Raw genomic sequence first — 131,491 nt, forward strand, 5'->3', positions numbered from 1 at the left:
CATATTCTAATATTTTTTATACAAATATTGAGTACCTTTGTAGATGAAGCAACTACTTGATCTATCTCATTCCCTTGTATTTCAGGGGACTGAAGACATTGAAGGCATATTTCTGGACATATCAAACTTGATATTTGATGTGAAGCCTGGTGCTTTTGAAAATATGCTAAGCCTTAGATACCTGAAGATTTTCTGTTCCAGTTATGAAACCTATTTTGGACTCCGCCTTCCAAAAGGACTTGAGTCTCTGCCTTATGAGCTAAGACTCCTCCACTGGGTGAACTATCCTTTACAATCCTTGCCACAAGAATTTGACCCATGTCACCTTGTTGAACTCAATCTGTCTTATAGTCAGCTTCATAAACTTTGGGGAGGAACTAAGGTAGGCAAACTCATATCCACTGTCTTTATACCTTTCTCCAAATATATGTTATTCCTTTTCCAATATAATTTTCTGTTCAGAACCTCGAGATGCTGAAGATGGTCAGGCTTTGTCATTCCCAGCAGCTAAATGAGATTAATGATATTGGTAAAGCTCAAAATATCGAGCTAATAGATCTCCAGGGGTGTTCAAAACTGCAGAGTTTTCCAGCCATGGGTCAATTACAGCATCTACGAGTTGTAAACCTTTCAGGTTGCACTGAGATTAGAAGCTTTCCAGAGGTTTCACCAAATATTGAGGAACTACATCTCCAGGGAACTGGCATCAGAGAACTACCAATATCCACTGTGAACCTCTCCCCGCATGTTAAGCTGAACCGAGAGCTTTCGAATTTTCTAACAGAATTCCCAGGGGTTTCAGATGCTTTGAACCATGAGCGATTACCAAGCGTGGTTGAAGCAGTCTTATCTTATCACCATCTTGGTAAACTTGTTTGCCTGAATATGAAAGATTGTGTCCATTTGAGAAGTCTTCCTCAAATGGCTGACTTAGAATCTCTGAAAGTTCTTAATCTGTCTGGATGCTCAGAGCTCGACGATATTCAGGGTTTCCCACGAAACCTGAAAGAGTTATATATTGGTGGCACCGCTGTAAAAAAACTTCCACAGCTTCCCCAAAGTCTAGAAGTCTTGAATGCACATGGCTGTGTGTCACTCAAAGCAATTCCTTTTGGTTTCAATCACCTTCCTAGGTATTACACATTCAGTGGTTGTTCTGCTCTTTCACCACAAGTGATCACAAAATTTTTAGCAAAAGCTCTGGCTGATGTAGAAGGCATAGCAAGAGAGTTTAAGCAGGTAACTCTCTTTTTCTCCCCCTCTCTGTTTGTGGCACGGCTTGTCATATCTGATTTATTCTGGCTTGCATGAACAGGAACTCAACGAATCTCTGGCTTTCAGCTTCAGTGTGCCTTCACCTGCAACTAAAAAACCCACACTTAATCTGCCAGCAGGATCTTCTGCAACGATGCGACTGGATCCTTCTTCTATAAGCACGCTCCTGGGCTTTGTTATATTTATTGAAGTTGCAATTTCGGATGATTACGATGAGGCTATTGGTTTTGGTGTTAGGTGTGTTCGGAGATGGAAAGACAAGGAAGGCGTCTCTAGAAGTCTAGAAAAAACTTTTCATTGTTGGACTCCAGGGGAAGGTTTTCACAAGTTTCAAAAGGATCATTTGTTTGTCTTCTGTGATCTCAATTTGCATGCGTTTTCTGGTAAAGGAGAGGACCCAGATATATTCGCTGGGCTGGTTGTATTTGATTTCTTTCCCGTCAACAATCAGGAGAAGCTTCTAGATGGGAGCTGTACGGTGAAGAGTTGTGGAGTCTATTTAACTAGGCGTCGCCCGGCTTTGAAATCGATCGACTGAAAGTCATTTTTAAAAAATGTACAATATTATAACGTTTTTAGTTTATTATGGAAAATCAGGATATACAGAGAGGAATGACCATAAATAATGTTTTATTTGATTTCGTTGGTTTTGATCCACGAATCAACGAATCTTTTGAATTTGCTACTTAGTTTGGTTTTGGACCGAGTTTATTTAACTATATAGTCTAATCACGATGGTCTTGACGCATGAATCCTATAGTAAACGAAATCCAACCTAAGTTAAATGAAACAAAAATCTTAACAGATAACAAAAAAATAAGTTGCATAATAATTTTAAGGTTCAACCCTGTAGACATGGATTCTACTTGACAGAGAAAGGTATCAAAGAACATGATAGTAAAAACAAGGTCTCAACAAAAATCCCAAAAAAGTGAAAAGTTTCATCTTGAATCCTTCTCTCCTTAGTCTGCCTTGGAAGCAAGAGCAGCAGCTTGACCTCTGAGACGACCAGTCCTCCTTGCAGCAATAAGACCAACCTTTTGTCCAGGTGGTGCATCACGACGAACAGTACTTGCATGACCAATATGTTGATGGTTACCTCCTCCGTGAGGATGCTCAACTGGATTCATAGCCACACCACGAACCTTAGGCCAGCAATTTCTCTTCACACGGTACTTGTGGTATGCGTTACCAGCCTTAAGCATTGGCTTCTCTGTTCTTCCACCACCTGCAACTTGACCAATCATAGCCCTGCATCCACTTGGTACAATCTTCTTCGAACCCGATGGCAACTTAATCCTATCAAAATCATGTGTAAATTCATAAATGTGAGAACAATGTCGTCATCAAAAGAGAGAACTGTAGACAAAAACTGTTGTTCACTACAATCTAATCCAATCCTACGCAATCACAATTCAGTAGAGCTAGGGTTTGAATCTGATTCAAAGCCAAATGGTCCACGAGATAAATCAAATTCATTCACACAAAACAATTCAGCAGAACAAAACATTACATTATACATCACTAATCAATCCAATCACCAGAAAAAAAGTATTGAATACAAACCTGCTGGTGTCGTTATCAGGATTGTGAGCAATAACAATGGCGTAATCACCAGAAGCTCTAGCGAAAACACCACGATCACCAACATGATGCTCAACGTTACAAACAACAGCTCCTTCAGGGATAGATCTGAGAGGAAGAACATTTCCGACGACGAGAGTAGCTTTCTTCCCACAGTAAAGAAACTGACCGGTGTACATACCTTCAGCAGCAACGAAAAGCTCCTTCTGCTTCTTGAATCGGAAAGGATGACGGAAAGCTACACGAGCTAATGGAGCACCACGTCCTGGATCGTGAATGATCTCCGTCACGACACCTTTGAGATAACCATTTCTCTCGCCGAAATCGAGGCTTCTGAATTTGGCCGGACCTTTACGGTGGTGAGTGTGGGATTTGAAGACGGAACCAGCTCCCTTACGTTGAGCTCTGATAACACGACCCATGGATAATTACGGAGATTTGCTTCGTCTTCGTCTTCTCCAGATTACGGCGAATAACAGCAATGAACAAAATCAGGTTTATATCCAGAGTCTCTCAAAAACCCTAGTGGACCACTAATTGGGCTTTAAGAAAGGCCCAAACTAAAAAACCGGGAAGATTTTGAATCTTTGGTGGATATAAGTCAAATCCATCAGATGTCAGGAGGTTTTACATGCACCTGCCCGTACAAGATAGCTGTCTCCTCGTATTCCGTTTTGAAAAAGAACCAACAAATGGCGATTTATTTAGCTTTATTTAAAATGGATTTTAATTGAATAAAATAACCTCTTTTGAAATATAGAGATGTTGTTGTCTCATTGTGGAGCGTCAAAGTTGAAAAAAAGCGCATAAAAATCCATTCAGCGTTCCTTCTTCTCTGGCACCAACACGCTCCTCCCACTTTCTTCTTCTTCTTCTTCTTTCTCTCGACGATCTTCGTGGGCTCTCAAACCTGTGGAATCATTCCTATCGGTATGATGCCTCTTTCCGACTTTTAGCTAAGCTTTAAGCATGAATAGATTGAAATTCTTCAACTTGTTTTGTTTTCTAAGTAAGAAGATAGTGTAGCTGATGATGATGATAGATGATCGGGTTTAATGTGAAGAACTCGCGCCCATTGGAATGTGATTTGAATTTTTTTGTATTTAACTTTCCAATTTTTGTTATTTGAATAAAAATAATAAATTGGAATTTGGTTACATAATTTTGGGAAGAAATCATTAAATGTGATTCACTGCAGAAAAAAAAGAAAGAAACAACAAAACGGTCATTGTTGAGCTTATACAGTATAATAAATATATAGAGGGATTTTGTCGGATGAAATTGAAAGTAACATTTACGGAAGATTTTGTTTCCTTTTTTTGTATGTTAGTTCAAATTTCAAAACTTTTTTCAGTTTTTTGTTTTTGTTATTTATTAAAGCTTAATTTCTTCCTTTTTCTACGGATTCTGCAGAGTACTATTATTTTGGAGCAAAAGAAATGGACGGTAGAGGTTGGCCATGGAAGAGAAAGTCTTCAGACAAAGCCACGACTGAGAAAACAGTTGTTGGAAACGAGTCAACTCCTGTTTGTTCTTTGTCCTACTTAGCTTCTCTGGAGAATCAGGTTCTTTAATTGAAAACCAAACCTCTGTTTTTATTATATGGTTTTGTGATAATGTGTCAGTTTTGGTGAGGTTTGTATTCCAAGCTGAAGTCTTTTTTTCGTATTTGATTTGTGTGTCAGGAGAAGTGTAAAAACACAAACTATGTTCAGATTACTATGGATTCATACACACATATGAGTAGAATGGAGGATCAGGTCAAATTGTTTGAAAGTGAAGTTAAAGATCTTAAAGAAAAACTCACTCTTGCTTACTCTCAGATCAAGACTAAAGAATCTTTGATTCTTCAACATGCCAAAGTTGCTGAAGAAGCTGTTTCAGGTCAGAGCAACAAAACCTTTATAGTTCTTGAAATGTTATTTGATCATTCTTGTGTGTTTGTTTTTGAGATGTTTTTTTGTTGATGATTTGTCTTTTGCTCTTTTAGGATGGGAAAAGGCTGATGCAGAAACTTTGGTTCTAAAACGTCAACTTGAATCTGTTACACTCTTAAAGCTCACTGCAGAGGATCGAGCATCGCATTTGGATGATGCGTTGAAAGAGTGCACAAGGCAGATTAGGATTGTGAAAGATGAAAGTGACCAGAAGCTGCAAGATGTGATTCTTGCCAAAACCACTCATTGGGACAAGATCAAAGCCGAGCTTGAAGGTAAGATCGATGAGTTGAGCCAGGGACTTCACCGGGCAGCTTCTGACAATGCAGCACTCACTAGATCGTTACAAGAACGATCGGAGATGATTATAAGGATTAGTGAGGAAAGGTCTAAAGCTGAAGCTGATGTGGAAAAGCTGAAGACTAATCTTCAGTTGGCTGAGAAGGAGATTAGTACGCTGAAGTATGATGTTCATGTTGCTTCAAAAGAAGTTGAGATCCGCAACGAAGAGAAAAACATGAGTTTGAAGTCAGCGGAAATCGCAAACAAACAGCATCTAGAAGGTGTGAAAAAGATTGCAAAACTTGAAGCAGAGTGTCAAAGGTTAAGAGGGCTTCTACGGAAGAAGCTTCCTGGTCCTGCTGCTATGGCTCAAATGAAAATAGAAGTTGAAAGCTTAGGGCATGAATTCACAGACCCTCGAGCACAGAGAAACATGTCTCAAAATCACAATGCACACATTGCAAAGGCAGAGATTTCTGCTGATCATAAGTTGGAAGAGTGCGAAAGAGAGAATGTATATCTCACAAGACGTACATTGGAAATGGAGGAGGAGATTCAGACACTTAAAGAACATCTCGCTGCCCGTAACAATGAACTGCAGGTTTCGAGAAATGTATGCGCAAAAACTCTTGGGAAGCTTAAGATTCTTGAAGGGCAGATGCATACGTTTAACAATGACAAGAGTGCTCCAAAATCAAATAGCAGAAATCTTTCTGAAAGTCCATCCAGTGGTCATGATCATAACTATCCGCCTAGTGTCATCTCGGTATCCGAAGATGGATTTGATGAAGAAGGAAGTTCTTCTGAGTGTGGCCCAGCAATCTCAGCAGATTCTCATAAAGTGAGAAAAGTAAGTGTTGATGGTTCCTCAAAGCCTAAGATTTCTAGTAGACTGGAGTTAATGGATGACTTCCTGGAGATTGAAAAGTTAGCAGCTAATGATCCAGATGGAGCTAACTCAGCTTCAAAATCTTCCAACAGTGTCTGCAGTAGTAAATCTGTGGAAAAACAATCCACTAGTAAGTCCAGTGAGCAAGATGAGGATACAACAACACTTGATCAGCTGTTAACAGTTCTCCGCTCAAGAATCAACAGGATATTTGAATCTCAAGAGGGCATTAGCGTTGAGAAAATCGTTGAAGCCACAAGATTTTCGATCCAAGAGATGCAAGGATCATCACCCACACAAAAGTCAAGTCATCTGTTTGAAGTTACTGATGAAACTCTAGAGAAACATGTTTTGTCATCTCAGGATACCCAAAACAGCGAAAAGGAGCAGAAGAACACCAAGCAACAAGATTTGGAAGCAGCTGTTACCAATATTCACCACTTCATAAAATCAACTACAAAGGAAGCAACACAACTTCAGGACATGAATGGGAATGGACCACTGAGGGATAGCTTGGAGGATTTCTCTTTATCGGTAGGTAAATATCCAACCGGTGAATCAAGCCTTTCTGACCTTGTTCTAGAACTCTCCCGCATTTCAGTTCTAGCTAGTAAAGAGACATCTGTTGCAGAGAGCAACGATAAAGTTACATTGCTACAAAAAGAGATTGGAGAGTCAGATTGTGATCCACTGAGAGACACATTTGCTAAGACAGAAGATCACTGTGTAGATAACTTGATCAATGGTCATGCGGTGAATGATTCATCATGCAAGAGCTTGTTGAAAGAGGTGGAACAGCTAAAATTGGAGAAAGAGAACATTGCAGTAGAATTATCAAGATGTTTGCAGAATCTTGAAAGTACAAAGGCAGGGTTGGAAGAAAAAGAGCAGCTCATATCGAAGCTGAAATCGCAGCTCACTTCTTCAGAAGATCTCCAAAGCTTGGCAGAAACTCAGCTTAAATGCGTTACTGAGTCATACAAAACGCTTGAACTTCATGCCAAAGATCTTAAAGCTAAAGTGAAAAGCTTAGGAGAAGAGACAGAGAGACTAGAAATGGCTTTCGCATCAGAAAAGCATGGCCATGAGGAGACTTTAGCTAAATGCAGAGACCTTCAAGAAAAAATGCAAAGGTATAACAAGTAAAACTTAGTTAAATCTTCCACTATGCATAGTTTGTTTTCTAATTTGGACTTATACTATAGGTATGAGACTTGCAAAAACTGTTCATCATCCAAACTCCAACCTAATCAGGTACACACTTCTTACTGATATCTTCTTGATAAGATTAGCTTTTGCATCCGTTTTGTTACATCTACTATATAATCTACAACTTTCTTGTTTCCAGGAGAAAGACATAGCATCCGCAACAAAGAAACTTGCAGCTTGTCAAGAAACAATTCACTTACTCAGCCAACAGTTACAATCCTTACAACCTCAGAGCAACCACAATCTCAAATCTCAATCCCCTGAGAAGAAGCTTCAAAAGCACAAAACCTCAGAACTAACACCAAACTCTGGACTAGATGATCTTCCTCATACTAATATCATTCAACCATCTCGTTCTGTTAGACACACGGTGAATCCAACGGTCCATGCTATCATCAAGTCTAGCTCTGTTTCTTCATCCTCTAAAGAAGATAATGAGAAGCATACACGAGGATTAGGCCGTTTCTTCTCATCTAAACCGAAGAACAGTGGACGTTAAAACGCTAGGAGATAACACAATCATTATCTTCTGGATTGTTTGATTTTCCTCTTCCTTCATGATATGTGTATATGTTTACATGCGTTTTGAGTATGTGAGAAGAGAACAGTTCTGGCGAAGATCAACCTTTGTCTTATTACTTACTCTACACAACAACAAAACCTCACCTTAAAACTACATAAGGCCCTAAATGTCTGAATTGACTTAAAATTGAAGTAAACCGGACTATAACCGAGACCGAATCAACGCTTTGCTACAAAACCGAGCACACCAAAAAAAATACTATAGTATATATTATCTTCGACTTACTTCTAAGAACCCAAAACCTATAGCCGTTTTTGTCCTTTCTACATAAAACTCTCAATGTATAAAATTCAAGAGACCTTCATGGAGAAAAGAAAAACAATCTCTGATAAAGATGTAAAATTGATATTCATTATGTCAAAAATGATAAATGTATGTAGGTGGAAAAATCATTAAATGGCAATTCTATTTGGTCAATGTCAGTGATACTCCCTCTATTTCATAATAAGTGTCGTTTAAGGTTTTTGCACACATATTAAAAAAACAATTAAATTTTTTGTTTTACCCATTATCTATATACTCCCTCCGTTTCATATTACTTGTCGTTCTAGGTTATTTCACACAAATTAAGAAAACAATTAAAGTTATTGTTTTACCCCTAATTAATACATTATTTTGTTTGATATAAGTAATTAATAAGCTTAAAAAGTAAGGTTAAAACTGGAAAATCTGACATAAATTTGCATTGTAAATAAAAAACGACAAGTAATATGAAACGAAATTTTAACTCTAAAACGACAAGTAAAATGAAACGGAGGGAGTATTTTATTATTTTTTCATTGGTCAATACATTAAATTAGTAGGGACAAAACTGAAAATTTTACCAATGAAAACACAAAACGATACTTATTTTAAAACAAAATTCAAAGGCTAAAACGACACTTAATATGAAACGGAGAGAGTAATATATATTGAAATAATGATCATGTTCCCGTTAAGACTTTGAAATTTTTGATATATAGTACTTGAGAGTTGAGATGATAACGAATAACTAAGATATTTTAGTATAATTTGAGACATTCTACCATGAAAAAGGCTCTACCACAAATATAAATCCAGTTCTTTTTAAAGAAGCATTGGAGTTTATTACGGCATATGGACTTTTTGCGATGGCCTTTGGGCCGGGCGCCATTTTGTGGATTTTTTTTCGGATTTGCCATTTCTTCCGACTGCGAATTTACAATTTCGCCCTTTCCACAGAAGCAGACAAAATTTTTTGGTCTGCCGTTTTGCTTTACTTCTCTTCCCCAGCTTTTGCGTTTCCACGAGACGACAAGATATCATTGATTGCGTTTCGGTTTACACGCAATCAATTTCATCCCAGCTCCACGCTTCTCTCTCTCCTTCTCTACTGTCTTTCTCTTAAAAACCATTGATAACAGTTCTTACTGCATGCAAGCTACTCTGTTCTCTATTTGTCATTTCTTAATCCATACATCTTTGCGTTTCTCGATTCTCCATCATCATTTACAACCGCAAGTTTCAGGTTTGCCATTGCTTTTTCTCGGCTCTGTCACTCATCCTTAATACTTTAAAACCCGATTTGTTTCCGCCTTGCACTCTGGAATTTTCTCTGTTATCCGTCATGCCAATCTTCTGATATAATGGGTTGAGCTTTTATTCCAATTTTATTTTCTTACAGGTCAATGAAATCGCCAAATTCTGCTCCGTCTGGTTCGGCAGAAGAAGGTAAGCTTCCCTGTTTTGTCTGAATTTGCAATTTTCCATTGCAAATTTGCCATGTCCTTAGACGAAATTTTATTTAATTTTTTGCTGCTGTTCTATGTGTTTGCATACCTTGTGCTTCCTGCTTGGGTTTAGTAGTCTGCTGGGTCTAGGGTTTAGTTTTATGTGCTTCCTGCTTGGGTTTAGTAGTCTGCTGGGTCTAGGGTTTAGTTTTATGTGCTTTAAGTGGTTTTCATGTGCCCTTACAAGTTATTTGAAATTGTAAATTTATTAGCTTCTCCATTGCCTGCGCTCCATCTACTTGCTGTCATTGCTGTCGTTCTGCTTACTTCTGTCCTTACTATCTACTTTTACAGGTTCCCTTCCTCCTAGAATTTTTGCCACTGACCGTTATCCTAGCCATTCTGTGCGAATCAATGGTTACTCGAAACCAAAGTATATGATAGATATTTTAGATATTTTGGAAGGGATGCCTGAGTTGGACAAATTATTAGGTTCCCCCCTTGGAGTATTGTTCTCTCTTCGTGTGAGACAGTGTTCTCTCTCTGGTCAGTTGGTTCACCAGCTCTTATGTAGGCAGCTTGATACTGAAAATTCATCTGAGCTTTGGTTTGTTTATGGAGGGCATCCCTTGCGTTTCTCACTTATGGAATTTCAGCAAGCTACGGGACTGCCTTGCGGTCCGTTTCCCCCAGCAGCTGCCTTGGAGGCGGCTGCTAACCATGCAGAGGACGAATCCCCGTATTGGTATAAGTTAATAGGAGGGAAGCTTGGTTGTATTACTGTTAAACAAATTGTGGAACGTTTGAAGCGTGAACCAAACATGCCAGCTTGGCGGAAATTTAGACTTGCTCTTATTGTCCTTGTAGAAGGCGTTCTTCTTTGTCGCAATCAGCCTGTGAGGCCAGCTGTTGAAGTTGTTGAAATGGTTAAAGATATAGTCTTCTTTCTCAGCTACCCTTGGGGACGTCATTCTTTTCAACGCATTGTGCGTTCAGTCAGGGTTGGTAGCTACATAAATGACAGCTCAGCACTTGTATCAAAACTGAGACAGTCATCGCTTGCAGTTCATGGTTTCCCGCTGGCCATTCAGCTTTTTGCTTTTAGGTTTATCCCGTTGTTAACAAAATTCCTTCGTCATGGTGATCAACAGTATACTTTCCTTGACAAATTCCTTCAGCGGCTGCCTAAGTGCAAGACCTACCACACTTCAAACATTTTAGCTACAGAACGTGATCCTGAAGTAAGTTCTTACTCTCTCTCTTTTATTGCCCGATTTTTTTAAATTTACAGTGTTTAATTCTTTGGTTTACCTGTACCAGCTTCTTGTCACGTATCCTCGCCCACGGCAGCCAGAGTTTGAATTGGGTGGTCCTGTTGACATACATGTTTGCCATATGGAGAGGCTTCTTGTATCTGGCTTTGCTTTCACTAAATCTGTCTGGCATGGTGGGTATGCTTCCCTACCTCTCATGTCTGCTCCCCGTAAGCGAAAAACAGCCCCCTCTGACTCTGAAACATGTAGCACCGACTCTGATGATGGAGGTCCTCATACCACCCATTGTAGATCAAAGAAGACGTCAACCAGCCACCAAGCGGTTGAAAAAATTGTTGAAAAACAATTGCGGCAGTTTAAAGAGTCTCTACTTGTAGAAATGCAGCAGATGCTTCACCCTAAACCCTGTAAAGGTGACGTTCAGTCAGAAAAGGCTAGTTCCTCAACTGTCTGTGGACGCATTTCTCCCATACCTGCACGTGTTACCCGCTCTGCTGGTGATGCTAACTCGGATAACTCATCGTCTGAACGTTCTACGATCCATCCAAAGCCTCAGTCGGAGAAGTCAGAGGAAGATGGTGATCTGTTTTCGCCTTCTACCAAGATGGATAGTCCAAAAGCTGGAGATACCCCTGCTAATCCTTCATGTCCCCTCCTGCGTTCTGAGGTTATTTTGCAATTACCGTCCCTTACTGGTACCGTTTACTGTTATCTTTTTCTCTCTGACTTATTACCCATTAGGAACAGCAAAGCTCCCGTCCCGTACTGCAAGCACACTGCAACCCTGTTGGTACCTTTGTCCCACCATCAAGTCCTGCCAAACCAGTAGCTGCTTCTGGTACCACTAAAATGGTATTTCCGATTTTCACTGTTGCTTCTGATTCAGGCTTGTAGTACAACATTCACTCAGTGTACAACCAAGTTCCTTATCTAATTACATATTTTTATCAGAACTCGAGTCGGCGTATTTCTTTTATTTGGGAAACAAAATCATACACCTCAAACGGTGCACAGGTGGATCCTTCTGTGCAGCAAACAAGTGCCTTTGAGTTCCCTAAACATTCATTGACTCAACTCCCTTCTATGACTGCTGCCGTAATTAGCGTACCCTCTAAAGTCACCATTTCCATTCTTTGTCCTTATCTGATTGTCCTTGCCATTTCTCTTCACTGATATTTGTTTTCTTCGCAGGTTCACTCACCAAAAGGGACTACTAAACATACATCTATACTCACTTCTCCGTCTCCTACTCCAACTATATCTCCAACTCCGCCATCAAACGGTACAGATACATTGGACACTGACTGTGGCTCCTTCCCTAAAACATCTGACATGGGACCTCAGTCTGCACCATCTCTACAGACCTCCACCTCTCCCAGGCGTCCTGTTGGCCCCTATTTGGCTTTTAAGGCACGTGGCTCGAAGTTTGCCAGTAGTATTTCCGCTATGAAATCAGATACGACCCCGGTAATAATTACTGGCCCTGCCATGAACCTTCGCTCCAGACATCTTGCCAGTGACCATGTTGTTAAAGATTGCTCTGCCTCCATTCTGTCAACACTTGGGAAAAATAACAAAGCGCTCATTGCAAAGTTAATGACCAAACTTCGCTCCTTTTCTGGCAGGTTTGCTCTAAGCCCTTCTTTAGCCTACTAAAATGTTTTCTCTGCTCATGTATCAGAAACTTTAAGTTCTGCATTTTTCATCGCAGTCAGTACACACTTGCTGGTCACACATACCCATCCTCCTTCTTCTTTGACCTTTCCAAACCTCAGCATTGGGTCTCTAACTTGGTTAGTTTCTACCCTTCCTATTCAATCCAGAAACCTTTATGCTGACTTCTCTTTTATCAGCACCCAAATAATAATAAAGTACCCCTTTGTTTTGACATCCAGCACATTGATTTGTTGGTTGACTTTGCTTGGAAACAACATGGTGCCTACCTTGCAAAACGCAGAATCACTATCCTTGACTCTATGTTTACTACAATCATAACAAACAAGTTTATGAGTTTTAGTCAGCACTCCCCTTCATCCTCGTTTGTATGGAACCCGTTGCTTAAATCCTATGTTGAAGGTCGTGTTGCGGGTCGTTCAGAGAAACTGAAATTGGTAACTGACATTGATACTCTCTACATTCCAATGAATTGGGGTAAGAAACATTGGGTTGCCTTAGCAGTTGATCTCATAAAAGGTCATATCACCATCCTTGACCCATTTGAAGACTGCACTCCTGCAAGAAAAGTCCCTGGATACATGAATGGCCTTTGTCAGATGCTTCCGTCGCTACTGTCCTCAGTCATTGGTGAGCTGCCAACCACTTAGCCGTCCGCTTCCTTCACATACATGCGCCTGCCTGGTCTGCCACAGAATTCTCGTGGTGGTGACTGTGGCCCAATTTCTGTTAAGCTGATGGAGCTTCACTCTCATGGTCTTACTAACGCATTTACGAAACTTACCCCTGATGCAGTTGATAACATCCGGATGCGCTATGCGCTAGACATGTATGGAGAGTATGTCTCTCCACTTTAAACTCCTGCCTGTATTGCCAAAATGATCCTCCTACTGTCATTTCCTCCGTTTTATTTGCATTCACTTACCTTTCTGTGTATTTATACTTCACATTGGTTAATGTTTGAGTTTTCTCAGTTTTAAAGACCCATTGTAATCACTTACCGTCCAAATATATCAGTTCTGATATTTGTGTTAATGCTTATTTATACCTGTTACTTGTTTTATTAACCAAACCTCTTCCCAACTGTACTACCATATCTATTAAACTGCCTTTACTCACCCCCACCTGATTTCGCCATTCCTATTTAACTCCATTTTTCAAGGTAATAGGAACTTATGTCTATTCATCAATGGAAACTTTAGATTTTCATGTTGCTCTTGAAATTGCTTCAAGGGTTGGTGCATCTTCATTTATAGATCTAGGAGGTATGATTTTTACTTCCAAATACTACCACAGCTTAGCCTACAACTCAGAGGTCCTTTCCTCAGTTACCCTCCAACCTTTGCTTTCAGATGCTTCTCTTATTAATCTTGAATCTCCATACCGCCACTTCTTTCGTCATTGCCTAGCAGCTAACAATCCTACTGCAGTTTATCTTGAGAGCCTCCGATTAGCTGCCAAAGAAGGTCGCGCCGAAGATGGTCTCCGCTTGTTAAGCGCTGATACAACGCCTCTGCCTCATTCAGTATTCACTAAAGCGTTGCTTCTGCTTTGTCTAGGTTTTTACCGACAAGCTATTGAAACAAATTGGACTTTTGTTTCTCTTGTTGGTTCATTTCAAGCAGCAGATCAGGTGGCCAGTGAGGTTTTCCACCACATAATGCAGCTTCGTCCTGTTAAGAAGCGGTCTCATGCCAACACCTGGAAATATCCTGACATCCCAGCCTGTCTCCGGAGTGGATGCAGAATAGATAACCGTTGTTCTTTGTGTTTTTTCTACTGGTTTGGTGTTATGTATCTACTTCTCTGTTAAGCCAAAACTGTTCAATTGGTACGCAGAAATAGCCAACATGTATGTCTCTTTATTTTAAGTCTATTCATACCTAACAAGTGTATCCATATAGCTATTATGTATCTTCTCTGTATTAAGTATAGCACTGTTCTCGTTTTAACTCACAAGTGGCTCAATTTATATCTCTGACTTACCTTTATTACACTGCTTCCTCATTTACTGTCTATCATCTGGCCACTCTTCATTTGCTTAGCTTTATATAGTCACCACCCCTACAACCCCTACTCAATCTTCTTCCACACGCTTTGTCCCTGTTACAGCTGAACCAATAAATGTAGCACCCACAACACGCTTTTTCTCTCCATGATATATACCACCAACGACCAGGCCATTTACGTCTTACCTATCACCTTCAAATCTACGCAAACCAGACATGGATACCATTCCACACCCTCTACTTATCGACATTGTGAGGCGTCTGGGACACCATGGTTTTCGAGAACTAGGCTCTTTGATTGCTGCTGGTCATTACTGCAACTCCCTAGCCTTGGACGAGGTTGTGCTGAATGAGGTGGACATAGACGAGTTGTTATTTGTCAGCAGCCACGCAAATGAAGGTTCGGTCTACCGGCCTTTTCTGCTTAGATGTTTGGAGGCTGGTAACGCAACTGCCATGTATGTAGAGGGCCTCCGACTTGCAGCACAAAGAGGACCTTCCCAGGAAGCAATTCATCTTATTGGTGGAGCGGCTTCTGAAATAATTTATGCACGGTTTGCTCTTGGAGTTGTTCTTGTGTGCCATGGCTCCTACGAGGAAGCGATGGAGGTCGTTAACTCTTTCTTTTCTCTCATGCCAAGCGTTGAAGAAGCTGTTGACATCGCAGAGATGGTTATTAGGCAAGTTGTTGACATGGACTTCGAGAGGGTTGGCCGCTACGAGCAGACATTTAGCTTTGGGGGTGCTACACCTTACTGTTATGTTAACAATGTCGCAGTTGTTCAGCTATGCCGGAAATGTTTCCTTTATAGTTATGCTAGACGTTTTCTAGACCTATGTTAACAGTCGTTTCCATGTTTCTTTCTTTCTGAATGCACGCTTTCATGGTTTAATAAAGGGCACGCAGCAGTTGTCATTCATATTCAAAGTTCCAAGTACATAGCCTTGTTTACAAAAAAGGGAAACACATACCTATTACACGCCAATATGGAGTTTTAACCCCACAAACCCAGCTTTTAAACTGCCAAATGCAATTTAAGCTAAAACAGGCACATAGATATTACCTGACAATACCGAGATTTACTACCATCTTCCCAACTTTCTAACTACCAAATGCAGTTTAAGTTAAAAACAGACACCTAGAAATGCTTTGCAATGATATCTACATGTTTTGCATTGCAAAGTCACCAAAAAACTTGGGCTTCTTTACCATACTTGCCGAACAACTCCTTCCCGCTCCAGTTCTTTAAACCGCTTTTGGTAATACATCAAACCTTGTTCACCAGACAACAAAAAACCTTCTCCATGACAACCTTTATCTGCTTCATTACAACGCCCCCAAAAAACTGTTATGCAACCAGACACCTGCAGTTTCAAATTCAAGTTTTCAACCGAACAGCTAATATATATTCACAACAGTTCATCCATAAAAGTCAGAGATTCCATACTTTATGGAAGTACATTAGAGCAAGTTGCTCTGTTATGCCCTGTTTTCAAGCAGGTTGAACACTTGTGTGGTCCACTCTTCCTTCTCTTTGCAGCCTGCAAAGACATAAAATGGTTAACTCTTTTGCAACTTAAGGTTAGTACATGTACAGGTAATCATATAGGTTAGCTTTACTACCGTGAATTCACCGGCTGATGGGATCCTCTTTTTCTTGCGCCGGCCTGGCCCATTTGGATTAATAGGTGGAATGAATTGAGTCTGCTCCACCACTGCTGGAATTACCTCATCACATTGATTAGGGACAGGGAATATGTATTCTGCATATGCTTCACAAAATGTTGCAAGTGTGTAGTGAGAAGATATGAGTGCTGGAACATAAATTCCCCTTAGCCTTGCAGCAGCCAAAGCGTGGCTACAGGGGATTTCTAGTTTCTGGAACAATAAGCAGGTGCACGTTTTCTTCTCAAGGTCAACATAGTAATTCTTCTTGCCATCACCAACTTGGAAACTCATTGCTGACACAGGTTTCACAAGCATACCAGCGGAGTCAGCCTGGTATCGAAGCAGGAGCTTGTTAACATTTGGAGTGATAGGATCTGGAAAAACAGATAGTCTTTTTCCTTTCTCCCTCCGTAGGCAAAACCACTCCATTAGTTTAGTCCTTATAGACTCGACGATAGAAAGAATAGGTAGCTCAACAATCTTCGCAAGCGCACCATTAAGGGCCTCCGCAATATTTGAGCTCATGATATTGTATCTCTTTGCAGGACAATAGGCCTGAGTCCAGTGCTCACGCGGGATGACGTCCAAATAGGCTGCACACTTGTGGTCTCGCTTTACTATCTCCTTAAACCACTCCTCAAAGTCGCCAACATTAAAAGCCCGTGCGGCTTTTGCAACAAGGCCTGCAACACCGGTTCCATGGCAATTACTCCTCACATTCCTCACTAAATGAACAGCACAAGCACCATGAAACGCTAGGGGATAAATGTGGCGCTTTGCAGCATAGATTGACCTATGCCGGTCAGAAACAATAACCAGATCCTCAGCGTCTGGCAGCAACAGGCTCAACTGCCTCAAAAACCATGTCCACGCCAGCTCATTCTCACTATCTACTATTCCAAAGCCAATGGGAAAGACTTGCATATTGGCGTCCTGCATACTTGCAGTCAGTAACACCCCTTTAAATTTGGACTTGATAGCTGTTCCGTCAATAAGCACAGCCCTTCGCATGGTCCTTATCCCAGCAATACTCGCCCCAAGTGAGAAAAAAAGATACTTAAACTGCTTCACTCCATTTGCACCTTTTGTGTATTCAAGCTTGTAGACATTTCCTGGATTTCCTTTTTGCAGTAAATGCATATACACACCAAGTAGCTCATAGCTGCGCTCGTCACTACCCCGGCTTGCAAAAACAGCAGCTTCTTTTGCATACCACGCCTTCATATAGTTAATAGAAACTTTGAGCTCCTGTAATACAATATCCGGGATATCAACAGCTCGAGGACCAGGTAACCCATTTGCATACCTATCCTTAAGAACTTCAGCAATCACCTTTGCTGACGCTTGCTTACCATATTGGGACCTTGCTGTTATAGAACAAGTGTGTGTCAATGTACATGTCCGAATCTCAAAGTTCTCTGAGAATGGCGATACAACACGGGCAAACACTCTCCACGGACAATGCTGATCAACACAAACAAAAATCAGCCTTTCGGTGTCAGATTTGGTTTGTCTGAAATGGAACAATCTCTTGATTGCATATATGGCAAGCGTATTCTGCACATCAACTTTGTTTTTAAACACGCGGCCTCTGTAAATAACATCTCCTTCAACAGACTCATTGTCAGACCCTTCAGTGGCTGTAACTTCATATATGTCATCATAGACAGGGGCCGCATCTTCTCTTTGCGTAAGCTCAGGCATGCCATTGTCTATTTCACTTGCTTGGGTAGTTGCAGGTATGGCAGGAACATCAGTGGGAGCTGGCCTTATATTCGAAGTCACACCTGCTACTGTATTAAGATCAATCTCTTCGTTAGCTGTTCCTTGTGTCACATATGTTAACACAGCAGCACCAACATCTACATCATCTCCTGCTGGAACAGACAACCTTTCACCAACAGGCACAGAAGGTTCACCAACTTCAAGCAACGGCGAAGGCCAATGCAAAGGATATTGTTGATCAAACAAATCAATCCAGTACTGCGAGTCCTCCTGTTGATCATCATCTGATCCTGATCCAACAACACCATCCGTATGCGAATCTCCAGAGTCAATATAAACAAGATCTTCAGCACCCTGAATTGCCTTTCCTTTATCAGCACAGCGAAGGCGCTCCTGCTCTTCAAATTCTTCAACTGCCTGCAGCGCTGCCTGATCCTCAGTCATACTCTCATTCTCCTCGCCAGCCTCAGCAGAAAGAAGATATCCTTCAGAAGACGCAGAGAGAGACGGTGTCTGAGAATCACCAAGTCTAATCAGCCCACTATCATCAACACCAGGGAGCAGGCCTACCCCAGTCACCAGCGGATCATTTCTCGGCAAATCAGACGCTTCACTACTGGATGCTACTGAGAGGAATCTGACTGCATCAGTCTGTCCATCATCATCAAACAGCCTTCTCCTAACACCACTCACATTGTTGACTTCACTTCTATTAGTCCCACCAGTTTCTAAACCATACCTTCGCAAAAAGTCAGAACCACCACCTTCAGGTACACTCCCTTTGCCTCTTTCCGAGGCCAGTGAGCAGTTAGACCTAATTACCACTGATCTGTTTTCCGCAGGTTGAGGCTCAAGGGATAGCAACAAGTTAATATGAACTGCAGTGTTCCTAACTTCCAGAAAATTCCTTATACTCATACTGCTTGTAATAATTACTGGCGGCCTAGTATTAACCGAAAAAACAGAGAGTTGTGATGGAAGCCAGTAGCTAAGCTTTGGTCTGAGCTGCATACCTTCAAGCTCGAATTCCGATCTGATTTTCGACAAGAGATCTTCATAAGTCATACTCCTTTGCATTGAAATGCTCCGCCCATAACACTCTTTAGCGATGACAAAGTCCCAGATTCCCTTCACGCAACATTCCCAGCTCCCAGCAATAACAAAGACAGGAACTTCCTCCACCTGTCGAACCAAAAAACTACCGATTATAAATCCAAACATTTGCACTCAAACAACTATAAAGACAGCATTACACGGAAAACCGTACCTCTCCCGCCATTGATTTACAGTGCAAATTCGTCTACCAGTTTGCTGTTCTTCCTTGTTTTCGTTTCTCAGATTTCTTCCCAAAGAGAAACTAGGTTTCTTTGTACACAGATAGGTCATTACTTTATAATATCCACAAAATTTACTGCCATTAGTCTCATCCAAATAAAACTTAAATCTACGCAATCTGAACCGCTGATGTCGTCTCGTCCACAGGAACAATCGTCCCATCCTGTTCAAAAGCGTCTGAAAAAAAAAAAATTCAACTTTCAGTTTTCCCCCCAAAACGCAGGCAACAGCGAGGAGGACAAAATTGGTATTTCCGCATGCCCAATAATGGCATATTTGAAAGCCCATTAGTAAAATGGCAAATTTTAAAAATGGCAGCCCAAAAAGGATTTTTTGGGTAATAATCCCGAAGCATTGGTTTAAATTTCAGAGGAATCATGAATGGTTATCTTAGACAAAATAGAAAATAGGAACGTGAGGTCCATGCAACATCAAAACAATAATGTAAATATTCAAATGAAAATAAGAAATGAAAAGTTTGAAAAAAAAAAGACAGGAAACAGATAAAACAGATAATGGTCATCAATGTCAAGCAGACTCAAAGCAACTTGATAGTATGGGCAAGCCAGAGTTTGTACAGACATATGCTTCTTTTTTTCCTTCATGGTCTTTTAAGTCTTTTTTATTGAATAAAATACATTTATTCGTTTTGTGTTCTACTGAATAATATATTTGAAATTTATTTGTGTCGTCTGGTACTCTAATTTAAAACTAGAATATATGATAACTGTGTGCGCTCATTGGATTAATCTCAAAAAATTTATATCAAAAAATAAAATAAGAGAAGAATAAAGAAGAGGAAGAGAAGAGTCAAGATAAGAGAGACATTGTGGCTTACAATGTTCTGCCCATTTTCAAACGCACTACAGTGTCTTTTTTCAACAATACAGAATAAAATAATGAACTTAAAATATATCGACTAAAAGTAATTAGAAATCTAGATACGTACGTACTCAAATATCTAAGATTGTAAAATATATTTTTTTTTCTTTTTTTGTAAAATATGTATGTTTTTGTTTGGTAATAAATTATGGAACATATATTACGTTTATACAAATTAATGACTTTCTTTTACAATTCATTGATCTGTCTTTTATTTTTTTATTTTTATCTAAAAGTACTAAACAAATAATCCTATTTTAAAAGCCATCAATGCTACTAGTGTATTTTAATTTGTGAGATATTATTATTCAGCTTTGCACGAAAAAAAAAGAAAGATAGTATATTCAGCTAAAAAAAAAAAAACACAATCTCTCTCAACTAAAGATTTCCACACATGTAATGTACCACTCGTTGCACAAAAAGAAATGTAATGTACCACTCAGTACTCACATATGTCGATAGACGATCTTAATAGCTTACGTACGATGTAACACATCTACACATCGTATTAATATCATTTACCGGGAGGGTCAATATTTAAAAGAGCATAATACTGAATCTAATTGAGTAATATCTCTCTAATATATGAGAAAATAAATTTCTGATGTCAAAAAAAAAAAAAAAAAAAAAAAAAGAAAATAAATTTCTCTAGCTATCACTTGATTTAAACTACCAGATAAGCTTTGCTAGTGTTATTATAAACTGAGATTTACCTAATTTGACCCAGGGAAAAATAACTAGATTAACACTCAAATATTATGGTTTACTAGAATAACACAATTTTTGTGTTAAAAGACCAAATACCTATTTTATTTTTAATTCTATTAAAATTAATTAACATATAATAGTGAAATTTAATAGAAATTTTTTAAAAAAAAACAATATTTTTTATTAAAAAACGGAAAAAAAATATAAAAAGACAAAATAGAAAAAACAAAAAAAATATAAATTAAAAAAAGTACATATATATAACGAAAAGGAAAATATAAAACGAAATAAAAAATTGAAAAAATATAAAACGAAACATAAAAATACAAAACGAAAACAAAAATAGAGATTGAGAAAAATAAATATATATATCTAAAAAAAATTAATCATAAATTAACGAGAAGACAACCACACATGAGCCATTTAATATAAATAAGTCTATCGCGGTAAGAATATGTTTGTCATTATCTTATTATTATGCAGATTAAAATTCTATTTTCATCAATAAAACTGTCATCATATGACAGATTTTTTATAACCTATCTGAAATATGTCGTAATATAAAAAAAATCCGTCATAACATAAAACATTTTGATTGCGAATATATGTCATTCTAGCCATTTATATTTTTAAATAGCAAATCTGCTATCACTAATAAGTGAAACTAGTAATTATTTTTTCATTAACAAATCTGCTACATGATGGTAGATTTTTATCAAAGAAATATAAGTCTGACGCCACTGAAACAATAAATATGCTACATATTTTTATAAATCTGTCAAAATTACAAAAGTATGTGATGTCATCATAAAATAAGTCTGTCGTGGAGAAAAAATCTATTACAAAATAAAATATCTGTCGTAACGTATTTCAAGTAAGTATGTGGGAAAAAAATCTGTCGTAGACAAATAAGTATGTCATGGAAATTAAATCTGTTTTTATAATTTATTTAAGGGTGATTTGACTTTTTGTTTATTCCTAACAAAGAGGGTAAAGGTATTATGGTCACATAAATAATCTATTTAACCCTTAAATTTTTTAAGATACTATAATAATTAAACTCATAATTTAGATTAATCTAATAACTTTTCCTATTATAAATATCGACAAATCTTAAAGGCGGCTCTACCAAATTAAGATGAGTTTTATGATTGATAGTAAAACAAAAACGAGGCAATTGGAACAAATGAGAATGACAAATCATGAAAACGAAACGACTGAAAAGCAATTATTGTTATAAATTAGAACCCCACTCAAACAGAAATTACTGTAGAAGTCGGATCACACTTATCGTTTTCTCATGATGATTAATTTAATTTTTTTTTGTAACATCTTATAATTTAAATATATATATATATATATATATATATATTGAAGTTTTTTTCTTTTGATAAATCTTTAGTTTTTTATTATTGTTGAAGTTTTCAGACTGAATCTAGATAAATTTTACGTGAATCCAACATTTTGTGAATTTCACTACGTTGCGTTCAGTGAAAATTGATTCCTTGGAAGTTGGAACTACAAATGGTGAATCATTGATGTTCGGCCAGTTATGGTTAATGTTTTTTTTAATATTTTTATATGTTTTATTTTAGTTTTATTTTAGTTAAATAAAAGATAAAAATTATGTGGTCGTATTCGTATAGATCATTTTCTCAATTCTCACACAATTTGTAGAAAAAAAACACAAAACCAGTTGTTATAATTAAATACGTTTTCTATGTTTGCGTATAGACATTAAAAAAAAAAAAAACCTAGCAGTAAAAACCTAATTTTTTTGGGTGGTTGAATCAACTTCTTAATTAACTAATACTTTCTACTGGATATCGAATCAATCATTCTTTTGTAAAAATAAGTTCAAATTATGAAGGTTTTATAGAAGAGATAATTAACAACAGTGCTTAGAATGAAAATTCTTGATTCAAAAATCAATACAAATAAAAACTAGCTATTCCTCTCAAGAACCAACGGTCAACAATAAACGTTGACTTGAGGGAAAAGTCGTCCACGTACCCAAACTAATATACAAAATATTTGAGAATTAAATATAGAAAAGAAGACACAGAAAGTATATTTAAGGAAAAAAATTTCCCAAAAGAGGGGTTAATTAATAAGCTGTTAGATATATTAATATAGCCACAAATCTTGAGTCGATGCTTAACGCGATCCTCGCCATTTGCTCCCGTCTTCTTAGCAAAGAAAAAAACCCTAAATAATATATTAATTGCATACATTCCTTATTTCTTGATTCTTGGTAATAACTTTGAGGCTTTGATCCCGAGTCTGGAGTGTGACGACAATGTGATCAAACTCTTACATCCTTAAAGGGGAATATTTCTCGAGAGAATGACCAATTGAGCTAATGAGCAGTCCTCGATATCGAGTTTTATCTGAACATTGAGATGAGAGAACGAAAGATGACTTCATCACAAGGTATAGTGAGACCCATCTCGTGCTCGAACCCAAACTCTTCCTCGGCTAGTTGGAGGAGTGACTGGAACTCAGGATGATCTAGCCATGAGATTGGGACCACATAGCGACTTCGGTGTTGACCGACGTATACCGGAAAGTGACCTTTTGGCACGTCGTTGAAGTAGCAATTACCTTGATTCTTCTTTCCTAGACTTGAGCACCTCTTCAAGATTTGCTTTAGAGATGCTGCTTGAGACAAGGCCGCTTTGTTCGACTTCTTTATCGCCATGATTTGACCTTATTGAAATCTAACTTGGCTAGAGAGAGGAGAAGAGAGGGAAGAGAGAGAGAGTTTGGTATGTTTGAAGAAAGGTGTGGATGTGAAGGTGGTGGGGAGGAATGTGGAGGGGTATTTAAGGGCACAAAATGAGAGAGAGAAAATTGGAAGTGTTTATTAAATTTAATAAGAAAAATCTTATAATACATATTTTTAACATAGATTTTTTAGGTTTACTTATGACTTTTTAGATGATTTGTGACTAGGTTATGTGTATTATATACACGACAACGACTAATTCATGCAGAACCACATGAAGTGTTTCCTTGGTGATCAAATCAAAGCCGCGTAAGTACGTAACATAAGACATCAAATTATAATTATTACATCATAAGACATCAGATTTAATTTAAATCTCATCAATGTTCAACACTTGTTTATTTGTACATCATATTATATGATCTCTTCAAAATTTATCCAGTTTTCCTGTTACAATACATAAAATATAACGTTCAACTATTTTCAAGGGTTGTTTTTTTTTTTTCTCACAAGGCGAAATTGTTATATTATTTATAAATGGCCTAGAGTAACCAAAATGGTCCAATTCTTTTTCTTGTATCAATAGAGAATTGAACTCATGTCTATTCAAAGTTATAACATTGCTCCCAAATTTTCATATACCACTATATATATCATTAATCCGTCAAATAATCCATTTTTTTATATGTAATGTGAAAGCAAATATCATGTGGGTCGTGGGATGTAGGACAAAAAAGCGGCTTTAGAGACAAGGCATAAGGGAAAGGGAAAAAATATGTGAAAAATGCATACAAAATATAATTGGAGGGTCTTATAAATAAGGTAGGGACTATAAACATTACCCTACATTCTCTATTTTGTGTTTTTATTTAGACACAACTCTACAATATAATACAAGTAGTGTCTGTTTTCTCTACACTTGTTACAAACTCTTCGCCAGAATTTGTCTCTACTGAAACTTCCAATTTTATTACAACTAATATATGAATAAATAACTACAAATACCATATGGCCGTTAATAGATTTATATACCCGTTTGTCATAAATTGAGTCCGTTGCAAAAGGATTACGGACGAAGTATATATAAAGATTAAAGATATGTAAACCAAAGTACGTACTTGCAACTACAAGATCACATGTCGTTTGCTACAAGTAGAGTTGCCATCACTTTAATGCCCATTCTTTTTTTTTTTTTTATCTATAAATTAAGATGTACAAAATAACACACTAATGATGATTACTGCAGTTTGGTGGTTTATATTTTATTGGTTAACCAAATTCATTGAGGACATACTGTTTATTACGAGGTTCATAGGAAATTTATATCTACTGACCAAGCTGAACTTAAAATTATGTTAGTCACCGACAAAAATATAGCTTATAAGTGTCATTCGGAAAATCATCTGAATTTGATAGAAAGTGAACGTTAATTGTGCAACTACAAACATTTTTGGGATCATTTGAGAATTCAGTCCAAGAGTTATAACTTACAAACCATTCATATCATGTACAGAAGATTAACACATGACAATTTGATGAATTAACTAATTTGTTAACTATAAGTATAATGATCTAATAGTATTTCGTACATATATATAATATGTATTGATTTTTACAATGAAAAATATGTTTATAATAAATATATGGGAAAATATATAGCTAATTAAGCAGTATAGTAGATCGTCCCCATGTGAAAATTTGAAAATGAAAACAAATGCTTAGGTTGGAACCTAATCTTTTGTTTAATTGATAGTATCAAATCCATGCAAGTTCCCATTTCATTCCTCCGATGCCTTGTGTTCCACGTACTTCTTTCCATTTATATTCAACTTCTTATTTTTCTTTTCTTTTTCTCTTTTTGCCTATCATTTTAAAGTGATGAAACAATCAACATCATCAAAGATTTTCACCTTTGGCTTTGTGATAATTCCAATCGAATTAATTGCAAATTTTCCGTGGTAGAAACACCATATCGTGTATTGGCAAAAAAAAAAAAAACACCATATCGTGTATAACTTGATAGCCAAAAAAGAAATTTTTTAAGTGTGGTTGAAAAGGACTTTTTGGCTGTTTCTACAATACTATCCTTTGTCTAATCAATAATTTTATTTAATCAGGTGAATTCAGATTTTCTAAGAAGTTTCATTGGTTATATAATTGTAATCAAACATCTATTTTGAACCTAACAATGGTGATCTGGTGGTAATTCTCTTAAAACAAGCCGTAATTTGTTCTCCCATCAATTGAATTCCCTCTTGATGAAACGCTTATTTGCTGTTCGGCCATGACTTGGTTATGAACAATTCAACTCGTATTAGTCGTATATTTAACATGGTCTGTTTGTATCTAATGAGATTGATAATTTCCGGAGTAGTCGAGTTTCGAACCAGATTATGAAAAAGAAAAACATCTATTTTAAAAATCTAAAGCATCTGAATGACGTTTGCCCAAAAAATAAAAAGCACGCTGAATGACGTATGGTATGAACAATCAAAACATCATCTGTGACATCCTTAGGGTTCTATAATCAAGAAAATGCCAGCTAAAAGCCAAGATTGTTATAAGAGTAATTTGCTTACATTTAATTTTTAATTAAAGTAACGTTTTAAGATTTGTTTTTTGTTTTAAAGATTTCAAGATCTAAACGACAAATAGAAAGAAATAAGAAAGAAGATTTTTTGGTCGACAAAGAAGAAAAAAAAGATTAAGAGTTTAGCTTCAACCGTTAATTACATTTAATAGGGGCGGGGGATATAATTGAATTTGTATCTTCTCAAAGAGTATATGAAAAACGATAAAAATGACACTGTTTTTTGAAAAGGGAAGAGAGGAGAAAAGTAAAAACTAAAACCCGAAACGTGGAAGATGGTGGGATTTTGTCGTATTTATAAATAAGAGAATTTGAAGAAAACAGAACAAAAATAAGAGATGGTGTGTGTAGGGACAAAAGACAGTGAGAGAATCAGGTGGAAGTGAAAGGAACAACACTTGGCTGTCCTGAATTGGCGCTTCTGTTGTGGTTATAACTTGTAGACATGATCCCTCAGCTCACACTCTTCATTACCCCACATCCCCAAATTCATCATCCTCATAACTATAACCAACTTTTCCACACAAATTATTGTTTTGATATACCTATTCGAATATAGGGACTCCATGTTCCTATAGAGTATTGATATGGGTAATATTCGTTTTATTTGAAACAAAAAAGTTTATTAAACTATATTGTGAAACTATGATATGTGAATTTTTACTTCTGATATCTAAATTAAGACATATTTTTGTGATGTTTTTGTATGTTCAAGATGCATGTATAGTTTACACTGTGTGGGTGACATTCACAAAAACAAAAATGACTATTTAATTATTTTTTCGTATAAATTTTTTATTGCGTTTAGAATTTCTAGCTATTATTTGATAAATTATAAACATATTAGTATCATTTTGTCTTTATATTCCTAACCTTGACACTTATTTTCAATTGAAACAGTTATGCCGAAAAGTTGAATTATGTGTGATCTTGAACTTGGAGCCTTGTCTAAACTAATTAAAGTGAAATTTATGTTCTGGAAACTACTAATATCATATTTTTGGATACCTTAGACAATTACATGTCTACAACAAAAATAATACACTCAAACCTTTACAATTACACTATAGTACAAAAGAGCTAGGTTGATTTTGCAAGGTAGGTATGATGTGATGTATTTCTTTACAAGCCATGCATAGTCACCAATCAGGCTTTCAGTTATAGAAATTAAGATTTTTCCTCAGATTTTCTCCAAATTATACAAAAGAGACAGTTCCTTTACCGACAAAAAGCATAAAAATATCGAATATTAAGATTTATTTTGAAAGAGTATTTTTCCCCAATTTCCCTACGTATTTAATTTCCATTTTCAAAAACTTAAAAGGGACAGCCCCTAACGACAAAATGCATAAAAGAATATTAGAACTAAGATTATTTTTTTTAAAGAGTTTTTCCCAACTTCCTTACAAATTCAATTTCCAATTTAAAAACTATAAAAGGGACAGCTCCTAACGACAAAAATGCATAAAAGAATATTAACTCGTAGTTTCCTTAATTTTTATAGAAATTCAGTTTCCATTCCAATACCAAAAAGACAGCTCATAACAAACAAAATGCATAAAATATCAGAAATAAGATTTTATGAAAGGGAGTTTTTTTCCAAAAATATTCCTACAAATTCAGTTTCCAATACAATACCTCTAAGACTACTTACAATGGTGTGTTTAATTTTTTTATTAAACTGTTGAATCATTACAATGGTTTGTTGAAAAAAGAAAAATGCTGATGTGGATTAATTGGTGTTGAATTCTTTCAACATGTTGAATCTGTAAAAGAGAATATTAACATGTATACATGGCGCCTTTTAATTGGTAAAAAAAATTACTTTTGAATTAAAATATAAATTAATGTATTTGCTAATTGCTATTGTTTTATTGGCTGTTAAAGATTTTTGGTTTTTTCTTTCTACCAAAATATTTAAGATAAATTATCTTATAGTAAATAAATTACTTTTTTATTTTTATTTATATCAAAATTCATTATTTTTTATACTCTATAAATAGAGACTTATTTCATTTGATTTGGACAAAGAAAAAAAAATCATTTTTTTGTGAAATTGATCCCAACAATAATCCATTTAACATCCAAAATACTTCTAATTACTCTTTTAAACGCACAATCCTATCCAATCCGAGTCCGAGTTTACTATTTGCACTTCGGACAATATTATCCAATCCAAGTCCCACTATTCATAATGAAAATCTATATGTTCTTCTTCTTTAATTTTACTTTGATTATTTTTTTAAGAATTTAAAAGAAAAATTAAAAAATTATTAACTCTTAACTATTTTATTTCAATTGTTATTGGTATATAATCATAAAACAAAAATCAAAAATAAGAAAATAATATAAAATAAAAGAGTAGGGTAGAGTGTTGAATTTTATTAAACAAAACTACTGTAAAAGTTAAAATTGAAATGAATGTTGAATTATTAGGTGGAAGAGAGAGAAGATGATGTGGAGTGTTAAAAGGTAAAAAAGAAGGTGTTGAATAAATCAACCATTGTACATAGTCTAAAAGGGACCGCTTTAAAAAGATAAAATATTTTTTATATACATAATATACATGTGCATAATACCTCAACCACCAATACAAGAAATAAACTTTAAGATAATAAGATTTTAAAAATGTCTGATAAATCCACAGAAGTAGAACTAAAGAGAGAGTCACAAAAGAGTTGCTCATATCCCCTAAACTCTGTAGGATCCATGTCTGCAAAAAATATGACTATTCCATGTGGCAACAACAACTCAGCACCACAAGCTGACAAAGATTCCTCCAATGAAATCAGAGCCACAAAATTTGATTTTGGATAACTTATGATGAGAGAAGTTTTTCTCTCCCACCACCATGTTCTAAGGCCACCAGAGTAAAGCATTGTCTTCTGTCTTTCAAACTGATTACTACTCTTTGCAGTTTTTATGTGAGTTTTTGGCAAAGCAAAGAAGCCACTCTCTGATAACTGTCAGTGTCACAATCTGTATTCTAGTTCCCCCATTTGTAGGAGAAGTGTATGTGTTTTCTCTTCTAGATTTAGAGAGACTAAAGAAGTCATTTCTAGGTGTTTCTTGTTTGTAAATGCCTAATATTTGTGGATACTCATGTTCTGTGAATGAAAATGACCACAGGAGAGAAATGATTTATGACATATAGTACACAGGATGCAATACCTGTCGATGTGAATGTGACCATGGTGGAAGAATTTAATCCTCTCTGCTTGTTTTTTCCACTGATTGATAAGACGACCAATAGATAGTTGGTTTTAATAATTTGTCCCCCAACAGAGAAGAAGAGAATATACACAACTTCTTTCAAAATCAAAAACATATTCCGGTATCCAAGTTTGACATTCTTGAAGCATGATCTTTTTCTTTGCAAATTGCAAGTATGCCTCCAGAGTTGCACTTGAAACAGTTCAGGTTGAAAAAAGTTGAATTATGTGATCTTGAAAGTGGATCATTGTCTAACCTAAATGAAATATATATGCTTTGCAAACTCTTACTCATATCATATCAAGTGAGCAGGGACAAGGAGTTTAGCAAGTGAGCAGGCAAAAGCAGATCAACTATGCTTGCTTTATTCATAGCCATGTTCTACAGATAGTTTACCACAATTTCAAATCTGAAAAAATAGAAAAGAATCTGATAGATCAATATCGATTTGGTCTTTATCAACCTTTCGGTCTTTATCGATGAGAAGACGAAGTGTAACTCTCTGCTTAAGAAGGTCCTTGACATGGAACAAAGGAGCGAGAATGTTCTTGCAGAACTCGTCGTAGATCAATATCTTGTAAGAAACTTCTTTGCTCGCGTTGCCGCTTGGATTCAACATCCGAGTTAAACATTCTGAAATCAAACCGATCAAAGAAAAAAAAAATCAACTAACAACAAAAATCTAGGGTTTTGTCACCACATTCATCTACAGAGAGAAACTATATAGACTTGAAGATAGAAAAATTACCAGTCTGTTTTTGGCGGAGATTGAGAGCCATTGATGATTGAAATCTAACGAACTAGATAAAGCTGATGAATTCTAAGTTCTTCCTCTGTTTCCACTATCATAAACCCACTGGCGGGAGAGATAGATCGGGTCGGGTATCCAATTTTTCTTTCCGGGTTAAAAGGAAACTTACGTGGGCTTTTTAATTCATGGGCTTCACGGACCAGAACTTTTGTCGGCGTGTTGTGCAGTAGTAAATATTAATAACCAATCCGACCTAAATTTTCATTAGATGGCGTCATCAATGAGAAGACTCAATAGAGCAAAGTAAACGAACTCAGAAAAGTTGTTCAATCCGTACAAACTGAAACTAAAATACGGAAACAGAGAGATTTGGTTGTGTGTTAGAAGAATGGAACCAAACTACGAAGAAGATGTTTTCCTCGGCAAGTATCAGCCATCGGAACTTAAGATTGCTTCTGAATTTCTTACGACTTGGTTGCCTTTCTTATCTAGAGATCTCTGCAACGACTGTGTTCATGTTCTCTCCGATCGAATCCGTTCTCTAGACCCAGGTTTGATTTTTTTCCCTCTCTGTTCTGTTTAACCGGAAAATTCTGGTTCTTTTTCCATAATTCGATTGAAGAAACGGAGAATTTTCTTGGTTACTAACGTTGTGTGTTCTGTTTCGAAAATTTTCTCTAGTTATTGTTCTATTGAATCTAATTTAATCATTAAAGTTGATTACTTACCATAATTTCTGAACTAATTCGTAGATTTGTGATGATTAGAGATACTGCTTATAGAATATTCTATGTAATCAAGCTATCTTCTTGAGATTTTTGTATTTGTTCTTACCTTATTTGTAGATTTTTGTATTTGTTCTTACCTTATGTGTAATTGTGTTTCCTTATTATTACAGAGCGTTGCATTAACATAGAGAAGGTTAATGGAGAAGATAAAGCGGCTTCGGGTTCAATGGTGGAGAACATGGAATCTGAAGATTTTGATAATAAGATGGACAATATTTATGACGGGAAGTTTTGTGATTCTCACTCATTAGATAGTTTGAAAGCTGGGGGTTCTGAGGCGGCGAGTCCAAGAATTTCTTGGGCTGATATGGGAGATGAAGATGGATTGGAGGAGGAAGAACAAAAAGATAGTGGATTAGGTTCACAGGGCGTTGATGTGAGTTCTTTAGCTGGAGACTCGATGAAGACTCCCCAGAAGCGTAAATTGTCTAGGGAAGAAAGAGAGCGTTATCGATTTATGAATGTGAAGAAAATGAAAGTGTTTTCTTGTTTTGAGAAAGTTAGAGGGAGGTCTGTTAATATTCTCGAGGGACTTGAGTTGCATACTGGTGTTTTTAGCGCGGTGGAGCAGAAAAAGATTGTTGATTTCGTCTATGAACTACAAGAGAAGGGTCAAAGAGGAGAATTGCGAGGTTCGTTTCCTGTTTTCCTCATTGCTTTTTGCATAATGCGAATTTGAAAACTGTGCCGTTACTTATCTAATTTTGACTTTGGTTCTTTTTCGATATCTAGACCGTACTTTTACCGCTCCGCATAAGTGGATGAGAGGCAAAGGACGAGTTACTATCCAATTCGGATGTTGTTATAACTATGCACCAGTAAGTGACTCTTTCCTCATCTTTGTTTTTTTAACATTTTATTAACTCAAGTGAATATGGAACGAGTTTTATTTTGGTTTGTTTTTTGGTAGGACAAAGCGGGAAACCCACCCGGAATCCTTCAACGCGAAGCGGTTGATCCAATACCGTCTCTTTTCAAAGTAATAATCAAAAGGTTGGTTGGGTGGCATGTACTTCCTCCAACTTGTATCCCAGATAGTTGTATCGTCAATATCTATGATGAAGGCGATTGCATACCTCCTCATATCGATAACCATGACTTCGTCCGCCCTTTCTGCACAGTATCATTCCTTAGTGAGTGCAATATACTCTTCGGATCAAATCTCAAAGTCGTAGGACCTGGTGAATTCTCCGGTCCATACTCTATGCCGCTTCCTGTCGGGTAAAGCACTATAGGTTTTGCATACTCTCTCTGAGTTTTTTTCTACTGAAGTTTCCGCTGCTTAACTTTTCGACGATTTTTTCACCTTTTTTTCCTTCAGATCAGTTCTAGTGCTAAAGGGGAATGGAGCTGATGTCGCTAAGCATTGTGTACCTGCGGTTCCCACAAAGAGGTAATTTGTTAGGACCTTGATTGTTTGTCAACGTTTATTTCTATGTTTAGTATGTACTTTTTTTGGTAATGAAACCATAACTCTCTCTTTTCACAAAAGGATTTGGTGTTTTGAGTTTACAGTTACACTTTGCAAAATATTATGTACCAAAATGAAAAATGGTTTATTTTAAACAAATGTGAAACTTTTTCTAACATGTATAGAAATTGGTGTTTGTAACAATCGAAACCCAATTTATCGGTTTTTCACACTCTGGTTTTATCTCGTTTTGTTCATACTGTTTTTGCTATCCTTGGTTCTGCTTTCAGGATATCAATCACGTTTAGGAAAATGGACGAGTCGAAAAGACCAGTAGGATTCACCCCGGAACCTGATTTACAAGGGATTAAGCCGTTGCCGTACGAGCAGACCACGCAGAGTACTCCTGCTGCTGCGGCCATTAGCTCTTCAAGATCCAGCAACGACCAAAATGGTAGTAATCACAACTATCGAACTGCACATGGAGAAGGAAGCAAGGATCGTAGGTCGAGAGATTATCGTTCTGAGAGTCGAGAGTGGTCATCATCGGGCCAACGAAGAGAAAAGTCACGGCATACTCCTAACAGGTCTTATAGACCCAAGGCTACTAGATCCGACAACGTCTGAGAATTTGTTTTCGATTTTTATTCCTTTTGTAATACGAACTTAATTTTTTTTTTTTTTTTTGGTATGGATACGAACTTAATATTTGATGTTTTACTTTTAAAGAAACATATCTTTGTGATTAGTGTACTCTTTTCAAACAAATACTATAAAAAAATTCTTTGATTAGTATACTCTTTTCAAACAAATACTATAGTATAGGTAATAAACTTTTGCCCCAAAAAAAAAAAAGTAACAAACTGAGTCGAGCTCTTTTAATTTCGTTATTATACAAAAAAATATTCACCTTTGACCGATTATTTTTGGCCACTATGTTTCCAATTGTTCTAGCCTAACAAATAATGATTAATATACCATAAATTATTGTTCAAAATAATATTAGTTTTTATAAGTTTTGTGGTTTTTTTTCTTTTGTTTTATTAATAACGAATTTTTTTGGATCTATAACCGTACATTCTTTCTGGTCCGGAAACCCGAATATTTTATATGGTTTCATGGTTATTTTTCTACAAAACCAAAGTTATGGTTGGCAAAAAAGTTACGGGAATATAATGGGTTTGACTCATTAGTCAATGGAGTATAAAAGTGGAATTGAGATAAACTGAAGTATTCAATAAAAATGGGAAAAAATCAACCTAAAATAAATAGAATGACCATATAAATGTCTAAATTAAGTTCATAACAAATTATATGGTTGAATAGACGGAAATATCATCCAATTGGTTTCCAAAACGGTGTGAAAGATTTCTTTCTCTTTTTTTTTTTTTTTTTTTTTAAATGTAAGTTTTCATCCCATTTTTAAACTTGTTCGATCATATCTCTTTTTCAAACATTGATTCATTTCATCATCTATATATATATATATATATATATATATATTATCTATATAAACAATATTTCTCATTGTTGGCTCATTTGAACTAATCAATTTAAAGTTGTTGAAAAAATAAAAATAAATCATTTCATCATCTGACGAAAAAAAAAATCATTTCATCATCTATATATATATATATATATATATATATAAAGTTTGATGATTAAGAAAACGAAAACAACTTAATATATACTACTAGTTTGTGTTAGTATTTTTTGTGTTGTATTAAGACCTATGTTACATAGAAACGGAAACGGAAACGTGGAAGCGAAACGTTTTCGGAAACGGGAAAAGGCAAAGTACAATTTCCCTTAGTTATAACAAAAAGATTAGTTTTCCTTAACCATAAGATTATTTATTTTCGTTGCATTTCTGAAATTTGAGGGAACAATTGGACTTTTATATAAATAAATAACTCGGCTGCGCAATTTCGTTGCACTGCTACGCTCGAGTTCTCAAGGTTCTCCTCCCTCTCTCTCTCTCTTTTCAGGGGAGTCTCACAGAGAGACCCACAAAAAAAAAAAACGAGAGGGAAAATTCATCATCTTCCATCGTTAACCTCGAGGTCGTATACCAGAGAATCGAAAGCTCTATTAAATTAGCTTAATTTGATAAACCCTTGTTAGTGTCTGACCTAGTGGAGCACCTTGGCCTTAGCGTTAGGGATCGTCGCGTTTTGGGTGTTAGAAAGGAGGAGGAGGAAGCGACGTATACAATTTCTACTGTGACGGAACCCTAAGACAGCTTTTTCGCTTGTCTGGGTTTGCTTTTTTTTTTGTTTAGCCATGAGTCCAATTCAGAATTTTGAGCAACACTCTCGTCGTCTCGTGGAGCCTGACCTACGTAATCCCACTCACTCTCTGCTCTTTCTCTTGATTTCGTGGTTGGGTTGTTTGTTTGTTTGCTGATAATTAGTTTAAGAAGCTTTGATTTTGGATTTGGAAAATATTTCGAGCTTTGATTTTGTCAGCAAATTTTTACTCTTTGATCTTTTCTTCTGTTTGATTTTGAGACTCGAAGCTTGTTTTTGTGCTCTGCAGCTATTCAGGAGAGGCTTGCGATGGTGGTGGAGGTCAGGGACAGTCTAGAGATAACACATACGGCTGAGTACTTGAATTTTCTGAAATGTTACTTCCGGGCATCTTCAGTTATTCTTCTTCAGATTACGAAGCCTCAATTCACTGATAATATTGAGCACAAACTACGCAACATTGTGGTTGAGATCCTCAATCGTCTACCACATAGCGAGGTTCTTCGTCCTTTTGTTCAAGACCTCCTGAAGGTGGCAATGCAGGTGCTCACGACAGATAATGAAGAAAATGGGTTGATTTGCATTCGCATCATCTTTGATCTTCTTAGGAACTTTAGGCCAACATTAGAAAATGAGGTTCAGCCATTCTTGGACTTTGTCTGCAAGATATACCAGAACTTCAGATTGACGGTTAGCCATTTTTTTGAGAATGTCAAAATAGAAGAAGTGAAACCTGTGGAGGTATCTACACCATCTGATCAGTCGCTGTCCATTACTGCACCTTCCAGGAATGGGCAGATTAACCCAAGCACTCGTTCATTCAAAATAGTCACAGAGAGCCCCCTCGTCGTTATGTTTCTTTTTCAGCTGTATAGCAGACTTGTTCAGATCAATATTCCTAATTTGTTGCCCCTGATGGTTGCTGCTATATCTATCCCTGGACCTGAGAAAGTTTCTTCACATATGAAGCCTCAGTTCATCGAACTGAAGGGTGCTCAGGTTAAGGTGAGACACCTGAAAAAAATATTTTATTAAGGCCTACACTACCTTGTTCTTTCAACTTAGTTATTTTGTTTTTTAAGGGACCCTATCATGGTATATTGACTTGTAGTGTTTGTTTATTTTTTTATTTTGATTTATCTGCAGACGGTTTCCTTTTTGACTTATTTGTTAAAAAGTTGTGCCGAATATATCAAGCCGCATGAAGAAAGCATATGTAAGAGCATTGTAAATTTGCTTGTCACCTGTTCGGATTCTGCATCTATCAGAAAGGTGGAGAACTGTCTGTTCCTTTTTCTTCATGTTTTCACCTTGTAATACATTTATGGGCTTGCAGTTAAAGATTTTTTTTGTGGTATATGAAATGCAGGAACTATTAGTTTCACTAAAGCATGTACTTGGGACGGATTTCAAGAGAGGTTTATTTCCTCTTATTGACACTCTTTTGGAAGAGAGGTATAATGTGCCTTTTTTGCCTTTCTGAATTCTTAAACTTTTACACCTGTCAGGAAGCTGTTTTGTTTTATCAAGTAGACCTTCTACTGTGCTGTATGTTTCACCGTGCCTCAGTGTAATATATTAACAAATAATGACTTATGTCATCTATTTGCTATTTTTTCTGTGTCAGGGTTCTAGTTGGAACGGGGCGAGCATGCTTTGAGTCTTTGAGACCTCTGGCTTACAGCCTACTGGCCGAGATTGTTCACCATGTTCGAGCAGATTTGTCCCTTTCTCAGGTGCTTCCCGTAGTGTCTGTGCAATTTGTTTCTTACTTTAGCTTCTCTTTGTTTTTGTTGTTACTTGTTAGTCCTCTCTTTCTAGATTAGCTCTTCCTAGTTGAGAAAGTTTTAAGTTCTAGAAACTGTGACAAACATTGACATTGGATTCTATAGTAAGTGAGACTAATGTGTCCCAGTAAACAGTTATCAATTGTGATCAGAAAGTGCTCACGCTTGGGAAAGATGTTCCTTGCTTATAGACATGAAACCTAAGGCCTCCCAAAATATTCTGACAGATGAAGATGCCAATAAACAAATAATCTTAGGAATACAACATATGGATCAATTTTTCTTTCCAACATCAGGCTTCCCTCTTCTAGATTTTTCCCCACTCCATTTTCTACAATATGGGTGATTTTTCTTGTACAATTCATCTTATTTGACTGTAAACAACGTGGCAGTTATCGCGGATCATCTACTTATTTTCAAGGAACATGCATGACTCGACCCTCTCTCTTAACATCCATACAACTTGTGCGCGATTGATGTTAAATCTGGTAAAGCTATATATTCCATCTAGTTTGCCTTATTGAAAATTTGATATATTACTTAACTTTTGTGTGGCATAATCTGTCCACTATGTATGAATCAAGATTTTGTTATAACTTAATACTTATTTTGGGTTCAGGTAGAACCGATATTTGAGAAAGGTGTTGATCAGCAGTCAATGGATGAAGCACGTATTTTGCTGGTATAACTTTACCCCTGAGAGCTCATATTAGAATTTCTTGGCTGCTCTATCATTACCTTATTTTACTCATCATCCGTTTATAGGGACGTATCCTGGATGCCTTTGTTGGGAAATTCAGTACCTTCAAGCGTACTATTCCTCAGGTAATTCTGGTTGCTATCCAAGTTTCCATGTTGTTTCAGCTTTTTGGCTTTGTTGTTTATTATTGTCTTTGTATAGGTTTTGCTTGATATGCCATTTATTTTAATTTATGTCTAGCTGTAACAGATTACATGCTTTTTCTGCTAGATTTTGTTTGAGAAATCTTGAACTTTTGCTGCAAAAAAAGAAGAAGAGAAATCTTGAACTTTTATCCATTCTGATTGGCAACTCTTTTATTTCAATGATGTGTTACTTAGTCTTGCTTTTCTCCTTCATAGCTTTTAGAGGAGGGTGATGGAAAGGATCAAATCACTTTGAGGTCGAAGCTTGAACTTCCTGTCCAGGTAATTAACTATGACGGCTGTTTTGTCTTAGTAAGTACCCAAATTACCAGCCAATGTGAGATCGTGTTCCACACTTCCACTGTTATATTCAAGCTTGGTTAGTTCCACAACGTTCTTTAATGTTCTCTTACCCTCTTAAATAGAGAGTCTACTTTTCTTTTCTAAATGGGATTATAACTTTGGAAGTAATATATATATTTAAAGCCTATTTGTACTGAAGCACTATTTTCTTTATTAAAAATTTCTTAGATTTATCTTGCAGAAAAAATTAATTACTAGACCATGCTGGTTGCAGGCAGTTTTGAATTTGCAGGTTCCTGCGGAACACTCCAAAGAAGTGAATGATTGTAAGAATCTGATCAAGACACTGGTGATGGGTATTGAATCTTGGCCATACTGACGTTTCATCTTAGTGGATCAGTTATACTTATTGACTATGTTTGTTTATGTTAAGCACTTTCCCTACTTTGTGTTCAGGAATGAAGACAATCATATGGAGTATAACCCATGCACATTTGCCCCGACCTCAGGGAATGCACCCACAAGCTCTTGCTTCGCAGTCATCTGTTACTCAGGTTTTTAAAGGAATGAGAGAAGATGAGGTATTGAATGTTAGATTGTTGAGTGTAGGCATTAATAGTGTATGGCTGATAAACATCTAGTAATCTCTACTTTCAAGCAGGTGTGGAAAGCCTCTGGTGTTTTAAAGAATGGTGTCCATTGCCTAGCTCTCTTTAAAGATAAGGATGAGGAGAAGGAAATGCTAAGTCTTTTCTCCCAAATTTTGGCTATTATGGAACCTCGAGATCTAATGGATATGTTCTCTATATGTATGCCTGAACTTTTTGAGTGCATGATTGACAACACTCAACTGGTTCAAATATTTGCCACTCTTCTGCAAGCTACCAAAGTATACAAGCCATTTGCAGATGTTCTGATTAATTTCCTAGTAAGCAGCAAACTCGATGTTCTGAAGAATCCAGATTCAGCTGCAACTAAATTAATTCTGCATCTGTTCCGGTGCCTCTTTGGGGCTGTGTCCAAGGCACCATCTGATTTTGAACGAATATTGCAACCTCAAGTGCCTCTTATTATGGAAGTCTGCATGAAGAATGCTACTGAAGTTGAAAAGCCTCTTGGTTATATGCAATTGCTCCGAACTGTTTTCAGAGGACTTGCTGGATGTAAATTCGAGCTGCTTTTTAGGGATCTAATCCCCATGCTGCTACCTTGTCTAAATATTCTTCTGACAATGCTTGAGGGTCCAGCCGGGGAAGACATGAGAGATCTTCTGTTGGAGCTTTCTTTGACACTTCCTGCACGCTTAAGCTCCTTATTGCCATATCTTCCCCGTCTCATGAGACCTCTTGTATCATGTTTGAGAGGAAGTGATGAACTTGTGAGCTTGGGGTTACGTACCCTTGAATTCTGGGTGGATAGTCTGAATCCTGATTTTTTGGAGCCAAGTATGGCAAATGTAATGTCTGAAGTGATCTTAGCATTATGGTCTCACCTGAAGCCGGTGCCATATCCTTGGGGTGGTAAAGCATTACAGATTGTGGGAAAGTTGGGTGGTCGCAACCGGCGATTTCTGAAAGAGCCACTTACACTTGAATGCAAAGATAATCCAGAGCATGGGCTTCGCTTAGTTCTGACTTTTGAGCCGTCCACTCCATTTCTTGTGCCAATGGACAAATTCATTAATCTTGCTGTAGCAGCTGTTATTGAGAAAAACCTCACTACGGAGATCTACTACAAAAAGCAAGCTCTGAAATTCCTCCGCGTTTGCTTGTTGTCTCAGCTTAATTTGCCTGGGTGTGTCACTGATGAGGGTCAGACGACCAATCAATTATCAACTTTGTTACTTTCCTCTGTTGATTCATCTTGGCGCAGGAGTGAATCAATAGAAATAGAGGTTGGTTTTTGGTATTTCTCTTATGATCTTAATCCCTTCATAGTTTTAGTCTGTAGCTTTCTGGTCATATATCAAAGTTCCTACTCAGTTGGCTGATGTTTTCTTAAACCATTACCTTATCTCCATTATTCATAATGCTTCATAAATTAGGTTATTGACATCTCTTGATGTGGAAGACGTGCTTGTTAGGCGATGGTTTCTTGATTGAACCACTTTGACATGAGACATGATTAGATTTTGTATCTGTTATCTTGTTGCCATGAGTTTGTCTTTTCTAAAAAAACAAGCTAGGACTGTGTCATGTCATTTCTTGTGGCGAGTTATTTTGCTCCTTGCATGATATGTGTTACGTGGTGTAATAGGATGTAAAAGGATAAATTTACTAAGAGGATCTTTTTCCTGCTGCAGGCTGACTTAGGAGTTAAAACAAAGACACAGTTAATCGCTGAGAAGTCGATCTTCAAGACACTATTGATAACTATAATTGCTGCCAGTTCTGATCCGGATCTCAGCGACTCAGATGATGACTTTCTTGTGAACATATGTCGGCATTTTGCAATTATTTTGCATGGTGACTATACCTCGTCGTATGCTTCCACTAGTGCTGGTCCACTTGGGGGTTCTTTGATTTCAACAAGCTCCAAGCCCAAGAATAATTGGTCTAGTAACTTAAAACAGCTGGATCCCTTAATATTTTTAGATGCTCTTGTTGATGTGCTTGCAGATGAAAACAGGCTCCATGCCAAAGCTGCTCTGACTGCGTTAAATGTGTTTGCTGAAACTCTGCTGTTCCTTGCTTGTGTCAAACATGCTGATGTGCTGATGGCTAGGGGTGGTCACAGTGCCTCTATGATTGTCTCCAGTCCTTCTACAAATCCGGTATATTCACCTCATCCAAGTGTGCGAATACCAGTGTTTGAACAACTTTTACCTCGGTTGTTGCATTGCTGTTATGGGAGTACATGGCAAGCGCAAATGGGAGGAGTAATGGGGTTAGGTGCGCTGGTAGGGAAAGTGAATGCTGAAACATTATGTCTTTTTCAAGTAAATATTGTTCGTGGTCTGGTCTATGTTCAAAAGAGGCTTCCTGTTTATGCTAGCAAAGAGCAAGAGGAGACAAGTCAGGTTCTTTTGCAGATTCTAAGAGTAGTTAATAATGTTGACGAAGCAAACAGTGACGCACGCAGACAAAGCTTTCAAGGTGTTGTAGAATATCTTGCTACTGAATTGTTCAATCCTAATGCATCCATCACAGTGAGAAAAAATGTTCAGAACTGTCTTGCACTTTTGGCTAGCCGGACTGGTAGTGAAGTATCTGAACTGCTTGAGCCTTTATACCAGCCTTTGCTGCAGCCACTCATAATGCGTCCACTTCGATCAAAGACAATAGATCAACAGGTACCTCATTCTGCTATTTTTTGGTTGTTGTAAATCCTCTCTGGACTTCTGTCTTACCTTCTTTAATATGGCCTTATAGGTTGGAACTGTGACAGCCCTGAATTTTTGTTTAGCACTGAGGCCCCCCCTTCTAAAAGTGACTCCAGAGTTGGTTAACTTCTTGCAAGAAGCGTTACAAATAGCTGAGGCTGATGAAGCTGTATGGGCTGTGAAGTTGATGAGTCCTAAAGTCCTTACATCATTGAACAGACTTCGAACAGCTTGTATTGAGATTTTGTGCACAACTATGGCTTGGGCTGACTTTCGAACTCAAAGTCACAATGAACTACGTGCAAAGATAATTTCCATGTTTTTCAAGTCCTTAACGTGTCGAGCACCAGAAATTGTGACTGTTGCCAAGGAGGGTTTAAGACAGGTTCTTAGTTATCTGTCTTTTGTTTCCAATTCTTGCACGCACATTCAATTTGAGGATTTTGAAGATAGTCATGAAGGAATAGATTTTCCTCTACCTAAAAGCCCTCTTTTTCTTTCTGGGAGAAATGATGTTCTTCTTATGTACCTTTATGCTGTTCTGAAACTCTGTGTTTTTCTTTAGGTTATCAATCAACAACGGATGCCCAAAGAACTTCTTCAGAGTAGCCTCAGACCTATACTAGTTAATCTGGCACATACAAAGAATCTCAATATGCCTTTACTCCAAGGTCTGGCACGTCTTCTTGAACTTCTATCAAATTGGTTTAATGTGACGTTAGGAGGTAAGTTGCTGGAGCACCTAAAAAAATGGTTAGAGCCAGAGAAACTTGCACAGTCCCAGAAATCATGGAAAGCTGGTGAAGAGCCGAAAATTGCAGCTGGTAATCACGTTCTTAGAAATATATAAAAACAGATGCCTGGTCATGTTATTATGTATGAACACATTTTTTTCTTTCTTCCTGTGGCAGCTATTATCGAGCTCTTCCACTTACTTCCACTTGCTGCATCGAAATTTCTAGATGAACTTGTAACATTGACTATCGACTTAGAAGCAGCTCTTCCTCCAGGACAAGTGTACAGTGAGATTAACAGCCCATACCGTCTCCCCCTTACCAAGTTCTTGAATCGATATGCAACTCTAGCTGTTGATTATTTTCTTTCCAGAATAAGTGAACCAAAATATTTCCGAAGGTAAGAATAACATTGCATTAGAACTTCCTTTTTTTCACATTGCATGTTAGTTTGAATTTGAGCATGGGGTAATGACTGTTTTCCTCTTTTTCGTATAACCTCAGGTTTATGTGTATAATTCGCTCAGATGCTGGCCAACCATTAAGGGAAGAACTTGCAAAATCTCCACACAAGATACTTTCATATGCCTTTCCTGAAATTTTACCAAAATCTGATGCCATACTGAGTGCGGCAGCTTCAACTCCTCCAGCTGCATCATCTGGAGATGAAAAATCCGCCCCTATGAAATCGGAAAGTTCTAAAACGCCAAAATCAAATGTAGCATCAGATGCTTATTTTCAGGGTCTCTATCTTATCAAAACAATGGTGAAGCTGATACCCAGCTGGTTGCAGAGTAACCGTATTATTTTTGATGCCTTGGCCCACCTTTGGAAATCACATGGAAGGACATCTCGTTTACAGAATGAGCAAAATTTGACTTTAGTTCAGGTAGTTTCATCTATTTCTGTATTTCATAATTTTCTGCATTAGCTTTGTCTTTCAAACTGAAATTAAATGCTCACTTTTAATGTTTCCTTGTCTAAAACTGATGTGGGCATCAGAAACCATCTCACGATCGCAAAATCGCCTGATGTAAATAGATGTAGCCCTAGGCAAATATAAATTTTGTTTCAAATAGTCCATTGTAGGTGTTGCGTTCATCCGCAGTCTTATGGTCTTGTATTTGTATGTTGAGTCCCTCCTGACTTATTTCTAAACCATCTTGTTTTTGGGATACTTGAGTTCCCGTCACCTGAAAGTCTTGTAGAAATTAGTTTTTTCTTTTATATATATGCATTTTGACTTGAGTGCTCTATATAACCCTCCTTCAAAATATTAAATGTATTCCGAAAAGTTGGCCATCTCAAATCTTTTCTTTTCTCAAACTCGCAGGTAAAAGAGAGCAAATGGCTTGTCAAGTGCTTCCTTAATTATCTGCGACATGAAAAATCTGAAATGAATGTTCTCTTCGATGTTCTCTTAATTTTCTTGTTCCATAGTCGTATTGACTACACCTTTTTGAGAGAGTTTTACATTATTGAGGTATCTTTCTCGAAACTTCATGCTTGATTCTCATATTTTGCAGCTTTTAGTAAAATAACTAGGTTCTTTCATCAGGTTGCAGAAGAATATCCACCCAACATGAAAAAGGCAATTGTTTTGCATTTTCTAAACCTTTTCCAGTCAAAACAACTCGGCCATGATCATCTGGTTCAGGCAATGCAAATGCTTATTCTTCCAATACTTGCCCATGCCTTCCAAAACGGCCAAACTTGGGAAGTTATTGACCCTAATATAGTCAAGACCATTGTTGAGAGGCTTCTTGATCCTCCAGAAGAGGTTGGTTTCTTTCTCCTCTAAGCAACTTAAATTTTTGGTTAATACAGAAATTAATGTGGGGAAAGATTGCTGTATAATTTTTGGGGATGTAAAATGTAGGAATAGTAACCTGTCCAATTTGTTATATCTGACATTTTCTTATTGTACTTGTTCTGATCTACATTTCATCTCAAATGTTGTAGGTTTCTGCTGAATATGACGAACCTTTGAGGATCGAACTTTTGCAGTTAGCTACTTTGCTTCTGAAATATCTTCAGAGTGATCTGGTTCAACATAGAAAAGAGCTAATCAAGTTTGGATGGAATCATCTCAAACGGGAAGATAGTGCCAGTAAACAGTGGGCATTTGTTAATGTTTGCCACTTTTTGGATGCTTACCAGGCTCCAGAGAAAATCATTCTCCAGGTACTATTATAATTTTCTTCCAGGTACCAGTGGGCATTTTAATTGCGTTGGTGATGTTTATTGTTTCTATTGAAGAGGGAAAAAAGAAAAATACTTGGAACTTCTTATGAGTATATGTCATCTTTACCTCTTTTTCCATTAACGACCTTGCAGATTGTCATTTATAACCTGAAAGCAAGCATATGCCTAAAATACTCCTTCATCTAATCCAGTGTTACAAATGTTTTTTGTCGACTGGATGTAGGTTTTTGTTGCGCTTCTTAGGACATGCCAGCCAGAGAATAAGATGCTAGTTAAGCAAGCCCTGGATATTCTAATGCCAGCTTTGCCTAAAAGGCTTCCACTTGGAGATTCAAGAATGCCGATTTGGATAAGATACACCAAAAAAATATTGGTGGAGGAGGGTCATTCAATTCCAAATTTGATCCACATCTTCCAACTCATTGTCCGGCACTCAGATCTTTTTTACAGCTGTAGAGCACAGTTTGTACCTCAGATGGTGAATTCTTTAAGTCGTCTAGGTTTGCCATATAACACTACAGCAGAAAATAGACGGCTTGCAATTGAACTTGCTGGATTAGTTGTCAGCTGGGAAAGACAAAGACAGAATGAAAGTAAAATGGTTACTGATGCCGACGCAACCAGTGAGGTCAGTGATGGGTTACATCCTTCATCCGGTGCGGATCCTAAGCGCTCAACTGATGGATCTTCCATATCTGAAGACCCAAGTAAACGAGTTAAAATTGAACCTGGTCTCCAATCATTCTGTGTTATGTCACCTGGTGGTGCATCTTCAATCCCCAATGTAGAAACTCCTGGATCTGCTACCCAGCCTGATGAGGAATTCAAGCCAAATGCTGCAATGGAAGAACTAATCATCAACTTTCTTATAAGAGTAAGGCTTTACACCTCCCACCTTCTACCATGGGGCATGTTTATACTTGCTGGTTTTGATCTATTGGGAGGGGGGAGTTCCGAAATTACAGAGTCCTTTCTTCTCTGAGCAATTTGCATTCTAAAGAAATAAGTAACCTGTGGTGGTAGCAGTCTTAAAGCAGTATAGTATTCTGTATGAAAATCTGGTTAAGTTCTAGACCTTATTGACCACCTCTAGTTTCGAATTATGTTGGTTGATCGTGATATTATTCTGTTTATGACTGTAGTTTTAAGTTTCCTTTCTCTCCCTTGAACAGGTAGCAGTGGTAATTGAGCCTAAGGACAGGGAAGCCAACACTATGTACAAACAAGCTTTAGATTTTCTTTCACAAGCTTTGGAAGTTTGGCCAAATGCGAACGTCAAGTTTAACTATTTAGAAAAGCTGCTAAGCAGCATGCCACCTTCTCAGTCGGATCCATCCACAGCACTTGCTCAGGGCTTGGATGTCATGAACAAGGTTCTGGAGAAGCAGCCGCATCTTTTCATTAAGAACAACATCAGCCAGATCTCACAGGTATACTTGCTGTAGTAAGATTTATCTAATATATGGTAACATTTCTATTCTTTGCTGACTGTTCTGTTCTTCACCAGTTTCTTGAGCTATCTTTCAAACACAAGATGTTGGACGCTGGTAAATCGCTATGCTCTTTGTTGAAGATGATCTTCATTGCCTTCCCACAGGATGGAGCTAATACGCCTCCTGAAATAAAGCTATTATATCAGAAAGTCAATGAGCTGATACAGAAACATGTGCATGTTGTTACTGCTCCACAAGCTTCAGGAGATGATAACTCTCTTGGTTCGGTCAGCTTTGTACTTGTTGTCCTCAAAACCTTGGCAGAGGTTCAGAAAAACTTTGTTGATCCTTACGTACTGGTGCATATCCTTCAGCGTCTTTCGCGGGATCTGGGATCGGCAGCGGGTGCTCATCCTAGACAAGTAAGCTATTCTTCAGTAATAGCTACCTTTTTCTTAAGAGCTAATATCGTATGCTTTATTTCTTTTTTTATTTAAGCTTAAATGGACTTTACATGGCATTCACCACATCTTATTGACAGTATTATAATATCTAAATCTAATGCGTCTAAATAGCTATGCAGCTCTTCTTTTCATGCCTTGTAAGATTTAGCTTTATATTCCTTTCTTTCATCATCTTGCTGACATGTTTCTGGTCTGTACGTATATACTATCAAATTCAAGATATCATTTCTGTCTCTTTAGCTAGCTCCTGTAAATTTCCCTGTAATTATTAACCGGGTATCCATTAAATGCTTCCCAATTGTAGCTTACTCTTGTGGCTTTCTGCTGTCCCTTTTCAGAGCCAGCGGATAGATTCAGATTCTGCAGTAACTTCTTCTCGTCAAACTGCTGATGTTGGGGCAGTCGTATCTAACATAAAGTCGGTCCTGGAATTTATTGATGGAAGGGTTATGCTTTTAGCGGATTGCAAAAGACCTGTGACTCAAATATTGAACACTTTGCTTTCAGAAAAGGGTACTGATTCTAGCGTGCTTCTCTGCGTGCTAGACATGTTAAAAAGGTGGGCTGAGGATGATTTCGGAAAGAAAGGTTCATCTGGGTCCTCTGGTACTTTTCTTACCCAGAAGGATATAGTTTCTTTTTTCCAGAAGCTTTCACAGGTTGATAAGCAGCACTTCTCATCTGTTGCTTTGGATGAGTGGGATAAGGCGTATCTCCAGCTTTTATATGGACTTTGTGCCGATTCAACAAAGTAAGTTTCTACTTTAATTTTATGTTGATTCAAAGCTTTTTATGAGAGCGATAATATCATCTGTTTCACTGATAGGTATCCGTTGGCACTCCGACAAGAGATCTCTCTGAAAGTTGAGAGACATTCCATGCTTGGTTTACGGGCAAGGGATCCTGATATGCGAAGGAAGTTCTTCTTGTTATACCACGAATCTCTCGGAAAAAATTTGTTTGCACGATTGCAGTACATTATTCAAAACCAAGATTGGGAAGCTATGAGTGATGTCTTTTGGCTCAAACAGGGTCTTGATCTCCTCCTAGCCATCTTAATCGAGGAGAAGCCCATTACTCTAGCACCGAATTCTGCCAGGGTAGTACCACTTTTACCTTCACAAAATTCTGGGGCACACCACCAACCACCTGTTATGCCAGAGGGACCTGAAGAAGTTGCTTCAATGTTTGATAGCATTGTTATGAAGCATGCACAATTTCTTAGCGCGGCAAGCAAACTTCAGGTGATTGCTGAGTTGTTATGGTGTTTTTTGTCCTGTTAAATTGAAAATAGTTACGAATTATTTTAGGCTATTTGGTGTTATATTCACTTTGGAGGCTGCATTAATCTGAGTAAATTATATGTATCTTTTTCCCGCTATAGGTCGCTGATGTTGTTATCCCTTTAAGGGAGCTGGCTCACACAGATGCCAATGTTGCTTATCATCTATGGGTACTAGTATTTCCAATTGTGTGGGCAACCCTACACAAGGAAGAGCAGATAGCTTTAGCTAAACCTATGATTTCTCTCCTGTCAAAGGACTACCACAAGAAGCAGCAAGGACACAGGCCAAATGTTGTGCAAGCACTTCTGGAAGGGCTTCAGTTGAGCCACCCTCAACCTAGGATGCCTAGTGAGCTTATCAAATATATAGGAAAAACATACAATGCATGGCATCTCGCATTGACTTTACTAGAGACCCATGTCATGCTGTTCATGAATGACGTGAAATGTGCTGAGTCTCTTGCTGAACTTTATCGTTTGTTAAATGAAGAAGACAGGAGATTTGGATTGTGGAAGAATAGGTCCATCACTACCGAATCGAGAGCTGGACTTTCAATGGTTCAACATGGTTTTTGGCAGCGTGCTCAGAGCCTTTTTTATCAGGCGATGGTTAAGGCAACCCAAGGCACTTACAATAACACCGTACCTAAGGCTGAAATGTGCCTGTGGGAGGAGCAATGGCTCCACTGTGCCACTCAACTTGGTCAGTGGGATGCCCTGGTGGATTTTGGAAAAAGCACTGAGAATTATGAAATTTTGCTTGATAGTCTTTGGAAAGCTCCAGATTGGACATACTTGAAGGATCATGTGATACCCAAAGCACAAGTGGAAGAGACGCCGAAGCTTCGTTTGGTTCAAGCTTGTTTTTCCCTTCATGAAAAAAATGCAAATGGTGTCGGAGATGCTGAAAACATAGTAGGGAAAGGCGTTGATCTTGCCTTGGAACAGTGGTGGCAGTTACCGGAAATGTCTCTTCAGGCTAGGGTGCCTCTACTGCAGCAATTCCAACAACTAGTGGAGGTGCAAGAATCTTCTAGAATTTATCTTGACATCGCAAATGGGAGTAAAGTTCCTGGAAATGCTGCTGTTGGGGGACAGGGAAATCTATATGCAGATCTGAAGGACATTCTAGAGACTTGGAGGCTGAGGACTCCAAATGAATGGGACAATATGACCGTCTGGTATGATATGCTGCAGTGGAGGAATGAAATGTATAACGTTGTTATTGATGCATTTAAGGACTTTATAACTTCAAATACTCCACTTCACCACCTCGGTTATCGTGACAAAGCATGGAACGTCAATAAGCTTGCTAGAATAGCTCGGAAACAAGGGCTTTATGATGTTTGCGTTCAGATACTTGAAAAAATGTATGGGCACTCACAAATGGAAGTACAGGTACAGTTCTCATAGACCTTTAACTTCATTAGAATTTGAGCAGAGTTCATTTAATTGCATGATTCTATAAAGAACTGCTTTCACATTAATTTGCTTTGTTTTGTTCGTTTTTTTTTTAACGTTCCCTAGTTTGTTAAAATATTTCTTGGCGTAGCTGTTAATCCACCCATTAACATGCGTGTGATATTTGAAGCCATGTATGCCACCTCATTCTTTGCCATGATCCTATATAATAAGTTTTCGTTCCCTGAATCTGTGTTTGTTTGAGCTTGAAATATTGTTATTTTTAAAGTTGTCTTGGTCACGTTTGTGTATGCAGGAAGCCTTTGTTAAAATTAAAGAGCAAGCAAAAGCTCATCTGGAAACGAAAGGAGAGCTTGCTACTGGTCTTAATCTGGTTAATAGCACAAATTTGGAGTTTTTTCTAGCGAAGAACAAGGCAGAGATATTTCGACTAAAGGGGGATTTTCATTTGAAGCTAAACGACACTGAAGGTGCTAATATTGCATATTCCAACGCAATCACCCTATTCAAGAATTTACCCAAAGGATGGATAAGCTGGGGAAATTACTGTGACATGGTATTTCTTCTGATTAGATGCTGCTTCTTTTCCTGCGCTATTAACAGTCTCTCTCCTCATATTAGACATTATATTTTACTTTCGTTTTGCAGGCATACCAAGATACACAAGATGAAATCTGGCTAGAATATGCTGTCAGTTGCTTTCTTCAGGGTATAAGATTTGGAGTTTCCAATTCCAGAAGTCACATGGCTCGTGTTCTTTATCTTCTTAGTTTCGATACAACAAATGAGCCTGTTGGTAGAATATTTGATAAACACTTGGACCAAGTACCTCACTGGGTATGGCTTTCTTGGATCCCACAGCTGTTGATTTCCTTGCAGCGAACAGAAGCACCCCATTGCAAATTGGTTCTGATGAAAATTGCTGCAGTATTCCCTCAGGTAAATTCCTTTTACTAATTTTGTCGATGAACTTGTTTTTGGCCATTTCATGAGTATGAGATTGTTTTCCATTTCAGGCTCTCTATTACTGGCTTCGCACATATTTACTGGAACGCCGGGATGCAGTAAATAAATCTGAGCTTAGCAGAGTAGTTTTGGCTCAAAGAATGCAGCAGAATGTTCCTGGTGTTAGTGCGGGTCATGAAACTAGTGGGGCTGTTGGAACCCATGATGGTGGTAATCTACATGCGCAAGAAAGTGAACGTGCCACTATGGAAAACAATGTGCATTCAGGGAATGATCAGCCTATGAACCAAAGCAGTTCAACTATCAGTGAAAATAGTCAACACGCTGCATTACGGAATGGTGCTTCCTTGGCAATCTCTGCTGCTGGTGCTTTTGATGCTGCAAAGGATGTTATGGAATCTCTTAGGAGTAAACATAACAACTTGGCCAGTGAACTTGAGGTAGTATTCTGTTGGTGAATATACTGATTGATTTCTTTACATTCTCATACAAAAAATTTCATGGTATTGATAAATCCGAAAAAAAAAAAAGAGAATGAAAACTACTGTCTGGTACAAGTAACGTGGATTCTCATTTTGACTTAATTGCACATTCCCTACTTTCTTTGGATAATCTAATTTTGTATAATTCCTCTCAGGTTCTTCTCACAGAAATAGGTTCGAGGTTTGTTACTTTACCAGAAGAAAGACTTCTCGCAGTTGTGAATGCTTTGTTGCATCGATGTTACAAATATCCAACTGCCACCACTGCTGAAGTTCCCCAACCGCTCAAGAAAGAACTCTCGGGCGTGTGCAGAGCTTGTTTTTCTGCAGATGCCGTGACCAAGCATGTCGCATTTGTGAGAGAATACAAACAGGATTTCGAGCGTGACCTTGATCCAGAAAGTAATTCATTCCCTGTCACACTCGCAGATCTGACAAAGAAACTGAAAGACTGGAAAAACATTCTTCAGAGCAATGTTGAAGACAGGTTCCCCGTTCTGTTGAGATTGGAAGACGAGAGCAAGGTGCTGCGCGACTTCAATGTTGTTGATGTGGAGATACCAGGACAGTACTTTGCTGACCAGGTATATTGGATTGTTTATCCTCGTCTCTTGTTTACCTTCAATGTTTACATTCTCTAGAGGGGCTGTAAATTATATAAGTTTTGCCCGTCATTCTTTTCTTTTCTCTTTGTGCTGGGTTGTGAACTAACCATATGTTTGACTGCGTAGGAAGTTGCACCTGATCATACAGTAAAGTTGGATAGGATTGGAGCAGACATACAAATTGTACGAAGGCATGGGAGCAGCTGCAGACGTTTGACTCTTATTGGCTCTGATGGCTCGCAAAAGCATTTTATTGTTCAAACATCATTAACTCCTAATGCGAGGAGTGATGAACGAATCTTGCAGCTTTTCCGTGTGATGAATCAAATGTTTGACAAGCATAAAGAGTCGAGAAGACGCCATTTAGGACTTCACACTCCGATCATAATCCCTGTCTGGTCTCAGGTATGCCTGAAAATATCAGCGTAGTTCCCCTTTCCGTTGTTGATTGCTCTGAAATTTCACATATTCAACTTAGTTCTTCTTTTGGCTTTCCATAATAAGAGTAGGTAAATCTCTCAAGGAGTACGGCATGCTAACATTTTCCGTCTCAGGTCCGAATGGTTGAGGATGATCTCATGTACAACACTTTCCTTGAGGTGTATGAGAATCACTGTGGAAGGAATGGTCGAGAGTCAGATCTTCCTATTACCTACTTCAAGGAGAAACTCAATCAAGCTATCACAGGGCAAATCTCACCAGAAGCAATTGGAGATCTTCGGCTACAGGCTTATGGTGAAATCACAAAGAACATAGTCAATGACACTATATTCTCTCAGTACATGTACAAGACATCGATGAGCGGAAGTCATCTTTGGGCTTTCAAGAAGCAATTCGCTGTCCAGCTAGCTGTCTCCAATTTCATGTCCTTCATTCTTCAAATTGGTGGGAGATCCCCAAACAAGATCTTGTTCGCCAAAAATTCCGGAAAAATGTTCCAGACAGACTTTCATCCATCTTACGATTCCAATGGGATGATCGAGCTCAATGAACCTGTGCCTTTCCGCCTCACAAGGAACATGCAATCATTTCTCTCTCATTTTGGTGTCGAAGGTCCTCTCATGTCAAACATGTGTTCCGCATCTCAAGCAGTTTTTTCCTCCAAGGTAATAAAAAATATTACATAAGCTCGAGTGGGGCACTCAAAATCATTTTGCCTCTAACCTCTTCTTCTCTTTTGCGATTTTTCAGCAAAACGAACATCTTCGGTATCAATTAGCCATGTTCTTTCGCGATGAGCTACTGTCATGGTTTGGAAGAAGACCTCTCGGAGTGACTGTTCCTCCTGCTGCAGGAATTGCTACTTTGAGTTCAGCCGAGCTGAAGCACAAAGTTAACTCAAACGTGGACGATGTCATTGGACGAATCAGAGGAATAGCGCCACAGTATTGCTCTGAAGAGGTACAATCATCATTTACATCTCCACCGAGTTTTTGATGCCACCAACATTCTCAGAAAACTCAGAAATGGTCTTGTCCATTTTCTGAACTGATGAATCTGATACTTTTTTGTTGTTCATTACAGGATGAGAACTCGGTGGAGCCGCCACAGTCTGTACAAAGAGGTGTGAGTGAATTGGTGGAGGCAGCTTTGTCGCCTCGCAACCTATGTATGATGGATCCAACATGGCATCCTTGGTTCTAACTTGCTTTGAAGGAAACTTTTAACCATTTTGTGGTAGAATCTGAGTTTGAATTGGTTAGGTTTGTAAATAGTTAACCCTTAAGTGTTCAAAACTCTTTAGGTTTTTTGTTTGTTTGTTTTTGGATGATTTGTATCGGAACATGTCATCTTTCAAGTAAAAAAGTGGAAGTTTCCTCTACACAACATGTCAACAACTCACAAGTTTAAATGGTAATAACCGAAATGAATGGCCAGCGCTAATAACTGTCGAAATAGTGGTTCATTTTCGTGCGGTACAAGCTTTGAAGATAGTTTGTCTATGGAAAAACAATTTTATCTGTCAACACGATTTATGTGTCCTTTGTTTCCAAAAGCTTTGAACAAATTTGATATCTCAATCTTGTTAATAAAGAAATGTTGTTAAAATGAGACAAAAAATTTAAAAGATCTGTTCTTGTTAATTGCACAAAGCCACAAACCTTGCTTCTTCCTCCTCCCATGTCTCGAAATCATCTCAACGTCTCGCTTCTTTGCAATCTGGCATTTCTGTGAAAATCTACTCCATTAGAGACCCGAAGATCATCACATGGGTCTCTGTTTCTCTTCTCCTAAAGCCACCAGACGTGGCACCAGTCGCCGGAACCCTAATCTTCATTCTCCGACGCAGGGGAAGGCTAGTAATAAAAACAAGAAGAAGACAAAGAAGAGCAAGAACAAGATCCAATGGAGGCACGGGGGAGGGATACCGTACGGTAAGCGCATCGATTTTGGTTACGCTAAGGATTTCGATAATCGATACATCATCGGGAGATTGCTCGGACACGGCCAGTTTGGCTTTACCTATGTCGCCACCGATAACAACAACGGCAATCGCGTCGCAGTCAAGAGAATCGAGAAGGCCAAGGTAAAAAAAAAAGAAAAAACATCATCAATTTGATTCGAAAAAGTTCCATTTCTATTAGTAAACCTAAAAATCCAACCTGTAACGAATGTGATTGCTTGAAAACCAAGTAAGTTCCATCTCTAGTTGCGAAAGCGGTTGAGTAATGCCTAATTCCATGGGTTGTTTGGTGTGGTATAGATGACTCAACCGATTGAAGTGGAAGATGTGAAGCGAGAGGTGAAGATACTACAAGCTTTAGGTGGGCATGAGAATGTGGTTGGCTTTCACAATGCATTTGAGGACAACAACTATATTTACATAGTCATGGAGTAAGCCTCTGTTTTTATTATCATCCATTTTCTTGTGAAACAAGGAAAAAAATGAATTTACTCTGGTTTTGATGAGTTTTGTCTTTTTCCAGGTTATGTGAAGGTGGTGAATTGCTAGATCGAATACTAGCTAAGTAAGAGTAACAGTAGTTTGTGTTAACAGAAAAATAATGTTAAAACTCTGTAGGAAAAGATGAGAAGTTACATCAAGTCAATTTTTATGTGTATATGTATATAGGAAAGATAGCCGTTACACCGAGAAAGATGCAGCGGTTGTGGTGAGACAAATGCTGAAAGTTGCAGCTGAGTGTCATTTACGAGGTCTAGTGCACCGCGACATGAAGCCAGAGGTAGGTACGGTCCAGTTTGATTCAATGCTTGGAAATTGCAAATCCATATGTGAAAGAATCTTCATCACTTTAAAAAGATTTATGATCCCTTTTACCCTCTCAGAATTTTCTGTTCAAATCAACCGAAGAAGGTTCGTCTCTAAAGGCTACAGATTTTGGTTTGTCAGACTTCATAAAGCCAGGTAAATGTTGTAAGTGTTTCACTTGTCTCTGAGAGCAGAATGATAGATAATGGAGGTGATTTTGTCAAAATGGCAGGAATGAAATTTCAGGATATAGTAGGAAGCGCATACTACGTCGCACCTGAAGTGTTGAAACGTAGGTCAGGACCTGAATCAGACGTTTGGAGTATTGGTGTCATCACTTACATTCTTCTCTGCGGGAGAAGACCCTTCTGGGATAAGACTCAAGACGGAATATTCAATGAGGTCTAGTACTCTCTTCTTGAGAAAAATAAAACAAAAATCTAAAACAATCCAATCCATAACGTGTTTTGTTCATGGAAATCAGGTCATGAGAAAAAAACCTGATTTCAGAGAAGTCCCATGGCCAACCATCAGCAACGGTGCCAAAGATTTCGTGAAGAAGTTGTTAGTTAAGGAGCCGCGGGCACGGTTAACAGCAGCTCAAGCGCTATGTGCGTGGTTCTTCATATGCAAATGCCATATATTTCCACTGTTTTTTTGGTTATATTTACTTAACTTCTGGATTTGGTTTGTAGCACATCCATGGGTGAAAGAAGGAGGTGAGGCCTCAGAGGTTCCAATAGACATATCTGTTCTTAACAATATGCGTCAGTTTGTGAAATTTAGCCGCCTTAAGCAGATTGCTCTGAGGGTAATCAAGAAAGAGAGAGAGATTGTATTTCATATGAAAGTTTTTGAGTTTTTTCTTTACCTGAGTTGTTGTGTTTTTGGAGGCTCTGGCGACAACAATTGATGAGGATGAGCTGGATGATCTCAGAGACCAGTTTGATGCGATTGACATTGACAAGAACGGTTCGATAAGCCTTGAAGAGATGAGGCAGGTAAGAAGAAGACAACATAAGTAAGCGATTTCACTGCATGACTGCAACAGAGTTTGTTAACTTTCTAATCTTAACAGGCTCTTGCGAAAGATGTTCCTTGGAAACTGAAGGATGCAAGAGTTGCAGAGATTCTTCAAGCGGTAGGTAAACTGAGTACATATTAGGACTAAAGCCTCTTCCACAGGTTAGTGTATCATCCAAAATGTGTCTGTGTCTTTGCAGATTGATAGCAACACTGATGGATTGGTGGATTTCACTGAGTTTGTGGTGGCTGCTTTGCACGTGAACCAATTGGAGGAGCATGACTCTGAGAAGTGGCAACAGAGGTCAAGAGCAGCATTTGACAAGTTTGACATAGACGGAGATGGGTTTATAACTCCCGAGGAACTTAGATTGGTCAGTCTCATGCTTTATACATTCTCCTCTTTGTCTACCTTGTTTTCTGAGAATAAATGTTTGCAGCAAACGGGTTTGAAAGGCTCCATCGAACCCCTTCTTGAAGAAGCCGACATTGATAAAGATGGGAGAATCAGCATCAATGAGTTTCGCAGACTTTTGAGAAGTGCAAGCCTCAAGTCAAGAAATGTTAAAAGCCCTCCTGGTTACCAGCTTTCACAAAAGATGTAAATTACTTCACAAATCACCAAGTCCACAAACTCTGATCTCCCATGTACTCAACACGTTATTTGTCACTTGTCGCTCTTAGATCAAGAAAATGGTATAGAGGCTAGTGGAATTGTATAAAGGATACTGAGAACACCCATCTGGTCGCAAGGTTAGGAAATGTTTCTCACGTCTTATAACATTGGTCCAATACAATAGTTCAGTTGCAAAGAGATACACGCAAAAATGCTTTTGTGTTTTATTTGCTTGTGATAATAATACATAGTTAATCATGGGGATAATCTACAACAAGTTTAGTATCTGGTGGGATTATATATTGAGTACCTTTCTCAATCATGGTATTAAACACAAGGCTTAGGGGAATATGTTTATCAGTTTATGACTTCAAAATGTCATTTAGGGTACCCGGGGAACTATCTTGAACAGCTTGAGATGATGAGTAATTATTCGATGAGCTTGCAGTGGATGTCAAGCTTCCTTTCTTCTCTTTTCCAGAAACATCCTGCATGGAAGTAAACTTTGGTTAGTCCATGATGAGATATATACATAGTAACAACACAGATAGAGCTTGTTGGCAAAACTATTGAAGAATTCACTCTCCTGTTGAGCTGAAGAAGAGGCATGGACCTTAAGCTCAAGCTCTAAACCAACATCATCTTTATGATCATTTCCTTGACCTGAATGGTTATTGTTCATCACCAGATCCAAAGCTAAAGACTTGACACACAAAAACACCGAGAAAGATTATCCTTAACAAAATGCAATTCTTTCTTGGTAAACACACAAAAACAGGGCCACTCTGTTTTCAATTTATTCTAAGGGAAATTGCAAAATCTGAAATTTTTGTATCGCTTTGTGTGTTTGCAGAAGAATTGTGAGTATTGATTGATGGGTATATAATAAAAGGATATTGCTTATGATTCTCTTCGTTAGCGTTTTTGCTCAAATTCTCAGCAGCAACAAGAGCTTCAAGCAAAACCTATATTGTTCTCATCATCAAGAAGTGAATTCTTCTCATCTTCTTTCGTCGAGTTTCTCCTTCCGTTGTAGCTTCAAGCTCTGTTTCTGCAACCACAAGCGCTCTCTTTCATTTGGTTACAATCCGTAGCTACCTCTTCCAATTCCTTCTCTAGCAAATCATGAGCCTCTGCCTCTGCCTTAGTTGATTCCATCTCAGTATTGAAATCCTGAACACAAGTATCTTTTTCTTCTTCGCTCTAGAATCTTGGCTATGGTAAGCCGTATCTATTTTTGCTCTAAACTTTCTCGAACCCAAGTGAAAAAAAGGAAACAATACAGAAGATTTGTTTCAAAAAAGGAAAAACAACAGGAAAAGAGTATATACGACCGTTGTATATTAGAAGATACGCTTAGATACTTTGCTTTTTTGACCGTTGTGTTAAAAAAAAGGAAACAATACAAAAGAGTGAAAAAAGGAAACTTTGATCCCAAACACATAAGATGAGTCTATAAATATAGAGTCTCGAGCCTTCTCTTCTCTCTATGTGTAATCGTTGTTTTAGTTTCATCAAAAAAAACAGAGAGATTGAGAGAGAGAGGTATAGAGTGAGAGATATGAAATTATGTGCGCCAATTGCTCTGGTTTTTTACCATTATCTTCATCGGTTCCTGCTTCAATTTCATATTTGATTTCTTCGAACTTCATGATTTTCTCTGGAAAAATCTTTGGCGTGAATGAAGAAGATGATGCTCTGATTCTTCTTCTTTCTTCGTCTCTCGATCTTCTGTCAGTCTTCGTCGTCTACGGAGCTTTTGTTTGACTTGGGAGGTTTTGTTTGACTTCAAGGACGTCGGATCTTGTTTACACTATCTTCAATGCTCTGGTTCAGGAGGATCATCGGAAGCTTTTGCGTTCTCGGTGACGGACACGGTGGTGGAGAAGAAGGTCTTGGATTGCAATCTCATCTTCAGCCCAACAAAAAGCCCATTCACATGCCCTGAAGCAAGTCAGAAAGAAAGCAATCATTCCAAGTTCGAATGGGCTTTTTTGTATGGGCCTTCTTTGCTACAAAATCCAACAAGGTATTACTTTTTTCAATCTTATTTTTCTTTCTTTAATAATTAGTTTAAGTAAAACTAAAACTAATTACTTTAAAACCTTCACTAACACATTTAAAAATAATAATAATAATTTTCACTAAAATTTAAAACAAATTTAACACTTAAACTTTAAAAATAAAACCATGAAATTTCATTAAAAATTTTAAAAAGTAGTTTACGTGTTAAATTTTAAACACGTCGAAAACTAACCGCGCCTAGGCATCCCGTCCTTAGTTGGTCCGTAAGCTTTGGTGTTCGAAGTTCGGCAATGTTTTCACGTAATAAAGATTTAACACTTAAACTCATTTTTAAAAAATAATAATGATTTTCACTAAAATGTAAAACAAACTTAAACTTTAAGAATAAAATCATGTAATTTCATTAAAAAATTTTAAAAATTAGTTTAAGTGTTAAATTTTAAACACGTCGAAAACTAAACGCGCCTAGGCATCCCGTCCTTAGTTGGTCCGTAAGCTTTGGTGTTCGAAGTTCGGCAATGTTTTCACGTAATATAGATTTAACACTTAAACTCATTTTTAAAAAATAATAATGATTTTCACTAAAATTTAAAACAAACTTAAACTTTAAGAATAAAGCCATGTTATTTCATTAAAAAATTTAAGAATTAGTTTAAGTGTTAAATTTTAAACACGTCGAAAACTAACCGCGCCTAGGCATCCCGTCCTTAGTTGGTCCGTAAGCTTTGGTGTTCGAAGTTCGGCAATGTTTTCACGTAATAAAGATTTAACACTTAAACTCATTTTTAAAAAATAATAATGATTTTCACTAAAATGTAAAACAAACTTAAACTTTAAGAATAAAATCATGTAATTTCATTAAAAAATTTAAGAATTAGTTTAAGTGTTAAATTTTAAACACGTCGAAAACTAACCGCGCCTAGGCATCCCGTCCTTAGTTGGTCCGTAAGCTTTGGTGTTCGAAGTTCGGCAATGTTTTCACGTAATATAGATTTAACACTTAAACTCATTTTTAAAAAATAATAATGATTTTCACTAAAATGTAAAACAAACTTAAACTTTAAGAATAAAATCATGTAATTTCATTAAAAAAATTTTAAAAATTAGTTTAAGTGTTAAATTTTAAACACGTCGAAAACTAAACGCGCCTAGGCATCCTGTCCTTAGTTGGTCCGTAAGCTTTGGTGTTCGAAGTTCGGCAATGTTTTCACGTAATATAGATTTAACACTTAAACTCATTTTGAAAAAATAATAATGATTTTCACTAAAATGTAAAACAAACTTAAACTTTAAGAATAAAATCATGTAATTTCAATAAAAAATTTTAAAAATTAGTTTAAGTGTTAAATTTTAAACACGTCGAAAACTAAACGCGCCTTGGCATCCCGTCCTTAGTTGGTCCGTAAGCTTTGGTGTTCGAAGTTCGGCAATGTTTTCACGTAATATAGATTTAACACTTAAACTCATTTTTAAAAAATAATAATGATTTTCACTAAAATTTAAAACAAACTTAAACTTTAAGAATAAAACCATGTTATTTCATTAAAAAATTTAAGAATTAGTTTAAGTGTTAAATTTTAAACACGTCGAAAACTAACCGCGCCTAGGCATCCCGTCCTTAGTTGGTCCGTAAGCTTTGGTGTTCGAAGTTCGGCAATGTTTTCACGTAATAAAGATTTAACACTTAAACTCATTTTGAAAAAATAATAATAATTTTCACTAAAATTTAAAACAAACTTAAACTTTAAGAATAAAACCATGAAATTTCATTAAAAAAAATTAAAAATTAGTTTAAGTGTTAAATTTTATACACATGAAAAACTAACCGCGCCTAAGCATCATGTCCTTAGTTGGTCCGTAAGCTTTGGTGTTCGAAGTTCGGCAATATTTTCACGTAATATAGATTTAACACTTAAACTCATTTTTAAAAAATAATAATGATTTTCACTAATATTTAAAATAATTTAACACATAAATTTTAAGAATAAAATCATGAAATTTTATTTAAAAAATTTTAAAATTTGTTTAAGTGATAAATTTTAAACACGTCAAAACTAATCGCTCCTAGGCATCCCGTCCTTAGTTGGTCCGTAAGCTTTGGTGTTCGAAGTTCGGCATTTTTCACGTAATTAGATTTAACACTTAAACTCATTTTTAAAAAATAATAATGATTATCACTAAAATTTAAAATAATTAACACTTAAACTTTAAGAAAATAATCTTTTAACTAAAACCATGTTAATTTTACTATTAATTTTTTTAAAATTAGTTTAAGTGTTAAAATTTTTAAACACGTCGAAAACTAACCGCGCCTAGACATCCTGTTCTTAGTTGGTCCGTAAGCTTTGGTGTTCGAAGTTCGACAATGTTTTCTCGTAATATAGATTTAACACTTAAACTTAATTTTAAAAAATAATAATGATTGTCAGTAAAATTTAAAACAATTTAACCCTTAAACTTTAGGGAAAGTTACTAGATTAACCCAAATTATGAGTTTAATTACTAGAATGTCTCAAAAAATTTAGGGGTTAAATGAGTTATTTTCATGACCATAATACCCTTTCTCTCTTTGTTAGGAATAAAAAAAAGTCAAAAATATCCTTAAATATATTTAAAAAACGTGGTGAAAAAAAATTTGGAAAAAAAAAATTATTTGAAAAATTTGCTGGGTTAGTTGTGACAGGTTTATTTACCATGACAGACTTATTTTTCTATGACAGATTTTTTGCGACAGATTTTTTTTTTCCTACAGACTTACTTAAAATAGGTTACGACAGATATTTAATTTGTAGCAGATTTTTTTCTCACGACAGACTTATTTTATGATGACACCACAGACTTTCGTAATTTTGACAGATTTATTAAAATGTGTGGCAGATTTATTGTTTTAGTGGCGTCAGACTTATATTTTTCGAGAAAAATCTATTATAATGTAGAAGATCTGTTATTAAAAATATAATTACTAGTTTGACTTATTAGTGATAACAGATTTATTTTATGTTATGACAGTTTTTTTTTTCTTAACAAAAATCTGGAGTGTGATAGCAGATTTGTTATATAAAAATATAAATTGCTAGAATGACATATACTCACAACCCAAATATTTTATGTTATGAGAGATTTTTTTTATATTATGACAGATTTCAGATAGACTATAAAAAAATCTGTCGTATGATGACAGTTTTATTGATGAAAATAAAATTTTAATCTGCACAATAAGGTAATGACAGACATATTCTTATCGCGACAGACTTATTTATAATAGATGGTTCATGTGTGGCTGTCTCCTTGTTAATATATGATAAAGATAATTTTTTCTTCGTTTTTATATATTTTTTCTTTTTAATTTTTTTTTTTGTATTTTTTTGTTTTATTTTTTTGTTTTTTTTTTAATTTTTTTTGTTATGTTTTTTTTTTCATTTTAATTTTTTTGTCTTTTTGTAATTTTTTTCTAATTTTTTTATTTAATTTAGTTATTATATGTTAATTATTTTATTTTAATTGAATTGAAAATAAAATGGGTAGTTGTTTTCTTTTTGTTTTTTATTTTTTATTTTTTTTTTTATTTTTTTCAATTTATATATTTTTCATTTGTATTTTTTGTTTTTTTTTTTTCAATTTTCGTTTTTTGGTTTTATAATTTTTTTTGTATTTTTAAATTTTCTATTTAATTTAATTATTTTATTTTAATAGAACTGAAAATAAAATGGGTATTTGGTCTTTTAACACAAAATTTGTGTTATTCTAGTAAACCACAATATTTGGGTGTTAATCTAGTTATTTTTCTCTAAATTTGAGTCAAACTTGGTAATTTTCAGTAAACTTTAAGAATAAAACAATGAGATTCATTAAAAAATAAAAATTAGTTTAAAAACACGTTGAAAATAATGTGATCTCCCATGTACAGAACACATTATTTGTCACAATCTGCTTTTCCCTCTCATATCAAGAAAATGCTATAGAGGCTAGTAGAATTGTATAAAGGATACTGAGAACACCCATCTGGTCGTAAGTTAGGAAATGTGTCTCACGTCTTATAACATTGGTCATAGACAATAATAGTTCAGTTGCAAATGCTTTTGTGTTTATTTGCTTGTGATAATAATACATAGTTAATCATGGGGATAATCTACAACAAGTTTTAGTATCTGGTGGGGTTATATATTGAGTACCTTTCTCAATCATGGTATTAAACACAAGGCTTAGGGGAATATGTTTATCAGTTTATGACTTCAAAATGTCATTTAGGGTACCCGGGGAACTATCTTGAACAGCTTGAGATGATGAGTAACTATTTGATGAGCTTGCAGTGGTTGTCAAGCTTCCTTCTCTTTTCCAGAAACATCCTGCATGGAAGTAAACTTTGGTTAGTCCATGGAATATATACATAGTAACAACACAAAAAGAGCTTTCTGGCAAAACTATTGAAGAAATCCCTCACCTGTTGAGCTAAAGAAGAGGCATGGATTTTAAGCTCAAGCTCTAAACCAACATCATCTTTATGATCATTTCCTTGACCTGAATGGTTACTGTTCCTCATCAGATCCAAATCTAAAGGCTTGATTTTGAAATCTTGTTTGATTGAAGCATCGGAAGAAGAAGAATGTTGCTGAACCGATGCTTGTTGTCTGATTAGAGGATTGACCGAGGCTGAATAAGGTGAAAAACTGGACTGACCCTGAGTTATTGCTACTAGGGGAATAGGATAAGTGTAATGAGGTATCCATGGGACCATATTTCTGATTCTATGCTGATATTGAGCATTAAGAATCTCGATATCGGACTTTAAAGTCGCTTTTTCCTCTCTCAGCTCACTCTTCTCTTGAATTAGCTGAGCAAACAAAGTGGAAGATGAGCAGAGCACATTCAACTAAAAATCCAAGAATGGACAAGTTAATCAAATCACCTCACGAGACGCTTGAGAGAGTGTTGCATACTCAGCTTTTAGTCTATCAACTTGGTTCATTACATCCTTCAGCATTTGTATTGTATCAGTGAGAACTGAAACTTTGTCACTCTTAGGCCTATTTGGATCTGCAGAAACAAACCATTACTCTTAACTCCAATATACAGAAAGATTGAAAATATGTATTCATCTAGTGAAATAGTATATTACCTAGTGCCTTTCCAAGCTCAAGAAACTGCTCCTTGAGCTTATCTCTATGAAGCTTCTCTCTCTCTGCTTTCCGGGAACAAACTGCTTCCTTCTTCACTTCCACCACCATCTCAGCTCTGTAATTAGACGAAACTATGGATAAACATGACACAGCCATAAAGTTTACATTTTTAAACACTAAAACCTGAGATTATGTCCCGAAGAAGAAGCAGAGGAATCATCAGCAAAATCGGATTCAGAGAAATTTTTAGCTTGATCCATTTGCAACGTTAAAATCTCTAACTAAACTCCAAGAAAGATAAAGAGAGAGCCATAGAGAAGAAGTAGAAGTTGGTTTCGTCTTCTCCTTCTTCGTCTTCTACGTGAGTATATAAAAATCCGGCGATAATGGTGGTGGTGGACGCCGACGAGGCAAATCAATAACTTGTGCTCCCCACGCGCCACTTTTATATGCCACGGCTGGTTACAAACTACTTCTCCACGTATCGACCGTCGATTCTACTGACTTTAGTCTTCTCAGATCTCAACCGTCCAACGTTACAAATATCCAAATTTTACCTAAAGGAACGATCTTTGTGAACTGCAGAGGAAGAAGGAGAAGATGAAGATAGTGACTTACAACGTTAATGGCCTTAGGCAACGAGTTTCGCAGTTTGAATCTCTTCTCAAACTTCTCGATTCGTTCGACGCTGATATTATCTGCTTTCAGGTTTACTTCAATCCCCAGTCGATTTTTGTTTGAAATTTCAATCCTTTTTTCGGTTTCGTCGATGAATCCATAAGAATAGTTATACTCGCGTTTGAATCTAGGAGACGAAACTGAGAAGGCAGGAATTGACAGCGGATTTGGCGATAGCTGATGGGTATGAATCGTTTTTCTCGTGCACTCGCACTTGTGAGAAAGGTCGTACTGGTTATTCGGGTAAGCATCAAGCTTTTTCTTCATTGGCTTTAGAGTAAAATTTGAGAAAATGGTAAAAAGTTGGAGATTTTAATGTTCTTGAAATTTGCAGGTGTAGCAACGTTTTGTAGGGTAAAGTCAGCATCTTCAAGCTGTGAAATTGCTTTGCCTGTTGCTGCAGAAGAAGGCATCACTGGTCTTGTTAACAGTAATTCACGAGGTGGGAAGAATGAAATGTCTGCAGTAGGTGAAGGTCTTGAGGAATATGAAAAAGAAGAGCTTCTTAGGATTGACCAAGAAGGACGGTGTGTTATAACTGATCACGGCCACTTTGGTATGACTCAAATCCTTTTTTTGATGTAACTTCTTTTGTGTATATTTTCATTACAGTTTGTATGTATTTATGTGTTTCGGCAGTTGTTTTCAATGTTTATGGGCCGCGAGCTGTAGCTGATGATGCTGATAGGATCGAGTTTAAGCATCGGTTCTATGATATTCTAGAGGTAAGTTTATCGGTTTCTGAATATACTACGATGAGATACCTCGGCTTATAATGATATTTGGGTTAACTGTTTCTTAGTTTTCTTGTAGAGAAGATGGGAGTGTCTTCTGCGTCAAGGAAGGAAGGTATTTGTTGTTGGGGATCTCAACATTGCTCCTTTTGCTGTGGATCGATGTGAAGCTGGGCCTGATTTCGAGAAAAACGAGTATGTAAATACTAATATTCATGTTCTGCTTAAATCGTTTTGCTTTACTCAAGACTTTTTCTCCTATCAGATTTCTCATTTCATGCCAATAAAAAATGCAGGTTCAGGAAGTGGTTTAGATCTCTCCTAGTTGAACGTGGAGGCTCATTCTCTGATGTCTTCAGATCAAAACATCCTGAAAGGTGAAATTTTGTGATCACCTCTTCTGTGTTTATGAGGGAGCCATCCATATTTAGCTTTTCCATTGTTTTATAACATTCTCTGAACGGTTTGTTTTACCATTGATTGCTTATTTCTGGATATCTCACAGGAAAGATGCATTCACATGTTGGTCCTCAAGTACTGGAGCAGAACAATTTAACTACGGTTCGAGGATTGATCATATCTTAGTTGCTGGATCATGCTTGCATCAGGACGAAGATAAGCAGGGTCATAGTTTTCTTGCTTGCCATATCAACGAATGTGAAATATTAACAGAGTATAAGCGGTTTAAGAATGAAAATATGGCAACAAGGTAAGTCTAGATGATCAAGAATGATCTCATGTGTGTTTCAACTTAAAAGACTAAAGTACTTGAGAATTCCTTTTTCATTTTACTTGGATCTTAAATTTACAGTGAATCAACTTCTGAACACACTTCAGGTGGAAAGGTGGATTGGGTACAAAATTAAAGGGATCAGACCACGTACCTGTATTCACTAGTTTTGATGATTTACCAGACATCCCCGAACACAGCACGCCGCCATTAGCTTCGAGATATCTTCCCATGATTTATGGTTTCCAGCAAACTCTTGGTACAATAAACTATATATTTTCCAGTGTGATGTATTGGTTCTTATTCTCAAGTTATTCCTGTATCTATCTTTTTTATAATTTGCTTTGCTGGTTTTTTTTACTGTAACAGTATCGGTATTTATGAAGAAGCGGGCCAATGAAGAAGCCAAAGCCATTGAGGTGTCATGTTCATCATCGAGTCAAAGTAATGCTTCGTCAAGTTGTGGGGATATTTCTACAGGACCACTGAGAAACTGTGTTTCAATGGGAATTTCACTTGAGAAATCTTGTTCTTTTGAGAATGAATCCACTTGTGCCTTTACAGAAGCAGAAACGGTGGCATCAACAGGTTCCATTGATAACACTTGTGATGGAATTCGTGTATCATCAGGTAGAGCTGTGAACATCTCTAGAGATGGAGACAGGAAAAAAGCAAGGAAAATCCAATCATCTCAGCTTTCTCTCAAGTCTTTTTTCACTACAAACTCAAAGGTTAAGAATGGCAGGGATAGTTCTTCTTCCTATGTTTCCTCCAGTCCCAGCTCCCAAGCCGAAAGCATCACAGAACCGAATGTTTCCAGCAAAGAAGACGGCGAACCGACTACTTCAACACAGGAACAGGATCAAAGCAGTTCTTCAGCTAAACAAAAGAACGATGCAGCTTTAATGGAGTGGCAAAGAATACAAAACCTAATGCAAAACAGCATACCTCTCTGCAAAGGACATAAAGAAGCTTGTGTTGCTAGGGTTGTCAAGAAACCAGGTCCCACATTTGGGCGCAGATTCTACGTCTGCTCTCGAGCTGAGGTAAAAGAGACTTTAACCAAGTCTTTTTAACCGTGGTAATTACATGCTAAGTATATCTACAACTCTTGCAGGGACCTTCCTCTAATCCAGAAGCAAACTGTGGTTATTTCAAATGGGCTTCATCAAAATTCAGAGACAAGTAAAAGAGTGATGAGATTGAGATCAACCATGATTGAGTATTGAGGAACCAAGGATTTTAATCTAGTGAGCTCAGGTACACCGTAGAAACTCGACAATGTCGGTATATAGTTAATGTTATCTTAATCTCTAAGAGTTTTGACTCTTGACCAATGTGTAAAGTTGCTGGATGAAGCTTCTTTCCACGTTCCTGTCTCTGCCTCTTGTCCTCCTCGTTGTATAATGTATTGTTTCTTCTAATGTGATTAACCTTTTAGCTTTATAGCAGCTAATATACTAAATTTACAAGTTGCAGGAATCTGATTATATAAGGTTATGTTGATTCACATGGATACGTATACGTATACGTATGTGTGTGTATGGAATTATGTATTATTTTATTTCCCTTATATTAATATGGAAGATGACATGAAAGCACAATATGCTGATGGAAGGGAATGTGTCACCCACGAAATTGGTGGTGTCAATCTTCGACGTCACTTGCGATTGTTTTATTCGATTTATACATGTAAAAATTGTATATTACAGTACTTGGCTTTTGAAGGGTTAACAACAAAAAAAAAATTTAAAAATAAAAATAAAAAACTTGGCTTTTGAAGATGTCAAAAGACTTGGAGATAGTAAGTTCTCTCTTTGTTAAATTCATACATTTTCTACAATCTGTCTTTTTATAGAAAGATATTTCTCATCATTCACAAATTAAAAGGTAAAAGAAGATGAAAATGATTTACAAAAATATTAGTATGATGTTTGATCAAGATAAGTTTATCTAAAAACAAGTGAATCGATGGGCACTAGTTACCACACCAATTGGAATTTGGGATGTCGACCAAACACGTGGTTGGAGAAGAAGTAGAGATTATACGATTACAATAGTTTGCTTACAACAATCACAATCTTCTAGAACAAGAATTATGGTCTATTGGTTTCTACGTGATCATCTTGTTTAAGGACTAAGGAGAGTCGAATTTGATTGTAATAGGCACGAGCTCTTTTCATTTTCATAGTTGGTCCTGTTTAAGACTTTTCAACGTAATGGCTTTTGATAACAACTTAAAACTTGTGATTATCTTTTGCTCGTTCAAAAATTAATTACTCATATCGGTTGTCAATAAAACTTCGATTTCAAAAGGTTAGTTTAGTCAAAAATTTAATGACCCATACTTATAAAAATGAGTTTAATTTACACTTAATTTAATCCCCATCCGTGATTCCGGTTCTTTTGAATTACCTCTCGCAGAAGAATACAAAAAAAAAACAAAAAAAAAATAAAATAATTCAGTCGACTTTTCTTCCATTGAATATTTGAATGTTTAGCTAAAGAAAAAATAAACCGACTTTCCTTGATTATGACATTGACAACCAAAGATACAGTTTGAAAATATTTGATAATTTTTATGTATCGTAATCTAGTACTATAAAACACAGTTTGTTGGTATCATTGAATTCTGTGAGCTAAGAAAACAATTTCTCACGAACCAAATTTGCAGATTACTACCATTGGCCTCTTGGCTCTTGTATTTCCATTCCTATAGTAATGAAAATAAAGCACATAAATATTAAATATGTTTGCATGGTGGGAGGCGGCAATCTTTAAATATAGTAGAGACTTTTCTCCATCTTCTAAAAATCTATTTCTGTCTTCTCAGTATCCAACAAACAATACACGGTCGATATTACGTCTCCTTACAACAATTAGAAAGAAAAAAAAAATCTACTCGTAAGAAGATTCTTTTTTGAATTTCCACCATAAAATACTTTTCTGCTAATAACAAAAAAAAATTTGCATGAAAGTATTTAATTAAAACGAATAAATAACCAAAAAAAACAAAACGTGATTAATATTTCTGTGCAATTATTTCTTTGGTTCCTTTTGGCATTAATTTATATTTTGTAATATGTTAAAATGACATTTACAGCCACAGAACAATTTGGCCACTAATGAATAAAAATCTTACGTACTACATTCTTATCTCTTGTGCAATTATTTCCCCAACTGGATAAGCCTTTTTCTTCTGACTCAGATCACAGGATCCGACCCGACTTTATCCTACTTAACCCGACCCGACTCTTAATCCTACTTGCCCTACTATATCCGTTTTAGTAATTAATAAACTAATCAAAATCTTAATTAACCAATTAATGACTAATCGCCTCTTCGCCTATAAATTATATCCCTCCATAGCTTTCTTCTTCAATTATTCCCTCTCCTCGAACAAAAACAAACTCAGAGAAACTCAAAACTCGAAAACGACAACGTTTCATATAGCAACGATGCTTTCTTCATCTCCAACTTCCTTTGCTCATCCATTTCTCTCTTCATCTCCGCCTCTCTCTCCGATATCTCCGCCGTCTCGCATGGCTCGGATTCCGCCACCTCTCGTCTCCGCCTCTTGCTCTTACACTTGCGCGGAGGATTCGCCGAGATTGCATCAGATCCCGCGGCGGTTGACGACGGCGCCAGCTTCGCTTTACGAGATCCTTGAGGTTCCTTTAGGAGCGACGAGCCAAGATATCAAATCGGCTTACCGGAGATTAGCCAGGATCTGCCATCCAGACGTGGCGGGAACTGATCGGACTTCTTCATCGGCGGATGAATTCATGAAGATCCACGCCGCTTACTGTACGCTTTCGGATCCTGAGAAACGCTCTGTTTATGATCGGAGGATGTTGCGACGGAGCCGTCCTTTGACCGTCGGTACCTCCGGGTTGGGCAGTTACGTCGGACGGAACTGGGAAACCGATCAGTGCTGGTAGTGAGTTGACTCGGTGAACGAGTTAGACCGAGTTAATTAGTGTAAATACGAAGCCGTAAAAGCTGGGCTTGACGTTGTAATTATTAATAGTATAGTAAGCTAACGTGGACGGAAACTAGTGTGCTAACATACGCCATGTTCTTACCATACGCCCTCACTCCCCACGAGCGATCGGTGCCGTTTGTTTCGTGTTTACGTAGGATCTACTCGTTTTTTACCTTGTGAATCCTATTGTTAATTAATTATTAATGAGGAAATATATATTTGCTTTGATTAGAGCTGTTTGATTTTGATTATGATGAAATTTTTTTTGTTTCTTTCCATCTTCGGAAAGGGAAGCTCACTAAGCACTGATTAGTGATTTGACCACTTCTTCTTTAAAGTTTTGTTTTCCATGCAAGAGAACGATATTAGCTCTGTGATTAATAAGTTAAACTATACTTAAAAGTGAAAATTGTGAAACAAAAGTGAAATTCTGAAACAATTGTATTATTATGATACAGATAGAGTTAACACATATCGTCTAATTTAGGAATCTCTACAATTGTGATATTATGCATCCAACTGACCAAATAAAAAAATACTAATCGCAATAAAAGGGATGCATCCATAAGTGATTATGATCTTCTGGCCCACTAGAACACGTGAACACGGCCAATGAAAGAAGTTTTTTTCCATGTGATCAACCAAACAAACCCATCAACAATTTGATAGATTTTGATTTATAAATTTGGAGGCCTGAACTGATTTTATCTATGAGCACGACTATTCATATTGTTCTTAGTTGAAAATTTTGCACGACTTTGTTGGTTAAATGATAACCATAGTAACTACCACGTCATCTTTTAGGTCTCATGTTTTAATAATGAACCCTAGAGGCGACAAAAGTACGGGCCCGCGCCGCGAGTTTGTGGAAACTAGAAAGTAAACTGATAAGAGGTCCGTTTAGATCTTCTTCTCTTTATTTTTTTTGCTGTATTTTATCTTAATTTGTCGGGACTTATTATTATATTAGATACTTTTATTTATTTATATTTGTCGTAAATACTTTTATTTATTTAAATTTCGACCAGTAATGTCCTTCTAGAAGCTAAAAGATAGATAGTGTGTCCTTTTTTTCTTTATCTAAGACAAATAGATAGCAAAAAGAAGGCAACAAATATCCCTGCAACTCGTAGCTCCTCTTCCTCTTTTGTTGTTGTTGTTGTTTCATTGTTTGTCTGTGATTAGATTTTATTTTCTTGGTTGCTACTAAATAGAATGTGATTCAACGTTTAACTGAAAGACGTGCTCGAGTGGACTATATATAGATAGATTCATTGTAACCACGTTGTCTTCGTTTGGAGAACAAAAAAAAAGAGTTGTATTTTATGGAACCCATTTATTCACTTTTGATGAAAAACTTATTGTAGCTTGTTCAGTAAACATAAAACGAACGAGGCAGAAGCCGCATAACACTCTCAATTCGTAAACAAAAGATTTTAATCATTTAGTTAGGTAATTACTTTATTTCTTGTTTGGGACAAATATCTTCATAGTATCTTGTCCTATTATTTTGCTTGCCTGTGTGTATATAAATAATTAAATAAGAAAATAATTTAGATCCACTTGTGTTGTAATATCTTGTAAAACTACTTCAAAATAGTGTTGAGAAAGAATTGACATGAACTTTTATCCAATCGAATTAATGAAGTCTGGTGAAGTGATTAAGTCTTTTTTTTATTGAATCGTATGAATAATTCTGGATTGTGTCCATGCGAGCTGCTGAATGTGCCTTGAAAGGCAATAAAAAGGGAAGAGATTATTTGCATTAGTATATCGCATAGTTTTATTGAATTGGGAAAAATAGTTTTATTGAATTGGGAAAAATGTCATTTAAATCATCAGTTTACCATTTTTGTTGGTTTAAAGCATGAACTCTGGACCTGCTGATTTAAATCTTTAATTTTATGTGGATTTGGTGATTTAAATCCTCTATTTTATGTTGACTTTAATTTAATCACGAATTCTCGTTGACTAAACCAATTAAGACACATTGTTAACTGACTAAACGGAACAATCAGACAGACGAAAAGGAAGATGAAAACCATGTTGGTGTAGAAGAAAAATTATGCGATGGATTCGAAGTGCCAGTTATGCGATGACATCTTCTTATTGATCCCTTTAGCTAGTTAGCATGTGCCTCAATTGGCTTTGTCAATGAGAATTTATGATTAAAATGAAAATCAACGTAAAAGTAAGGATTTAAATCACTAGATCTAGAATTCATAATTTAAATCAACGAAAATAGTAAACTGATGATTTAAATGACATTTTTCCCATATTGAATTGTATGAATAATTCTGTAGTTATCTTCTTATTTTTTTAGAATCTCAAAATATAAATGTGAAACATGGCCCAGAAATAAATATGGTTGGTTATATAACATTCGATGTAGCCAAACACGGCTTAAAAAAAAAAAACAACTAGCCTTGGCCAATAAATGGGTTATGACTCTTGGGGCCCAAGATAGTTATCCAATCACATTTCCAACAATTTTCTATTTCGACGGCTCAATTTATATCATAAACTCATAAAAGTAAACCCTAAAAATGGCAAAAAAAAAAGAGAAAAAAAAAACTAAGTAATATTCTATGAACTGAGAATCCCAACAGGTGTGCTAACCTTGGGAATCAATCAAAGTAATATTGAAGATTTGAACCAGTTTTTGTGATCGTTTATTTCACAAACCGTGATAAATAATGCCGAAAGAGCATTTTCTTGATAAACTTTTGAAATCCCATTTTCCTAGCTAGCATACTTTACAGTTTAAATTATGGAATATGCTTACTATTAAAAAAAAAAAAAAAAAGAACGATAAGGGCTAAGACGACGACTTGGTAAATGTACTAATAAGTAATTTACTCCGACAACGAAAGCCGGCGACGACCGGCGTGTTCTGTAAGAAATACATTAGAAATGAAAGAAACCGTGTTTCAAAGACCAATCCAAACCAAACCCAACAAAATGTTTCTTCATTTTCTTTAAAATTAAGATCAACCCGTTTCTGATTTTCTTGATCTAAACCAGTTTTGTTAGGCTATGGGTGATCTAGCCAAGCAGATATTGTCTCGACCGATTCAACTCGCAGACCAAGTTGTGAAAGCCGGAGATGAAGCCACAATCAACAAACAAGAATGTGCCGATATCAAGTCCAAGACGGAAAAGCTCGCTGCTCTTCTCCGTCAAGCGGCGCGCTCAAGCTCCGACCTCTACGAACGTCCCACGCGCCGTATCATCGACGACACTGAAAACGTTCTTGAAAAAGCATTGACGATGGTCCAAAGATGCCGTGACGATGGCTACATAATGCGTCTTTTCAACATAATCCCCGCCGCAGCATTCCGTAAAATGATTTCTCAACTAGAAAACTCCGTCGGCGATGTCTCTTGGCTCCTCCGTGTCTCAACTCCCGCCGGTAACGACGACGACGAAGGTTTTGGTTACTTAGGTCTCCCTCCAATCGCAGCCAACGAACCAATCTTATGCTTAATTTGGGAACAAATCGCGGTTTTGATGACCGGTTCGCCGGAAGATAAATCCGACGCCGCCGCGTCCTTGGCTTCGTTAGCAAGAGATAACGACAGATACGTGAAATTGATAGTTGAAGAAGGTGGAGTCAACCCTTTGTTAAAACTTCTAAAAGAAGGTAAAATCGACGGTCAAGAAAACGCGGCGAGAACAATCGGGTTATTGGGTCGTGACCCGGAAAGTGTTGAACATATGATTCAGCTTGGTGTTTGTTCAGTGCTTTCAAGTATTCTTAAAGAAGGCTCGATGAAGGTTCAAGCCGTTGTGGCTTGGGCTGTTTCAGAGCTTGTTTCTGGTAATCACGCCAAATGTCAAGAACTGTTCGCGCAAAACAACGTGATTAGGCTTCTTGTGAGTCATTTAGCGTTTGAAACGGTTCAAGAACATAGCAAATACGCGGTTGTTGCGGGTAGAGCCACGTCGATGCACCACGCCGTCGTGATGGCTAGCAAAATCAGTACTAGTAAAGAGAATTTACCGACGTTGAACGAGGAGGAGGACGATAATCAGATGGGAATCTCGAATCCGATGCCGAATCAGATGCATAGCATCGTTGCAACAACAATGGCGATGAAAGCGGTTGGATCCGGCTCGAAATCGAGTCTGTCTAGCCGATTTGTTACCGGTGACGACGAGAAACCGCCGGAAAAGATGCCGGAGAAGAGTTATAGTATGAGTTCACAGCTCAAGGCTTACGGTAGTACGGCACATCAATCGCGAAACGCGTCGGTGACGAGAGGGAGAGAGCTTGAAGATCCGGTGACGAAGACTTACATGAAAGCGATGGCGGCGAGAGCGTTGTGGAAACTCGCTGTAGGAAACTCATCGATCTGCCGAGTCATCACCGAGTCACGAGCTTTGCTCTGTTTTGCGGTTTTACTAGACAAAGGAGACGATGAGACCAAGTATAACACAGCGATGGCTATAATGGAGATAACCGCCGTGGCTGAAGAAAACGCAGATCTGAGACGATCCGCGTTCAGACGCACTTCACCGGCGTGCAAAGCGGTGGTTGACCAATTATTCCGAATCGTTGAAAACGCCGACGCCGGATCCGATTTACTCATCCCCTGTGTCAGATCTATCGGAAACCTAGCTAGAACATTCAAATCGGCGGAAACGCATATGATCGTGCCTCTGGTTAAACTCCTCGACGACGGAGAACCAGATTTAGCGGCGGAGGTAGCGGTCGCGTTAGCGAAATTCGCGACAGAGGATAACTTTTTAGGAAAAGAACACTCGAGGACGATCATCGAAGCTGGAGGATCAAAGCTTCTAGTTCAACTAGCGTATTTCGGAGAGAACGGAGCTCAGATTCCGGCGATGGTTTTGTTGAGTTACGTGGCGATGAATGTTCCAGACAGTGAACAGTTAGCGAAAGACGAAGTGTTAACGGTATTGGAATGGTCATCGAAGCAAGCTAATGTAATTGAAGATGAAGATATGGAAGCTTTGTTGTATGAAGCTAAGAGCAGACTCGAGCTTTACCAATCCAGAGGATCTAGAGGCTTTCACTTGTAATTACTAATTTCCATTGAATGAAATGAATTATTGTTTCTTCTGGATCCCATTAGAAAAATAGTAGGATTTGATTTTTCCATGTATTCCAAATTGTAGTAGGTGACTCTGTTTTTTAACCTCCACCACTATCAAAATTCAAAAAGTTGTATAAAGTTTTCTTTTTAAAATTGCGTATTTGCATAGCATGATGGCTATGAGTGATTACCACCATTTTGTAGTTGTGACAAGCATTAGCAAAAGTGCAAAACCATGCCTGAATCTAAAATTACTATTTATTGTCAGATTAATGTGATGGAAGATTACCGAAATTAGACTAAACCTATATGATTTGTATTGTAGCTTTTGTTTAAGGAAACTGAAAATCTCTTGGTTTAATAATAACCAGCCGAATAGGGAAATAAATGAAAAAAGCCATACCGAATCCAGCCTAAGCCCATCAGAGAAAAATCTTTGGTCCACAAACAATAGGCCCAATGTAAAAAAAACTCGACTAAGGTCCCAAATCTTATCGCGATTCACTAAATCATAACGTACGGCCACGATAAAACCTCTATTGTGGACGCGTGCATACCTGATAAACCGACGCGGATAGAGGAAAAAGTGAAGTGGCAAGTTTCCAAAATTCCCCAGTCCCGAAGAATCTTCCACCAAAAATTTTAATTAGGGCGGCAGAGTCAAATTAGGGTTTAATTACATTCCACTCAAATTAGGGTTTTCTCATTAATTTCCTTTTAATTACAGATTTAATCCCACTCTACCTCTATATATATATATACACACACACGCCTACGGATTCACAAAATAAAAACCCTAATTTCTCAATCTCTTCTTCAACTTTTTTTTCCCCACGATGGCTTCAGAGGATCAATCGGCGGTGAGATCTACCGGGAAGGTTAACTGGTTTAACGATTCCAAAGGCTATGGTTTCATTACTCCTGACGACCGCAGCGAAGAGCTTTTCGTTCATCAATCCTCAATTGTCTCCGAAGGTTACCGGAGTTTAGCTGAAGGCGATTCGGTTGAGTTCGCTATTACTCAGGGAAGCGACGGTAAGACTAAAGCCGTCGAGGTTACTGCTCTCGGTGGTGGTGCTCTTAAGAAGGAGAATAACTCTCGCGGTAACGGTGCTAGGCGCGGCGGTGGAAGCGGTTGCTACAATTGCGGTGAGTTAGGTCATATTGCAAAGGAATGTGGTGGCGGCAGCGGAGGTGGTGAACGTGGATCTAGAAGAGAAGGCTGTTACAATTGTGGTGATGCTGGTCACTTCGCTAGGGATTGTACTCAGAAATCAGTTGGAAACGGAGACCAACGTGGAGCAGCCGGAGCTGGAAAAGATGGTTGTTACAATTGTGGTGACATTGGTCACTTCGCTAGGGATTGTGGTAATCAGAAAGTGACTGCTGGAAGCGTCAGAAGCGGTGGTGGTAGTGGATCTTGTTATACATGTGGTGGAGTTGGTCACATTGCAAGAGAGTGTGCGACTAAGAGACAGCCTTCTCGTGGTTGTTACCAGTGTGGTGGTTCTGGTCACTTGGCTCGTGATTGTGACCAGAGAGCAAGCGGTGGAAACGGTGGTGGTAATAAGTGCTACAGTTGCGGTAAGGAAGGTCACTTTGCAAGGGAATGCTCTGTAGCTTAAACGATTTCCTAATCAACAAAAAACGAGAATGAAATTGAATCGAGTAATATAGTTTGGTATATATTTCTCTTCGTTTTCATTTATCTTTTTTTTTGTTGATGGGAATGATATTGCCTGGTCCTTTTGGTGTTTTAGAGGTTTTATTATTATACAGAGAGTGAATCCCCCTTTTGTTATAACTATTACAAGTTTTTAGCTTTATTTGTTTCTCTGATATGGATGCTCTCTTTTTCTTCTATCTGTTTCTGGAAATTTTGACCTCTTATTGCTTATGTCATCTAAAGTTTGAGTTTTGTCCTTTTTATTAAAGTGTTGCTAGTTTCAATTCATTGCTTTTGTACTTGGATGTTTTGACTATTAGCATCACAGGCATGACGTCTCAAGTTCGAAACTTTTTTAACTCATTGCTATAATTTCGACACGAGATCATGCCAATCTATTGGTTCTTTTGCAATTCTTAGACTTGTTTATGAGTGACACAGAATGATCAATTATGACTTCCATAAGTAACCTGTTAATTGGTGGAATAATTATGCAATGTCTCGGTTTTTTACCAAGAAAGGACTAAATACAATCTCGTGGGTAATGACCTCACTCTGATCTTGTTAATCGTTACCTGCTTTGTACAGTCATTTAGGGAATGTCACTGTCGTTCTCCTTTGGCGTTAAAAAGTTGAACCTAATTACACCATTAACAATTTGTATCAACAAAATCCAAGACTGATGACGAATCTTCCTAATAGAAGAAATTGGAAACCCAAGTTTGGTGTTCACCTTTTCCTGTCCAAACAAAGCCACAAACTCACATGATCATTGGCTAGATGTAAAACACATATAAAAACCTGATTAGGTTAAACATCATCCACATCTCCTTGTGTTCATATCGTTGGATCCAATCACCGAAACCCGTACTAATCACCTCACATCACATTAGTCACTAATATTTTTCACGGTATAAAGTTAGCTCCATTGCCTTTTTAGATGTCTCTTGAAATATTAGCTTAATGAGCAATTTAAGGCTATGGATCCGTTTCCTATGATATTTGGTCAGTTTTCACACAATGAGAAATTGAGAACCATACAATTAACATCAAATCTGAGCCAAAGTAGTCACATGTGCATCAATTTTATTCAAAGTGGAATCGAATTTGGAACTTCTACTAGTTTACATCCAAAATTACAGATCTTCACAACCACCTTATATCACTACAAGCGGATTTAAAGGTTATAGTTCATTTCATAGAACTACTTACTAAACATAAACGCAAAGAAATAGCGAAATCTCTAATCAGTCATACCGAATTGCTTGGACGTTTGGAAAGAATATCAAATTCTTATGAATTCAACAAATTTGCATAGTAGAAAGCACACCCGAGACCTACCCAACTTGTGGTATTTGTTAAACCTATTTAAAGTTTTAAACATAAGAATCAGTTACATGTCATGGTCAAACACAAATAACTTGTAAGAATGGAAGAAGCATGAACCAACCAAGTTGATATCTCTACATCACACAAATAAAAGCTTGGAATGTCGTTGACCCAACACCCTTTCTTTATAAAAACAATCTTACGAAATTCCCATCCAACGTTAGCCACTCTGTCTCTTTCCCATAATAACTCAAAAATGAAATAAAAATTGTATTCCTCTCCTGAACCTTTTTTATTGTATGTTCCTGTTTGAATATTGATAGATGTTTTTAAGAGGCTCACGAAATATCAAACATCATCATATTTAGTTTTGTCATCTTGTAATAATTGCAATAATTAATTAACAGTGACACAACACAACTTGGGTGGATAGTAGCTAGAGATACTCGTAAGACCGTGTCCCTTGGAAGAGAGAAGAGGGCGGAATCTAAGGATGGCATCACACACTACGTTTTCTCTTGTCAGCTTTTTTTTTTTGTTCTCCGCCTCTTTCCTTCGATACATTCCCATTTTATGGTGATTAGTCTGCGTTAGTGATCGGTAACCCACCAAACAATATTTTTTCCCTCTCTGCTCTTTTACATAAAAAATGGAAAAAAAATTACAAACGAAGTAATGGATCGTCTAATATATTATTTAAAGCCAAAGGAGGAGACAAAGTTCTATTTAGATCACCGACATCAACACTGATCATATCCATATGCAACCAATATCGCACGAATCATACAGAAAAACAATTAAGAACATGATATAGTAATATTTCTATGATTCAAAACAATAGTTTCTACATATTCCTATTTTTATTCCCCATTAAAAAATAATAATAACGTGAACATGTACGACACATTGGCCGACTAACATAGACAAAGGCGGCATGGGCTCACGTGAAGCCGACCTTTCTAAAAATCTCAAGCTCTTTAAAAGACTCTCTATCTCTCCAATTTCTTTCTCACTCTAATTTCTAAATTCTCTTACCATATAAATACAAAGCCTTCACAACTACACTCTTTATACATTTTCTCTCGAGAGCAGAAACAGAGTCACCGGAAAACTCATCTCCGGCGACAAGAAAAACTCAAAAAGTTTATATATTTAGATTCTGGTGACTCTCTGCTCTAATGGGTCAATCTCAAGTTTCTCTCTTTCTTCTTCTAATTCTTGTTTTAATCTATGGAGTTTCTTCCACCACTTTCACCATCGTTAACCAGTGCAGCTACACCGTCTGGCCTGGACTTCTCTCCGGCGCCGGAACCTCTCCTTTACCAACAACCGGATTCTCCTTAAACCCGACCGAGACACGCGTTATCCCAATCCCCGCCGCTTGGTCCGGCCGTATATGGGGTCGTACTCTCTGCACACAAGACGCAACCACCGGAAAATTCACTTGCATCACCGGAGACTGTGGTTCTTCCACCGTAGAATGCTCCGGATCCGGGGCTGCACCTCCTGCGACACTCGCTGAATTCACCCTGAACGGAGCCAATGGCCTCGATTTCTATGACGTCAGTCTCGTCGACGGTTACAACATCCCGATGACCATCGTCCCTCAGGGTGGAGGAGATGCTGGAGGCGTGGCCGGGAACTGCACGACCACCGGCTGCGTTGCGGAGCTCAACGGTCCTTGTCCTGCTCAGCTGAAAGTGGCGACGACGGGAACTGAAGGAGTAGCTTGCAAAAGCGCGTGTGAGGCGTTTGGGACGCCGGAGTATTGCTGTAGCGGTGCGTTTGGAACGCCGGACACGTGTAAGCCGAGCGAGTACTCGCAGTTCTTCAAAAACGCGTGTCCGAGAGCTTATAGTTACGCTTACGACGACGGAACAAGTACCTTCACTTGTGGCGGAGCTGATTACGTCATCACTTTCTGTCCTTCTCCTAACCCAAGGTAAATAAATATTTCTATTGCCATTATTTACCTAAAAAATACAAAAGCATATGATTGTCTAACTTCAAGTGGAAACACGAATTAGAATATTTTTTAAAAAAAATTGGTACATTTTTTGCTAATTAAAAGGTTGGTTCCGATGATCCGATCAAATCATATTAAAAAGGGGAAAAAAGTTTGGTTCTGATTCCTTTAGAAGAAGTCCGGTTTCGATTTTTTTATATCACATTCAAAAGTTTGATAATGTTGGAGTTGAATAATTCACCTTGTGTTGTTTGTGTAACGTTTTGAATGAGGTCAAATCACCGAATAAAAATCATGGCACATACTTTTTCATAATGGTCCGTGTTCTTTTGTCAATTTGTGAAATCATATTGACAAGACGACATTCACATTTTCACCCGTTGGCAGAATTATATCAACATTAATAAATCAAAATAGAAAATATATGATGTTCTCTGTTGTGTGCATTTAGATTTTTTTTCATTCAAACGTCGGTAAATTGTGGTCCAACACGGCTCTATTGTTCACATTGCAAAATAATTCAAATATATTGGTAGAAAACGTTATTTAATAAAATTTGTTTTCTTGTATAATTTGGTTTTTAGTGTGAAGAGTGCAACGAAGGGACTCCAACCCGAAGCTGTTAGCTACTCTACGGCATCTCCAAACGCGTCGCCAACTCTCTCTGCCGTGTTTTCGATTGGCGTTTTGGCTGTCGTCGCGTCTTGGGCGATGCAACTTGTTTGGTGATCCCTGTACGGCGACGTTTTGATTTTTTTAATAACATCCATCATTCGAGACTTTCTTCACCAAGAGAAAGAAATGATCATTGAAGAAAAACAATGATAATTTGATTAGTTTAGTCGAGGAGTGAATTATTTCGAGGTGATAATTTGTAGAAGAACAACTTATTTTAGATTTGATTAGTTATAGTACTAGTTTCTACGTAATTTTTTTAGACAAATGTTCTGTCTTTATGGTGTCTGTAAGCAGGTCCGGCCCTGTTATATTAGAGGCCCAATACAAGGCAAAAAAAAATTTAGATGGATTTTGTAGACAATTTTTAAAATGAGACTAAATCTTAAATTTTTAGAAAATGAGGCATATTTTTGCAATAAAAATAGATAAAATTTAAAATTTGAGATTAAATTTTAAAATTTTGGAAAAATGAGGTCTCTTTTTGCAATACAAAATTATTCTTGAAAATTTTAGTACCAAAAGTTTTTAAAAATTTGGAGGCCCAACACATTTGTTTATTGGGTTTTGGTAGCGGGCCGGGCCTGTCTGTAAGATATATAACAGTTTTGCTTGCAGAATTATTTGATTGTTAATGCGTTTTAAGGTTTTAATTAAATAACATAAAAATATAAATAAATGTTCAAATAAATTTTACAATTTTGAAATCTGATTATAAAGCCAGATAATCAATCATCTAGCTAAGCTTGTGAAGAGATAAGAGACGTATCTTTAGGTATCGAAATCAACTTATCTTAATTAAAGTTAAGTTCGTTGAAAATCTTTTAAAAGTGGCGGGTAATCACAATGTTTAGGTATACAATATATAACACATAAAAAAAGTTACTATATTCATAGTGTGGCGGCGAACATTTTTTCTTCAAAAAGTTGCTATATTTGTTTTGTTTATTCATCAATCTTCCACAATCGAAGTCCCATTGACATATAAAAATAGCACAAAGCAAGTATCAGTTGCAGAGGAAAAACAAATTTCGACCTTATGATTAAAGATTCTCTCCCACTCACACCAATTGCCTTCGAGATTCTGTGATTTCTCAGTCTGCTTGTCTCCTTCTCATGGCTCTGTCCCGTCTCCATCTCCCACCTTACGCCTCTGTTCTTGGATTTATCCTCTTGTTGCTCCGTGATGGTCTGCGATTTCTACGTTTTCTTCACCTAAGTTCTCTCATTTTCACTCAAATTCTGCTTAATCCGATTTTGTTTTCTCTGTTTTTGTTTTTACTAAAGGTGTCAAGTGTACAACGTTCAAGCTCGTTAACAAATGCGATTTCCCGGAGTGGCCAGGGATTTTATCCGGTTCAGGTAGTCCCAAACTTGATACCACCGGATTCGAGCTCTCCAAAGATACCTCTCGCACTTTTCGAGCACCCGCAGGTTGGTCTGGTCGCTTTTGGGGCCGTACCGGCTGCAACTTTGATGGTTCTAGTAGCACCACGAGCTGCACCACCGGAGATTGTGGCTCGGGCGAGATGGACCGCCAGCCACATTAGCCGAGTTCACTCTCGGCGTTTCCGGATCTCTAGACTTTTATGATGTCAGCCTCGTTGATGGCTATAACCTCCCCATGATCGTGGAGGGTTCTGGTTTGTGCCCCACCACAGGGTGTGTCACGGACTTAAACCAGAATTGCCCAACAAAGCTAAAAGCCAAGAGCGGTTTGGCATGTAGAAGTGCGTGTGAGGCGTTTGGAACACCAGAGTATTGCTGCAGTGGCGCATACAGTTCACCTGGTACCTGCAAGCCGTCGATATATTCTCAAGTCTTTAAATCAGCTTGTCCTAAATCGTACAGTTACGCGTACGATGATGCCACAAGTACTTTCACTTGTAGTGATGCTGATTACACCATCACTTTCTGTCCCAACTTGTCCAGGTAAGGAAACAAACTTAGTCAAAAAACAGTTAAAGAAAGACAGAGTTTGGTTTATAAAGATCAAAGCTTTGATTTATGTATATGTATTGTGTGAAACAGTTTGAAGTCTTCAAGAGAACCACCTCCTGATGATACAGGAGATGTAACTGGTTCTGAAACTTCGTCCAGTACAGAGATACAACAACCGATAGAAGAAGCGTCATTAGCGAATTCTTATTACGCGGTTATGGCTATCGGAGAATCGACTAGAAATACCGCTTCTTTTGTTCTCCTTTTGATCTTCTGTTGGATCAGCTTGTAGCTTTGGTTACTGACAAAAAAACTGAGAGAGAAGTAGAAACAGAGAAGGGTCAAAATAATTGAGAGGGAACTGTTAATTTCCTCAATAGTGAAGGCAAAGCTTGTCACTTTGAGGGAAATTTTCAATTAAATATTAGATTCGTCATCTTCTATCATTCCCATGAGCTGCATAATTCAATAAATTAAGTTCTGAAATCAATATGTACAAAGAGATATACTTTGAGAAAAGGTTTCATAATGGCTCCAGTCATATTGAGGATCACAATTAGGCACATACACATACACACACACACAAAAACAAAGATTCTTCTATATAGAAAGATGATTTGGGTCCATCTCAAATGATTCCTTAGTCATCTCTATCATTTCCCAAACGGTAATTATTAATGCCCTTAATAGTACACAAAAGTTTATTTTCAGCACTAGAAAAACAAGAAAAGACAACTAGAAGTTAGATTCAAAAAGCCGGATCTAGAGTGAAGAAAAGTTTGATGTGTAGTTCATCAATGGCAGTACACTTGATCAAGAATCTTATAGCTTTATTTATTTATATTGTTCTATATCTTCCCTTTAATTGAACGGCTTTGCCTAACTAGTGTGTATGTGTGGTGTGGACCTCTCCATACTAAAAAGGGAAGATAAGAGCATCTTACAGAGAGTCAAAAGGTTTCAACTTTCAAGTCCACCCACTTGATATTATATCCATAAAACACAATTTGTTAAAACAAAGCTTGAGAGATTTGGTGTACCTGCGTTTATTCGCCATCCATCGCCGCAAATATGACAGTCTTGACTAAATATGATTCGTAACTTGAATAAGTAAAGGGTAGCAATGATTCTTGTCATAGTTAGGCCAAGCGTCGTCTCCTTTCACAAGTGTCTCATGGCGCTTCCAAATTTGTGCATCGTAGTTTTCGGTTAAGTTGTAGTGTAAACCAATGTCTTCAATCTCCTTCAAGAACTTATCTAAGGAGTCACCTCTTTTAGGACTGAAAAATAATGCTTCGGAGGGTTCTTTGGCTTTAAGCAGCATCTTGATGGTTCTTGCGAGATGCTTATGAAATTCCTTGAAAAATGTACTGTTGAATCATAAAAATATGTCATGATGAGGGATGAGAAAACCATATCGATAAAGCGGAAGACTGAAATCGAGAGCAAGGTACCAATCGCTTGCAACTATGATGTCGAAAGTGTTGGTTAACTCTGGAAGTTCATGCTGATTCCAGTGCAACTCCATGGCTTTAACGCTTGTGCCACCAAATGCCATGGAGTTGGATTCTATGTTACGCTTAATATCTGGATGTTAAGTACATCAATGAATCCAAAACAAATTGAGTTTCAATATCTCAAGGGTTCAGCCAGAGAAGAAAACTCTAATGAAACAGTGTATGCACAACAACAGAAACATGAAGGATACAATTGACTACTTGGGGATTTCCATCTGAGATTACCACTTCTGATGCCTCGGTGACAGCTGCAATAACTAAACCGGCTAATCCATACCCCGATCCAAGCTCAATTACTCTTTTACCTCTGCAACATCCCAATGAGCCAAGTGAAATGTAAGTACTTATAAGAACACAGATGCAAATCAGTCTTAAAACTGAACACAAAAACCTGAATCGATCTGCCTGAGACATGCAAAAGTATGCTAGAACTTCTTCTGAGGGCCATTGACCTGGAACAATGTAGCCTAAGTTATGAATTCAGAGAATCAAAAGTTAAATAACATTATAGTTCCCCAAGCAACTCAATGTTTTTTTGTTCTTAAATTGTTTGAATCATTGTTAGTGCCAAATTGTATATTGACATACTAAAATTTCAAGCAGATATGTACTTTGGTTAGCGATTGTATCAGCCGCAAACAAGCCAAATACACAGAGCAGAGCAGCAACATTATACCATAAGTTTCAAAACCAACAAAGACACTAATTTAAGTGACAATAACACAAGAGACAAGTAGAGAGAGATACAATCAGAATGAGAACTTACAGACAAGTCCAGTGTTATCAATGTTGTATCGATTAGATATCTCAAAGTCATTGAGATCACTGCAATTATCCACTCTTTGTCTGCATAAATTTTAAAGAAGCTCTTAGGAGATAAGAACAAGGCGTAACATTGTTTCATTTGATGAAAATATCAGATCAAATCCTAACGTTAGATAGAGTTTCGGAGAGCCAGTGATGGGAAATGTGTAGCAAAGGCATGCTTCACGAGACTTATCCGATTGCGGAGAAGAATCCACCACATGACAAGGAATCAAGTTGAATCCTTGAGTTGCTTTCCTTGAAATCCGATTGGTCTCAGCTTGAGATTGAGAATCTGAGGAAAATTGAGAGATGATCCATGAGAGATGATGATGCATTAGCTGTGAATCGAGAAATGGATGCGGGAAGAAGAAAGCGAAGGGGAGTTTAAACCAGATCTACGGAGAAGCGCTTGACGAAGAATTTTCCATCTAAGAGCAGAGGAAGAAGAAGAAGAAGAAGAAGAAGTGGGATCCATTGAAAAATCTCGTTATAGCTTTCTCCGCCGGAATCTGAATTTCTCTTACAAGACTAAACAGGGAAGATGACGATTTCGCTTTCCTGCGAACTTTAGTTTGTTTTTTTACAGTAAAATTTGCCTTTTTAGGGGTCAAACAAAGTACAGTGAAAATAAATTGTCAACTGTGAAGTACAGTGACTTTTAGATTCTCATGATGTTAATTATTTTAAAATTGAGGACTTATTTTGTAATTTAATGTTAAAAGTGACACAGATATGACAACACAACTGATAAAGTCAAAAGACAATTGTCAAGGGATAAAGAGGTATGTGAGAAATAAATCTTATTCACTCTATAGATTTTCTTAATCCTAATTATTTATACAGTTTAAATTACTCTAAACTCCATTGATTTAATTTTCAAAAAAAAAAATGTAATTTATAGAGTGAAATGAGATGATGCTATTGGATTTATACTAAAACATATATCTATCAAAATAGAAAAATAACATGTGACATAGTATTATGTTTTCTAGTAGACAAATACAAGTGTTTACACATTAAGAAAACATTTTTTCATCAACATAATTGATTATACCTTTTAATCTTTTTGGCATTTTTATGTTTTCTAATAGTAAAAACAAAACAAATTTTCAATCATTGTTTAGATAAAGTTCTACTATTAAACAGAGTTTCATTAGGCAAAAAAAAAGTCAATACAGATTGTCATTATCATAGTCAATTACACATCTTAATTACTTGAAGTATTCTTGTTTAATATGACACTAAAAAGGTGGAAAAAATCAAAAAACAATAAACAAATGTACAATATCCACTCACCAAAAAGAATATTTGGATATAAACGAATTAAATATTAGGATAAACGCGGGAAAATCCCTTAAAATAGTTAAGTTTAAACCGGCCCGGTTAAGACAAAGTAAGCTCCTCTTGAAACACGCAACCCCCACGTCTTCTGATCTCCGACAGCAAGGTTACTTAGTAGTTAATCAAAACAGATTCGCTTTCTTCCATCACTAATCTTTTCACTTTTTCTATTTCTGCCCCAAACCTTTTTCAAATTCATATAAATAACCAACACTTCTTCTTCCATTCCCCTTCGTCTTCCTCCTCCTAAATCCCGGCGATAATGGAATGCTCTGCAACTCGTCCCAAGCTTTACCCAACCGTCGACACTTCAACCACCGTTGCTCCTCTCCCTAATTCCTCTTCCTCCTCTTGTACTAATAATAATCTCTATCCGTCCATCGATGTGAATGATCTTGTCAACAATATCTTCCCGGATCCCACCGCCTCTGACTCAGCTTCAGCTCCTCCCATGGCGACGGAGGAAGTGATTCTGACAATCCACGGTGCGATGCTCCACCTGATCGACAAATCCTACAGCGTGGAGCTCGCTTGCGGCGATCTCGAGATTCTCCGTCTTGTTCAAGGAGATATCACCGTGGCGGTTTTCGCGCGCGTCGCTGATGAGATCCAATGGCCGTTGACTAAAGACGAACCCGCCGTTAAAGTCGATGAGTCTCATTACTTCTTCTCGCTCCGACCCGTTAAAGAATCCGGGTCGTCGGATCATTCAATCAACGAAGCAGAGAACGAAATGTTGAACTACGGATTAACAATCGCTTCCAAAGGTCAAGAACCGTTGCTGGAGAAGCTAGACAAGATCTTAGCGGACTACAGCAGTTTCACGGCGGAGGAGAATCAGAAAGAAGAGAACGTTTTGGATTTGACGGCGGCGAAGGAGACTTCACCGGAGGAGCTGAAGGGAAAGAGGAAAAAGATGGTGGAGAAGCAATGTACGGCTTATTGGACGACTCTGGCTCCGAATGTTGAGGATTACAGTGGAGTTGCAGCGAAACTGATCGCTGCGGGTTCTGGTCAATTGATAAAAGGGATCTTATGGTGTGGTGATCTCACAATGGATAGGCTCATGTGGGGAAATGATTTCATGAAGAAGAAGTTGTCTAAAGCAGAGAAAGAGAGACAAGTTAGTCCTGGAACTTTGAAACGTCTCAAAAGGTACAATCTTTATTTGCTTATCTTTGAGATTTGTGTTTTTTATTTATTTATTGAGGTTTTGAGTTATATATGTAACAGAGTGAAGAAGATGACGAAAATGACAGAGAAAGTGGCTAATGGTGTGCTCTCTGGTGTTGTTAAAGTTTCTGGATTCTTCTCGAGTTCAGTGATAAACAGCAAAGCTGGGCAGAAACTCTTTGGTCTTCTTCCTGGAGAAATGGTTCTTGCAACACTTGATGGATTCAGTAAGTTGCTTTAGATCTTTTCTTCATGATGATGATGTTATTGGAGGTTCCTTCTTCTGATATGCATTTTGGGATGTTTTCTTTTATTGTTTTGACAGACAAGGTTTGTGATGCTGTTGAAGTAGCGGGAAGGAACGTTATGAAAACATCTTCCAATGTCGCTACCGAAATCGTCGATCACAAGTAAGTGAACGTGTTTACGCCAAAACAACATTGGTGGTTGTTTTTCAGTCTTTTACTGTTCGGATGGTTAATCTTTTGATATTACTAACTGGTAGGTATGGAGCAAAGACAGCACAGGCGACAAATGAAGGGCTTAGCGCAGCAGGGCATGCTATTGGAACAGCGTGGACTGTTTTCAAGATCAGACAAGCTCTTAACCCCAAGAGTGCCATGAAGCCATCATCACTCGCTAAAACCGCAATTAAAACGGCAGCTAAAGAGAAAAAGAAGGGGAAAAAGAGTTCTAAGTAGGCTAATGATGTTGTGTTGATTGTACATCAAATCTCATTGCCTTGGTAAATAAGGATTAAACAGACAATAGAGGTTTTAAAAAGATTAGGTTTTGTTGTGTTGTTGTTGATGCAAAGTGTTTTGCTTCTTCAAGATTCATGAGATTTATACATACATAGATATAATTTTAGATAATGGGTTTGATTGGTAACCGCTAAATAGGATATAAAGTGAGTATTATTTGTTCTCTGATATCTCGCAAGTTTAATCCAAATCAAAAGCATTTCGTGTTTTATAGTCTCTTTAATATACAACAATATGCTAAACCTTAAAATTGAACGAACCTTTCCAATAATTCATCGATTTGTATACTGATTGATCTTTTTAATAAGAACAAAATCAAATCCTAAAACCAAAAAAAAAGACCCTTCGATTTGATCAAAAACATGTTCGGACAAGTAATTAAGTGTGATGTCACAAGCTTGGTCGTTTTTACGCACCCAAAATAAACTACACGGCGTTTTATGGTAATCAAAATAGTGTGTATTTCTACTTTCAGCCCCACAATTTAAGAGAAATTATCAAACAAACCTATTAATATCTGAATAGTCCCCTATAACAGATTTCGAACTTGCGAGCTTGGAGTTTCTCGAATTCGAAGCTCTGACCAAATTAGCTAAAGTAGGTCACTTTGTGGTAGCTGTCTTCTACACAAGACCAGAGGAGAGCAGCAACGCCAAACAGAGGAATACCCTTCTCCGCCATGACAGAAGATTACGAGGTGTTGTGACTTCTGCTTTCTAATTCTTCGGCTTTTATTGAATTCTTTTTGTGTTTTGAAATTCAGATTATTAGGGATCCAAGCGGATTATGGTTTCTTCAATGTTAATGGAATGGGGAAAAAACAATTTATAAAAATCTGAGCTTTAGGATTATTAGTGAATGGTATCACTTCATTTCTGATCAAGACGATTCATGATTACTCTTAGCTGAGTTCTCTCTTTCTGATTCTTAATAAAGTTCTTGACTTTTGGGGTTTCTTGTTTAATTATTATTGAAAAAGTTTAGCTGATGATATCTTCTTATAGGTTGATGAGAAGAAGCAAGCTGCTGCTGATGTGTTGTTTAGTTATTCCAAGTTTGCAATGGCCTGCATCGGTAACCAGACTCGTCCTACTGACATGAGGTTGCATTTGATGAAGGTAAGTTATTGAATTGTTTCTGCCGTCTAGTTATTTTTCTAGTGTGATTTGAGTATGAACACTTTAGGTTGATGACTCTAGCTACTTTTATAGGAGATCTCTGGATTGCCAACTTCTCTGAAAAGAAGAGAATCTTCTAGAGCTGCAACTTCTCCTGATCCAGTTGGCGAATCATCAAGCTCTGGTACTGCCAGGCTAGATAAAACGGATAGTTTCAGGGCACTTTGATTCTAGTTTTTTCTTGACTTGTCAGGGTCTCATAAGATAGAATGCTAGTGGATTACTGGCTAAGTGTCTGTCGCCGAGGAACCTACTTATCAAGTTTTTACTTTTGATTTTTCCCATGATAGTCTTAAATGTTAATGTGTGGTTCTGAAAAATAAATGCTATGCTGCTACTGCGAAATGATATTCTGCTTGTATAATCTCTTCCGACATACCTCGATGTTTCCCATTTCTTGAATAGAGTAACATGGTTTCTTGAGTCAGATTGTTTGTTATGGACACTATGAGTAGTCAAAAGTTGGAGTGTTATTGCAACCCAATCAGCTATTGATACTCCTGGTTCTTTCTATAGAAACTTTATCTTCTCATCCACACAGTTCGTTTTTCAGTTAAAACTTTCTTTAACTTGGTAAAAGTAGTCACTGTTTGTGAGAGAACCATGTGCGAGAGAGTTCACATACTGCTATGTAACATCCATAATTCTGGGACAATTCCAAAGCACTGAAGCTTGAAAAGGAGCATGGAGGTAACATTGCATGAATCTTTCTATTTATTGCATACATTCAATTAACATTTGAAAATTTTTCTCTTGTCCTTTTACGCATCTGTGAAACCTCCTCACTTGCCTCTTCTGCTTGCTTCGTAGCATATGGTAAAGATCACCACAGCTGCAGCAACAGCGATTCCAAGCGTCTGCTCCGTCACTGCTGAAGGAATTCTTCTTGGCGGATTAAATCCTAGTTCTGAGAGTTTCTTGTGTGAAATTGCATAGGCTTTGAAGAACATATCCTCGTCCTGACATACACATCATAATACATTTTTGTGTTGATGAAACCAGAGAATCATCCAAACTAAAAGTTTCTTATAATCGTGTGAAAGCTAATCTACCTTTGCATACAGCTTAACAAAAGGGTGGAACTTTAGATCATCAAGTAGAGCCTTGTCGGTTTTCAGTTGTAGCAATCCAGGAGTTTCCCCTTTTAGAAGCTCTCTGAAAAAATCAATCAGCAGAAAATGTAAGTTTTGGAACTCTCACTCTCTCTCGCTTTGACTCTCTGTGATTTTGTTGTTGGCTTACACGAAATATGAGTTATCAAACTTGAGAGGATCTTGTGTCCAAGGACCTTCGAAATCTGACCTCTCCTTATGTGCACGCCCCTATATACAAAGTAGGAACCAAGTTGGGTATTGGAGCATGTTTAGTGACTGGCGAATATTTTGAAGGAGAGTTAGTAATAGTACCAAAGTGTGACCTCCAGAGAGAGCCACAATGTCTCTATCCGATAGACCCATACGAGAGAAGAGAGTTCTTAAATGTGAGGCACCTGCAATAATCCAAAAGGAGGGCTGAGTCAGTTTGTGAAATAGAATTCCGTTGTGGGAGCTACAAGCTGCGTGAGTAACCTTCATTTGGATTTGGAAGTTCTCCGTCGTCCGGGGAATCAGCATCCTGATACCATATTTCTCAACATTAGTAAACTTACTTAGCAACTAATATTTAACGCATACGCTTTAGCGGTAAGTGTAACTACCTTACGGCCTGGTGTAAATGGGATTGCAGGGCCCCCAGTAACCTCCACTGCAACAACTCCAGCGAGCTGAAATGAAACCAAAAATTTGTCAAGCTAAATCAAGGGGGAAGAAAGTTCTTATGAGTTTAATGGCTTAGAGATGCTATTACACAATTTTTACCTGATAGAGGTCTGCGTAAGAGACTCGTGGATGCTTAGCCTTTACTTCCTCTGAAATTAGAAACCAAAATTTAGACATCAAAGGAAACAGCAACCGTTTATTGTCAGGTCCTGAAGAGTAGTAGCAACGGAGGAAAGGTTTGATCATAAACTCACTGCAAAAAGCGACTGCCTTCTCCAAACCCTTGTTGTGTGGACGGGTTAGCTCTTCCTTGAACCTGATTGATCCATTGGGACCTCCGGTTTTCTTCTTGGCATCATAGGTTCCTGCATCATGCCATCTATATGCACACAATAATTTGCATTTGGAAAGATTAAGACAATAAATAAAGACGAAGAATGATTCTGAGAGCAAAGATCTTACGCAAGACGGAGCATAATGGGAGCACAGTTTCTGGAAGAGATGAGAGCTCGAAGGTCTCTACGAGTCTTCTCTATCTCTTTGAGGTACTCTGCATCGACGTTCACTGCCATTGTCAAGCTTTGAAAGAGCAAGTAAAATAACTCAGATCAATGAATAAGATTGAAGAATGAATCAGAAGGATGAATATATAAATAGGATTGAAGAAGAGTCTAAAGGAGAAGAATGTTTTGTCATATGGAGAAAGCAAAGTATTAATTATAGTTTTGGGAGAACCCTTTTGCTAATCTTCGCATATATTCAATTTTTCATCTATGCGACTATATAGTTTATTATAAAGTTGTAATTACCATCCCGTAGCTACCAGATCTGGAACCAGGAGTCATAACTCATAACTATTTCCAAAGAAGGTTCTACCTAACACTAAACTACCTTGGTTGTTGAGATCAATTTGATTTAAATGATTTGGTTATTGTATTAACAAATAAAATCAAGGATAAGTTTTAGACATTTTCAGTTTTGAACAAGATATGACATTCTGATCCATAAGAGATAATACAAGCGTTTTGGTTCCTACTCCGTACCATTGAGGGCTGTGATGCTCCTTGAGAGAGAGACGACCGTTGTGAAGGTTTTATATCAATAAACTAGATTTTAACCCGCGGTACACCGCGGGATGATTTAATTTTAAAGTTAGTATAAAAATATTTTGTAAATTGTATCTCCTTATAACATATTTATTTATATTATAGTTTACAATTGTTATTAAGTAACGGTATACCACGAGTCCACAAGATAATTATTAATAAACTGAGATTTAACCCGTATTAAAACGGTATATAAATATTGATTCAAATTCGTCCGCCATATAAATCATTTCCGAAATATAACCCGTTCCGTAATTTCTTAACCCGTCCTGTGAATTGTATTAAAAAAAATAATGATTAAATCCGTATTGAAGCGACGGATTAATGATATTTTAATTTTTTTATTATTGTTGATTCAAAACCCATCCCGCCAAACCCATCCCGCCAAAAAACTCATTTATTTTATTAATGTTCTTATTTATGATATGATTCTGAATCATTGTCTAAATATTTTAATCGATGTAGAACGTTGAACACACATTTTCGTCAATTGGATAATATATGTCCGTTTTAAAAATTTCGAATCACAGTATATGCAGAAAAAAAATTGATTTTTTATTTTATTTTATGTATTATATGATGATTCAAAACAGTTAAAAACAAATTATGATAGAAGAATCATAATTATAAATCTTAATCAAATCTTCTAAAAATCTAAATTATTAAATATGGAATATCCGGTGTATGAGTTGGGTTAAATATAACCCGACCCAATAATTTTTTTGTGAAGGAATTTTTTAAATAGGTCGGATATCCGATATACCCGAAAGCTTTTTTACACATCCGTCACAAAAAGTGTTGCGATTATACTAGTATAGATAATAACTTAATTATACACTAGTGAGTAGTGACCAACTGTGTCCTTAATTTTAGTGTTGGTTAGGGTTGTTTAGTTGGGTCTCTCTAGGCCCATTGGGCTTATTATGAATGATTTTAGTTTTTGCTGTTGTGTAATTTTCACCCAGGCGTGAAGTCACTTGTCACCTCATTCACAAACGGTAACTTATTTGAGACTCAAAATTTACAACGGTAAGAAAATATAGACGTTAAAGAAGTAGCCATTGAAAGAAGAAATCCGAAGCTGCCTATATAAGTGGTTCGTGCTCACTCACTTACTTACCACAGTCATTTCTTCTTCTTCTTCTGTATTATCACTTACTATTCTCGTTGTTTCGTCCAAAGTTTATCGAGAGCAAAGTTTCATTCCATTCAACAAATTTCGTCCAAGGTTTCTCGTAGTCACTCGTAGAACTCTGCTTTTAAGGTTGGTAAGAATTATTCGACGAACACTTTCATGTTCTCTTCTTCTTACTAGAGCATCGTCAGTTTCAATTTTACGCATTACACTGTTTAACTTTGTCTAAATTCATCTCTTCCTCTGTTTTCCTTTTCCAGTGTTCTTGCAGGTTCTCTGCGAGCAAATAGCCAGAAACGGAAGGTTTTTCATGAAATTTCATTGCAACGAATGCAAAGAAAGAAAAACAGAGAGGCGGTTTAGACTTCATACTTCAGACTCTGCTTTTGGGTTTGGTAAGAATCTGATGTTTCTCCTTTTTGTTTGAAGAACCATGTATGTTCTGAAACATCTTGATTTTGGGAACTGTAGTCATAGTGAGAAAGAGATATTATAGTTTCTTGTCGTTTTGGTGTAATTTTGGAATGATGCTTTGATAAATCTGATTCCAACTCCACGAATCCTGGTTTGTTAAAATTGTGATTCTCTCATAGACTATACAAATAAGCGATCTGTTACGAACTCTCTTTACATTGAAGTTTGAACATTTCGAATGCTAGCTTTTCCGACAAACTAATGTCATGCTGCTTAGTTAGAGTTAGAGATTCCTAACGTTTTCTTGTTTGTCGCAGGTTACTTTGATCCGAATAAGTTCATTAGCAGAGACAATTTTTCTTCCTACACGTAAGGCATTTTATCTTGACGAAAGATTTCATTCTTTATGCATCGCAGAAAAATATGACCATTATTTGTTGACAAATACTCGTAAAATATCTGTTAGTAACATTTTTTAGTTTGACGAGATGATAGTTATTGCAATCTTTATGCAATTTTTGGCAGAATTTTTTTTTTCAAAGAAAAATAAACGTTTATATATTTGAATGCAAACTTTTTTAAACTTCTAGACTTCACTTTAGATATTTTTTTTTTTTTTTTTTTTGAATAACCGCGGGTCTCCCAAAGGCTTCCTAGGCCCAAAGACTAGGAAAACTTCTAGACTTCAAACGTTTACCACTAGGCCACAAGGCCACTAGGCCACAAGGCCCGGTTCACTTTAGATATTACTACCACACTTTGTCATACAAATAAGATAGTTAAACTTTGGTCACAGTATACTCCTATAGGCTATAAAAGTTGTCACTTTATGACAAACAATACAAATCCTTGAAATCTATCCAAATTATCTGAACCGTTGTAGCATTGGGTCCAAACATGTTTAAATTCGGTCAAAAATCGTATATCGAATTTTGGATATTTTGCCTAGTTTAACGCGTATAATTTTTAGTATTTGTAAATATTTGCCGAGGAAGAAGAAAAATTAAAATACAATTTGAATAAAACTATGAATCAAACCTATGTTTAAAAAAAAAATTGACTAAAACGGAAATTTCATATTGCAAATACACTAATTGCAAAAACAGAAAAACAAAAAAAAAAAAAGAAAACAGAAGAAGTAAAAAAAGTAAAAAGGAAGCAAAACAATCGGGAGGATGAATGGCGGAGATTAATCGATATACGAACGCTTCAATGGCAATTATTTGCGGCCATCACCACTTTCTTCTCTACTTGGTCTCTCTCTCTCTCTAGTTGTTGTTCTCTCTCTCGCATCCAATTCATCGTCCTCACGTTCCTTCCTTTTTGTTTATTCATTCATCTTCCTTGTTTTGATCATCACATTTCTGATTTCCCTTTTGGGCCACATTTTACATATATCTAGGGTTTTGAGATGGTTGTTAATTGAAAGATAAATGGTGGAAGATTCGGAGGAATTGGCTTCACATTGTGGGTGTTTCTGGGTTCCTCAGGTTTAAATCTGAGGTTGATTATCTTGTTTTTTTGGCAATTGTGAAGAAGAAGAAGAGGTGGAGGCAATGAGCGCTTCAAGGTTCATAAAGTGCGTCACCGTTGGTGATGGAGCTGTTGGTAAAACCTGTTTGCTGATCTCCTACACCAGCAACACTTTTCCCACGGTAATCACATATCTGTCTGTCTGAATTCGTGTGATTTTTTTATATGATTCATGTTTTTCGTCTGATTGATGAATTGGGATCCATAAAAAAAAACTCAAATGTTGTATATTTCCAGGATTATGTTCCCACTGTTTTCGATAACTTTAGTGCAAATGTGGTTGTTAATGGAGCCACCGTGAATCTTGGATTGTGGGATACTGCAGGTAAATCAATGATAATAACAATCCTTGGGGAGACCTTTCCTTGGTCTAAATCATTATGTTTTTGATAATAATACAGGGCAAGAGGACTATAACAGATTAAGACCTTTGAGTTACCGCGGTGCCGATGTTTTCATTCTTGCCTTCTCTCTCATTAGTAAGGCTAGTTATGAGAATGTTTCCAAGAAGGTCTCGTCTGTTTCTCCCTGCTCTTCTTCTACAGTTTCGCCCTTTTTTGCACATTTGAGAGAGTTCCAAATCCCCTTATCATTTTGCTGCTTCATCTTTTCTTTTACAGTGGATCCCAGAGTTGAAGCACTATGCTCCTGGTGTCCCAATTGTCCTCGTTGGAACCAAACTTGGTAACTAGTTCCTCTCACTTTTGCTTTTGCTTTCATGCATTTACTTACATATACGTCTGATTCCCATTGCCTACTAATAATATAGAGAGAATCTGCACCTACACTACACAGCCATTTTCTTTTTCACTTTATTAAGCTGCTCTGATGTATATATATATATCATGACATTAGTGGACATAACTTCACATTTTCTTGCTTGTGGTTCAAATTTGTACATGTTCAACATGTATTCATTAGGTGAAACTGACGCTAGTTTTCAGAGAATTTCATTGGTCAACAGGTTTCTTCTTCTATCTTGCACTTCTTGTGATAAGCAAACCTTCTTCTGATGACTTTTTAAAACTTTTAGTGACCTGGATCACACGCCTTTAAGCATCCTCCAATGAAATTACTAATGTATAACAAGTGTATACTTTTATTAAAGGCATTTTGCAACATCTTCAGTGAAATGTTTGGTTGTCACTCACCATCGTTTGCTGCATCTGAATCTATGATCCTGGCTTTTTTGATTTTCTAACATTGGTTCATGTCAGATCTTCGGGATGACAAACAGTTCTTCATCGACCATCCTGGTGCTGTCCCTATTACCACTGCTCAGGTAAGAATACGTTTATTTCCTCAGTGTAATTTTATCAGTTTTACCATACCCGTTAATCATTTGCCCCCTCTGCATGAAAGGGAGAGGAGCTTAAGAAGCTAATTGGAGCGCCTGCTTACATCGAGTGCAGTTCAAAATCACAAGAGGTAAACGAAGAAAAGGCAACTCATTGATCAATTTTTCAATGTTGGATCCTTCAATTTTTTTCATTAAAACAATTGTGACTTTCTCTGCAGAACGTGAAGGGCGTGTTTGATGCAGCGATCAGAGTGGTCCTTCAACCTCCAAAGCAGAAGAAAAAGAAGAACAAAGCACAAAAGGCCTGCTCCATTTTGTAATAGCTCTCATGGAAGCTCTCTGAGATGTCATCAGGGTGGTTTTAAGAAGTATTGGATTTTCATTTTTCTTGTTTTCCGTATTCATTGTGATCTCTTAGTATCTTAAAAACGAATTGTGGGGTTAATTCAACTTCTATTTTAACTGATAGCCGAGAGAGCTAATGTTTAGGCATTTACAAATGTTTTATCAATTATGATGATGTTATTGATCCACCTCACATGAAATTTCCATTTCGATTTCTCATTCTATTATTGTAAGAACACGAGAGGTTGAGACGCAATACTGATATTACTATATTAGTTACCAACCGCAAAGAATAACAAACACTGTGTTCTTCTAATACAACCTTGGAATTTTAAGGCTAAACCAAAAAATGTCTGGTCCAGAACATGGATGTCTCGACCAGATTCCTTGTTAAAAACTTCCTGCTCTTTGAATTTATCAGAACGGGACTGTGTAAGGTAAGGCGTAGACATCAGCTTCTGGTAAAAGGCGAGCACATGGCCACCCCATTGAATTGCTTACTTGCTTGATCTCACTGTTTCTGTTAAGTTGTTTGCATATTTCTGTGGGGCTACTTGGCTTCTTCTTGGACCACCAACATTCTTCATCTTCAGAGTTAATGAGGTCTACTCTTCTTTCGATCGTGTTAGGGACCCAATTCTCAACTACGTTCAAGAATTGCAAAACCATGGATGGAGGGCAATTGCATAGGCTTTTAGGGGGTTGATAAGTTTCTTGAGTAGCGGATGAGGATATCTTCTCTTTACCGAGTTTTCCTCTAAAAAAGGGATCTTTCCTTTTCTCTTCTAGTGGCTTTGAGACATGTTCTGGTGCAGAAGTGGAACAAGAATGTTGATTAACAGGCTCTCTAGTAGCAAGCTGGGACGAATCAAACTTTATTCCCCGGGAAGGACCTGGTTTTTCTTGATCCTTATTGGTCATCATCACCTCGGGATCTTTCTGCCTTCGAATAGGCAATCGAATCCGAATGATGCTTTCTTCAAATTCATATCAACAATTTGAAGAAAGAATGTCATCAATGTCCTGAAAGGGAAATTAGACCCAACAAGAATACAAGATCCTTCCCCAGAAAGGAAGAAACACAAACAAACTCACCAGAGTCGTTGTTGTTGTTATGTCTAACATCGAGAGGCTGCTGTTTCTCCTTCTGCTTCTGGTTGTTGTTATGTCTACCATCGAGAGGCTGCTGCTTCTCCTTCTGCTTCGGTAATATCTCATTGCTGTTAAGAGTGCTATCACAAGAGTTCTGGGACGTCGACTGAAGCAGCTCACGTTCTACAGTAAGGCTGCTCTTCTCCAAACAATTGGTTTCACTTTCTTTTAGTTTGTGAAAACGATCAACTTTCTGATTCGGACCATCTTTGGCACCTTCTTCTTTACGCCGTCTCTTATGACTGTGCTTTTCGCTTACACCTTCCTTTCCTTCCCTCTCCTTCCTCTTCTTCTCCTTCTTCTCCTTCTTATCTTTTCTCTCCTTCCTACTTTGTTCTTTCTTAGCTTTCTCCTGCGCCCCCTGAATTTACACAAGTAATGGAACATCGATTAATTCACAGAACTTGCCAAATTCAATAAATCAAACAGAAACAAGCCCTCGAATAGATCATCACTATTTAGTGAATTACACATTTTGGTTTTTGCACATTTAGTGAATTACACATTTTGGTTAAGAGTAAAACAATGTACTTGACTCGCATCTTTTGATTAAAATTGTCACCTTAAACGAACCGATTAATAATATAGGGACATTGATTCGAATCCGTGCTTTTTTTTTACTTAAGTAAAACTTAAGATCATCTTTTTCAATTAAATTCTCGCAACATTCAATCTCCCATCTTTCAAGCCAACAAATTTCCATCAATTTAGTATAAACCCTATAGAACACAGATACCAGAAAACTGGAAACACAAGGAAGCTGAGCATTCGCAATCTCATGAACCCGAAACCAAAAACCCAAGCCATGTGAGAGATTTAAATGCTCAAACAAACCTTGATCGATACGATCACAGCCTCATCGCGGGTTCCGTTCAGTACATAACCAGGTGGCGGGAACGGGAAACACCGAGACATCTTACGAGATTACACACAAACAACAAATCCAAGCAACAAAAAAAATTGGATTGTGAAGGTGAATCGGAAAAGACGAAATCTCAGATCTCGCGAAACCCTAGATCGATCACGAGAGACCTCGAGTAGGTTTAAAGATGTTAAGGGTTTCTAATAACGCGCCAAAATCAAATCTACGAAGTTACAGTAGAAATAAGGAGAAGATCAGAGGTATAGTTGAGCGGAGAAGATCGAAGGAGCCGCGAGATCTCAGAACCCTTCGAAGCTCTCCGATGAGAAAAAGTGTTTGTTAAGAAGACATACCACCTTTATTTATAGCCAAATAAAGGATTGGCCCTACAAGGGACAAAAGTCTTGTTTGGCAACAGAGATACACACGCGTCATATGATTACTTTTCAATAATGGATCTTCGGCAAAAAGGTTTGGGCCTATAAGACCGTAAATAGGCCCAATTATATCAGAAGCCTTACGAGATACTACAAAACTCGGTTTTTGGTTCGATATAATTTTATTTCATTAACGAACCAATCCGGAACCGATTCTAATTCAGTTCAATCGATTTTATAATATCCGGTTTTAACATTTTAGGACGGTTTATAATATCCGGTTTTACCATTTTAGTACGGTATATTGGAGAACTTAATAACCAATATTGAGATGAAAGCAAGCAAAAGCAATCAAATTATATTTATAAAAAAAACCCACTGATCCAAAAGATATGCAGAAAAATATACACAAGACTCAACTGATCAAATCAAAGAAGCTTATTATGCAAACTCAGAGACTGAAAAACTTAAAAACCTTAAATGATACTACGAGATTGCCATGTAAATCTAAGACCCTGAACTAGCACTGCTACAAAACTTGCATGCTTCTTCTTACTATAGGAAATGATGATCATCAAGAGCAATGATCAATAATGCAATGAAGACAAAACCTAATATCAACAGAGAGAGGAAACCGATATGAAGAGTCTGACTGCAGCAAGTGTAATCAGGTAAGGTTGTTTTGAGCAACAGCTTGACATAATTCATCCTCATAGAAGAGCACTCGAGGGTGCTTTGGAGCCATTGGTTTGAACAAAGTCGGCCTTTGGAGAACAGAAGGAACGATGCACCTTGAAGGAAACGGTGTCTGGTCTTGGAAAAGAACAGCAGTGATTTGCTTCATCTCTGCGAGTTTGGTTCGAAAGGGTGGACGAGGTGCATGTTTTGGCGCTTTTGGGGTATGTGGGCTTGACACCATTGTTGGGTTTCCATCTCCTCTGCTAATTTAGATTAATGAAGGTTTTGTTAAGAGCCAAACAAGCTGTTTGATGCTCTTTTCGAAATAGTAAAAATTGAAGCAAAACATGTACCTACGGAATGGCCAACGATTTATTGGCATTGGGGTCATGACACTCAACATTTCCTGTCTTGAGCGATCTGGCGTTGTATAATTAAAATGATATTGTCTTGCAAGAATGGTCTGTTTCAAAAGGAAACTCAAAAGATATTAATGACCAAGAAGTTAAATAGCAAAGCAAAAAAGATAGAGCTTTTATGGATGCAAACTAAACAAGTAAATAGGGAAGAGAACATACAGCCATTCTTATTCTTTGAGAAACATGGAAAACTGCCTTCAGCTGGTCATGGTGCAGATGACAAACTATTTTAACCTGTAAAATACAGAAAGTTGAAAATAAAGCATCAAGGCACAGGCTTCATACATTCAGATGACTATAAAAAGGAACCTGTGAAGTGAAGGTAACTGAATAAATTACCAGTAAATCCATGGGAAGAGATTCAAGCTGAGATTCTGAATTGCAAGGATCAGCTTGTGGAGTTTTTGGTGTCCTCACCAAAGTGTTTTGCATAACAATACCCATTGGAGATAACATTAAAGGGCTTTTCTTACAACTATTATTACTATCATCAAACTTCATTGGCCTCACCAGAGTACTCCGCTTAACAACGTTGACAGGGGACAACATTAGAGGGCTTTTGGGAGAATTCAAATGCTCAGCCGCCATTTTCTTGTTCCTTGCATGCTTAGTATCAAATACAGGTACTCGCTTCTTCCCCAAATCATTACATGACTTAGCAGCCGATGCTTTACTATAACAAAGCTGAACCAAAGCCCCTGGCTTTAAATATTTGTTACCTGAACCTTTCAACTTCTTTTTCCTCACCGAGGTTTTAGAATCCAAGTCTTTTGGAGACACCTTCCCCATATCTATGCTAGTCTTTAACAGTTACAGCTACTACAACACTTTCCAATAGATTAAGTACCTATACAACTAAAGAAAACAGCAACAATCATCAATCCAGACTTAAAGCAATCGCCTTATTGCTCTCGCTAGATCAAAAATGATAACTATGGATGAAGAAATTGAAAAATTAAACCTCAGCCCAATGATTCAATCAATTACACTCGAAAAAAAATTACCCAATCAGAGAAGTTGGAGAATCTCCAGCAAATTCAAACCCTAAAAATCGGAAAGGAAAAAAAAAGCACGGAGAAGGAATTACCTAAATTAATAGAGACCTTCTTCTTCGATAAACATCCAGATCGAGAAAGAATCAGCTTCAAATTAGAGATTCGATAGGCGGAGAGAGGAAGCTCGAAATCGAGAGAGCGAAAATGGAGGGAGAAATGGCGATAAGGGAGGGAATCGATTTGAGCAAGAGAGAGAGAGAGAGAGAAATGGAACAAAAAAAGAGGCGCTAGGGTTTTGTTTTTAATTTTGACTCTGATTTTGAATTTATTAATTACGCCCGCCAAAACAATTTCACTAAACACTACAATTACCAAAGTAATCGCTATACGTGGTACGTTACTATTGGTTAAGCCTAGATTATCGGAGACGTGGGACCATTTTTCACTAGCTACGGCGGAGATTGCGCGTTCAGATAGATTCGACTGATTATTTTTATTTTAAAAGATGTTTTAGTACTACGACTTTTCTTTTTTACTTTATTCTTTAATCATTTCTTGTAATGACGCTTTTACCCTTTTATCCAAGTGGGCACGCTTTGGGAATGAAGGGTAAGTTAGGAATTTACAAGATGAGCTATTAAGTTGCGAGCCCAATGTTGGGGTAATTAGCATGATTGAATTGAATGATAAAAAAGGACACTATTAACCCAAATCACGCCTTATTAATTACGAGTGTGGCTTTTCTTGTGAGTTTTTTTTTTTGGATTATTAATTGAGTTAATAGATTCAAAATTTGGGAAACTATATAACAAAAAGATTTTCGATAAATCACAAAACGATATCTGAATTTCCTTTTTTTCTCGTGTTGGTAATTAATTTTCCTTTTCTCGTTGTTTACTTCACGTGAGGGGTATTTTTGTCTGGTATCTTCAATCGCACAGCTAGACGACGAGAATACAGTTGTCTAGGAAAAGTCCATTTCGGTTTGGGCCCATAAAGCAATAACAGAGTTGTGTGAAAAAATGGGCTTACTAGTCAATTAGTTTAGCCCATTTGTATAAACATGAGTCCCATTTGTAACAAATCAAAAATAACCGAAATCAAAACACCTGGAACTCATTAGCTGCTATTACATTACAGAAAAAAATATACTAAACAAAACTAGAATTATTGATACGGATTAGACTTTACGGGTTATCCTAATCGGTAGTATAATTTATTCATATGCTAGCATATATCTACTATACATTTTTGCAGCAGTTTTTGGGGTACCCAAATCGGGTCAAATTTGTTTAATTTTGACCCGGAAATCTTCAATCGGATCTTTCCTTAAATTTTGGCAAAATTAAAAAACGAAAATAATTAATAAAATCTAAAATATATATATACTTTCTCAACTAATTACTATATTTAAACGCTTTATTTATGGTATATTCTCCACGATTTTTAAAGATAAAGAAATCAAATATGATGATTTAATGCTAATATAACAAATTTGCACTAATTTCCTAAAACCTCTCTACCTAATTTAAACATAAATATATGATTCTTATTTCACTTTTATTTGATCTTATATTTATATTATTTTAAATTATTATAAAATATATAAATAGTTAGTAAATTTTAGTTTTTTTTTTCTGCATATGTTACAATTCAAATTTTTTAAAACGGACATATATTACTCAATCGATGAATAAAAATATGTGTGTAATCTATATTAACATTTTTAAGAACAAATTGAGCATTTAATCATGTCGTTATTTTATTCAGACCCGAAATTGAGTCATTCGGATCTTTCTTTAATTTTTACAATTATCTAAAATGGGACAGTATATCACGGGTGAAATCCTAATTAGTATTTTAAGATACAATTATAAATTGTTTTTACGGGTTGGTCCAAAAACACACACTAATTTAAAAATATACATGGAAACTATTTGAAAGCAACTTTCAAATTAACTCGAATTATATGACATTTAAATAAAAGTGTTATTAAAAAAATAACAAAATGATGTTTAATTTCATTTTAGATTATATGGTTGGACGGGTTTGGGTCAATATTAATACGAGACAATATACCACAGGTGAAATCATATAAATAACAAATCAAAATACAATTATACAATCTTAAACACTAAACAAAACAAATACAACTTAAAATTTTTTATTTTAGATACAACGCATGTGACCCGCGGTATACAACAAAAAATATTATACACAATAAATTCATCAATTTATAAAAATAAAAAAATCAAATAATTAACCCGCGGTGTACCGCGGGTCATATCCTAGTTAAATGTATTTTTTTAAGATATGATTAGTATATGTTACATGCTAGTTGATTAGCACATGAATTTTTATTTATATATATATATATATATATATATATATTTGACAGCTTATTTTATGAAGTTATATTGTATTTTATATATGTGTTTGTAAAATGTATACAGTCGTTTTATCAAATTATAAACAATATGTTGATTTGTAAGTTAATCGGAATAGTGAATTTTAAATTTACAATTAGTATATTACATCAGTCGAACTTTATTTTGTATTGGAAAGCTGACTGAAAAAGGGGAAACTAATCAACTACTGTATACAGTATTTGTAATAGCATTGATAAATGAAAAATATATATTTAAGACTTTGTTCCTAAAGTGTGTTGATGCTTATAGTTTAGTAATTTATTTTATTTGTGGTCAGAAGCAATGCAGATTTTGAGAGGTACTTTTTCTGTTAAACTATTTTTTATAAATCCGATTCCGACAAAGTGTTAGACATTCGATGACCATTTTCACTTATATAACCCAAAAACAATTAGTTAAAGTATTGTACAAATACTTATGTTTAGTAGTGATTTTGTTTTTTTAATGTGTATGGAAAATTTAGCTGTCCCATTTATTGTTACAGATAAGGACATTTCGAGACATTTATTTTAACATAAAGTAAGAAGCACGATTATTCCCAACTAAATCACATGGAGACAATTCACCTAACAACTAAAACAACAGTTTGTCTATCTTCTTTACCTCCAATAATAAGACGTTCCCTTTATTACTTTTACAACTATGACATGTTTCTATAAATTAGGCTGTGTTTATTTGCTGCGTAGTTTATAGAAACATGTCATAGTTACAAAAGTTAAGTTAACTTAGTTTGTTTGCTGCGTAGTAAAACACATTCATCAATATATCCAAAACCGTTTATGGGCGTGCAAATGATACATTCCAACAAGTTTAAAGAACATATATTATTTTATATATCTACTTGCTCTTTTAAAATACATTACAGCCCTAAACAAATGGCCTATAGCACAAATGGGTAGTTGACATCAACTTTCTTTAGTGTAATGTATTGCTGATACTTTTTGGTATGTTATTGTTTTATATAGTATACAATTCACTAATACATACAAAGCAAAATTATTAATACAAACTACTAGATCAGTACATTTTTTTTTTAAAAAATATTGTTTGGACTTGATTAGCATCGGAGTTTAATTTGCAGTTTTGTGTGTAATATGTATGTGTTAAAAAGAAGAACCAAATGGACCTTTACAAGGTTGTATAAGTAAATATTTTGATCATTGTCGTCATGAAGCAACTGTAATAGTATTAAACACTTTACGAAAACTAATATTTAATTAAATGATAAAATCAGTAATATTCTTTTGGAAGAAAAAAAATGGTTACATATATGGAGTAAAAACGCATGGTGTATAAGCACTCACGAAAACATAGAGGGCGTAGCAGTCATAGTCCACCAGGACCACCACCACTACCAATGTCCACCCTTCCCACATATGCATTTTGTATAGAGAGACTTGCCAAAATCCTTCTACGTTTATCGCTTAAAATGTTTAGAAAATTAGTTAATACAGTTGAGTTTTCTGCATTTTGATTTCTTAACTTTTTTGTTTTTCTCTGTGTCAAACAAGAATGTTAAGATAAGTAGTAATATTTTTGAGGGTTTCTTGTCGATGTAGTTCTAAAATTTCGAACACAAATATCTTTCTTATTTGTTTGTTTTCTATTGTTATTTTTGGTCTCAAAACCTAATTATCAGTGTGAAAGAAATTCTATATCTTTCTATAAAAGATATACCCAATAGTATTAGACTATTAGTTTACCGTCCGTTTCGCCAGCTGTGCAAAAAAACAATCATGGTAATCCACGTGCAGCAAGATCAATATGGGTGTGAAGTTAATTAAACTAAAGTACATGCAATAAAAAGGCATAATTACACCATAACTGCAATTCAAAGACAAATCAATTTCAACCGAAAAAGGGCCTAAAGTTGAAATATTTTTTGATGGACTACGACTTATCTTCTAACCATTATCATTATAGTCACTGCAATTCAAAGACAAATCAAGTTCAAGCGATCACATCTCATTTTTTTCTCTCTGTAATTATTTAAACATGCAACATATCCAACTATGCTCTCTTCATAATCCGTCTTATCTTAACATGGAATCATTAATATAGCACAATTGTAGTCTAATTACAAGTATATATGACATATCAAGCTAACTTAGCTTTACTCTTAAAATTACTAACGCCACCTGCTAGTTATTCATATCAGAAGTTTCAAATTTCTCAGTGGTCACAAGGATACATAAAATTTAGATTGTAGCCATTGGAATTGTTCATATATACATACACAACTTAAAACAAATAACAATATTTGACGTCGTTGTGCCTTATATTACAACGAAGAATTACATTATTCGTTTCAGACGAAGTCATTTTATGCCGACAACCAAAAAAAGACAACAAAAGGTCACATTTTTTTTTTTTTTTTTTTTGGTAAGACAATACTTAACCGGAAAGTGATAATTTCAAGGGCTTTTTATAATAATCTCAAACTCTAAGAGCTTATTAAGGTATCATTAGTCCTACTCTTACACAAAGGTTATTTATTTAGCAATGTCGCGTATACCCACCAACGTGTAACAAACCACATTAACTACTAGTAGTAGCTAGGAATTATGAAACTTTATTATGGTAAATAAATAAAAACAGAAAAGTCACCGGGGGCAAATTGGTAAATAGAGAGAGTTTTGCAGGGTCTATGGGTAAAATACAAGGGAAAAAAAGCAGGATGGGGTGCTCTTGAGCTCCGACGAGTGGCAAGTGAAGGTGTGGGAGGAGGAAAGCAAATGAGAGAAATACATAAATCGACAAAAACAAACCGTCTTCTCAATATGACTCGTCATCTCTGCCTCTGGATTTAACTCTCTTCTCTTCACGCTGCAGAGATAATCTTCTCTCGAACAAATCTCCAGGTGGTTTTGCATTTTCCTGCAAACTTAATTCCCAGACTTCAAGTAGTGTTCTTCTTCTTCAAATCAAATATTCTAGCATTTTCTTTTTATTTTGGTAATTTTTAGTTTATAGAAATCCGTGAAGAGAAAAAGTATATCTGTTGCCTTCTTCAATGCCATCATGTGAGCTTTCCAATATTGTTTCCTCCTCTCTCTTCATTTTTTTTTTTTAATTTATTTAAAAGTTTTCTGTGATTTTTCCATTTGACTTGACTCTCCGCGGAGGAGTTTGTCGCCGGCGAATTATTCAATCGTCGGAGGTTGTAACTGTTCATAGTTTTCCTTCTTTTACTTTCTGGTCTTTGGATTTTTACTCTTTCGCTTTCGTCAGCTTCAAGTCTTCAAAGAGAAATCTTCTTTAGGGATTTTAGTTTTTTTAATTCTTTTTGGTTTTGAAGATCTTTGACGTAGAAAAGCCTAGAGACCTGGAGAATCTCTTTGATTGGTATCTTATGGACTTTTTCTTTGTTGCTTTTGTTGTCTCAGTCGAAGAAACTGCTCCCTCTTTTAGTCAAGTTTCGCTTCACTCCCTCAATATAATGCGATTTCTCAACCGGAATATCTGAATCTCTCGGTGGTTACCTCTGATTTAGCGTCGGAAACTTGACTCCTACTCGATCTCTGTCAACAATGCCGGCCTTGTAGAACTTTGGATCCAACTCTCTCATTCCGTCAATTTCCATAAACATCAGCTCTGTCAAGGTTAAATTTCCCAACAATCTCGATAATTCCAAGTTTTGGATCTTAAAAATTTTGAGCTTTGGACCTTTCCCATTGTTGATCGCTTTGTGTAGAAGAATTGAAGAAGAAAATGTCACATTCATGGGATGGTCTTGGGGAGATTGCGTCAGTGGCGCAGCTCACTGGTTTAGATGCCGTCAAGTTGATTGGGCTCATTGTTAAAGCTGCCAATACTGCTTGGATGCACAAGAAGAATTGTCGCCAATTCGCTCAACATCTCAAACTCATTGGGAATTTGCTTGAGCAGCTGAAGATCTCTGAGATGAAGAAGTATCCAGAGACTCGAGAGCCTCTCGAAGGGCTCGAGGATGCTTTGAGGAGGTCTTACCTTCTGGTCAATAGCTGTAGGGACCGGAGCTATCTTTACTTGTTGGCTATGGGTTGGAACATTGTTTACCAGTTCAGGAAACATCAGGATGAGATTGATCGTTTTCTTAAGATCATACCTCTCATCACTTTGGTGGATAACGCTCGCATTCGGGTAATTTTCACCTGAATTATGATCTAAGAAGTTTTTTTTGACCTTCTTGTATGTTGAAATATGGATTGTCTTACAGGAGAGGTTTGAGTATATTGACCGTGATCAGCGTGAGTACACTCTGGATGAAGAGGATAGACATGTGCAAGATGTTATTTTGAAACAAGAATCCACCAGAGAAGCAGCATCAGTGCTGAAGAAGACTCTCTCTTGCTCATACCCTAACTTGCGTTTCTGCGAAGCTCTCAAAACAGAAAACGAGAAACTGCAGCTCGAACTTCAGCGTTCGCAGGAGCATTATAATGTGGCTCAGTGTGAAGTCATTCAGCGTTTAATTGGTGTTACACAAGCTGCTGCTGCTGTTGAACCTGACTCTGAGAAGGAGCTGACAAAGAAAGCTTCGAAAAAGTCTGAGCGTAGCTCAAGCATGAAGACAGAATATTCGTATGACGAAGACTCTCCCAAGAAAAGCAGTAGTCGTACAGCTTCGAGGTTAGAATCTCATGTTTGTTCTGCTTAAAAAATCCAAATTTCCTTTTAAGTCAAGCAAGTATAATCTCCATTTCTTTGCTGTGACTGTAATGCTTTTCAGGTCTGTTTTCATGTTTGAAGGCTAAGATTTGGTACAATGTTTCTATAACATCAATTGTTCCATGCAGATCCACTTCTAATGTTTCATCTGGGCATGATCTGCTTTCACGAAGAGCATCACAGGCACAACACCATGAAGAATGGCATACCGACTTACTAGCTTGTTGCTCGGAACCTTCTCTTTGTAAGTCCCCACTTCTTGTTTCCAGTGTGATTCCACTTTGTTTTCTCTATTATATAGATGATTAGCGTTTCACATTCCATACTTCCTTGTTATCTGCAAAGTTGTAAATGATACAATGATGGAACCGCAGGCTTGAAGACATTCTTTTTCCCGTGTGGTACTTTGGCAAAGATTGCCACTGCAGCATCTAACAGGCACATCTGTAAGGAGATATATCGAATATCGTGACTTTTTATTTTTCAGTTTTTAGTTAATACATGTGAAAACTAACAAGTCATCTGTTTTCTTTTTTTTTGTTTCGCTCTCCCAGCTTCGGCTGAAGCATGTAATGAGCTAATGGCGTATTCTTTGATACTTTCGTGTTGCTGCTATACTTGTTGCGTAAGGAGGAAACTCCGGAAGACATTGAACATCACGGTACATTCTCTGATCCACTCCCTTGAACCCTTATCATTAATCACATTTGATCCCAAACATCTATATGTTTACGAGAAAATTGCTATCATTTGTCCGTGAAAATTTCAGTAGTAACTATCATGGTATGATATTGAATGGTTGAGATTGAAATGGCTATGTTTATGTCAGTCACGCTATGTAGAGTTGGATTGAAGGCTTAATGTTTTATGATATCACAGGGAGGGTTCATTGACGATTTTCTATCTCATTTGATGTGTTGTTGCTGTGCTCTTGTCCAAGAACTGAGAGAAGTAGAGATTCGTGGGGCTTATGGTATTAATTACATACCGATAATCTTAACAATATTTGATTTTAAATCGTGTAGCACGAACAATGATCGCCTCTTGGTACCCTTGCAGGTACGGAGAAGACGAAAATAAGTCCACCTTCATCGCAGTTCATGGAACATTGAAATCTTCTATTACACAAAAGGTGAACATAAACAACGATATGTTGTAACTCTGGATATGACAGGAGATTCTTCTTCTTACTACTCACTTAATATCTTTGTTTTAATTTTGGAGTCGTATGTAAATTAATTTGGGATTCTCATCGAAATTTCAGCAATTTGTGGTGTGTATCACATAGACTATAGACTAACTACTTCTTATCACATGAATCGTGATGGCCAATTTAACCAAACTTGTGTTTTGGGTCAAATTAGTAGTAAATTTTTTTTTTATGAGTGAAGGAGAACATATACGATTTGCTGGTGGGTGAATATTAATATTGCATAGCAAGTAAAGGTTCTTTGAAGAAGAAAACAGATGAAGAAATGCATGTGAGGCATCATTACTATGGCTAAAAGCCTAAAATATCGACAAAAAAATTGATATGACTGATGATTCTCTAGCTCCTAAATTGGACAAAACTTGTCGGTTTCTTTTTAATGTCTACAGTTTACGTAAGTTAACGTTATTATCATTTATCAAACCATAAATCCATAATTTTTTAGTAATCGTTTTATCGGTAAGGGTAGACTCGTAAATCACCACATATCATCTTCTTCCCCAATTTTGTTTTTCCTAAACCCTAGTTTGAGCAAAGTAAAGACTTTTTCAAACAATTAAACCAAAATCGCCTGAGGCTGACCTTTAGAACAGTTTCTTACCTGGGACTGCTAACGCTGTTATCGCGACGACTCTCTTAAACTGGTAATTAATCACTTAATTTGCTTGTTTCGATTTTGAGTCTGCACACATCTCTATCTATTCACTCTATTTCGCTTTACAGCAATTTTCAGTGGAATAGGATTACATACTGACCGGGTATAACAGATTAATGGCTTCGTGTAAAGTAACAATCTCTTAATAAGCTTGTTAATACTGGTTATGTCTCTCATGAATTAGATGTTGATAGCATTTATCTACTCTTATGTGTTGTAATTCCTAATCTAAAATTTTCCACAGTTTCAGCTGTTTGCGAATTGGACATGGCTTGTAATTCCTCAGGCTGTGAGTCTGGTTGCTATGACCGTGAGAAAGATAATGGAAGTAAAATATCCGTGGAAGATGCAGTAGCTGGTGGCGGTAATCAGGAGAGTGTCTGCGTCAAGTGTAAATGCAATGAGCCTATGACATTTGGGGATGGTGGCTCGGACGATGGAAGATTCTGCGCAGAGTGTTTTAGGAACAACGTCTTTGGGAAATTCCGTCTCGCTGTTACTTCCCATGCCATGATCACTCCTTCAGATAACGTCCTTGTTGCTTTCTCTGGTGGATCATCTTCCAGGTTTTGTTCTCTCTCTTTTTTTTTTTTTTTTTTTTCTGTTTTCTTTTAAACGCAATTGATTGTTGTCTAAGCGTAGCAAGTATCATGTTAGGGTTGCTCTTCAATTTGTGCACGAGTTGCAAATCAAGGCTTTGAAGAATTACGAGGCGAGTAGAGATAGATCTTTACCTGTGTTTGGTGTTGGTGTTGCGTTTGTGGATGAAACTGCAGCTTTTCCTGCTCTTTCCACTGAAACGGTTGATGCGAGTGAGTGGATTCGATCTACTGTCTCGAGTTTGTCTCCACCTGCAAAGGATCTCCATGTTGTTCCTGTCGAAAGCGTCTTTGGTTCAGACTCTCTTGACGCGCGGGATAGGCTGGTAAAGCTATTAGATTCTGTTCCTGACGATACTGGAAAAGAAGACCTTCTGCTGCATCTGAAAATGCTGACTTTGCAAAAGGTTTGGGTATTATATTGTTGTGTTTCTGTTTGGAAAGAAATTCAGGTTTGGAAATATCTTATGTTTAATGTTGTTTGATAAACCTTTTTAGGTTGCCTCTGAAAATGGGTACAACAGATTAGTGGTGGGATCATGCACATCGAGAATTGCTTCCCATGTTCTTTCAGCTACTGTCAAGGTGTGTTGCTTAGTAACCCTAATTTGACTCGTATATTCTCTGGCTTAGTATTCTATAGATTGCATTGTAGAGTGAGAACTTTATGCCAAAAAGCCTTAAAGAATGTATATATTTTGGACCTAACCATACATCTGTAAACATTGAAGTTTTGGTGTAAAGATTTTATTTCAATACGCAATGTTTTGTGTACTTTATTTGGACATTGCCTTTAGACTATGTTCTATCAGAATTGTGAGTTGAATTGCTTTTTCTTGAGACAGGGACGAGGTTATTCACTATCAGCAGATATTCAGCATGTTGATGCGAGATGGAAGGTCCCCATTGTACTTCCACTTCGAGATTGTGTCCGACTGGAAATAACTAGACTCTGCCATTTGGATGGGTTCGTATATTGGCTGCCTAGTCTATATTGTATGGTTATAATAAACCGTATTCTTCCATAATCCAACTGTTGAGTGACATCTGACATATTCTGGGCAGGGCAGTCTAAAGACTGTGGAGTTGGCTTGTCGTTCTCAATGCGGCATCAATGATTTGGTGTCTTCATTTGTCGCTCTGTTGCAGGTTCAGATAATGTTCATCTTCTGCATATGTTTTAATGCATGCATGGCTGCCTGTTGTTACTTTGTTTTTGCTTATTCAATTGTCTCGTGGTTTTATATCCGTTGTGCAGGAAGAAAATCCTTCTCGGGAATGCACAATTGTACGGACAGCTGCAAAGCTGACTCCATTTTACTTCAACAAAATTCCGGAAACAGATGACTCGAATGTTCCTATGGCCACTCAGAGGCGCCTAAAGAGATTCAATCTCAAATATGATGGATCCATGACTACTGAAGCTTTCTGTCCTATCTGCAATGGCCCGCTAAATAGATCAGACTCATCAGATTTGGATACTTTTGAAGAAGGCCAGGAAGCTGATGTCCTTTATGCTGCTTGCTGTTCAAGTTGCCGGTTTCAAATACTTCCAGAAGATGGATCATATCTTGAGCAATTTAGTTCATTTCTACCAGATCACATGATTTCCCAAGTGAAGCATCAAAAGGTTGACAGTCAAGCTCATCTGAGGTGAGTAGTATCTCTGATCTCAAACTTGGATTCCTTTTCAAAAAAACCTATTTCATTCGTTTTGCCAGAATTATTGGTAGTTCATGTCTCTAGGAATACGAATATCAAAACTGAGTGAAACTCGTAACATTGACTTCCAATTCTTTCAGGGAGAAAATAAAAGACTGTCTGCTCTTGGACGATGAAGAGGTTGTCTAAATCTGCATTTCAGATGCTTGCACAAGCTATGAGAGGAAGTTGAAACCCTGTCATGCTTATTAAGGATATTCTTGGTTTAATGTGGATCTGATATCATCGTAGATGTTACCCATTCGTTACAATGATGGTTTTGATGTGAAGCAAAATCACTGAGCAATTGAATGAAGCATGTCATATTTACACATACAATACAAAAATCATGGGAAGCTAGAAATTGTGAGAATAAAGTTTTGCAATATTTCGCCTGAGGCTTCAACTTTCTCTGATCAACATATTCCAATAGGTTAATAAGCAATCTGTGTAAATTACTAAATTGTAACCAATGTCCCATAGACATTCTAACGCTAAGCGATTAAAGTTTAATAAATTTATTAACACTGACGGACGAATATTAACAAAATTAGAATTGAGGGCGTCAAACGGGAACTGCCAAAAATAGAGGCTTATGTCTGAACATAATCTCCCCTAATTAGTCATTAATACACATTGGAGGACCGTTTTGCAAAACATACGAATTCAGGTGCATAGCTAAAAACTTTATAATTTACAGGGGCGTTTTGCGTTTTACTCAAAAAAGTCCAAAACTATCGCCAACGCCGGTCGGAGAGAGCAAAAGATCAAAGCATTAGAATGGTGAGACTAAACAGAGTGCTGCTAAAAGACGCCGGCAATGCAATCGACAAGACCCTCTCCGAGATTCTGGTGTGCCCTCTCTCCAAGCAACCTCTGAGGTTCGATTTCCTTCCTTTACTAGCTTAAATTCGATTGGTCTTGAAGAAATGTTGGTGAATAATTAATTGTTTGCTGAGATAGGTTTTGCGAGAAGACGAAATCACTTGTCAGCGATACTATTGGTGTCTCTTTTCCTGTAAGCTTCTCGTTTCGATTCGGATGCTTGTGTTTTGTTGGGCTCCATGAAAGTTATATATTTATGACTCTTATTAACTCTCCAAGCAGTGAAATTGTACCAAATTGCTACTATCATATATATGCTTTCAGAATCATCTCTCTTATTCAGTGAACATGTTCTCAACCCAACTTTGATCTTTTAGGATTTGTCAAAATCAGAAATTGAGATATATATATATATATATATATATATATATATATATATATATATATATATATATATATATATAGCTTGATTCTTTACTTGTTTTTGTCATTTGCTTCATACCAAATAAATTTTAAAATGAATTTATTCTTGTTGTTGATTTGGGATTCACTGATAGAATAATGATTGGTCGGCTGTTTTCTTCTTAATGATATTCTTCTTCTTCTTTTTGGATTTCACTTCATGATCACGATTCAATGTTAAGACTTGGTTTTGCTTCTTAATCATATTCTTCCTGTTTCTTTTAGCTTTCACTTTATGTTCACGATTCTTTGTTAAGGATTTTTGCTTCTCTTAACACGCTAGATCAAAGATGGGATTCCATGCTTGGTTCCAAAGGATGGAAAAATACTTGAGGAGGAAGGTGATGCATCAAAAGCTTAATACCTTTTGCTTTTCCACCCTAATAAAATAAAATGATCAGAGTCAAGGTAGCAACTTGTATCTGCAGCAACTTATCAATGCTTCGTTCTGTCCTCTGTACTAGTTACTTGATCATCTCTTCTACACCTTTTCTAGGCTTGTGACCAAGTTCTGGTAGCAACTTTAAGTATGAATGTTTTATGGGAAACATTCATGTAAGCAATTGCAAAACAATGTAGGTGTGTAGTTTCAGGTGAATAAACCGACCTTTTCGTCTAAAGTTTCTTCAAGTCTAGGATTCTTATTGACTGGAATGAAACTAAAAACAATATTTAAAGTATTGGATGCCTATTTGAGGGGCTCTAAGTGTAACCATATGATGTGAGGATAGATTCTAGTCATAGTCCCACTTTTGGTAACTATTCTTCTTTATCTTAATGCCCACTATTTTTACACCATATTAGCTCTTGATGTCCACTTTTGGTTGCTTAAAAGAATACACAGCAATATATCAACAACCAAAAGTGGATCAACAAGACTTATCACTGTCAGGTAATTGAGATTGGACCAAAAGAAGATAAAAACCATTCTCTTGATAAACCAAATGAATACAAACACACACCTAGTGTTTTTGATGGTGACCAGTTATAGCAAAAGCTACAGTACTATGTACTATGAATAAATAAGACGTGGGGAGTGACCAGACTGAATAAAAAACTTATCATGTTCTCTCTTGACCAACCAAAAAAGTGGTGAACTTAATTCCCATTGGCTTGGAGGTTTCAATTTCATAGTGCAAGTTGTTGGCTTGTATGGTAGCCGGCCAAAGGATTGGATATTTTTGTGATAATGTGATAGGGAGAAACTTAAATGTTCAGTGATAGGTCCCCTTCTCACTTTTATCTGGTATTGTCATCATTTAAGTGGAGCACTGTTTTGTCTAGTGGTCATTTGCTTCTTTTGAGAACCAAATTGGTTAAACAGTAAAACATAAGTGTTTTTTTTTCTTACTAGTATTATTAGAAGAGGAAGTAGAACATATTACTACAACAAGAATACAAGTAGAAGTTAGTACAGAAGTGAAAAAAGAGTTTAAATAGCAAAACGACAGAACATGAAGAGAGGACCCAGGACAGGTGTTCCTGTGCCTTAGGAAATTGAAAGATCCTTTTCTCTTTCCGGGTCTTTTGTTTTACATCTTCTTTCTTTCCCCTACAATATCTTACTTCTACAATTTTAGCTTAGTTTTATACTTAGCTAATAAAAAAGGGTACAAACTTTTTTCCATTTTTTTACTTCTTCATGAGACAATCTCAATCCCCAAAAGAGAAATAAGGACTTGTGGATTTCTCAAAATGGAGCTGTGGAAGACCGTTGAAGTGTGTTCTTTTTGGGTTGCTGAATTGCTGCAGCCATTCTCAACTGCACACACGCACGTAATAAACACATAACTGAAGTATTAGAATCTTACCACCCAAAATGTCATTGGACAAAAAAAGTATGCAAAACAAATATACTGCTCTCTTTTGATCAGTTGGTTACCTTAAACTATAAGGAATTGAACTATTTACATGAGCGCTTCAAAAGGGTAAAACTATAAGAACTTCTCTCTGCTTGTTTACCTGATCCTGTTGTCTCTTGAGTCTTGCATTTTCTGCCTGCAGGTGAGCAACTTCAAGTTCTAACTCGTTTGTATAAGCCTGCAAGTGAGAATCAAAACCAAGATACCTTTTTTTAGAACAAAAGTATTTTGATGGCAAAACCACATTTCGTTTCTTCCCTTTGATATACATGAGTAGAAGAAGATTAGGAGAGAAGAGGAGAGGCACATTCCTGTTTCCTAGCTCGGGAACGAGCTGCAGATTCTCTGTTCTTGATCATACGCTTATGTCTTCGATTCCCTGAACCTTCATTGGACTCTTGGCCTCTTTTCTTACCAAAACAAGTGGACGGAACCAGAGCCTCAAAAGGTGTGTTGAAGGATTGAACGTTTGAGAGGTGATGGTGGCTATGACGATTAGAGTTTGAGGTAACAAGAGGATCTTGGTTATCGAGAAACTCGAAGCCAGCGCCAGAATTCAAGCTCAGGACAGTTGCTGGAGGTGGAAAAGGAGAGCTGCAGAGAGCAGTGACAGCGGTGGAATCACCATTAGGCGCAGAACCCGTGGTCAAGCTTGTGGGTGCTGGTTCCTGGTTCAATGATCCGTTGAGAAAATCTTGGAAGATTGAGTTAGGGTTTTGGTTCTGATGGTTGTGGCTCCTGAACCTTGGCTCATGGTTGTGTTGAGGATGTGGGCTGTGTCGGTTTAGGTGGTGGATGGAAGCAAGGTTGATGTCTTTCCAAACCTCTTCCATGGTGATTAGAGATCTCTTCTGGCCTTGAGAGTCTTGTGAAGGTAAAGGAGATGATGATGAGGTTGATGATGAAGACGATGGTGATGAGGATGAAATGGAAGAAACTCTGTTGAGAGTCTGGTTCTTGTTTGTAGCAGAGACTCTATGGTTTCTCTGATGCTTTGCTGATGACAACATTGGAAAAGAGAACAGAAGTGAACCAACAACACAGCTTTAGTCTTTGGCTGTCAATTGTCTAGTATCCTACACGCAGAGAGAGAGAGTAGAGACCTCAGAGAGAGCTTCTTGACTTTTGCCGGTCATTTCTGGAATGATGGGGTTGGGTCCAAGACTCCAGAAGAAGAGACAGAGGGATTGAACTAAATTTATTACAAGAAAAAAGAGAAATTCCATAAACTATATGTAATTAAGGTGTTGATGTATTCAACGTCAAAGTTATTATAAAGATAAAAATGGTGTTGATAAATTTCAAAAGTGAACTATTTTCATGATCCCTAAATGTAAAAGAGTGAGTGGGGGAGAGATGCTTGATAAAAGGCAGGCAAATATAAATTAACTTTGGTTTTATCTCACTTTCTAATATCTAATCCCTTTGGATCACTTTCAAGTGTGACTTTTCTTTTGTTCTTGCGCTTAGAGCCTTAGACTTAAGGAAAATTTGCCAAAATACACTTTTTGTTAAGGGTATTGCCGAAATAAAACATTATAAAATTTTGAAACATATATTAAATACATATCAGTATTATGAAAAAAAAAACCCAAAACCCTAACTCCTATGCCCATAAACTCAAATGAAAATTTTTATTCTGTTTTTTTTTTTTTCTTTTTATTTAGCAGCAAACATTTATGTTAGAATATTTCATTTCTCTTTTCTTGATGTGGTTTTGCTTATTCTGGTTTGTTTATAAGAAAAAAAATTTGAAACCAAGATAGAACAATATTATCAAATATAAAAAGTAGTAATTGTTCAGGTATTCCTATATAATTTACATAAAAAAGTTTATCAAATCAAAGTCTAAAAAATATATGTTGATTAGTACTTTTGTATGTTCTTAATTAGAAAGAACTATAGCGAATTAGCGATATAATTATAAACTATAGCAAAAACAAAAACGCTTTATTTTGTATGAGATCCGGAGTGTTTAGAACGGGTCATTTACACTGAATAACGATTTCTCTTTAAAGAATAAATTCATAACGCTCTATGTATTTTTTAACTTTTTCTTAACAGTATACAAAATATTCAAAATAATATCGATTGTATATTTGAAATGGATTTTTTTTCTATAAAAAAGGGGTTTACTATTGATTTGTTCCCCACTTCAAATCATTGGTGTTCTTGTCATCCAATGAGATTTGATTACTATGTCAATAGTCTGTTTTACATGGATAGGGAAATAATTTTGTGGGTCTATATATATCAACTCTGAAGTTAAACAAACATTACAATGAAATACTTTAAAAGCAATTTAAATCAAAGTGTTTGGTTTGCTGAATATATATACATATTTTATATGACCATAGATATTTATGTTGATTGTTTTGAGGATTAGAGACGAATACTAAACTAGTTAGTAGGCCAAGTAGAAGATGTTACATATTAATAAATCTTTGATCATACATAATAAACAAATAATATGACTACCATCCAGATATCTAGATATTCGATTATGCGTGTCTACCCGTATCTACTATGTTCAGTCTCCAAGTGCATATCTAGTCACGCTTTCAATTTTTACCTTTATTGCAAGTTGATATATATATTATAAAAACATACGATATTTGTTTTTCTTACGATTCTATTCAACACGATTAACTATTCATTTCCGTACATGTATATGATAACATACTTTTAAATTTGCGTAAAATTTTTGAATGGAGAAAACAGCCCTCAAGGAAACGTCCCATCTTTTTAACATGCAGAGAGTACATTAGGAGCTGTTTATCGAAACTGCAAACTCCTCAAACAATACTCACCTCAAATACTCATATTTGTTAGAAGTTATTTTCCATTTGTTTGTGAAAAATACAAAGACTTTATTTACATGTTTCAAAACATTGGGCGTCAAAATACATTTGAGTTGTCGTTTGTCACAAATATCATAGATTTTTTTTTGTCGTTTGTCAACCACCAAAAATTCGGGTGTTAATTATCTAGCAAATTTTAAAACAATTAAGTAACCCCAAAAATGGAGTTCAAAGTAATAGTAGTTTTTTCTTAGTATCGACGCCACTACTCATGTTCATTGACAAAAATAAAACAAATATGTCTCTTGTCTCAAATCATTTTTTGAAAAATAAACTCAAAATAAAGTTGGGGTAACGAGTGAATCCAAATGCCCCATAGTATCACAAAATTGTGCAGAGAACTTGTATTGTATGAGAGAGAGAGAGAGTGTGACATGTCACGTCTCAAGGGATTGGACAGGTGTCAGCATTATATTGCTCTGTCCCAAACTCCATCAAATCTATTTTCCTGTCTTTTAATATCCTCTTTAGTTTACTTTTAAACAATGCATATAAATGGAAGGAAAAACTACAAAATCTACCACTTATTCCCAATTTCTTTCAAAATCTACCACATTCCTTCTTTTCTTTCAACTCATACCACATTTTGATGTAGAGTTACCATTTTGCCCTCCCTTTTTATCTTTTTTTTATCTTTCCTCCCTAATTATTTCTCCTCCCTATTTATCTCTCCTCCCTATTTATCTTCCCTACAATATTAGCTTCTCTATTTATCTTTCTCTCCCTCGAAACACGTGCATTTTAACCAAGAAACATTATATCTCCTTAGACTAAACAATTAACTTTCGTTTTTGTCTCCAGATCTTGTCCCCGATTGGAAATTCTCTGTTGCGTCTAGATCTTGTCCCCGATTTCATCATCTTGCTCTATTATCATGAATTCCACATCTTGTCCACCAATTGTTCTCATTTAAGGGTTTTGAATTTTATTTAGATTTTTCACCATCTATTTTGGTCCACAGATTAGTTGAGCATTATTGTCTTCACCTACCCTGATTATTGAATTTTTTTTCCTTCTATTGCAAAATAACAAAAAGATCCAGTTGTCCCCCAGTACTATTACTCATTCTATTACTCATTCGATATGAACTTGTCCCCGATCTAATTCTATTACTCATTCGATCTGAACTTGTCCCCGATCTAATTCTATTACTCATTCGATCTGAACTTGTTCCCGATCTAATTCTATTACCCATTCGGTCTGAACTTGTCCTCGATCTATATCTATTACCCATTCGATCTGAATTTGTCCCCGATCTAATTCTCTTACTCATTCGATCTGAACTTGTCCCCGATATAACATATTCGATCTGATTCTCTTACTCATTCGATCTGAACTTGTCTCCGATCTAATTCTATTACCCATTCCATCTGAATTCGATATGAACTTGCCCCCGATCTAATTCTATTACTCATTCGATATGAACTTGTCCACGATCTAATTCTATTACCCATTCGATCTGAACTTGTCCTCGATCTAATTATATCACCCATTCGATCTGAATTTGTCCATGATCTAATTATATTACTCATTAGATCTGAATTTGTCCATGATATAACATATTATTTAAATAACCGTGCAGCATTTATTGTAGACCTGCTCCTTCTTTAGAAGCGCCAGACAAAACTGTCTCTGTCTCTGACACAGACTCTGTCCCTGACACAGACTCTGTCCCAATCAGGGGTATTTTGGTCCAGCATTCCACATATGCTATTGAAATATGGTAGATTTTGAAAGCTTTTTGAGATTGTGGTACATTTTGAATGCCAGTTGTTAAAATGTGGTAGATTTTGCAATATTCCCTAAATGGAAACAATTTCTGTTTTAGCAAGTTATATATTTTTTTCTGGCAAGGGACAACACTACAACATGAAATATGCTTACCAAAATAGCAAGTGCAAGATAATCCAATGGTTTATATAACTTTTGATTTCCTACAATTATAAAACTTTGTTTTTGTGGTTAAAGAAATAAAATATTAATTATATGTCTATATATTAAGAGACGTAAAAAGGGTTTAAAATAGACTCGAACTCGGTGGAAAAGTGAATTGATTTGATGAAGACCCATCCCCTCACAGTGAATATACACTTGTATTTATTAATTTTCGTTTGCATTCAAATTATAATCCAACAAACAATATGAATGACCCGTGAGTTCACAACCGTTGGATTCTTTGGAGGGGTTATTGGTTTATGGATTTATAAGGAATCAGAAATCCAAACAAAAATCATTTGTTATTCAATCATTGATTTTAAAATCTTAATTAAATTCATGTGTTATTGGTTCTATAATTTATAAATACTAGTTAAAATCATATGTTATTCGTTTAGTCATTTGTTTTTGGATTTGAGAATCCAAATTATGTTTTAAATGGATTTAAATGGAATTAAAAGAGAAAAATAGAAGGATTCAAATCCATGGGTAAACACATGTTATTTCAAAATACATATATCTTGATTTCATAATTAATAGAAATTTTCAAATTCTATATAGATTTACAAATTAATAAACCAATAACACCCCCTTTAATTCTAGGGAGACTCACAAAAATGCCCCTTTTTCAATACCCCTTTTCAAAAATGCCCCCTTTGGATGTCCATTTTTAAAAATACCCCTTTTATGTACAAAATGACTAAATTACCCTTCTTTTAATAAAAGATATCATAAATATATAAGGAAATATAACAAAATTAGGTCCACAAAATACAAAATATTTTTTGGCGGGAAAAGTGATCCCCCAATTTTTCCCGCCAAAACACTTGTAAAAATTTGTAAAACCTTTAAAATACCTTGTAAAATTTTCCCGTAAAATTTTTCCCGCCAAAAAATTTTCCCGCCAAAAAATTTTTTTTGCGGGAAAAGTGATTCCGCAATTTTTTTGGCGTTAAATTTTTGGCGGGAAAATTTTTCCCGCCAAAAATTTACAAGGTATTTTAAAGGTTTTTTACAAGGTATTTATAAGGTTTTACAATGTATTTTAAAAGGTTTTACAACGTATTTACAAGGTATTTATAAGATATTATAAGATTTTACAAGCTATTTTATAAGATTTTTACAAGCTATAAGGTTTTACAAGTTTTTTATAAGGTTTTACAAGTTATAAATACCTTATAAAACCTTAAAGTACCTTGTAAAACCTTTTAAAATACATTGTATAACCTTACAAAACACTTGTAAATACCTTGTAAAAAACCTTTAAAATACCTTGTAAATTTTTCCCGCCAAAAATTTTCCCGCCAAAAAAATTTCGCAAAAAAAATTGCGGAATCACTTTTCCCGCAAAAAAATTTTTTTGGCGGGAAAATTTTTTGGCGGAAAAAATTTTTACGGGAAAATTTTACAAGGTTTTTTAAAGGTTTTTACAAGTGTTTTGGCGGGAAAATTGCGGGATCACTTTTCCCGCCAAAAAATATTTTGTATTTTGTGGACCTAATTTTGTTTCAAATAAGGGTAAAATAGTCATTAAAAATTAAAAAAGGGCAAACTTAAAAATGGACTCTCAAAGGGGGCATTTTTGAAAAGGGGTATTGAAAAAGGGGCATTTTTAACAATTTCCCTTAATTCTACTGGTCTGTACAATCATCATCTGTCCGTAGGTTGTCTCTAGACCGTACGGACGCAAAGTAGTCGTAATAATTTACTACTAAAATTAGCAATAAAATAAAATAAGGAAAAAACTTGGAGTTGAAAGAGCCAAAAGAATGCTAACCGTTGGATAGTCAAGATGGTGGGATTGTGTACTTGACCTCTCCAAAACGGTAAGAATAATTGAGACAACTTTCTATATTTTTGGTGTGTTTTTGTGAATTAAGGTTTCCTATTTTCTTAGTCTATGAAGAATAGTTCTGATTTTTGCTTCGCAGATGAGATTGTGACATTGAACCTATTCTTGGGTTGTTTCTGATTATTTTCCACATTTAGGTGAACATATAGAATATTCTGATTTATGTAAGTGTTTGTGTTTGTTTAATTACATATAATTATGACTAAACCAAGTAGAGAGAGCCTTGGATGATATTATAACTAGATCGTCTTAGACCATACGCAGCGGCATATTTTCTACTGGGGTGTGAGGATTAAAAAAACAAAAGTAATCAAATAGTAAGGAGAAAGACAACATCCGGGTGTGAAGTAACAACTTCCCTCTCGTCGAGTGTAAGATGACGTGGCGTGCTGTGAGTCGCCGAAATCCTCTTTTTCTTCTCCCACATTTTTTTTTCCTCTCTCTCCTTTGATTTTTTACACAGACATCTCTACTCCACTGTTATTATATTATTAAATTGACTTAAATATATACATTCAAAAATGCCCCACTGTGGATGCCCTTAGGTGTAGAAAAGTCAGTTTTCATTTATTACGAGAGATATACATTATACTGTAATTACCTATTTGTACCTTGAGTTTAATTCGCTGCAATAATGTAAAACCTTTACGAGAAAAAAGTACCTAATAACTAGTCTTAAAGTGAACCAAATAATTTCAATATGGATTGACACACATGTGAAAAGTGATGATAACAAAGGGAAGATTTCACGGTTAAAACTTAAAATGCTATAACACTTTGAATTATATATAGTATAACTTTTGAATATACACTTTTTGTTGTTAAGTACCCATAATACTTCGTTTTTATAGGTTAGTGTTCAAGTAATCTTGTAACATTCAAAAATCCATGCTGTAAAGAAAAAAGAATAAAACTGATGAATGTTCTTTTCACTTTTTGTTGTTTCGACTGGCTTACTCATCCATGGGGTTATTTATTACTCGGTTCAAATCGCTTTGTTAATTATAACAAAAGGAAAAATTTAACTAAATGGTTTATTGTTCCATTCAAAATCATACACAAGACAACAGTACAACGCCAGCCAGCAGAGCGTTAAAGCACGTGTTTGCTTCATGTTCACATCAAAGCAATCACAACAGCAAACTAGAAGACGATGCCGTTTTTGTACATGTTTTTGGTGTGTTTCTTGTTTCCTCTTACAATGTTAGGTGTAAAAATTCAATTAAAGGTACACTTTGTTTCCCTATTGCTTCACTTTAGCATCAATCTTTACTTTTCTCACACCGACTAAACTGCAAAGGAATAAGAGACTCACGAGTCTTCTCTCAAGTAAATTAAGTTTCTTTTTGCTTGAAGAATAAGAAGAGATTCACGAGTCTTATCTCTCAATTTAAGTTTCTCTTTGCTTAGGATGTTCTCACACACAAACACATTCAACAATCTAAAATATTCAAATCCGAAACAGAAACAAAAGACAGTATAAGGGGTTAAGAGAGTATTAGCAAGCAAAACCAATAAATCCCAGACCATAACAATGGCTACAAGCAACCATAGCATGAGTAGCATAAACATAAAAAAAAAAGTTATTAGCATCCAAAAATAACCAAAAAAAAACGATTTAAATATGCCAAAGTTTCCGCTAGCTAGAAGAATCACAAATGTTTGATCCTTTTTTTTTTTTTTTTTTTTAATTCATATCGGTCTCTTCTCTTTATGCTTTTATCCTTTTTTCTCCTTTTTTTTGATTCCCCTTCATTATTGTTTTCCTGATTTCGGGCAGGACAAAATAATATATTCATGTCCAACACTAACCAACAGCCCCCAAACTTGATGGTTCAACGGTTTGCACCATCCGGGTCGTTGTGGTTGCTCACTGAAGCAGCACCAGAAGACTGTTGCTGATCATCTGAAAGAGCTTCTGTAGGTTGCAACTGACTGCTCGAACCACCAATGGGATCAGCCGAGCTCTGATCAATCGACAAGTTTCCAAGTCGTTTTGCCACAGCATCTGCCCTATCACCAGATTGGGGGCTAGAAACTGCAGGGATCCTCATTATAGGAAGCAACCAATTTTGCCAATTATGGCGCTTCCTTATTGATTCACCCTAAAAAGAAGAAAAAATTTGTGCAATCAAATAAAAGCTTAAGTTTTCCAAGCACACAAAAGGGGCAAAATCTCAATGCCATAAAAATGATGAGAAGAGCTGAAAACAGGGAGGTTATTTTTTCAGTTTCATCAGTTTTGATAAGCTAACTCTCTCTGAATAATCAAATCAAATACCCAATAAAAAGGTTTACGTTTTATCACATACTACCATACTACTAGCAAGGAAAGACGATGGAATTCAATAGTTTACACACTAAAGGACACATAATACAAGAAATACCTGCACTTCAACAGAAGGTGAATTTTGTAGAGCCTCCACTATTTGCTGGATACTATCTGTAAGTTCTGCAACCTGAAGAAGGAGAAAAAAAGAAACAACACATAGATAAAATTCAAAGAGAATAATAATAGAACTCTGGATACGGGACAAAGCAACAAAATGTTATAGAACTAGGATAAGAGAAGGAAAAATAAAAGCAAAGAAAATTGGTGTAGAGCCTACTGAGCAGCTAATCAATAAAAACACATTTGTGGAATTATACAAACATGAAAGTCTTACTCATTGATACATAAGGTCTACTGTTTATAATATATAAATAAAGAGAAGTGAATGAACGACAACACATCAAGAAAACATTTTACCTTTTTGAAACCAGCAACCACACGTAGCGGAACAAAACCCTGTTCGTTCATGAACCCGCGAAGGTATATGTCTGTAATCAAATTTTCATCACTGTAACAAAAGAAACATTTTGCATCTAAATTAGCATTTACCTAAAGCGGACTGATCAGTTGGAATTTCATTGTCGAGAAGTATAAGAAGAATTCAACAGGAAGGTACTACCTAAAATAATATTGTATTTGATTATGTAGTTTCATGTGTAGTGGAGGATCTTGAACATGGTAGAAGACCGGACCATGCGGAAGAGGTGTCATGAAAGGTTGCATGCGGGGATAATACGGCCCCGACGATGCCAATTCTGAAACGAAGAAGACACATTAGCAAATCATAAATGAAATTGAAAGACGTGTTTTTCAATGTGTCTCACCAGCAGGAAAGGGCACACCAAAAGACTGAATAGGCTGAGCTGCCATAAACTGAGGAGGAATCGGCTGCATAGGTGGTGGTGCATGTGTTACAAATGCTGGAATACCTCTTTGTGATTGTGCATTTCCTTCTCTCCCACTAAAGCTTCTTTGAAAAGTCCAATTTTGATTCCCGTGCTCCTGATTGCGCCTGCCACCATGACTTTGGTGATGATTACCATTTTGGTTCCTGTAGGAGTCTCGTTGAGATAGGTTTTCAATACCACCATGGTTGTGTGACGCAAAGCCATTCTTCTGGTTTTGGCCTCTAGGAGAAGGGTTGTGCGAAGGCAATTCCGCAAATGAACCCTGCGCTGATGGTTGAGAAACAGTACCATTAGCAGATCCAGAGGCACCATTGCGTTTAAATGATCTCTGGCGCGAATGATTTTGAGTTGGATTAGGGTTTGCACGGCTAGCTTGCTTTGGTGCAGTAACAGAAGCATTTGCAATTCCCTAAATCAAAGACAAAGAAGCATCTTTATTATTGAATCAGGATAAAGAGAATTACTGAGAGTAGGATAACACATTGATAATTGAAGGCGTACATCAAAATAAGCATTTGGTTTTAAACATTGCAAATTCAGGGGAAAAAAAAAGGAGAACTTTGAACAGAAACTACTCAAAAGACTGTTGTACATTGATGCTCAATATGCATCACAATCCAACAGGAAGGTATTAAGACGCATCTGCCTTTATTCTAGTTAGGAAACAAACATGCAGATAACGAAGTTGCAGTATACAAAAGTCCAACAGGAAAGCTCATAAGCTAAGATTCATTTCACAAATGGCAGTGCGAAAAAAGTAAAGCTACAGAGGTTTCATATGCAAAAGCTCAAACTTTTATATACTTCCATGAAGCATTTCAGCAACCAAACAAACCCACATAATCAATAAGGTCATGATAATCGTTTCAAACCTGAGAAACGGGGACAGATGATGATGCTGATGATGATGGAACATCACCGAGACTTTTTAACGAATCAGAAGAAGACTTGTTCGAAGGAGCTTTGGTGGTCTCAGAAAGAGCAGGCCACGAGGAAGCTCCCATGACAGGTCCAACCTCAGAAGCCCCATTAGACGGCCTTTTCCAAACTGGTTTCTTTCCCGCATTGCCCTGACCACCAGATTCCTCCGATTTCTCATCTCCAGCCGCCGCCTCCACCGTCAAAACAGAAGCAGGTGGAGCAGCAACGGATACAGAAGCAATCGGCTCGATCGGAGCCCTGGATTGAGGAGAGGAAGGACCAGCTGCAGCGGCGGCGGCGGCGATCGGCTCTAATTCGCCACGGACGATTTGAGTCCACGGAGAAGAAACCTGCCGAGAAGGACGGCGAGGCGATTGTGATACGGCAGCGATAGGGCTGCCGTGATTCTCGCTGATACGACGAGGAGACATAGAAGAAGAAGCAGAGTTATTGGAAGTGGCGGAAGCCATGAGAGGGGACAAAAAATTAGGGTTTGTTAAGAGAGTCGATTAGCTCCGATCGACAGAGTATCTAATAAAATAACGATTAATCGATTTTAACCCAGAAAAAAAAAACAAAGTCAGCGAATTGAAAGAATCCGAAGAAACCTCTCTCTCTCTCTCTCTGCGATTTCAGAAAATTAGGGTTAGGGTTTGAGTAATGGCAAAAAAAGGTAACAGAACCGATTTTTCCAAAAAAAAAAATCCCCAGAAGGAGAAGACGATGGAGCAGTGTAGTCTCCTCTTCTCTTCTCTCTCTCTCTCTCTCTCTCTCTCTCTCTCTCTCTCTCTCTCTCTTTCTCCTTTATTTTTTATTCGTTTTTAAATGTTCTTTCCATTTGTTTTTTTTTCTTTTTTTCCATTTGGTTTTGGTTTTACTTGGCTACCGCGGAAATTGTAAGTTACGAAATTACCCTTAGAGTAAACACAAGAAAAAAACACACTTTTGTTTTTCTTTGATTGAATCAATTTTATTGGCTAAAACACCTATCCATGGATTGTTGACATTGACATTTGGAATTTACCGGTTAAGATTTTCTCATTTTAAAAAAAAATTCTCTTAAAATAGATCAATCGATTAATTCATTTATTTCCACTAAATTAATTTCTCTATATTAATTCAATTACGCAAAAAATATTATTTTCTAATAAAATGTGTAAGCAAAATAACGTTAAGTATCTGCAACCTCAGCTTTATTTTAAATTAAATTAAATCATTTATATGCTAAACTATATTAGATGTGCCATTAGACCAGATATATATAATTGTAACATTGCAAATAAATGAAAATATTTATAGATGGATCAAAATCTCTTTTTTCTAAACCAGGGACACAGTTTCCATTTTTTCTAATCTCATATTAATTGTACCATATCTTTTACATATACAATTTTATTATTAATATATGGGAAAAATCAAGTCGTAGATTTTTTTGTTAATGCTAATAAATAATATCAATATATTCATAAGATAAATTTGTTACAAATGCTACTAGAATGATTTTACCATATTTAACAATATTCACTTTACTGATCGGATATGATAAAATAATAATCTATAACTATAATATGTTTTTATTATTATTGTTATGAGATATGATCGTAAAAAGAATGGATTAGTTCAAAGCTATGTAAACAACTACTGTATATTCATAATAGTCGTTGTTGCTTTTTAATAATCAAATGGATACATAATGTTAACCATATTACACCATTTACAGTTCATAGAATACAATTTCAGCTATGCACAGGCAATTTAATTTATATTTTTTTTATAGATATGTGAAAAAAGGTTCGCTTAGTATTCTACTCTTTTTTTATTAAGATTATGAAAAATATAGATTTAAAAAAAAAATAAGTAGAAAAGTATCGTTAGATTAATGTATACGGTTTTTCTTCTTGAAAGAACGATCTTAATTCTTAAGCATCCATAAATTGAAGATATTAGTAACGAGACAGTGCAGTTGACTCAAAATATTGTCGGTAATGTTGTCATTTTGGTTTTGAATGCATATAGCCGTTGACTCAAAAAAATGTCAATGGATACAAAAAAAAATAGTATTCTTAAGACATTATATAAATCTTATAATTAAATTTAACATATTTATAATGTGAAGTGTGAGCCTTCGCCATTATTCTGTATGAATTTTGACAATTAATCTACTAAGTAGTCGCGTGACGTGGTCATGGACTCATGTTGATGTATAAGCATTTAGCAAGGCAGTATTTATATATCCTTTGACAACAATAAAACACCAAAAGGCTATAACAAAAAAGAAAAAAAAAGAGGCTATAACCAAAAAAAAAGAGAGTCTTTATATACCTTTCAGAATACGAATCTTTCTTTTTCACAATATGTATATCAACAACAATAATGTGAATAAATATGTAACCAATGCATATCTTTTTGTTCCTTACATTCCAAGAATTGATCAATGGGTGTATTTTCAAATCCAATACTGAAAATTATCTCAAAGACTCAAAACCAATATTGGAATTTTAGTATAAAATGATGAAAAGTGAAAGAATCATTGTCTCGGTCGTGTCAAGTTTCGAGCTTTGGCCACTTGCCGAGGCTGGTAATCAATGTGGAACCCATTTTATATCCTTTAGAATATTCTCGGCGTTCAACATTACAGCCAAATTCCCTTTTGGTTCGGTTTATTTCGGTTTAACTACCTCACTATTGAAGTCTGAAGATGAAGAGAAAAAGAGGACAAGAATTTGCCGAGATAGTAAGATGCGTATAAGAGCATATATTTCCTGAAGAAAATCTCTATAGTCTCGTTATGATACAAAAAAATACTATTGGCCTGTGTTTTGGAGGGGGCTTACAAATCTACACAAGTGGAAGTATTATGAACACAAATCTGAAAAGGGACCATATCTTTACTGTTTTAAATCTTTGGTTTGACGAGGAGCTACTTTTGGAGATGGTTTGGTTTGTTTTGTGTAGCTCTGAGGAATTGTTATGAGTCTTTATTCCGGCTGCCATTGCCGGAGCTACCGCTGCTGTTTTGTTTGTTCCAGCAAGAGCTGTGTTTGTCTCTTCGATATCATAACCTGCGTTAAGAGATATTCACAGATCATAAGTCAGAACACAACGGGTTTAAGTGATCTAACACACACGTAAGAGGAAACTTACAGTCAAACTTTTTCCAAGCTAAGACGAGTTTCTCTCTGTCGAATACTACACGATACCCGGTCATGTAGTTTTCTGTTTCATTAAGAGTAAATGAGGTCATTATTCAGCCGATGTTCCATGATCGATAGAAAGAAAAACTGATCTTACGTCCAATTATGTTGAGTTCAGAGCTTTTGACAATGGCCAGGCAATACACAAGCTCGCCCTGAGAAATGCAGAGATACTAAAAGTATCAGCACACAGATAAAAGATTTGGCTGAAGAAGAGACGGAACAATGGAGAAAGAAGTAGAGAGAGTATAACCTCAGTAGAGATGACAATTATAGGATCGTTGATGGTGAAGTGACTGTTTCCTTTCATTGTTAAGCTTAAACTCGGTATCAAACTGGCATTCGCATCATTGCTAATCACACCGTTTACAAGAATAATGTTTAGATTTGAGTGGCAGTGACAAACAGAAATTGAGCGTGGATGGATACAAACTCATACCTCATGTCATAACAATACTCGAATGGAATCCTTGAATCCGGTGAATGGCGCTTATCTTGGGCCTGAGAATGGAACTGAAGAAGATAATGTGAATCATAGAGTTATTAAAATTCAGCATCACAGGGATGAAACACGAATATGATGGTCTTTAGATGCTTACACTCTCAGAGACTGTCGTATACATCGGATCAACCAAATAAGTAAATGATGTACCGGTGTCAAAGAGAGCTGTGAACTCATCATCTATTAAAGTAGTCCCCACACGAACCCGAGTCACCGTGATGTTGTAGTTTGGGCTGCAGCAATGAATTTCACCACCGCTTAAAGGTGCATTCACAAAGGAACATAATTTAAAATTTAGCTCATAAGTGAATTACCACTTACTGTGAAGGATTCAGGTTAAACGGCGTTTCTTCCTGATCAGAACTACCCTTGTCGCCAAAACTGATCCTTCCAACCCCATCATGTCCGAAACACATGGAGAAAGAATCAGCAACGAGACCTTCCCTCGCCAAAACACTTGGAACCGATATCTTTTCCATGCCAAGACCAAATAAACCATTTGGTGCCGCAATGTCAAGAAAGGAACCGCTTTGAACCTGTCCACATCTGCACATAATTCACATTTTCAGGAACTTACTGCATTGAACTGAAACAAAAGAAGCAATTGCTAAGATGCAAACTGCTACTAACCCAAATGTGACATATGCCTCAACACGCTCTGGATTCTTATCTTCTGTAGTTAAGTGCATAACATCTTCCATAAGAATACCAGATGTGGAAGTCTGAGCAGAGACATAAGACACCATATAAGGGCAAGTGCTGAATGTTCCAAGGCATTGATTACGCTGGGCACATAGACTGTTGTTGCAGGTGACCTTCTTGTTTGTGGTTGAAATTTTAGGATTGTAAATGCTGAGTTCAAATTCCTAAACACAGCAAATCGAAACCCAGAACTAAGACTTGGAAAATGGAAACTTATAATTCAATTGCTAAGATGAGTAAACTCAACAAGTCTAGTAGCTTAAACATACAGAAGCATAAGTGGCTCCTTCGGTTGGTGCGCATTTGCCGCAATCACAAGGAACCCAAAAGAGGTCGCTTCCTGTATCAAGCGCCACCATGAATCTCATTCCCGGAGTACCCAATTTCACCGTCGTGTAATGCAAACTATTGAAAGAGAAGAAAAAAAAAAATTCAGACTTATCGTGAAACAGAGAAGTTTTATCGAAAGTTGTGAGCTAAAGGAAACTTACAATCCGAGAGAGCTGATACGAGAAGTGGAATTGCCGTCGGAGAAAGTGAGTGAGGACTCCGATTCTGAGTCGGAGAGGCGACGGCCACGGATTAGCCAATCACGAAGGACGAGAGCGTTGAAGTATTCGAAGCTTCCCTTAGGGGGAAACTTAACAAATCTCCCGGTTGAATCGGACCATTGCTTGACTTCGTCGGAGAATCTATGGTGCATCTCGAAGGTGAAGATTCGACCATTGCAGCTCCCGAAGCTCAGTAACAACAAAATCGGGATCAAGAACAGACTAGTCTTGAAGAAACAGTACGACATTGGAAACGATTTCGAAACTCGACAGATTATCCTACTTTCCCGGAGATTTTTCTCGGGAAAACAAAGAGAAAATGAGAAATCATGACCAGAAAAACCTCAAGAAATTTATTCGAAAATCAAAATGCGTGATTTTAGATCTTGGAATAGTGAGAGAACAAAATTAGGTTTTATTTGGGGGCAACGATATGAAGATTAGTGAGTTTGAGAGAAGTAGAGAAGAGATCTATCTATGCTGGTTCTTTCGTCGTCGTTAGGTGGTGAGTGTAACAGTCCATGTGTTGAAAAGAGAACTCTGATATACTACTATTTTCAGAGAACACTGGGTCCCACCTACTAATTTTATAATTCTCCTCTCACCCCAGAATTTCTATTTCTTCCGATTTCTTACCCCATTTAAGAACGACACAATTCCAACCCCGAAATTAATGATTAAAGGGACTTAGCTGATAAATCTTGCAAAGTTAACCCGTTAACCAAAAAAATAATTGCACAAAAGATGGAATATACACAAAGAAGATATACAAATACATTCCAAGTCCCGATTTGGTCAAAGAGCAAAACTTATATGACTTAAAGGTCGTAGAATCATCTGTTGTTGTAAGTGTCCCAATCGAAGTTTGGGTGAGAATAAGCTTCGTAATCAACAGGTCCATCGATGATGCTATCGACGGTCTGAATACTTCGTAGAAGAGCTGGGTGATACCGGTCTGTATCCGAAGGCAAAAGCTTGTACATCACAAGTACCCCAAGTGTGAATATGGCTTGAAGCTTTGTGGAATCTCCTTTGACTGAAAAGAAGAGCAGCATTGAGACCAGGTACAGGTCCACACAGAACCGCATGATACACAAAACCGTGTCCATTAGCTTTCCTTCATTGCCTGCAGGGAAGCCACGGACTCTGTACACGTAGAGGAAGTTGTATTTGTCGACAATGTATCTGTAACCAAAGTAAACTGCGCCTACAGGGACCACGAGTGGAGCGAATGAAGAGTATATCATTGTTAAGGCAAAGATGGTGAGATTGAAGGCGTAGTATTGGGCAAAGTCGAATTTTTGTTTAGGGATTGGTGAGGTTCGGCTGATTGGGTATTCAGAGAGGTCTTGGCTCATAGGTTCGATGTCCCCGAATCTTGGTGA

At 36.7% G+C, this 131,491-nt stretch overlaps 29 protein-coding genes and 1 long non-coding RNA gene across 43 annotated transcripts in view; 18 read left to right on the forward strand and 12 right to left on the reverse strand.

The window, feature by feature from the left end:
- The window catches only part of LOC9305114 (disease resistance protein RRS1), a 5,550-nt gene extending 3,559 nt beyond the window's left edge, over positions 1-1,991 (forward strand). Inside the window, exons 5-7 of the mRNA XM_002866987.2 lie at positions 86-382; positions 463-1,239; positions 1,316-1,991. Of these exons, the coding sequence (XP_002867033.2) occupies positions 86-382; positions 463-1,239; positions 1,316-1,813 (1,572 nt within the window). The 3' untranslated portion in view covers positions 1,814-1,991. The remainder of the gene's footprint in view (positions 1-85; positions 383-462; positions 1,240-1,315) is intronic.
- An 82-nt stretch (positions 1,992-2,073) lies between these two features.
- LOC9303106 (60S ribosomal protein L8-3) lies at positions 2,074-3,338 on the reverse strand. Its single transcript, XM_021017102.1, has 2 exons — positions 2,842-3,338; positions 2,074-2,574 (listed from the first exon to the last, which is right to left on the reverse strand). The coding sequence occupies exons 1-2, from the start codon at positions 3,279-3,281 to the stop codon at positions 2,238-2,240; spliced, it is 777 nt and encodes a 258-aa protein (XP_020872761.1). The 5' UTR covers positions 3,282-3,338; the 3' UTR covers positions 2,074-2,237.
- A 250-nt stretch (positions 3,339-3,588) lies between these two features.
- On the forward strand, positions 3,589-7,814 carry LOC9305115 (filament-like plant protein 5). The gene is made up of 6 exons (XM_021017101.1): positions 3,589-3,789; positions 4,273-4,424; positions 4,545-4,743; positions 4,850-7,100; positions 7,173-7,221; positions 7,316-7,814. The coding sequence occupies exons 2-6, from the start codon at positions 4,299-4,301 to the stop codon at positions 7,673-7,675; spliced, it is 2,985 nt and encodes a 994-aa protein (XP_020872760.1). The 5' UTR covers positions 3,589-3,789; positions 4,273-4,298; the 3' UTR covers positions 7,676-7,814.
- A 14,761-nt stretch (positions 7,815-22,575) lies between these two features.
- LOC9303107 (auxin-responsive protein SAUR50) lies at positions 22,576-23,740 on the reverse strand. The gene has a single exon (XM_002868998.2). The coding sequence runs from the start codon at positions 23,422-23,424 to the stop codon at positions 23,110-23,112; it is 315 nt and encodes a 104-aa protein (XP_002869044.1). The 5' UTR covers positions 23,425-23,740; the 3' UTR covers positions 22,576-23,109.
- A 5,858-nt stretch (positions 23,741-29,598) lies between these two features.
- On the reverse strand, positions 29,599-30,182 carry LOC9305116 (SEC1 family transport protein SLY1). The gene is made up of 2 exons (XM_002868999.2): positions 30,003-30,182; positions 29,599-29,887 (listed from the first exon to the last, which is right to left on the reverse strand). Exons 1-2 carry the CDS (start codon positions 30,031-30,033, stop codon positions 29,658-29,660), a joined length of 261 nt encoding a protein of 86 aa, XP_002869045.1. The 5' UTR covers positions 30,034-30,182; the 3' UTR covers positions 29,599-29,657.
- Positions 30,183-30,286: 104 nt separating this feature from the next.
- LOC9305117 lies at positions 30,287-32,996 on the forward strand. Its single transcript, XM_021019360.1, has 6 exons — positions 30,287-30,556; positions 30,904-31,425; positions 31,526-31,611; positions 31,704-32,014; positions 32,115-32,186; positions 32,495-32,996. The coding sequence occupies exons 1-6, from the start codon at positions 30,394-30,396 to the stop codon at positions 32,829-32,831; spliced, it is 1,491 nt and encodes a 496-aa protein (XP_020875019.1). The 5' UTR covers positions 30,287-30,393; the 3' UTR covers positions 32,832-32,996.
- Positions 32,997-34,163: 1,167 nt separating this feature from the next.
- On the forward strand, positions 34,164-52,168 carry LOC9303108 (transformation/transcription domain-associated protein). The gene is made up of 34 exons (XM_021018371.1): positions 34,164-34,545; positions 34,743-35,458; positions 35,600-35,725; positions 35,823-35,908; positions 36,081-36,189; positions 36,633-36,728; positions 36,860-36,922; positions 37,006-37,065; positions 37,342-37,407; positions 37,703-37,784; positions 37,885-38,009; positions 38,090-39,322; positions 39,731-40,720; positions 40,800-41,135; positions 41,316-41,574; positions 41,662-41,884; positions 41,989-42,373; positions 42,818-42,967; positions 43,043-43,264; positions 43,447-43,668; positions 43,913-44,563; positions 44,862-45,119; positions 45,197-45,544; positions 45,925-46,337; positions 46,413-46,830; positions 46,971-48,269; positions 48,589-48,849; positions 48,942-49,232; positions 49,310-49,699; positions 49,897-50,325; positions 50,473-50,751; positions 50,901-51,452; positions 51,538-51,747; positions 51,871-52,168. The coding sequence occupies exons 1-34, from the start codon at positions 34,488-34,490 to the stop codon at positions 51,988-51,990; spliced, it is 11,526 nt and encodes a 3,841-aa protein (XP_020874030.1). The 5' UTR covers positions 34,164-34,487; the 3' UTR covers positions 51,991-52,168.
- Positions 52,169-52,229: 61 nt separating this feature from the next.
- On the forward strand, positions 52,230-55,529 carry LOC9303109 (calcium-dependent protein kinase 18). Of its 2 annotated transcripts, XM_002866991.2 has the most exons (12): positions 52,230-52,873; positions 53,051-53,181; positions 53,274-53,315; positions 53,420-53,531; positions 53,635-53,713; positions 53,790-53,959; positions 54,042-54,168; positions 54,253-54,368; positions 54,451-54,558; positions 54,636-54,698; positions 54,781-54,954; positions 55,021-55,529. In XM_002866991.2, the coding sequence occupies exons 1-12, from the start codon at positions 52,556-52,558 to the stop codon at positions 55,183-55,185; spliced, it is 1,605 nt and encodes a 534-aa protein (XP_002867037.1). In that variant the 5' UTR covers positions 52,230-52,555; the 3' UTR covers positions 55,186-55,529. The 2 variants fall into 2 exon arrangements, with proteins under 2 accessions (XP_002867037.1, XP_020874033.1); XM_021018374.1 differs by having other exon boundaries at positions 54,042-54,368; positions 55,021-55,473.
- Positions 55,485-62,688, reverse strand: LOC9303110 (transcription factor bHLH11). Of its 2 annotated transcripts, none has more exons than XM_021018375.1 (5): positions 62,522-62,688; positions 62,338-62,453; positions 62,128-62,255; positions 61,663-62,052; positions 55,485-55,684 (listed from the first exon to the last, which is right to left on the reverse strand). In XM_021018375.1, the coding sequence occupies exons 1-5, from the start codon at positions 62,596-62,598 to the stop codon at positions 55,559-55,561; spliced, it is 837 nt and encodes a 278-aa protein (XP_020874034.1). In that variant the 5' UTR covers positions 62,599-62,688; the 3' UTR covers positions 55,485-55,558. The 2 variants fall into 2 exon arrangements, with proteins under 2 accessions (XP_020874034.1, XP_020874035.1); XM_021018376.1 differs by lacking the exon at positions 55,485-55,684 and adding an exon at positions 61,235-61,567.
- A 116-nt stretch (positions 62,689-62,804) lies between these two features.
- LOC9305118 (DNA-(apurinic or apyrimidinic site) lyase 2) lies at positions 62,805-65,952 on the forward strand. Of its 2 annotated transcripts, none has more exons than XM_021018372.1 (10): positions 62,805-63,046; positions 63,148-63,259; positions 63,351-63,572; positions 63,656-63,741; positions 63,830-63,945; positions 64,047-64,127; positions 64,256-64,459; positions 64,588-64,739; positions 64,850-65,526; positions 65,598-65,952. In XM_021018372.1, the coding sequence occupies exons 1-10, from the start codon at positions 62,939-62,941 to the stop codon at positions 65,667-65,669; spliced, it is 1,830 nt and encodes a 609-aa protein (XP_020874031.1). In that variant the 5' UTR covers positions 62,805-62,938; the 3' UTR covers positions 65,670-65,952. The 2 variants fall into 2 exon arrangements, with proteins under 2 accessions (XP_020874031.1, XP_020874032.1); XM_021018373.1 differs by having other exon boundaries at positions 62,964-63,046; positions 63,126-63,259.
- Positions 65,953-67,514: 1,562 nt separating this feature from the next.
- LOC9303111 (chaperone protein dnaJ 11, chloroplastic) lies at positions 67,515-68,697 on the forward strand. The gene has a single exon (XM_002866993.2). It carries the CDS (start codon positions 67,807-67,809, stop codon positions 68,419-68,421), a length of 615 nt encoding a protein of 204 aa, XP_002867039.2. The 5' UTR covers positions 67,515-67,806; the 3' UTR covers positions 68,422-68,697.
- A 2,538-nt stretch (positions 68,698-71,235) lies between these two features.
- On the forward strand, positions 71,236-73,678 carry LOC9303112. The gene has a single exon (XM_021019270.1). The coding sequence runs from the start codon at positions 71,502-71,504 to the stop codon at positions 73,509-73,511; it is 2,010 nt and encodes a 669-aa protein (XP_020874929.1). The 5' UTR covers positions 71,236-71,501; the 3' UTR covers positions 73,512-73,678.
- Positions 73,679-74,111: 433 nt separating this feature from the next.
- On the forward strand, positions 74,112-75,479 carry LOC9303113 (cold shock protein 1). The gene has a single exon (XM_021019272.1). The coding sequence runs from the start codon at positions 74,362-74,364 to the stop codon at positions 75,148-75,150; it is 789 nt and encodes a 262-aa protein (XP_020874931.1). The 5' UTR covers positions 74,112-74,361; the 3' UTR covers positions 75,151-75,479.
- A 2,026-nt stretch (positions 75,480-77,505) lies between these two features.
- Positions 77,506-79,510, forward strand: LOC9303114 (thaumatin-like protein 1b). The gene is made up of 2 exons (XM_002866996.2): positions 77,506-78,462; positions 79,071-79,510. Exons 1-2 carry the CDS (start codon positions 77,699-77,701, stop codon positions 79,213-79,215), a joined length of 909 nt encoding a protein of 302 aa, XP_002867042.1. The 5' UTR covers positions 77,506-77,698; the 3' UTR covers positions 79,216-79,510.
- A 367-nt stretch (positions 79,511-79,877) lies between these two features.
- Positions 79,878-81,421, forward strand: LOC9303115 (pathogenesis-related protein 5). The gene is given in 4 exon segments (XM_021019271.1): positions 79,878-80,350; positions 80,449-80,679; positions 80,682-81,093; positions 81,193-81,421. Coding segments are annotated over 4 exon segments (918 nt in total). The 5' UTR covers positions 79,878-80,277; the 3' UTR covers positions 81,395-81,421.
- LOC9303116 (calmodulin-lysine N-methyltransferase) lies at positions 81,123-84,048 on the reverse strand. Its single transcript, XM_002869001.2, has 8 exons — positions 83,817-84,048; positions 83,553-83,718; positions 83,386-83,465; positions 83,011-83,071; positions 82,811-82,926; positions 82,557-82,689; positions 82,143-82,472; positions 81,123-81,415 (listed from the first exon to the last, which is right to left on the reverse strand). Exons 1-7 carry the CDS (start codon positions 83,899-83,901, stop codon positions 82,187-82,189), a joined length of 927 nt encoding a protein of 308 aa, XP_002869047.1. The 5' UTR covers positions 83,902-84,048; the 3' UTR covers positions 81,123-81,415; positions 82,143-82,186.
- Positions 84,049-84,795: 747 nt separating this feature from the next.
- LOC9305119 (senescence/dehydration-associated protein At4g35985, chloroplastic) lies at positions 84,796-86,874 on the forward strand. Its single transcript, XM_021019647.1, has 4 exons — positions 84,796-85,922; positions 86,001-86,167; positions 86,266-86,350; positions 86,446-86,874. Exons 1-4 carry the CDS (start codon positions 85,030-85,032, stop codon positions 86,639-86,641), a joined length of 1,341 nt encoding a protein of 446 aa, XP_020875306.1. The 5' UTR covers positions 84,796-85,029; the 3' UTR covers positions 86,642-86,874.
- Positions 86,875-87,236: 362 nt separating this feature from the next.
- LOC110226829 lies at positions 87,237-88,309 on the forward strand. The gene is made up of 3 exons (XM_021019605.1): positions 87,237-87,401; positions 87,709-87,822; positions 87,916-88,309. The coding sequence occupies exons 1-3, from the start codon at positions 87,384-87,386 to the stop codon at positions 88,048-88,050; spliced, it is 267 nt and encodes an 88-aa protein (XP_020875264.1). The 5' UTR covers positions 87,237-87,383; the 3' UTR covers positions 88,051-88,309.
- A 195-nt stretch (positions 88,310-88,504) lies between these two features.
- On the reverse strand, positions 88,505-90,696 carry LOC9303117 (L-ascorbate peroxidase 5, peroxisomal). Of its 2 annotated transcripts, XM_002869002.2 has the most exons (9): positions 90,102-90,691; positions 89,894-90,018; positions 89,739-89,788; positions 89,579-89,644; positions 89,451-89,496; positions 89,289-89,371; positions 89,125-89,204; positions 88,935-89,037; positions 88,505-88,841 (listed from the first exon to the last, which is right to left on the reverse strand). In XM_002869002.2, the coding sequence occupies exons 1-9, from the start codon at positions 90,209-90,211 to the stop codon at positions 88,665-88,667; spliced, it is 840 nt and encodes a 279-aa protein (XP_002869048.1). In that variant the 5' UTR covers positions 90,212-90,691; the 3' UTR covers positions 88,505-88,664. The 2 variants fall into 2 exon arrangements, with proteins under 2 accessions (XP_002869048.1, XP_020875263.1); XM_021019604.1 differs by having other exon boundaries at positions 89,739-90,018; positions 90,102-90,696.
- Positions 90,697-91,617: 921 nt separating this feature from the next.
- Positions 91,618-92,851, forward strand: LOC110226982. Its single transcript, XR_002330867.1, has 3 exons — positions 91,618-92,009; positions 92,141-92,275; positions 92,612-92,851. It is a non-coding gene; the product is annotated as an uncharacterized LOC110226982 (long non-coding RNA).
- A 650-nt stretch (positions 92,852-93,501) lies between these two features.
- LOC9305120 (rac-like GTP-binding protein ARAC6) lies at positions 93,502-95,619 on the forward strand. The gene is made up of 7 exons (XM_021017388.1): positions 93,502-93,949; positions 94,065-94,152; positions 94,229-94,338; positions 94,448-94,511; positions 95,045-95,109; positions 95,190-95,255; positions 95,346-95,619. Exons 1-7 carry the CDS (start codon positions 93,851-93,853, stop codon positions 95,445-95,447), a joined length of 594 nt encoding a protein of 197 aa, XP_020873047.1. The 5' UTR covers positions 93,502-93,850; the 3' UTR covers positions 95,448-95,619.
- A 98-nt stretch (positions 95,620-95,717) lies between these two features.
- Positions 95,718-97,821, reverse strand: LOC9303118 (DNA ligase 1). 2 transcript variants are annotated; one of them, XR_002330377.1, is made up of 4 exons: positions 97,459-97,821; positions 96,568-96,985; positions 95,837-96,449; positions 95,718-95,801 (listed from the first exon to the last, which is right to left on the reverse strand). XR_002330377.1 is itself a non-coding variant. In XM_002869003.2 (3 exons), the coding sequence occupies exons 1-3, from the start codon at positions 97,537-97,539 to the stop codon at positions 95,890-95,892; spliced, it is 1,059 nt and encodes a 352-aa protein (XP_002869049.1). In that variant the 5' UTR covers positions 97,540-97,821; the 3' UTR covers positions 95,718-95,889. The 2 variants fall into 2 exon arrangements, 1 of the variants encoding a protein (XP_002869049.1); XM_002869003.2 differs by having other exon boundaries at positions 95,718-96,449.
- Positions 97,822-98,195: 374 nt separating this feature from the next.
- LOC9305121 (F-box protein At4g35930) lies at positions 98,196-100,260 on the reverse strand. 3 transcript variants are annotated; one of them, XM_021017390.1, is made up of 5 exons: positions 100,048-100,260; positions 99,300-99,807; positions 99,120-99,194; positions 98,895-99,004; positions 98,196-98,804 (listed from the first exon to the last, which is right to left on the reverse strand). In XM_021017390.1, exons 2-5 carry the CDS (start codon positions 99,747-99,749, stop codon positions 98,531-98,533), a joined length of 909 nt encoding a protein of 302 aa, XP_020873049.1. In that variant the 5' UTR covers positions 99,750-99,807; positions 100,048-100,260; the 3' UTR covers positions 98,196-98,530. The 3 variants fall into 3 exon arrangements, with proteins under 3 accessions (XP_020873049.1, XP_020873048.1, XP_002869050.1); XM_021017389.1 differs by having other exon boundaries at positions 99,300-99,815; XM_002869004.2 differs by having other exon boundaries at positions 98,196-98,801; positions 99,300-99,815; positions 100,048-100,258.
- A 4,531-nt stretch (positions 100,261-104,791) lies between these two features.
- LOC9305122 (protein MID1-COMPLEMENTING ACTIVITY 1) lies at positions 104,792-108,394 on the forward strand. Of its 5 annotated transcripts, none has more exons than XM_021017392.1 (9): positions 104,792-105,287; positions 105,771-105,986; positions 106,079-106,506; positions 106,583-106,995; positions 107,163-107,278; positions 107,409-107,480; positions 107,589-107,695; positions 107,914-108,007; positions 108,094-108,394. In XM_021017392.1, exons 3-9 carry the CDS (start codon positions 106,096-106,098, stop codon positions 108,144-108,146), a joined length of 1,266 nt encoding a protein of 421 aa, XP_020873051.1. In that variant the 5' UTR covers positions 104,792-105,287; positions 105,771-105,986; positions 106,079-106,095; the 3' UTR covers positions 108,147-108,394. The 5 variants fall into 5 exon arrangements, with proteins under 5 accessions (XP_020873051.1, XP_020873050.1, XP_020873052.1 ...); XM_021017391.1 differs by having other exon boundaries at positions 104,792-105,245; XM_021017393.1 differs by having other exon boundaries at positions 104,792-105,245; positions 106,082-106,506.
- A 338-nt stretch (positions 108,395-108,732) lies between these two features.
- LOC9303119 (cytoplasmic tRNA 2-thiolation protein 2) lies at positions 108,733-111,605 on the forward strand. Of its 3 annotated transcripts, none has more exons than XM_021017396.1 (9): positions 108,733-108,888; positions 108,968-109,025; positions 109,144-109,465; positions 109,557-109,905; positions 109,997-110,083; positions 110,344-110,465; positions 110,569-110,647; positions 110,757-111,151; positions 111,301-111,605. In XM_021017396.1, exons 2-9 carry the CDS (start codon positions 109,016-109,018, stop codon positions 111,347-111,349), a joined length of 1,413 nt encoding a protein of 470 aa, XP_020873055.1. In that variant the 5' UTR covers positions 108,733-108,888; positions 108,968-109,015; the 3' UTR covers positions 111,350-111,605. The 3 variants fall into 3 exon arrangements, with proteins under 3 accessions (XP_020873055.1, XP_020873056.1, XP_002867047.1); XM_021017397.1 differs by having other exon boundaries at positions 108,968-109,002; XM_002867001.2 differs by lacking the exon at positions 108,968-109,025 and having other exon boundaries at positions 108,734-108,888.
- A 273-nt stretch (positions 111,606-111,878) lies between these two features.
- Positions 111,879-113,201, forward strand: LOC9303120 (UPF0434 protein ERGA_CDS_01260). The gene is made up of 3 exons (XM_002867002.2): positions 111,879-112,080; positions 112,163-112,217; positions 112,770-113,201. Exons 1-3 carry the CDS (start codon positions 111,980-111,982, stop codon positions 112,845-112,847), a joined length of 234 nt encoding a protein of 77 aa, XP_002867048.1. The 5' UTR covers positions 111,879-111,979; the 3' UTR covers positions 112,848-113,201.
- Positions 113,202-113,802: 601 nt separating this feature from the next.
- LOC9303121 (protein FD) lies at positions 113,803-115,724 on the reverse strand. The gene is made up of 3 exons (XM_002869005.2): positions 114,660-115,724; positions 114,449-114,526; positions 113,803-114,248 (listed from the first exon to the last, which is right to left on the reverse strand). Exons 1-3 carry the CDS (start codon positions 115,356-115,358, stop codon positions 114,177-114,179), a joined length of 849 nt encoding a protein of 282 aa, XP_002869051.1. The 5' UTR covers positions 115,359-115,724; the 3' UTR covers positions 113,803-114,176.
- Positions 115,725-122,741: 7,017 nt separating this feature from the next.
- On the reverse strand, positions 122,742-125,940 carry LOC9305123 (la-related protein 1C). The gene is made up of 6 exons (XM_002869006.2): positions 125,109-125,940; positions 124,153-124,645; positions 123,948-124,083; positions 123,746-123,836; positions 123,384-123,455; positions 122,742-123,101 (listed from the first exon to the last, which is right to left on the reverse strand). Exons 1-6 carry the CDS (start codon positions 125,625-125,627, stop codon positions 122,832-122,834), a joined length of 1,581 nt encoding a protein of 526 aa, XP_002869052.1. The 5' UTR covers positions 125,628-125,940; the 3' UTR covers positions 122,742-122,831.
- Positions 125,941-127,889: 1,949 nt separating this feature from the next.
- Positions 127,890-130,737, reverse strand: LOC9305124 (aspartyl protease family protein 1). The gene is made up of 10 exons (XM_002869007.2): positions 130,047-130,737; positions 129,825-129,960; positions 129,484-129,719; positions 129,175-129,399; positions 128,951-129,086; positions 128,791-128,864; positions 128,605-128,704; positions 128,449-128,506; positions 128,302-128,373; positions 127,890-128,219 (listed from the first exon to the last, which is right to left on the reverse strand). The coding sequence occupies exons 1-10, from the start codon at positions 130,352-130,354 to the stop codon at positions 127,996-127,998; spliced, it is 1,569 nt and encodes a 522-aa protein (XP_002869053.1). The 5' UTR covers positions 130,355-130,737; the 3' UTR covers positions 127,890-127,995.
- Positions 130,738-130,801: 64 nt separating this feature from the next.
- The window catches only part of LOC9305125 (CSC1-like protein At4g35870), a 2,838-nt gene continuing 2,148 nt past the window's right edge, over positions 130,802-131,491 (reverse strand). The window contains exon 1 of the mRNA XM_021018559.1: positions 130,802-131,491. This exon is cut by the window's right edge and continues 2,148 nt beyond it. Within this exon, the coding sequence (XP_020874218.1) occupies positions 130,940-131,491 (552 nt within the window). The 3' untranslated portion in view covers positions 130,802-130,939.

This window comes from Arabidopsis lyrata, assembly GCF_000004255.2.
Source record: "Arabidopsis lyrata subsp. lyrata unplaced genomic scaffold ARALYscaffold_7, whole genome shotgun sequence".
NCBI lineage: Eukaryota > Viridiplantae > Streptophyta > Magnoliopsida > Brassicales > Brassicaceae > Arabidopsis > Arabidopsis lyrata.

What these genes read in the sequence shown, in the direction of transcription:
- LOC9305121 (XM_021017390.1), bottom strand. Translation starts at nt 99,749, where the DNA reads ATGGGGAAGGTGTCTCCAAAAGACTTGGATTCTAAAACCTCGGTGAGG. An exon ending in CTCAAAGAATAAGAATGGCT is followed by an intron (nt 99,005 to 99,119) that starts GTATGTTCTCTT and finishes CTTTTGAAACAG; the next exon opens with ACCATTCTTGCAAGACAATA. An exon ending in AATCGTTGGCCATTCCGTAG is followed by an intron (nt 98,805 to 98,894) that starts GTACATGTTTTG and finishes AATCTAAATTAG; the next exon opens with CAGAGGAGATGGAAACCCAA.
- LOC9303116 (XM_002869001.2), bottom strand. Translation starts at nt 83,901, where the DNA reads ATGGATCCCACTTCTTCTTCTTCTTCTTCTTCTTCCTCTGCTCTTAGA. An exon ending in AGCGCTTCTCCGTAGATCTG is followed by an intron (nt 83,719 to 83,816) that starts GTTTAAACTCCC and finishes AATTTTCCTCAG; the next exon opens with ATTCTCAATCTCAAGCTGAG. An exon ending in TGATAACACTGGACTTGTCT is followed by an intron (nt 83,072 to 83,385) that starts GTAAGTTCTCAT and finishes ACATTGTTCCAG; the next exon opens with GTCAATGGCCCTCAGAAGAA.
- LOC9303109 (XM_021018374.1), top strand. Translation starts at nt 52,556, where the DNA reads ATGGGTCTCTGTTTCTCTTCTCCTAAAGCCACCAGACGTGGCACCAGT. An exon ending in TATATTTACATAGTCATGGA is followed by an intron (nt 53,182 to 53,273) that starts GTAAGCCTCTGT and finishes GTCTTTTTCCAG; the next exon opens with GTTATGTGAAGGTGGTGAAT. An exon ending in ACCGCGACATGAAGCCAGAG is followed by an intron (nt 53,532 to 53,634) that starts GTAGGTACGGTC and finishes TTACCCTCTCAG; the next exon opens with AATTTTCTGTTCAAATCAAC.
- LOC9305115 (XM_021017101.1), top strand. Translation starts at nt 4,299, where the DNA reads ATGGACGGTAGAGGTTGGCCATGGAAGAGAAAGTCTTCAGACAAAGCC. An exon ending in TAGCTTCTCTGGAGAATCAG is followed by an intron (nt 4,425 to 4,544) that starts GTTCTTTAATTG and finishes TTTGTGTGTCAG; the next exon opens with GAGAAGTGTAAAAACACAAA. An exon ending in CCAAACTCCAACCTAATCAG is followed by an intron (nt 7,222 to 7,315) that starts GTACACACTTCT and finishes TCTTGTTTCCAG; the next exon opens with GAGAAAGACATAGCATCCGC.
- LOC9305116 (XM_002868999.2), bottom strand. Translation starts at nt 30,033, where the DNA reads ATGGCTCTCAATCTCCGCCAAAAACAGACTG. An exon ending in TCTCCGCCAAAAACAGACTG is followed by an intron (nt 29,888 to 30,002) that starts GTAATTTTTCTA and finishes GTTTGATTTCAG; the next exon opens with AATGTTTAACTCGGATGTTG.
- LOC9305118 (XM_021018372.1), top strand. Translation starts at nt 62,939, where the DNA reads ATGAAGATAGTGACTTACAACGTTAATGGCCTTAGGCAACGAGTTTCG. An exon ending in AGGTCGTACTGGTTATTCGG is followed by an intron (nt 63,260 to 63,350) that starts GTAAGCATCAAG and finishes TGAAATTTGCAG; the next exon opens with GTGTAGCAACGTTTTGTAGG. An exon ending in ACGTCTGCTCTCGAGCTGAG is followed by an intron (nt 65,527 to 65,597) that starts GTAAAAGAGACT and finishes CAACTCTTGCAG; the next exon opens with GGACCTTCCTCTAATCCAGA.
- LOC9305120 (XM_021017388.1), top strand. Translation starts at nt 93,851, where the DNA reads ATGAGCGCTTCAAGGTTCATAAAGTGCGTCACCGTTGGTGATGGAGCT. An exon ending in ATGAGAATGTTTCCAAGAAG is followed by an intron (nt 94,339 to 94,447) that starts GTCTCGTCTGTT and finishes TTTCTTTTACAG; the next exon opens with TGGATCCCAGAGTTGAAGCA. An exon ending in GCAGTTCAAAATCACAAGAG is followed by an intron (nt 95,256 to 95,345) that starts GTAAACGAAGAA and finishes CTTTCTCTGCAG; the next exon opens with AACGTGAAGGGCGTGTTTGA.
- LOC9303108 (XM_021018371.1), top strand. Translation starts at nt 34,488, where the DNA reads ATGAGTCCAATTCAGAATTTTGAGCAACACTCTCGTCGTCTCGTGGAG. An exon ending in TGAAGGGTGCTCAGGTTAAG is followed by an intron (nt 35,459 to 35,599) that starts GTGAGACACCTG and finishes ATTTATCTGCAG; the next exon opens with ACGGTTTCCTTTTTGACTTA. An exon ending in GTGAATCAATAGAAATAGAG is followed by an intron (nt 39,323 to 39,730) that starts GTTGGTTTTTGG and finishes TTCCTGCTGCAG; the next exon opens with GCTGACTTAGGAGTTAAAAC.
- LOC9303114 (XM_002866996.2), top strand. Translation starts at nt 77,699, where the DNA reads ATGGGTCAATCTCAAGTTTCTCTCTTTCTTCTTCTAATTCTTGTTTTA. An exon ending in TGTCCTTCTCCTAACCCAAG is followed by an intron (nt 78,463 to 79,070) that starts GTAAATAAATAT and finishes TTTGGTTTTTAG; the next exon opens with TGTGAAGAGTGCAACGAAGG.
- LOC9303117 (XM_021019604.1), bottom strand. Translation starts at nt 90,211, where the DNA reads ATGGCAGTGAACGTCGATGCAGAGTACCTCAAAGAGATAGAGAAGACT. An exon ending in ACTTCCAAATCCAAATGAAG is followed by an intron (nt 89,372 to 89,450) that starts GTTACTCACGCA and finishes GGATTATTGCAG; the next exon opens with GTGCCTCACATTTAAGAACT. An exon ending in TTTGATAACTCATATTTCGT is followed by an intron (nt 89,038 to 89,124) that starts GTAAGCCAACAA and finishes TGATTTTTTCAG; the next exon opens with AGAGCTTCTAAAAGGGGAAA.
- LOC9305122 (XM_021017392.1), top strand. Translation starts at nt 106,096, where the DNA reads ATGTCACATTCATGGGATGGTCTTGGGGAGATTGCGTCAGTGGCGCAG. An exon ending in AGTAGTCGTACAGCTTCGAG is followed by an intron (nt 106,996 to 107,162) that starts GTTAGAATCTCA and finishes TGTTCCATGCAG; the next exon opens with ATCCACTTCTAATGTTTCAT. An exon ending in TTGCTCGGAACCTTCTCTTT is followed by an intron (nt 107,279 to 107,408) that starts GTAAGTCCCCAC and finishes ATGGAACCGCAG; the next exon opens with GCTTGAAGACATTCTTTTTC.
- LOC9305117 (XM_021019360.1), top strand. Translation starts at nt 30,394, where the DNA reads ATGGAACCAAACTACGAAGAAGATGTTTTCCTCGGCAAGTATCAGCCA. An exon ending in AATCCGTTCTCTAGACCCAG is followed by an intron (nt 30,557 to 30,903) that starts GTTTGATTTTTT and finishes TTATTATTACAG; the next exon opens with AGCGTTGCATTAACATAGAG. An exon ending in TCAAAGAGGAGAATTGCGAG is followed by an intron (nt 31,426 to 31,525) that starts GTTCGTTTCCTG and finishes TTCGATATCTAG; the next exon opens with ACCGTACTTTTACCGCTCCG.
- LOC110226829 (XM_021019605.1), top strand. An exon ending in TGAGGTTGCATTTGATGAAG is followed by an intron (nt 87,823 to 87,915) that starts GTAAGTTATTGA and finishes CTACTTTTATAG; the next exon opens with GAGATCTCTGGATTGCCAAC.
- LOC9303119 (XM_021017396.1), top strand. An exon ending in TTCTTTCAGCTACTGTCAAG is followed by an intron (nt 110,084 to 110,343) that starts GTGTGTTGCTTA and finishes TTCTTGAGACAG; the next exon opens with GGACGAGGTTATTCACTATC. An exon ending in GACAGTCAAGCTCATCTGAG is followed by an intron (nt 111,152 to 111,300) that starts GTGAGTAGTATC and finishes CAATTCTTTCAG; the next exon opens with GGAGAAAATAAAAGACTGTC.
- LOC9303111 (XM_002866993.2), top strand. Translation starts at nt 67,807, where the DNA reads ATGACTAATCGCCTCTTCGCCTATAAATTATATCCCTCCATAGCTTTC.
- LOC9303110 (XM_021018375.1), bottom strand. Translation starts at nt 62,598, where the DNA reads ATGGATCAAGCTAAAAATTTCTCTGAATCCGATTTTGCTGATGATTCC. An exon ending in TGAGCTTGGAAAGGCACTAG is followed by an intron (nt 62,256 to 62,337) that starts GTAATATACTAT and finishes TTGTTTCTGCAG; the next exon opens with ATCCAAATAGGCCTAAGAGT. An exon ending in CCTCTTCTTTAGCTCAACAG is followed by an intron (nt 55,685 to 61,662) that starts GTGAGGGATTTC and finishes ACTTCCATGCAG; the next exon opens with GATGTTTCTGGAAAAGAGAA.
- LOC9303112 (XM_021019270.1), top strand. Translation starts at nt 71,502, where the DNA reads ATGGGTGATCTAGCCAAGCAGATATTGTCTCGACCGATTCAACTCGCA.
- LOC9303121 (XM_002869005.2), bottom strand. Translation starts at nt 115,358, where the DNA reads ATGTTGTCATCAGCAAAGCATCAGAGAAACCATAGAGTCTCTGCTACA. An exon ending in GTTCCCGAGCTAGGAAACAG is followed by an intron (nt 114,527 to 114,659) that starts GAATGTGCCTCT and finishes TCTCACTTGCAG; the next exon opens with GCTTATACAAACGAGTTAGA. An exon ending in TCAAGAGACAACAGGATCAG is followed by an intron (nt 114,249 to 114,448) that starts GTAAACAAGCAG and finishes GCGTGTGTGCAG; the next exon opens with TTGAGAATGGCTGCAGCAAT.
- LOC9303107 (XM_002868998.2), bottom strand. Translation starts at nt 23,424, where the DNA reads ATGGCGATAAAGAAGTCGAACAAAGCGGCCTTGTCTCAAGCAGCATCT.
- LOC9303120 (XM_002867002.2), top strand. Translation starts at nt 111,980, where the DNA reads ATGGTGAGACTAAACAGAGTGCTGCTAAAAGACGCCGGCAATGCAATC. An exon ending in CTCTCCAAGCAACCTCTGAG is followed by an intron (nt 112,081 to 112,162) that starts GTTCGATTTCCT and finishes TTGCTGAGATAG; the next exon opens with GTTTTGCGAGAAGACGAAAT. An exon ending in CTATTGGTGTCTCTTTTCCT is followed by an intron (nt 112,218 to 112,769) that starts GTAAGCTTCTCG and finishes TTAACACGCTAG; the next exon opens with ATCAAAGATGGGATTCCATG.
- LOC9303113 (XM_021019272.1), top strand. Translation starts at nt 74,362, where the DNA reads ATGGCTTCAGAGGATCAATCGGCGGTGAGATCTACCGGGAAGGTTAAC.
- LOC9303118 (XM_002869003.2), bottom strand. Translation starts at nt 97,539, where the DNA reads ATGTCTCGGTGTTTCCCGTTCCCGCCACCTGGTTATGTACTGAACGGA. An exon ending in CTGTGATCGTATCGATCAAG is followed by an intron (nt 96,986 to 97,458) that starts GTTTGTTTGAGC and finishes GTGTAAATTCAG; the next exon opens with GGGGCGCAGGAGAAAGCTAA. An exon ending in TAACAACAACAACGACTCTG is followed by an intron (nt 96,450 to 96,567) that starts GTGAGTTTGTTT and finishes ATGAATTTGAAG; the next exon opens with AAAGCATCATTCGGATTCGA.
- LOC9305123 (XM_002869006.2), bottom strand. Translation starts at nt 125,627, where the DNA reads ATGGCTTCCGCCACTTCCAATAACTCTGCTTCTTCTTCTATGTCTCCT. An exon ending in TGGTGTGCCCTTTCCTGCTG is followed by an intron (nt 124,084 to 124,152) that starts GTGAGACACATT and finishes TCTTCGTTTCAG; the next exon opens with AATTGGCATCGTCGGGGCCG. An exon ending in CAAATACAATATTATTTTAG is followed by an intron (nt 123,837 to 123,947) that starts GTAGTACCTTCC and finishes CTTTTGTTACAG; the next exon opens with TGATGAAAATTTGATTACAG.
- LOC9305119 (XM_021019647.1), top strand. Translation starts at nt 85,030, where the DNA reads ATGGAATGCTCTGCAACTCGTCCCAAGCTTTACCCAACCGTCGACACT. An exon ending in ACTTTGAAACGTCTCAAAAG is followed by an intron (nt 85,923 to 86,000) that starts GTACAATCTTTA and finishes TATATGTAACAG; the next exon opens with AGTGAAGAAGATGACGAAAA. An exon ending in TGCAACACTTGATGGATTCA is followed by an intron (nt 86,168 to 86,265) that starts GTAAGTTGCTTT and finishes TTGTTTTGACAG; the next exon opens with ACAAGGTTTGTGATGCTGTT.
- LOC9305124 (XM_002869007.2), bottom strand. Translation starts at nt 130,354, where the DNA reads ATGTCGTACTGTTTCTTCAAGACTAGTCTGTTCTTGATCCCGATTTTG. An exon ending in TTTAACCTGAATCCTTCACA is followed by an intron (nt 129,087 to 129,174) that starts GTAAGTGGTAAT and finishes TCATTGCTGCAG; the next exon opens with CCCAAACTACAACATCACGG. An exon ending in TGAACTCAACATAATTGGAC is followed by an intron (nt 128,374 to 128,448) that starts GTAAGATCAGTT and finishes TTAATGAAACAG; the next exon opens with AAAACTACATGACCGGGTAT.
- LOC9303106 (XM_021017102.1), bottom strand. Translation starts at nt 3,281, where the DNA reads ATGGGTCGTGTTATCAGAGCTCAACGTAAGGGAGCTGGTTCCGTCTTC. An exon ending in CCTGATAACGACACCAGCAG is followed by an intron (nt 2,575 to 2,841) that starts GTTTGTATTCAA and finishes TGATTTTGATAG; the next exon opens with GATTAAGTTGCCATCGGGTT.